The 141,921-nt window shown below is 46.7% G+C and overlaps 4 protein-coding genes across 15 annotated transcripts; 3 read left to right on the top strand and 1 right to left on the bottom strand.

The window, feature by feature from the left end:
- Window positions 1–44,018: 44,018 nt before the first annotated feature.
- CDC23 (cell division cycle 23) lies at window positions 44,019–70,702 on the top strand. 2 transcript variants are annotated; one of them, XM_073355029.1, is made up of 16 exons: window positions 44,019–44,168; window positions 44,420–44,492; window positions 50,482–50,619; window positions 50,884–50,926; window positions 51,817–51,922; window positions 54,241–54,373; window positions 62,128–62,305; window positions 62,395–62,492; window positions 62,770–62,851; window positions 63,421–63,574; window positions 63,789–63,908; window positions 64,212–64,287; window positions 64,744–64,805; window positions 65,255–65,333; window positions 65,431–65,550; window positions 66,453–70,702. In XM_073355029.1, exons 1-16 carry the CDS (start codon window positions 44,032–44,034, stop codon window positions 66,621–66,623), a joined length of 1,770 nt encoding a protein of 589 aa, XP_073211130.1. In that variant the 5' UTR covers window positions 44,019–44,031; the 3' UTR covers window positions 66,624–70,702. The 2 variants fall into 2 exon arrangements, with proteins under 2 accessions (XP_073211130.1, XP_073211131.1); XM_073355030.1 differs by lacking the exon at window positions 44,420–44,492 and having other exon boundaries at window positions 44,102–44,168.
- Window positions 70,703–77,765: 7,063 nt separating this feature from the next.
- On the bottom strand, window positions 77,766–88,366 carry KIF20A (kinesin family member 20A). Its single transcript, XM_073355020.1, has 18 exons — window positions 88,182–88,366; window positions 86,096–86,185; window positions 85,778–85,897; window positions 85,354–85,492; window positions 85,082–85,269; window positions 84,857–85,001; window positions 83,889–84,086; window positions 83,405–83,516; window positions 83,197–83,268; window positions 82,464–82,607; window positions 82,210–82,375; window positions 81,916–82,080; window positions 81,122–81,261; window positions 80,888–80,990; window positions 79,696–79,900; window positions 79,075–79,166; window positions 78,605–78,742; window positions 77,766–78,333 (listed from the first exon to the last, which is right to left on the bottom strand). Exons 1-18 carry the CDS (start codon window positions 88,341–88,343, stop codon window positions 78,013–78,015), a joined length of 2,700 nt encoding a protein of 899 aa, XP_073211121.1. The 5' UTR covers window positions 88,344–88,366; the 3' UTR covers window positions 77,766–78,012.
- A 1,364-nt stretch (window positions 88,367–89,730) lies between these two features.
- On the top strand, window positions 89,731–110,671 carry BRD8 (bromodomain containing 8). Of its 11 annotated transcripts, none has more exons than XM_073355008.2 (22): window positions 89,731–89,808; window positions 89,968–90,064; window positions 91,995–92,142; window positions 92,645–92,694; window positions 94,073–94,195; window positions 94,316–94,396; window positions 94,893–94,957; window positions 95,715–95,851; window positions 96,199–96,414; window positions 98,206–98,350; window positions 99,525–99,734; window positions 100,202–100,482; window positions 101,625–102,065; window positions 102,662–102,755; window positions 102,957–102,994; window positions 103,398–103,612; window positions 104,002–104,094; window positions 104,388–104,456; window positions 105,775–105,952; window positions 106,330–106,434; window positions 107,362–107,406; window positions 110,159–110,671. In XM_073355008.2, exons 1-22 carry the CDS (start codon window positions 89,790–89,792, stop codon window positions 110,216–110,218), a joined length of 2,910 nt encoding a protein of 969 aa, XP_073211109.1. In that variant the 5' UTR covers window positions 89,731–89,789; the 3' UTR covers window positions 110,219–110,671. The 11 variants fall into 11 exon arrangements, with proteins under 11 accessions (XP_073211109.1, XP_073211111.1, XP_073211110.1 ...); XM_073355010.2 differs by having other exon boundaries at window positions 91,995–92,064; XM_073355009.2 differs by lacking the exon at window positions 107,362–107,406.
- Window positions 110,672–123,903: 13,232 nt separating this feature from the next.
- On the top strand, window positions 123,904–135,297 carry LOC140916423 (bromodomain-containing protein 8). Its single transcript, XM_078854158.1, has 7 exons — window positions 123,904–124,098; window positions 124,885–125,367; window positions 127,551–127,708; window positions 130,269–130,355; window positions 131,074–131,142; window positions 131,516–131,591; window positions 135,238–135,297. The coding sequence occupies exons 1-7, from the start codon at window positions 123,934–123,936 to the stop codon at window positions 135,295–135,297; spliced, it is 1,098 nt and encodes a 365-aa protein (XP_078710284.1). The 5' UTR covers window positions 123,904–123,933.
- The last annotated feature ends 6,624 nt before the right edge of the window (window positions 135,298–141,921 follow it).

Consider the following 141,921-nt stretch of genomic DNA (forward strand, 5'->3'; position numbering starts at 1 on the left):
CACAAGTGCTCAACAATGCTTGCTGCACAGCATTATCACAGAAAAAAAATAATTAAACTGCAAAAAAAATTACAGCCTGGTTCAGGAATAAACTGACATTTACTCAGCATATAGAAGCATTTTATTACTGTGTAAACTGGAAGATATTGCTCAATTAACCCCTAGCTGCTCCCATCTTTAAAAATGATGCGCTTGGAAAATGCAAGGCAAAGATCAGCTTCTCCACACACAATTCCTCTTAAATATCAAGTGCAGAGTGGTCCTGCAGTCCAATCACACAGAAGCGGAAGACTTAGGACGGAAGAATCCAATGCACCGCTACAGACTAGGGGCCGAATGGCTAGGCAGCAGTTCTGCGGAAAAGGACCTAGGGGTGACAGTGGATGAGAAGCTGGATATGAGTCAGCAGTGTGCCCTTGTTGCCAAGAAGGCCAATGGCATTTTGGGATGTATAAGTAGGGGCATAGCCAGCAGATCGAGGGACGTGATCGTTCCCCTCTATTCGACATTGGTGAGGCCTCATCTGGAGTACTGTGTCCAGTTTTGGGCCCCACACTACAAGAAGGATGTGGATAAATTGGAGAGAGTCCAGCGAAGGGCAACAAAAATGATTAGGGGTCTAGAACACATGACTTATGAGGAGAGGCTGAGGGAGCTGGGATTGTTTAGTCTGCAGAAGAGAAGAATGAGGGGGGATTTGATAGCTGCTTTCAACTACCTGAAAGGGGGTTCCAAAGAGGATGTCTCTAGACTGTTCTCAATGGTAGCAGATGACAGAACAAGGAGTAATGGTCTCAAGTTGCAGTGGGGGAGGTTTAGATTGGATATTAGGAAAAACTTTTTCACTATGAGGGTGGTGAAACACTGGAATGCGTTACCTAGGGAGGTGGTAGAATCTCCTTCCTTAGAGGTTTTTAAGGTCAGGCTTGACAAAGCCCTGGCTGGGATGATTTAACTGGGAATTGGTCCTGCTTCGAGCAGGGGGTTGGACTAGATGACCTTCTGGGGTCCCTTCCAACCCTAATATTCTATGATTCTAAGCACAAGCCTCTATCCACCCATCCAGCAGCACCTTTGACCACTCTCCATCTGGTGAAAGTATGTGACAAACTACAATTGTGGGTCCCTAGTTACAACTTGATAGGTAGGGATAACCTTATTACATCTGCACTGTGGCATTACCAGCTACAACATCAAGATAGTGCCATGCTTCTCAGTGCCTGTGCTGTCATATACAAGACTGTGGCATGCAGCAAGGGAAGGAACTAGTCTCTACACATGGCTCTGCTGTTGGGAAACACTCAAAACCAAATGCATTCATTAAAATAAATCGATAAATAAAAACAAAAAAACACACATAAACAAATCTACACATTCCATATGGCTCATCCAAAACTTGCTGCTTTTGCCAGTCACACCATACTGGAACATAAACCATATAAATTATCATAAAATTAACTCAAACATCTGTTCTTCCAATGCAACCAGAGTTTAGCTTGCTTTAAACCAACGTTATATGCCCTTTAATGCTGTATACTTGAGAAACATGAAGCCATTGTTTTTCCCTGCAGTAATTCATACAAACTCATATAGTGCTTTCTGAAATAGAAGAGCTACACATTGTATTTTGCATTACCTTCCAGTTTAAATTAAAAAGAAAAGGAGTACTTGTGGCACCTTAGAGACTAACAAATTTATTTGAGCATAAGCTTTCGTGAGCTACAGCTCACTTCAATGCCTCCGATGAAGTGAGCTGTAGCTCACGAAAGCTTATGCTTGAATAAATTGGTTAGTCGCTAAGGTGCCACAAGTACTCCTTTTCTTTTTGCAAATACAGACTAACACGGCTGCTACCCTGAAACCAGTTTAATTAAATGTTCCTTGGATAAATCTTGTATTTACATACTTGTGACATGCTGCTAGTTCTGACTGTTCCATTTATAAACTGACTGGATTCAGTCCAATCATCTCTAGTTAACATACCTGCCACTCACAGAGAGCTCAGACTCTTGGGAGCTTTGCTATTTGGGCCCTTATATTTGCTACACTTATTAATTGGGTATGTCTCTAGAATTGAATTATTTAGATTAAGTAAGTATCCGCACAGCTCTTTTGGCCCTGAGAATAGCCAAGACGTTGATGGGGTATAGAACATCAAAATCACCTAAATTGAAATAGGAAGAATCTCAATTTATTTATGTAAACAGGCAAAAATAAAATCTTTGGATTCAATTTTGGCACATGATTCTCAGACAGAAAGGACTAATTTGGATGCAGAGTCTTGTTACATATCTTGCTAGGAGATATCCAAAGGCAACAGTAACTATTGTATCTAAGAAGTGCATAAAAGCATAAAGAGCGTCATATGTTGTTTTTCAGGGCAATGACAATTTCTAATAAAATATGATGAGGTATTTATCAGTAAGCCATGTTTCCATGATGGTTATTCTGTATATTCTGTTATATTATTACATACCAGCATCCAGATTGTTGTTCCTAGGAGTGTCTACATTCTTGTTGTGCCTTTCCACCCCCGCAGTGCTTATTTACAGGTTTCAGAGTAACAGCCGTGTTAGTCTGCATTCACAAAAAGAAAAGGAGTACTTGTGGCACCTTAGAGACTAACTAATTTATTTGAGCATAAGCTTTTGTGAGCTGCAGCTCACTTCATCGGATGCATACTGTGGAAAGTGTAGAAGATCTTTTTATATACACACAAAGCATGAAAAAATACCTCCTCCCACCCCACTCTCCTGCTGCTAATAGCTTATCTAAAGTGATCACTCTCCTAACAATGTGTATGATAAACACCACCCTATACCGGAAACCTACTGACCGCTATACCTACCTACATGCCTCCAGCTTTCACCCTGACCACACCACACGATCCATCGTCTACAGCCAAGCTCTGTGATACAACTGCATTTGCTCCAACCCCTCAGACAGAGACAAACACCTACAAGAGCTCTATCAAGCATTCTTACAACTACAATACCCACCTGCGGAAGTGAAGAAACAGATTGATAGAGCCAGAATAGTTCCCAGAAGTCTCCTACTACAGGACAGGCCTAACAAAGAAAATAACAGAACGCCACTAGCAGTCATCTTCAGCCCCCAACTAAAACCCCTCCAACGCATTATTAAGGATCTACAACCTATCCTGAAGGATGACCCAACACTCTCACAAATCTTGGGAGACAGGCCAGTCCTTGCCTACAGACAGCCCCCCAACCTGAAGCAAATACTCACCAGCAACCACATACCACACAACAGAACCACTAACCCAGGAACTTATCCTTGCAACAAAGCCCGTTGCCAATTGTGTCCACATATCTATTCAGGGGACCTCATCACAGGACCTAATAACATCAGCCACACTATCAGAGGCTCGTTCATCTGCACATCCACCAATGTGATATATGCCATCATGTGCCAGCAATGCCCCTCTGCCATGTACATTGGTCAAACTGGACAGTCTCTACGTAAAAGAATAAATGGACACAAATCAGATGTCAAGAATTATAACATTCATAAACCAGTCGGAGAACACTTCAATCTCTCTGGTCACGCGATTACAGACATGAAAGTTGTGATATTACAAAAAAAAAACTTCAAATCCAGACTCCAGCGAGAAACTGTTGAATTGGAATTCACTTGCAAATTGGATACAATTAACTTAGGCTTGAATAGAGACTGGGAGTGGCTAAGTCATTATGCAAGGTAACCTATTTCCCCTTGTTTTTTCCTACCTCCCCCCCTCCTCAGACGTTCTTGTTAAACCCTGGATTTGTGCTGGAAATGGCCCACCTTGATTATCATACACATTGTAAGGAGAGTGGTCACTTTAGATAAGCTATTACTAGCAGGAGAGTGGGTTTGTGGGGGGGTGGGGGTGAGAAAACCTGGATTTGTGCTGGAAATGGCCCAACTTGATTATCATAGAATCACAGAATATCAGGGTTGGAAGGGACCTCAGGAGGTCATCTAGTCCAACCCCCTGCTCAAAGCAGGACCAATCCCCAATTAAATCATCCCAGACAGGGCTTTGTCAAGCCTGACCTTAAAAACTTCTAAGGAAGGAGATTCTACCACCTCCCTAGGTAACGCATTCCAGTGTTTCACCACCCTCCTAGTGAAAAAGTTTTTCCTAATATCCAATCTAAACCTCCCCCACTGCAACTTGAGACCATTACTCCTTGTTCTGTCCTCTTCTACCACTGAGAATAGTCTAGAACCATCCTCTCTGGAACCACCTCTCAGGTAGTTGAAAGCAGCTATCAAATCCCCCCTCATTCTTCTCTTCTGCAGACTAAACAATCCCAGTTCCCTCAGCCTCTCTTCATAAGTCATGTGTTGCAGACCACTAATCATTTTTGTTGCCCTTCGCTGGACTCTCTCCAATTTATCCACACCTTCTTGTAGTATGGGGCCCAAAACTGGACACAGTACTCCAGATGAGGCCACACCAATGTCGAATAGAGGGGAATGATCACGTCCCTCGATCTGCTGGCTATGCCCCTACTTATACATCCCAAAATGCCATTGGCCTTCTTGGCAACAAGGACACACTGCTGACTCATATCCAGCTTCTCGTCCACTGTCACCCCTAGGTCCTTTTCTGCAGAACTGCTGCCTAGCCATTTGGTCCCTAGTCTGTAGCGGTGCATTGGGTTCTTCCGTCCTAAGTGCAGGACCCTGCACTTATCCTTATTGAACCTCATCAGATTTCTTTTGACCCAGTCCTCCGATTTGTCTAGGTCCCTCTGTATCCTATCCCTGCCCTCCAGCATATCTACCTCTCCTCCTAATTTAGTATCATCCGCAAATCTGCTGAGAGTGCAATCCACACCATCCTCCAGATCATTTATGAAGATATTGAACAAAACCGGCCCCAGGACCGACCCCTGGGGCACTCCACTTGACACCGGCTGCCAACTAGACATGGAGCCATTGATCACTACCCGTTGAGCCCGACAATCTAGCCAACTTTCTACCCACCTATAAGGTGTATTCATCCAGCCCATACTTCTTTAACTTGCTGGCAAGAATACTGTGGGAGACCGTGTCAAAAGCTTTGCTAAAGTCAAGAAACAATACATCCACTGCTTTCCCTTCATCCACAGAACCAGTAATCTCATCATAGTAGGCAATTAGATTAGTCAGGCATGACCTTCCCTTGGTGAATCCATGCTGACTGTTCCTGATCACTTTCCTCTCATGTAAGTGCTTCAGGATTGATTCTTTGAGGACCTGCTCCATGCTTTTTCCAGGGACTGAGGTGAGGCTGACTGGCCTGTAGTTCCCAGGCACATTGTACATACACATAGTAAGGAGAGTGATCACTTTAGATAAGCTATTACCAGCAGGAGAGTGGGGTGGGGGGGAGGTATTTTTTCATGCTTTGTGTGTATATAAAAAGATCTTCTACACTTTCCACAGTATGCATCCGATGAAGTGAGCTGTAGCTCACGAAAGCTTATGCTCAGGTAAATTGGTTAGTCTCTAAGGTGCCACAAGTACTCCTTTTCTTTTAGTGCTTATTTAGTTATTCTGACACATAGTGATTGTGAGAAAGTAAAATTATTTATTTCTACCCAAAGTAGGATATTTACAATTTTGGGGAGTTTAAAATTTCATCCATAATGTTGCATTAAAATAACTTTTTACATCGTCCTTTCTTGCTTTTTGAAAAAGAGGAGGAAAAACATTGGCATGTTTATTTGCATGTATGGTTCACCGGAGCCTCAAGCCCTTGGGACTTCTAGAAAGATGAAAGGGAATCACTCAAGATCAAACGTTCTAAAAACAAGTGCAATAATAATTTAAATAATTTCAGCTACATATATTTCAGTGGATGTGTATTTGACACACCACAGATCTACACTGGGGCTTTAAGGGATGTAAACCTTATGCTTCAGGACTTAACCCAACCTCTAACTATTGAGGATTAGGAGGAAACTTCCCTGAAGCAGTGTCACAGGGTAGCTGACCCCTGAGGATAGACTAAGCCCAGCTCCCCTGGATCAGAGCAGGTTAGCCCCATCCAGCCAATTAAAGCAAGCGGGGCTACTCTGGGGCCTATAAAGGGCTGCTAGGGGACAACTGGGGGACAGGAACTGAGAGAGATGGTGCCCTGAGGAGGGGAAGCCACACTGAAGTGGAGCTAGCACCTGTGGTGGGTCACTGAAGCAAGGGGCTGGAGCTCAGGGAAGCGGCTGGGGCTGCTGCTCCAAGAAGAGAGCAGAGCTGGCTGAAATTGGGAAAGTACAAGGAGCAGAAGTGCCAGAGATCCCTGGAAAGGGTGGCCCTGAAGCCTGAGGCTAAGGAAGGAGTTAAAAGACTGTTTTTCTGTTTGTTTTCTAACCTCTATAAGACAATAAACCCCCTTGTAAAGACTGAGCGTGGTGGTGCATGCTTTGGAGCCAGCGAGAAGCATGGCCCAGTGACAGGCCGGTTACCCCATAACTGCTACTGTGAGGTTTTTTTGCACTTTCTTCTTCTATATGGTGATGGCCATTGTGACACTATATAAAAAGAAAGATGACCATGTTTGTTTTACACTAAAGTATAATGACTGAAGCACAATTGTGATAAATCATATACAAAGTATGCTTTGCAAGGTATCATTGGAAAAGTTATGATCTGTTGTATTTTATGATTGTATATGAAGTTATGAATCTTTGCTATGTGTTTGTATCCTAAACACATTGTGTTCCTGTGTAACACCCACAAGACAGATTTACATCAAGACCAGCCAGTCAAGTTGATAGGCCATGAAGACAACGAAATCTTCCAGTGGGCCCCCTCTCGAGGACGCCTCAGAGAGTATATGGACAATGGAGGCCCAGTGACTCAGCATGGCGCATAGAACATGTGATCCCTGACTCCATGTTTGAGACAGTAACTTTGTTACAAACTGGCAGATTTAACATCAGTGCAATTATTCTTTCTACAAACCCTGAAATCAACTGTAATGTATATGATTTACTTTAATCATTTAATAAATCTCTTCCTTTTATGATATTAATAAACCTTTAGTTTTTCCTCTACTAAAGGACTGGCTACCAACATGGTTTTGGGGTAAGATCTGAAGTATATTCTGAGCTGGGGTGGCAGTCAGGTTCATTCCAACTGGAAGAACCTAATATATGTGATTTTTTATTTTAATAATAATTTATCACAGAAATCTGGTTTGTCTGGTGGTGCATGAGGGGCAGAGGGCCTGAAGAAAACTATCTGTGGCTTCATAACTAGTATAGTATTTTGGAAGCACACATTTGTTACTGGCTTGGTGAAGTCTCATAATAGAATACACCACCAGTCTGGAGTTTATGCAATTTATTCTGGCAGTCTGATCTAAGATTGGCGCTCTTAACTGTGTCCCATACCAGGCAGCGTGACAGACATCACCAGAGACAGGATTCTGGACTAGATGGTCCTCAGGTCTGATCCAGAGAGCAATGTCGATGGTCACTGTAATGACAGTAGGTAATGTGCATGATATGATTTTGTAACATTTATAACTTCATCTTCCTCAGAATATCCTAATACTTTATCCTACTGTATGCAGTGTTGTTGTAGCCATGTTGGTCCCAGGATATTAGCGAGGATACAGTAGTTGAGGTAATATCTTTTATTGGACCAACTTCTGTGGGTGAGCGAGACAAGTTTTTGAGTTTACAGAGAGTTCCTCTTCGGGTCTGGGACACTAACTCAGAGTGTCACTGCTAAATACAAGGTGGGACTGATAGGCAGCTCTGTCTAACCTTGAAAGCTCGTCTCTCTCACCCACAGAAGCTGGTCCACTAAAAGATATTGCCTCATACATCTTGTCTCTCTAATACTTATTCTACTCTATCACTTAATGAGGGCAGTGAGGGTTTAGGAGCCAGGTGTATGTGACGGTCTAAACTACTGCATTTGCCAGTCTGACACTACACCCCATATTCATCCTAGTAATATTATTATAATTATGGCATAATTGTGATGCATTTTTTACAAGATGGGCCATATAAGGTGTTTCAGAGTAACAGCCGTGTTAGTCTGTATTCGCAAAAAGAAAAGGAGGACTTGTGGCACCTTAGAGACTAACCAATTTATTAGGGAAACTTATTGGCTGAATATGATTATCCTATTTATATGCATGTATCATGTTTGTATCTGAAGTTATGAATATTGACCATGTGCCTGTATTTCACATGTAGTCACACCTGGGTGACACCCACTAGGCAAAATGCTTCCAGTCTAGATAGCCAGCTGTGAAGGGCCTATTCAAGGAAATGGACCATTAGGAAGAACAATAGGCCTTAGGAGAAGCTTATCCCTCACTTGGTGAGCCTTCCTGAGAAAGCTCCAGACAGCCTGTAAGTAATGGCTGCTATGAGTCAGCAAGGTATGCAAGGGCATGTGACCATGCCACATGACATGGAACTTCATCTTGGATACCAGTGTTTTTCCACAAACTGAGTTTGGGACAAAGGGTTCCCGCCATATGCTAAAGCTATATAGGCAGGGAGTGACATCCTCGGTTGTTCTTCGCTCCCCTCACAGGAGGATTCCTGGAAATACCCGAGGAACAAAGGTTGAACTGGGGGAAGTGCTACACCCAGGCTGAAGGGATTTCTAGCCTGTGTAAGGAAACTGGGGATCCCAAGCTGCAAAACAAGTAAAGTTTGTGCCCTGACAATCTGCTTGTATCATCAGACAGGGTGAGAGACTGCTAATTCATACCCAATCTATCTAACATGTTAATCTTAGTTTGCATTTTTGTTTATTTGCTAAGTAATCTGTTTTGATCTGTTTGCTACCACTTAAAATCTATCTTTTTGTAATTAATGAACTTATTTTATGTTTTAATCTAAACCAGTAAGTTTGAAGAGAAGTACTTGGGAATCTTAGCTCAGGTGGCTGTTGCATTTCCTCTCCACATTTAGGGAAGGTGAACTCTATGACCTTACGCTGTACAGTATAATTTTGGGTTTATACTCTAGTGGGGAGGTGCATGCCTGAGGAGCTGGGGGTTATCTTGGCTATAGCCTCTCCATTGTTGGTTCATGCAGTGTCTGGTCAGAGAGCCTGCATATAGCTGCAGTTGACCCTACCTGTGTGAATCCTGGTGGAAGTGTAGGACTGGGAGCAGGTCTGAAAATTGTCACAGCAGCACAGTGTGAGAGGGAGCCCAGGCTGGTGAATCAGAGGGCTCAGGGGTACCCCAGTTCCCTAAATCACAACCACAACCAGTCACAACCACTTTTATGAGTCTATGATAAATTTTGTTCAAAGTGGGCCTTGTGAGGTATCATTTGAAATGTCATAATCTGCTGAACATTATTGTTCTGGTAAAATATGTGTATTAACATTGTATGTGAAGTTATAAATTCTGCTGTTATAACATGCTTCAAGATTAAGAAAAGCAGGCCCAAACCAGTTTTTCAGAGACAAAGACACACGGACACCCAGCCAGGTGTTAAAGAGCTATCACCCGCTTAAGCAGCCATTCTCCAGCAATGGGAACATGCAAATAAGAAACTTACATTTAATCACAGATACAGTTTAACCCTCATGTCCACAAGAGACTATTTGTCGCCTGCACACCAGCGGGCGTACAATCCTCCAGGGCAGGGGGAAACGGTATAAGAATGGAGGACACACACAGCACAAAGGACCTCTCTCCTCCATCTCTGCTCATGATATCAATGACTCTCAAAGAACTGAGCTAAGGGTAAGGGGTCCCAGGCTGAAAGGAGGCCCAGGCTGTGAAATTTACTGCAGCATACAGTGAGACAAAACCTTTTGATTTTAAGTTCACGTGCCTTGTTAAGTTAGGTAGTAGAATGCTGTGACTGGAATTCCCAGGGGAGCCAGCTGAGGTCACTCAATTAAGATGAACTGCAAAGAATGGGGTAGGCAATCCCCAAAGTTTCTGGATGTTCTAATACTTAGATTTATCAAGCCAGCTCTAAACAGCTTCTATTATACCTCACTGCTTACTCAGAAGTCAACAACACAGTTAGAATCACAGAATATCAGGGTTGGAAGGGACCTCAGGAGGTCATCTAGTCCAACCCCCTGCTCAAAGCAGGACCAGTCCCCAACTAAATCATCCCAGCCAGGGCTTTGTCAAGCCTGACCTTAAAAATATCTAAGGAAGGAGATTCCACCACCTCCCTAGGTAACCCATTCCAGTGTTTTACCACCCTCCTAGTGAAAAAGTTTTTCCTAATATCCAACCTAAATCTCCCCCACTGCAACTTGAGACCATTACTCCTTGTTCTGTCATCTGCTACCACTGAGAACAGTCTAGAGCCATCCTCTTTAGAATCCCCTTTCAGGTAGTTGAAAGCAGCTATCAAATCCCCCCTCATTCTTCTCTTCCGCAGACTAAACAATCCCAGTTCCCTCAGCCTCTCCTCATAAGTCATGTGTTCCAGTCCCCCAATCATTTTTGTTGCCCTCTGCTGGACTCTTTCCAATTTTTCCACATCCTTCTTGAAGTGTGGGGCCCAAAACTGGACACAGTACTCCAGATGAGGCCTCACCAATGTCAAATAGAGGGGAACGATCACGTCCCTTGCTCTGCTGGCAATGCCCCTACTTATACATCCCAAAATGCCATTGGCCTTCTTGGCAACAAGGGCACACTGTCGACTCATATCCAGCTTCTCGTCCACTGTAACCCCGAGGTCCTTTTCTGCAGAACTGCTGCCGAGCTATTCGGTCCCTAGTCTGTAGCAGTGCATGGGATTCTTCCGTCCTAAGTGCAGGACTCTGCACTTGTCCTTGTTGAACCTCATCAGATTTCTTTTGGCCCAATCCTCTAATTTGTCTAGGGCTCTCTGTATCCTATCCCTGCCCTCCAGCGTATCTACCTCTCCTCCTAATTTAGTATCATCCGCAAATTTGCTGAGAGTGCAATCCACACCATCCTCCAGATCATTTATGAAGATATTGAACAAAACCGACCCAGGACCGACCCTTGGGGCACTCCACTTGATACTGGCTGCCAACTAGACATGGAGCCATTGATCACTACCCGTTGATCACTACCCGTTGAGCCCGACAATCTAGCCAACTTTCTATCCACCTTATAGTCCATTCATCCAGCCCATACTTCTTTAACTTGCTGACAAGAATATTGTGGGAGACCATGTCAAAAGCTTTGCTAAAGTCAAAGAACAACACGTCCACCGCTTTCCCCTCATCCATAGAGCCAGTTATCTCATCACAGAAGGCAATTAGATTAGTCAGGTATTAATCATTCTTTAAAATACAGCCAGCTCTCCTGGACTCCTTTCCCCCTCATGTTATTCTCCCAGGGGATCCTACCCATCCGTTCCCTGAGGGAGTCAAAGTCTGCTTTTCTGAAGTCCAGAGTCCATATTCTGCTGCTCTCCTTTCTTCCCTGTGTCAGGATCCTGAACTCGACCATCTCATGGTCACTGCCTCCCAGATTCCCATCCACTTTAGCTTCCCCTACTAATTCTTCCCGGTTTGTGAGCAGCAGGTCAAGAAGAGCTCTGCCCCTAGTTCGTTCCTCCAGCACTTGCACCAGGAAATTGTCCCCTACACTTTCCAAAAACTTCCTGGATTGTCTGTGCACCGCTGTATTGCTCTCCCAGCAGATATCAGGGTGATTGAAGTCTCCCATGAGAACCAGGGCCTGCGATCTAGTAACTTCTGTGAGTTGCTGGTAGAAAGCCTCGTCCACCTCATCACCCTGGTCCGGTGGTCTATAGCAGACTCCCACCACGACATCACCCTTGTTGCTCACACTTCTAAACTTAATCCAGAGACACTCAGGTTTTTCTGCAGTTTGGGGGAAGGGATAGCTCAGTGGTTTGAGCATTGGCCTGCTAAACCCAGGGTTGTGAGTTCAATCCTTGAGGGGGCCATTTAGGGATCTGGGGCAAAAACTGGGGATTGGCCCTGCTTTGAGCAGGGGGTTGGACTAGATGACCTCCTGAGGTCCCTTCCAACCCTGATATTCTATGATTCATACTTGAGCTCTGAGCAGCCGTACTGCTCTCTTACATACAATGCAACTCCCCCACCTTTTCTGCCCTGCCTGTCCTTCCTGAACAGTTTATATCCATCCATGACAGTACTCCAGTCATGTGAGTTATCCCACCAAGTCTCTGTTATTCCAATCACATCATAATTCCTTGACTTTGCCAGGACTTCCAGTTCTCCCTGCTTGTTTCCCAGGCTTCTTGCATTTGTGTATAGCACTTGAGATAACTCACTGATCGTCCCTCTTTCTCAGTATGAGGCAGGAGCCCTGCCCTCTCGTGTGCTCCTGCTCCCTCCCGGTATCCCACTTACCTCAGGGCTTTGGTCTCCTTCCCCCGGTGAACCTAGTTTAAAGCCCTCCTCACTAGGTTAGCCAGCCTGCTTGTGAAGATGCTATTCCCTCTCTTCATTAGGTGGAGCCCGTCTCTGCCTAGCACTCCTCCTTCTTGGAACACCATCCCATGGTCACAGAATCCAAAGCCTTCTCTCCGACACCACCTGCGTAGCCATTCGTTGACTTCCACGATTTGACAGTCTCTACCCAGGCCTTTTCCTTCCACGGGGAGGATGGACGAGAAGACCACTTGCGCCTCAAACTCCTTTATCCTTCTTCCCAGAGCCACGTAGTCTGCAGTGATCCGCTCAAGGTCATTCTTGGCAGTATCATTGGTGCCCACGTGGAGAAGCAGGAAGGGGTAGTGATCCGAGGGCTTGATGAGTCTCGGCAGTCTCTCCGTCACATCGTGAATCCTAGCTCCTGGCAAGCAGCAGGCTTCTTGGTTTTCCCTTAAAGTAACCCAGCCTCAGACCTCCATCCAGGTACCCAAGCCAAAAATGATGAAGATTACTGAAAATCTTATTCATCATATAAAAAAGGTTCTACCAATCCCAAAGGATCGGAAACATTACCTCCCAGGTTAATGAATATTCCAGATCTTACCCAAATACACGCTTATAGATTATTCTTATTAAATAAACTAAAATTTATTAAAAAAGAAAAGAGAGAGAGTATGATTAAAAGAACAGTATACACACAGACAGGAGTCAACCTTGAGATTCAGATTCTTAGCAGAGATGGAGAGCTTTGTAGATGCAAAGTGTTCTTTCAGAAACAGTACATAGGTTATAGTCCAATGTTTGTATTCAGGGTGGCCCAGTCAGGACTGGGATCTCAGTCCTTATGGCATAGGCTTCCCCTGCACGAAGCCTCAAGCAGAACTGAGATAAACAGAATCAGGACCCAAGCCATTTTTTACTACAGTTTCAGGCCTTCTTTGACAGCTTGGAGTCCCTCGCTGAACAATAGGCACTCTTTTCCTAAGCATCGCTGGTAATTATCCACACAGATTAACCTAAGGCAATTGCCTGTTTTTCCACCATTCGCAGACGATTTGCTATACATTTCAAAGAGGGATGAGTACAGCGATATCCTATGTTTACAGTTCATTTAAATGTTAAGGTGTTCTTTTGATCTCTGAATTAACAGAATACAGCGCAGACCAGGACATTGTTGACCACGACCAATATATATGTAAATACACAAAAACACAAATATTATCTCCCCATATGTTTTTAAGGGTTGAATTTGAGTCATTGATCCTGCAGGATGCTTAACCCTTTCTGGTCATGCATCACACTTGCGTTTTACCCTTTTATTTTCTTTTGTAACCAATCCTGACTTTTATGCATCATAACTTGTAACCACTTAAGATCTATCTTTCTGTAGTTAATAAACTTATCTTATTGTTTTATCTTAACCAGTAAGTGACAGATCAGAGTACTGATGTATTTATCTGGGAGTGAATTTGCATGCTGTAGGCTGCGTGAGTAGACCAGGAGTGGATGCTCTGACAGAAAAGCAGTGTAAAAGACACCACAGGCTAGAGAATTAAGGGGAAACCGCTGTTCAACGGTCCAGACTGTACCCTGGGGAATATCACAGAGTGACACATGGAGCATTTTAATGACAGGCTCAATACTTATTGTAAGCCATGCTTAGAAAATGCAGCTAGCAGGTAGTCATGTGGACATGGGACTTTACTTTCCTGTAGGGCATGCATGTTCTTTTCTGTTCAGCAACTTCAGCCTCTTTTGTTCCTTTAGGTTCAAAAGAGCTAGTAAAGGCCTGTCTACGCTTAGTGCTGCAGCGGTGCAGCTGCTCTACTGTAGCGCTGAGTGAGGATGTTACCTATGGCAAAGGGGGAGCGCCCCAAGAGGCAGTAGCTATGGCGGTAGGAGAAGCCCTCCCCTTTTCCACACCCGAGTGACAGAGTTATACAGACATAAGTTGGTAGTGTAGACCAAGTTTAAGTGTTGCAGATTTAGAAGGCTCTGTTAAATCTTTTAAGCTGCATCAATTTGCATTAATTCCTGCCTACTATTTAGTAAATTGTGGGAATATTCTAACAGAACCTTTTTAATTCTCAAGTGAGATAGATGTGCTTTATTTCTTTTTCATTCTGAAGCACACTGAAATTACCAGCCTTGTCTGCATTTGTCTCAAAGTAGGGATTAGTTTCTTTCCAAGGAAATCTGCACATTCTTATCCGCCAGCAATGCATACAGAGAGAACGCAGTAGAGTTAGCAGTGGAGATAGTGAAGGGATGCCGTGGAGATGGATTAGGAAAAAAGAAGTTCTGCTATAGCATTCAGCAGAAATTTCCTTCTCATATGAAGAGAACACAGGCTACAGTATTCACCCTCAGGAAATTCTCTTTTACTCCTTTTCTCTTAATCAATTTAACTTTTGGTAGGGTGAACAAAATATTAATCACATGGAGAAGAAAACTCAGATAATCCCGCAAGTGGTATTTGACTCCTATGCCAGCTCTGATTTTTACAATTAGGGATAGAAAGACATAGCTCTTCTGTCACGGTGAAACTGCCAACAGTTCCCTTGCTTCCTCTGGGACCCAGAAGATGTTTGCATGGTATCCTCAGTTAGGCTGGATAAAATATTGTCTCTTCCAGAAACAAGAGAGGAGTCTAGGAATCTTAAATTGGAGTCTCTAAGTGACCCAGTAACAGTGCAATACCGCGCACATAGGATCTAAATCTTTTAAGAACATAAATGACAATACTGGGTCAGACCGATGGTCCATCTAAAGCAGCATCAACACAATCAAGTAAAATTTAGTACTAAATCAGAGTCTTTGCCCTGTTTTGAGTTTAAGGCATCATCTGGTCATCAGTATGTTGTATGTATGAACCGTTGGTGTGTCTAATTTACAGTGTAAGCTCCTTAGGGGACAAACTGTTCTCTAGGTTTGGTACAACACTTAGTAAACTAAAAATAAAATAAAAAAGGCACCTGGCCCTTGCTTCGCTCATCAGATTTAAAGATTTGTGCTCTTATCAGATTCCAGAAGATCAAGAAGTTTATTTTATTCCAAAGTAGTTTTAACAGGAATCATTTTGCCCAGTGAAATGATAGATTTCCAGAGGGTACTGATAGCAAATGTTTAAGGACTGTCAAATACCAATGTTGCCAGTACGTGTCCTCTGAAATAGACAGATTACAAACTAGCTTCCCTTCTCAGACTATAACCAGTTGTAATTTAGATTGTCCTCAAAACAAAATGCACTGTATCAGGCCAGAAAGCCCCAGAGGAGGTGAATGTAATCAAATAAGGTGTGTATGGCTCATTACACTGCTGGTCATGGAGATCAGCAGGCTTCTCAATCAACCTACACAGAGGGAAACCAGAACACTAATGACTTCAGCACCGCAGGAACCATGGAACCCCTTAATAGCCCTGTATCTTTATCTTGTTTCTATTTTCTGATATAAATAGTTCTACCTTGTGTTCCTCTCTCCATCCTCTCCAGGGAAGCACTGCTGTGGAGAGGCCCAACACAACAGGTACTCTTCCTCAAGAGGGGAACTCACAGCAGGTTTCTATTTTCTTTTTTCCTCAAGTTCTAATGATTTATGTGTTTATTTTATTCCTGCTGAACTGCACAGAGAATATACACCAACACAGCTGATTATTAGAAGAATACTAGAGATATACTGCTTTTTATTTTGAACAGGTCAAGTTATCCTCTTTTGCCATTAAAAAGATCCCTTTGGAAGTTCTTGTAACAAAACATCATTCCCATTTTCCTAATAGTGGTACGATTTTCAGAGGTGTTAAGCAACCCAAGCTCCCACTGTAGTTGATATGAGCTGCAGGTACCTTTGAAAATCAAACCACAAAACTAGTGCTCATAATGATACACAAGTCTGCCATGAAACCTGTAATGGTATGCCAGTCACACAAAGTGATATCCTCCAGCTGTCCCAGACGATAATTTAAATCACTGGGGGAGAAGGGTGGAGGGGAGAAATATAATTGCACAGGGTCTGGACACTGCAAATACTAATAGTGCCCTTCAAAGGAATTTAAGAAAATTCTTGCTACTTTAGAAATCTGTGAGGACTTGCCCAGTGGCCATCCTCTGAGGCAGTCGTAGTATTCATAGAATCATAGAATATCAGGGTTGGAAGGGACCTCAGGAGGTCATCTAGTCCAACCCCCTGCTCAAAGCAGGACCAATCCCCAATTAAATCATCCCAGCCAGGGCTTTGTCAAGCCTGACCTTAAAAACTTCTAGGGAAGGAGATTCCACCACCTCCCTAGGTAACGCATTCCAGTGTTTCATCACCCTCATAGTGAAAAAGTTTTTCCCAATATCCAACCTAAATCTCCCCCACTGCAACTTGAGACCATTATTCCTTGTTCTGTTGTTGGATCATATTAAAGAAGTTCTGTATTACAATCACAAATGAGTTTGATTCCCCATAGTTTAAATTCCAGGGTATTACTAATTAAGAGGTCTCTTGGTTTTTGGTACTGTTTCTCTCCCTCTATGTGTGAAACTTGCAAGCTGCTAATTGTGTTAGTACATTCTAAGACAGAGTCTATTCTCAAAGCAATTCACAGAGAGAGAGACTCAAAGCAATACTCTAACAACAGAAACAGCACCCAGAGACTCCCCACCCTTTTGTTGCATTAACAATTGTGATTAAAATAGAGATAGAGGATGTATGTGGATGGATGCTTGGTGTGGATAAATAACTGAATGATCAGGGAGGTGCCAGCCTAAGAATCCAGTGTCCATCGGCTGAAGAAGGCGTCAAGTAGAAATAACCAGAGGACCCCCCCGGAGAGCAGACTGGAATCCACCCAACAGCCTCAAGAATGGGAGAACCAAAGAACAAGATAACATCTTGGAGCCGTCAGGAATGTGCTATCTGCTGATTGATTCAGCAACAGCATGATGAAGCAATTCCCATAGACTGGCATAGGAAGAAATTCCTATAAAAATAGACTCTAAAAAGTGAGAACTTTGGGGTCTGATTCTGCAAACCAACTTCCAGGAGCATCAGATGAGCATCTGACAAGGCCCTGCTCCCTCCTCATGTCCAGGCCACCTGGCCAGTGGCTTGGCATGAGCAACTCTAAGGCTGGTAACTATGATAACAACCTTGCAGAACCTCTGTGTGTGTGTGTGTGTGTGTGTATGAATGAATGTGTGAATAAATATGAGATTGAATGGAATGTTATAACTATAACTAACTGCTTACTATGATTCTTTCTGTATTCACAATAAATGTGGTATTTTGCCTTTTTCCCTTTAATAAGATCCTGCTGGTTTTTATTTTATTGGTACAACACTGTCATCTGCTACCACTGAGAACAGTCTAGAGCCATCCTCTTTGGAACCCCCTTTCAGGTAGTTGAAAGCAGCTATCAAATCCCCCCTCATTCTTCTCTTCTGAAGACTAAACATCCCCAGTTCCCTCAGCCTCTCCTCATAACTCATGTGTTCCAGTCCCCTAATAATTTTTGTTGCCCTCTGCTGGACTCTTTCCAATTTTTCCACATCCTTCTTGTAGCGTGGGGCCCAAAACTGGACACAGTACTCCAGATGAGGCCTCACCAATGTCAAATAGAGGGGAACGATCACGTCCCTTGATCTGCTGGCAATGCCCCTACTTATACATCCCAAAATGCCATTGGCCTTCTTGGCAACAAGGGCACACTGTTGACTCATATCCAACTTCTTGTCCACTGTAACCCCTAGGTCCTTTTCTGCAGAACTGCTGCCTAGCCATTCGGTCCCTAGTCTGTACCGGTGCATAGGATTCTTCCGTCCTAAGTGCAGGACTCTGCACTTGTCCTTGTTGAACCTCATCAGATTTCTTTTGGCCCAATCCTCCAATTTGTCTAGGGCCCTCTGTATCCTATCCCTACCCTCCAGCGTATCTACCACTCCTCCCAGTTTAGCATCATCTGCAAACTTGCTGTGGGTGCAATCCACACCATCCTCCAGATCATTTATGAAGATATTGAACAAAACTGGCCCCAAGACCGACCCTTGGGGCACTCCACTTGATACCGGCTGCCAACTAGACATGGAGCCGTTGATCACTACCCGTTGAGCCCAACAATCTAGCCAGCTTTCTATCCACCTATTAGCAACTTCAAGGGCGCTACTCGATCTCCATGTTCAGTTCCTGTGACATTACAACACATCAGTAACTCCTGCTGCAAGAAAGACACACCAGTATGGAGAGTGCTGTGCCATTACACCAGCTGCCAAACCTCATGGTAGCTACTTACAGAGATCAGCCCTATATGTTGGCTTCAGCCTAATTTTTTCTGCATTGGCGTCCAGAAGTGTAACGGGGTGCTTTAGGCATGATCCAACAGAGCTTTTGCCTCTCTAATGTCTATTACCCAGCCCAGATTTCCCTTCTGACGAAAGTTAGTTTAATTCCCTTGGACAAAGACCAAGATTGTCCAGCTGCACTGACATTCTAGGCAGCCTGGGCATAGAGGGACAAGCAGAGGGCATGACAGTACCACTAAGATCCAGCAATGTGAGACCACTATATTGGACTGTTTTAACGGTGATGTTTAGTCTTCCGAAAAGAAGACTGAGGGTGGACCTAAGAGGGCTGATACAAAGGGGATGGTGAGCAACTGTTCTTGTTGTACCTTCTGTGAACATGGAGAAGTAATAGGCCTAATCTGCAGCAAGGGAGATTTAGGTTAGATATTAGGAAAAACTTTCTAATTGTAAGGGTAGTTAAGCTCTGGAATAACCTTTCAAGGCAGGTTGTGGCATCCCCGTCATCTGAGGTTTTTAAGAACAGGTTGGACAAATACCTGCCAGGGATGGTCTATGTTTACTTGGTCCTGTCTCAGCTCAAGGTACTGGACTAGATGGCCTCCCTTCCAGACCTCCATTTCTATACCAGATTACTGGTTCTGTGGATGAAGGGAAAGCAGTGGATGTATTGTTTCTTGACTTTAGCAAAGCTTTTGACACGGTCTCCCATAGTATTCTTGTCAGCAAGTTAAAGAAGTATGGGCTGGATGAATGCACTATAAGGTGGGTAGAAAGCTGGCTAGATTGTCGGGCTCAACGGGTAGTGATCAATGGCTCCATGTCTAGTTGGCAGCCGGTATCAAGTGGAGTGCCCCAAGGGTCGGTCCTGGGGCCGGTTTTATTCAATATCTTCATAAATGATCTGGAGGATGGTGTGAATTGCACTCTCAGCAAATTTGCGGATGATACTAAACTGGGAGGAGTGGTAGATACGCTGGAGGGGAGGGATAGGATACAGAAGGACCTAGACCAATTGGAAGATTGGGCCAAAAGGAATCTGATGAGGTTCAATAAGGATAAGTGCAGGGTCCTGCACTTAGGACGGAAGAACCCAATGCACAGCTACAGACTAGGGACCAAATGGCTAGGCAGCAGTTCTGCGGAAAAGGACCTAGGGGTGACAGTGGACGAGAAGCTGGATATGAGTCAGCAGTGTGCCCTTGTTGCCAAGAAGGCCAATGGCATTTTGGGATGTATAAGTAGGGGCATAGCGAGCAGATCGAGGGACGTGATCGTTCCCCTCTATTCGACATTGGTGAGGCCTCATCTGGAGTACTGTGTCCAGTTTTGGGCCCCACACTTCAAGAAGGATGTGGATAAATTGGAGAGAGTCCAGCGAAGGGCAACAAAAATGATTAGGGGACTGGAACACATGAGTTATGAGGAGAGGCTGAGGGAGCTGGGATTGTTTAGCCTGCAGAAGAGAAGAATGAGGGGGGATTTGATAGCTGCTTTCAACTACCTGAAAGGGGGTTCCAAAGAGGATGGCTCTAGACTGTTCTCAATGGTAGCAGATGACAGAACGAGGAGTAATGGTCTCAAGTTGCAGTGGGGGAGGTTTAGATTGGATATTAGGAAAAACTTTTTCACTAAGAGGGTGGTGAAACACTGGAATGCGTTACCTAGGGAGGTGGTAGAATCTCCTTCCTTAGAGGTTTTTAAGGTCAGGCTTGACAAAGCCCTGGCTGGGATGATTTAACTGGGAATTGGTCCTGCTTTGAGCAGGGGGTTGGACTAGATGACCTTCTGGGGTCCCTTCCAACCCTGATATTCTATGATTCTATGATTCTATAATTCTGTGGTTTTTGGTGGCAAAGTGCTGAGCAAATAGAGCCCACTGAGACTGTCCTCGGGAAGCTAGTCTGTCCGTTTCTTGGACTGAGCACTCACGATAAATGGTGATGATGGTAACAAAGTCTCTTTGGGTAGTTCACTCACCTCAGATATTTAAATGGAGTAATTTAGATATGGTAAGTACCCTTGTATTGCATGACTCATGGGTCCCCAGAGGCAGCTCCTATGGCACTTCTGTCTCAGTATGTTAACTATATCACTCACCTCACCAGGGAGCCGTTTGGGATCAAACAGAAAAGATTTATAATATTGATGACATGTAAAAAGCCTCCCATGAAGTCATAATGCTGTAATGCTGAAGTCATAGACAGGCCACTGGCTGCCTGTAGTTAAGTGCTGAAAGTGGAATAGTAGAAACTAACAGGATCCAAGATAGAGACAGAGGAAGAGCCACCTAAGCTGCAGTGAATCAGGACAGTGATGAACTCATGAGCCCTTGATGAAGTTGCCATTGTTTCTATTGCAAGTAAAAGAAATGTTTTAATCAGCATCTTCTTAACACAGGATTTAGCCTTCACATGTTCCCCTTTCCTCTTCTGTATACATTCTGTGTATGAACAACCTTTCTAAAACAACTGTTCTGCCTTCTCTCCTATCTCCATATGTACTGGAATGCTTTCTGGTTATCTAAACCCGGAGTCTGTGTTCTAGAACAATGATGAGATGGCAAAATTACTTGCATTGTCTTAGCTGAATACAGAGTCTTGAACACTTCATTAACAGCCAACTTTACAGTTATCAACAGTTGTAACACCTTAAAAAGCCTTAAACACAAACTTATTAAAATTTGGACCTTTATTACATACGCTAGAGAAGGAAAGCACTCTGTGTTTGCTGTCTGATCCTGCACTATTCACAGATCAGTGTATGGACAGTTGTAGTTCTCCTTATTTTCAGCTACAGCGGAGTGGTAGTTATAAGCCTGAAGGACATGTTTGTGCCTTGAGTGCCAGGGCCAGTGCTAATCAAGTTGTCTATCGAGTCCAAAAGTTACTGGTAGGAGGTTTCTGGATATTTTGCTCCATAAATGTTGTGCAAAAATTGTTTTTGTTGCTTACACAGAGTCATTACAGTCTAGTGTGCCTGCTAGTAATAATAATGACTATTTCTGGTATAGTGCTATTCACCTGTAGATCTCAAAATGTTTCACAATCTTTAAGGTAGGGCATTATTTTACAGATGGGGAACTGAGGCACTGAAGCTAAGTGACTTGCCCAAGGTCATACAGGAAGTTCATAGCAGAATCATAGAATATCAGGGTTGGAAGGGACCTCAGGAGGTCATCTAGTCCAACCCCCTGCTCAAAGCAGGACCAATCCCCAATTAAATCACCCCAGCCAGGACTTTGTCAAGCCTGACCTCAAAAACTTCTAAGGAAGGAGATTCTACCACCTCCCTAGGTAACGCATTCCAGTGTTTCACCACCCTCCTAGTGAAAAAGTTTTTCCTAATATCCAACCTAAATCTCCCCCACTGCAACTTGAGACCATTACTCCTTGTCCTGTCCTCTTCTACCACTGAGAATAGTCTAGAACAATCCTCTCTGGAACCACCTCTCAGGTAGTTGAAAGCAGCTATCAAATCCCCCCTCATTCTTCTCTTCTGCAGACTAAACAATCCCAGTTCCCTCAGCCTCTCCTCATAAGTCATGTGTTCCAGACCCCTAATCATTTTTGTTGCCCTTCGCTGGACTCTCTCCAATTTATCCACATCCTTCTTGTAGTGTGGGGCCCAAAACTGGACACAGTACTCCAGATGAGGCCTCACCAATGTCAAATAGAGGGGAACGATCACGTCCCTCGATCTGCTCGCTATGCCCCTACATCCCAAAATGCCATTGACCTTCTTGGCAACAAGGGCACACTGCTGACTCATATCCAGCTTCTCGTCCACTGTCACCCCTAGGTCCTTTTCTGCAGAACTGCTGCCTAGCCATTCGGTCCCTAGTCTGTACCGGTGCATTGGGTTCTTCCGTCCTAAGTGCAGGACCCTGCACTTATCCTTATTGAATCTCATCAGATTTCTTTTGGCCCAATCCTCCAATTTGTCTAGGGCCCTCTGTATCCTATCCCTACCCTCCAGCGTATCAACCACTCCTCCTAATTTAGTATCATCCGCAAATTTGCTGAGGGTGCAATCCACACCATCCTCCAGATCATTTATGAAGATATTGAACAAAACCGGCCCCAGGACCGACCCCTGGGGCACTCCACTTGACACCGGCTGCCAACTAGACATGGAGCCATTGATCACTACCCGTTGAGCCCGACAATCTAGCCAACTTTCTACCCACCTTATAGTGCATTCATCCAGCCCATACTTCTTTAACTTGCTGACAAGAATACTGTGGGAGACCGTGTCAAAAGCTTTGCTAAAGTCAAGAAACAATACATCCACTGCTTTCCCTTCATCCACAGAACCAGTAATCTCATCATAGAAGGCGATTAGATTAGTCAGGCATGACCTTCCCTTGGTGAATCCATGCTGACTGTTCCTGATCACTTTCCTCTCATGTAAGTGCTTCAGGATTGATTCTTTGAGGACCTGCTCCATGATTTTTTCAGGGACTGAGGTGAGGCTGACTGGCCTGTAGTTCCCATGGTCCTCCTTCTTCCCTTTTTTAAAGATGGGCACTACATTAGCCTTTTTCCAGTCATCTGAGACTTCCCCCGTTCGCCACGAGTTTTCAAAGATAATGGCCAATGGCTCTGCAATCACAGCCGCCAATTCCTTTAGCACTCTCGGATGCAACTTGTCCGGCCCCATGAACTTGTGCACGTCCAGCTTTTCTAAATAGTCCCTAACCACCTCTTTCTCCACAGAGGGCTGGCCATCTATTCCCCATGTTTTGATGCCCAGCGCAGCAGTCTGGGAGCTGACCTTGTTAGTGAAGACAGAGGCAAAAAAAGCATTGAGTACATAAGCTTTTTCCACATCCTCTGTCACTAGGTTGCCTCCCCCATTCATTAAGGGGCCCACACTTTCCTTGGCTTTCTTCTTGTTGCCAACATACCTGAAGAAACCCTTCTTGTTACTCTTGACATCTCTCGCGAGCTGCAGCTGCAGGTGCGATTTGGGCCTCCTGATTTCATTCCTACATGCCCGAGCAATATTTTTATACTCTTCCCTGGTCATATGTCCAACCTTCCACTTTTTGTAAGCTTCTTTTTTATGTTTAAGATCCGCTAGGATTTCACCGTTAAGCCAAGCTGGTCGCCTGCCATATTTACTATTCTTTCGACACATCGGGATGGTTTGTCCCTGTAACGTCAACAGGGATTCCTTGAAATACAGCCAGCTCTCCTGGACTCCTTTCCCCCTCATGTTATTCCCCCAGGGGATCCTACCCATCAGTTCCCTGAGGGAGTCGAAGTCTGCTTTCCTGAAGTCCAGGGTCCGTATCCTGCTGCTTACCTTTCTTCCCTGTGTCAGGATCCTGAACTCAACCAACTCACGGTCACTGCCTCCCAGATTCCCATCCACTTTTGCTTCCCCCACTAATTCTTCCCGGTTTATGAGCAGCAGGTCAAGAAAAGCTCCCCCACAGTTGGCTGCTGTAGCACTTGCACCAGGAAATTGTCCCCTACGCTTTCCAAAAACTTCCTGGATTGTCTATGCACTGCTGTATTGCTCTCCCAGCAGATATCAGGAAAATTAAAGTCACCCATGAGAACCAGGGCATGCGATCTAGTAGCTTCTGCGAGCTGCCGGAAGAAAGCCTCATCCACCTCATCCCCCTGGTCCAGTGGTCTATAGCAGACTCCCACCACTACATCACTCTTGTTGCTCACACTTCTAAACTTAATCCAGAGACACTCAGGTATTTCTGCAGTTTCGTACCGGAGCTCTGACAGTCATACTGCTCCCTTACATACAGTGCTACTCCCCCACCTTTTCTGCCCTGCCTGTCCTTCCTGAACAGTTTATAACCATCCATGACAGTACTCCAGTCATGTGAGTTATCCCACCAAGTCTCTGTTATTCCAATCACGTCATAATTCCTTGACATCACCAGGACCTCCAGTTCTCCCTGCTTGTTTCCTAGGCTTTGTGCATTCGTATATAAGCACTTGAGATAACCTGCTGATCGCCCCTCATTCTCAGTATGAGGCAGGAGCCCTCCCCTCACAGACATTTCTGCCTGTGCTTCATCCCGGTATCCCGCTTTCCCACTTACCTCAGAGAATGGAATTGAATCTAGGCCTCCCCACAGCCTAGGACAGCACCCTAATAACTGGACTATCCTTCCTCCTCTGTTGTTCATGCATCAGAGCTGGAAGGACCTGGGGATTACAGTGGATGAAAAAGCTGGATATGAGTCGGCAGTGTACCCTTGTTGCCAAGAAGGCCAACGGCATATTGGGCTGTATTAGTAGGAGCATTGCCAGCAGATTGAGGGAAGTGATTATTACCCTCTATTCTGCACTGGTGAGGCCACACCTGGAGTATTGTGTCCAGTTTTGGTCTCCCCCACTACAGAAGGGATGCAGACAAATTGGAGAGAGTCCAGCAGAGGGCAATGAAAATTATTTGGGGGCGGAGGCACATGACTTACGAGGGAAGGCTGAGGGAACTGGGGTTGTTTAGTCTGCAGAAGAGAAGAGTAAGGGGGGATTTGATAGCAGCCTTCAACTACCTGAAGGGGGGTTCCAAAGAGGATGGAGCTAGGCTGTCCTCAGTGGTGGCAGATGACAGAACAAGAAGCAATGGTCTCAAGTTGCAGTGGGGAAGGTCTAGGTTGGATATTAGGAAACATTATTTCACTAGGAGGGTGGTGAAGCACTGGAATGGATTTCTAGGGAGGTGGTGGAATTTCCATCCTTAGAGGTTTTTAAGGCCCGGCTTGACAAAGCCCTGGCTGGGATGATTTAGTTGGTGTTGGCCCTGCTTTGAGTAGGGGATTGGACTAGATGACCTCCTGAGGCCTCTTCCAACCCTAATATTCTATGATCTTAGTCTCTCTGCCTTTCTTCTGTCTCTCTGCTTTTCTTCAAGCATGCAGTCCTTCCATTCCCTGCTCTCTCAATCAGCAGGGGACTGAGCCCAGGACCTGGCCAGACCAGGTGAGGGTACCAAGTTGGGCCTGCTGGTCTGGTTGAAGACTGAGCCAAAGGAGGCCTGCTGAAACACCACCAGCTGTAGGTACTGTGATGGGCCCCGGATGGGTGGTTGAAGGCAGTGCCTCTGGGAGAAGCCTTAGGCTCTGGTCCCATACCAGGGCGTAGATAAGAACTTGGACTGTGTACCCCAGAATGGGGGATAGTGTATGCGGCTTGGCCGGAGGGCTGAGTCACTGAAGACCTGCAGAGAAAACCATCAGCTGGTGGGGGTGCTTGCGAGAGAGGGGTGACAACCTGATATAAGAACTAAAACCAAAAGCGGGCTCATACCAACCAAAGGGGACTGCCCATGAGAGGTGGGTGCTGCCCCAAAAAGACTGACAGCAGATATATTGGCCAGAGAGAAATGGAGGCCTTATTCATTTTTCTCCACACCATCCACGATTTTATAGATCTATCATATCCCCCCCCTTAGTCATCTCTTTTCTAAGCAGAACAGTCCCAGTCTCTTTAATCTCTCCTCATATGGAAGCTGTTCCATACCCCTAATCCTTTTTGTTGCCCTTCTCTGTACCTTTTGCAATTCAAATACATATTTTTTTAAACAGGGTGACCAGACTGCACACAGTATTCAAAGTGTGAGTGAACCATGGATTTAGATAGTATCATTAGGATATTTTCTATCTTATCTATCCCTTCCTAATGGTTCCTAGCATTGTCAGCTTTTTAGGCTGCTGCTGCATATTGAGCAGACATTTTCAGAGAACTACCCACCAGGACGCCAAGATTTCTTTCTTGAGTGGTAACAGCTAAATTGCACCCCATAATTTTGTACATATAGTTGGGATTATTTTTCCAATGTGCATTACTTTTCACTTATCAATGCTGAATTTCATCTGCCAGTTTGTTGCCCAGTCACCAAGTTTTGTCAGAACACCCTTTGTAACTCTTCAAAGTCAGCTTTGGATTTAACAATCTCATAATTTTGTATCATCTGCAAACTTTGCCACCTCACTGTTAAACTCTTACTCATAAATTATCTGAAAATGTTAAACAGATCTGTACTAAGAACAGATACTTGGGGACCCGCTATTTACCTCTTTCTGTTGTGAAAACTATTGCTTCCTATCTTTTGTTTTCTATCTTTTAACCAGTTACTGATCCATGAGGGCCTTCCCTCTGATCCTATGACTGCTTATTTTGCTTAAGAGTTTATGTTGTGGGATCTTGCCAAAGGCCTTCTGAAAGTCTAAGTACACTATATCCACTGGATCACCCTTGTGCACATGCTTGTTGACACCCTCAAATAATTCTATAGGTTGGTGAGTCATGATTTGGCTTTTGTAAAGGGAAATCATGTTAACTCTTCCCCAACATAGGGTTCATCCATGCATCTGATAATTCTGTTCTTTGCTATACTTTCTACTAATTTGCCTGTGCTCACTGCCCTATAATTGCCTGGTTCGCCTCTGGATCTTAAAAAAACAAAACAAAGTGTTACATTAGCTATCCTCCAGGCATCTGGTACAAAGGCAATAGGTTACATCTCACAATTAGTAGTTCTGCAATTTCACATTTGAGTTTCTTCAGAACTCTTGGATGAATACCATTTAGTCCTGGTGACTTATTACTGTTTAATGTATCAATTTGTTCCAAAATCTTTTCTGACCTCTTAATCCATAAAGAAATGTATAAAAATATGCAGAGAGTCTGTACCTTTGGGACAGCTTGATTCAGAAGCACTCTACAGGTGCTGGCATTGTAAGTAACATGGCAATTCTATTATAAACCTGTGGTCATAAGGGGAGGAGTACCTACTGCATATCCCAGAGTATGAATGTAGGAACAGTGCAGTAAATATTGCTAAAATTGTTACAGGCAGTGCTAGTTATGGGTGATATATTGTTCCTGAGGGTGACAAAGGCCCAGAGAAGGCATCTGCTCTACAAAGCATGAGGCCATCCTGGCCTTTATGCTGACAGGCCATTTGCAATGATCGCGCTAATGGAGACCATTACAGAGAGTCTCCTCTCAGGATGGGAGGGAGACACAAGGCTGCAGTCCTTAAACCTGACCCTTTCCTGAACTTGGTTATCTCCTGTAAAATGTTGAGATTGTTCCAGAGGACACAATGGGCATTTGTCCACAAATCTACACATTCTTCCACCAGGGAAGAAGGATTATCCCCACTGCCTAAAACCACATGGCAAGGAAATTAAATCACCTGAGCCAGGAATAACTCCTACTTCCATCCAATCACCGTATAAGAGTGATTTATTTTGGATTGCGGAAATTGGACTTTAAAATGAAGCACTGTTTTGCATTGTTTACATTACATGTTTAATTTTAAAGTAAACTCTTAAAAATAAGAGCCTAGACAGCCACTAAAGTGATTAATTTTTATAGCCATGTTTCAGAGTAACAGCCGTGTTAGTCTGTATTCGCAAAAAGAAAAGGAGTACTTGTGGCACCTTAGAGACTAACCAATTTATTTGAGCATGAGCTTTCGTGAGCTACAGCTCACTTCATCCACGGCATGCATCCGATGAAGTGAGCTGTAGCTCACGAAAGCTCATGCTCAAATAAATTGGTTAGTCTCTAAGGTGCCACAAGTACTCCTTTTCTTTTTATAGCCATGTATCAGTGTACCTTTCTGTTCGCTTGTAATGAACTGATTTTCTAATTTGCTAGGATTGTATGCTAGCTGAAATTCTATCTGCATGCCAGAACATGTTGGCCACTAAATGACTGTAATATTCTTATTTTATTGCCAGTACATGATTTAAAAATCAACTAGCTGGTTCAAAAGTAAATTCCTTAGTTCTTTGACTGTGCAAATAGGTGCCATTTTGAAGGAGGGGAGAAGAGAGATGGAGGCAGGGGCAGGCAACACGAGGGGGAAAAACACTTTCTAAAGATTCATGAATCAATATGCCTAAGCCCCCTTCCTCACTGGGCTCATTCTCTTGGCTCATCTGGGTCAGATCCAGCTGTTTCAAAGAGGTCCTGGTTCTTTGCTTCGTTTGCTCCCTGCTCCACATCCCATTCCCTCTGTCAGCTTGTCCTTGCTGACAGGGCCGTCCCTAGACATTATGGTGCCCTACGCAGCGTGCCCCCCCCTGGGGAGGGGGGAGCTGGGCCCAGGCCTCTGTTGGGCTGGGGGGGATGTGCGGCACCCAAGGTCTGTGGGAGGCAGGAGCAGGCTTGGACAGTAACGGGGAACCACTCCCGCAGCACAAGCTGGCAGAGTGGAGTGAGTTGGGGTCGGGTCACTCCACTTCCTGCTTCCTGGTGATTGCAGGGCAGGCCTGACCCTGCACTCAAGGCGCGGCGGGAAGTGAAGTGATCCAGCTCGCTCTGCTCCCCTGGCTCCCATCCTTGGGACTTGGGGGGTAGGAGTAACCACCCCGCAGCACTCACTGGTGGCGCGGCTGGGAGCTGATGGAGCGGAGCAGGCTGGGGCTGGGTTGCTCCACTTCCCGCTGCCCCATTAGTGCAGGGTGTACCTGACCCCTGCTGCAGTCCCAGGACGTAGCTTGGGGAAGGGGTGGGAAGAGGTGGGGCAGGGGCAGCTTTCCTGGCTGGCAGCTGCATAGGGCACCAGGAAATTTGGGGCAAGTTGGTGCCCCAAGCTTCCTGGTGCCCTACACAGCTGTGTAGTTTGCATATGGGTAAGGACCACTCTGCTCACTGACCACTGCTGAAATTCTCACCATCACATTGAGGGTGGCAGTCAAGTCCCCACCAAGTAAGACATGGAGCTCATTGTAGAAGCAGCAGCTCTGGGGGCAAAGGGTGGCCCCAGCTTGCTTGTTGTCCACGCTAACATTCATAGAATATTGGGGTTGGAAGGGACCTCAGGAGATCATCTAGTCCAACCCCCTGCTCAAAGCAAGACCAATCCCCAACTAAATCATCCCAGCCAGGGCTTTGTCAAGCTTGACCTTAAACTTCTAAGGAAGGAGATTCCACTACCTCCCTAGATAACGCATTCCAGTGTTTCACCACCACCCTCCTCATGAAAGTTTTTCCTAATATCCAACGTAAACCTCCCCCACTGTAACTTGAGACCACTGCTCCTTGTTCTGTCATCTGCTACCTCTGAGAACAGTCAAGATCCATCCTCTTTGGAACCCCCTTTCAGTAGTTGAAAGCAGCTATCAAATCCCCCCTCATTCTTCTCTTCTGCAGACTAAACAATCCCAGTTCCCTCAGCCTCTCCTCATAAGTCATGTGTTCCAGTTCCCTAATAATTTTTGTTGCCCTCTGCTGGACATTTTCCAATTTTTCCAAAACCTTCTTGTAGTATGGGGCCCAAAACTGGACACAATACTCCAGATGAGGCCTCACCAATGTCGAATAGAGGGGAACGATCACGTCCCTCGATCTGCTGGCAATGCCCCTACTTATACATCCCAAAATGCCATTGGCCTTCTTGGCAACAAGGGCACACTGTTGACTCATATCTAGCTTCTCATCCACTGTAACCCCTAGGTCCTTTTCTGCAGAACTGCTGCCTAGTCTAGTCTGTAGCAGTGCATGGGATTCTTCCATCCTAAGTGCAGGAGTCTGCACTTGTCCTTGTTGAACCTCATCAGATTTCTTTTGGCCCAATCCTCTAATTTGTCTAGGGCCCTCTGTATCCTATCCCTACCCTCCAACATATCTACCTCTCCTCCCAGGTTAGTGTCATCTGCAAACTTGCTGAGGGTGCAATCCACACCATCCTCCAGATCACTAATGAAAATATTGAACAAAATCGACCCGAGGACCGACCCTTGGGGCACTCCACTTGATACTGGCTGCCAACTAGATATGGAGCCATTGATCACTACCCGTTGAGCCCAACAATCTTGCAAGCTTTCTATCCGCCTTATCAGCCATTCATCCAGCCCATACTACTTTAACTTACTGGCAAGAATACTGTGGGAGACCGTGTCAAAAAGCTTTGCTAAAGGAACAACACGTCCACTGCTTTCCCCTCATCCACAGAGCCAGTTATCTCGTCATAGAAGGCAATTAGATTAGTCAGGCATGACTTGCCCTTGGTGAATCCATGCTGACTGTTCCTGATCACTTTCCTCTCCTCTAAGTGCTTCAGAATGGATTCCTTGAGGACCTGATCCATGATTTTTCCAGGGACTGAGGTGAGGCTTACTGGCCTGTAGTTCCCAGGATCCTCCTTCTTCCCTTTTTTTTAAAGATGGGCACTACATTAGCCTTTTTCCATCGTCCGGGACCTCCCCCGATCGCTGTGAGTTTTCAAACATAATGGCGGATGTGATTGCAGAGCCATTGGCCAAATCCTTTAGCACTCTCAGATGCAGTGCATCCAGCCCCATGTATGCCTACTGCAGATCCTTTGCCTTGCATTGCTTTTTGTCCCTTTCATAGCCCTGGACTTGCATCCCCATTGCAATGTTCACACAGACCTCCTTAGTCCTGTGGTTGCCCTGCAGCTGGGCTTGCACAGCCTCTTCTCCTGTCAGGCTGAGAAGATCCAGGACTTCTTTCCTGGTCCAGGCAGTGGCATGAAGTTTAGCTGGAGCTCTTTCTTCATGCTGAGCCATACCTGTGTGCTCACACAAAGGTGGGCTAATAAGAAAAGAGGCATTTCTAAAACATGCTGGGTGTTGTAAGGAGGGCTGGGCTTCTGGTAACTGACCCCTGGGCAGGAAAGGTCAGAACTGTGGTGAGAGCAGGAAGAGGCACGCTGTGGGATATTGCTGGACTATTTTCACTGATACCGGTAATGCAGTGGCCTCCACACTGGCATACCTCAGCCAACAATTCTCCATTGGTGGACTTGTAGTGTTCAGAGAGATAGTGGTTTTTGGTGAGAGGCTGGAATTAAATTTGTATGGAAGTGTGCAAACCTGTGGCAACAAAAGGCAATTTCTGTCAACAAAACTTTGTAATGTATCCTAGGCCTGACTTTTCTGCGCTCACACTAAAACATGGCAGACACAGTGGGGGTGGGAAAGCTTGCTTTTCTGCTACCCGTGCTTCAGTTCAGCAGATGGAGGACTTGGTCTCCAGGGCTGCCAGCCTAGCACCTTTTACCTTGTATAAGAAAAAAAATGACTAGAATAAACTGTTGCAATTAATGATTTGCTCCTGCCATTTCTGTAATAAGGAACAGTCTGTTTTCAATCAGGGCTGTTCTATGCTTTCCCTTAAGTGTATTCTATCATTGATTGTCCCTTAAGGGCTAGAGACTAGATAGCATTGCATCCAATGATTGGAAAAATCAAACTCTGTGCTCTATTACTCATGTTAACAGGCTCTCTAGATACTAGATATTTTAGATGGAGAGCCACTGCTGACTGTGCCCTTCAGTCACATGGGACATCCAGGCAACAGCAATAGCAAGTGAAAGAACCTCTTGTTATGCAGAGCCCATGATTTACAAGGCAAGTGTATATGTGTGTGGTGGGGGTGCAGGCAAAGGGCAGATGGAGAAGGGAGAATGAATCAAAAATTGGAGATGGAAATGCCATACTAAATCAGCTGCTCCATTCAGCCTGAGGTGAATGTGGGATTGTTCCCTACAGTCTCTTCTCCAGTCTAGTTTAAAGTGTCCCATATGGCAGGGTTTCCACTAATCCCATAGAGGCTACACAAACCAATGCACCTCACCAGTAGGACTCGTTTTCTAAGTCTCCTTAATTGTAAACTTTTTTTGTTCAATTTCATGCTACTACTCACCCTAAATTCCTATCCCTGTCTGGTTTACATTCTTCACCGTTATGTCCCCACCCCTTTCAATCACAAAAACTCTCTCAGAGCCTTAATTACATTTGAGCAGAAGGATTCTCATTGTTCACCTCACTTTGGCAGCTCCACATTGTTAGGACCAGACAGTCAGATTCTCAACTTTCACTGCTCAGTGAGGACTGGGCTACAAGCAGTAGGGACGGAAGACAAATTACAGGCGAGAAAAGTGTGCAGATATCATGATGTAAAGGACTTTCTGGAACACAAGAATTTCCATAGTGGTCAGTGATCCATCTAGTCCTGTATCTTGCCTCTGAGAACAGCCAGGACCAGCTGCTATAAGAAAGGTGAAAGATCCTGCAATAGGCAGTTATAGGATGACCTGCCCAGAGCAAACATTTCTTTCTAACCCTAAACTGTCAGAGCTTGGTTTGTGCTCTGAAACATTTACATCCCACCCAAAATTATTTTCTTAATCTTTCTATAACTCTGCATGTCCCTGTTATCCATATAAATGTCCAGTTCTTTTGGAATCCTGCTAAGCTCTTGGCCTCAAGTATGTCTTGAGGAAATGAGCACCACTGGCTAATTATGCCTTGTGGGAAAAGGTATTTCTGTTTGTTGGCTTTAAATTTTCTCTCCTTCAATTTACTTGCTTGTTCTTGTATCATAAGGGTGATTAGCAGTGCCTTATGCCACTCAATTTTGTATACACTTTAATCATTCACCTTCTTGTCTCCTAAGGCAAATAATCCTAATTTAATTTTAATATGTGAAATATCCCCCATTCACCTGTTAATGTCAAAGCCTTGTTGAGATTTATTCATAGACTTGAGCCCAGAAGGGACCATTAGATCTAGTCTAACCTCCTGTATATCAGTCCATTAAATTTCACCCAAGTACCCCATACTGAGACTAATTTGTGTTTGCTTGACTAAGCACTATGTATGTTTTGGCTAAAGCATATATTTCAGAAAGGTATCCAGTCTTTGTGAAGAAATCAGAGACGGAGAATCCATCACTTTCCTTGGTAGCTTGTTCCAGTGATTGATCATCCTCATTGTTAAATTTGTCCTATTTCTAATCTGAATTTGTCTAGTTTCAGCTTCCAGCTCCTAGTTATACATTAACTTTCACAGCTAGTATATTTGCCCTATGAAGGTACTTAGACACTAATCAAGTTGCATCTTAGTTTTTTTGATAAGCTAAACAGCTTGAGCTTTAAGTGACTCACTGAAAGGCATTTTCCAGCCCTCCAATAATAGTGTAAAACTGCAAAATATCCAATGTTTCCATATTTTTTTAAATATGGACACCAGAACCAGATGCAATATTCCAGTATCAGTCTCACCAAAGCCATATACAGAAGTAAAGTTACTTTGTTACTCGTAATCATTATTCCCCTGTTGATACATCCCAGGATCACTAACCTTTTTTCCCCCACAACATTGCACTGGGAGCTCATGTACAGTTGTTAGTAGATTATGACCCCTAAAACCTTTTCAGAAGCATTGCTTTCCAGGGTACAGTCCCCCATTGTGCACTTGTTCCTAGAGGTATAACTTTGCATTTGGATGTAATAAAACATTTTATTTGACTGGGTCTAGCTTACCAAGTGATCCAGATCCTTGTTACATCCCTATCCTCATTATTCACCACTGACTCAATGTGTCATCCAAAATTTTACCATTAGCAATTTTATATTTACTTCCAGATCATTGAAACAGTGGAATATTGTCAGGCTTAATCCCAATCCCTGCAGGACCCCCTTAGAAACACTCCCATTCAGTGATGATTCCTCAATGACAACAAGAGCCCTCATTCTCAACCCTGGGTGGCCGACAGCAGAAAATCACGGAAAAGTAATAATGGACTTTATTACCATCAATAATGTCCATTATTACTTTTCCACAATCTTCCATGGCTTATCTGTAATTCAGCTGCAATTTTTTGACAATCATCCTGCAATTCTTGTAGGGCCTTAGTAATTAAGAATCAACATAGATTTGTCAAGAACAAATCATGTCAAACCAAATATCCTCCTTTGACAGGGTAGCAAGCCTTCGGGGGTGGGGGGGCAGCAGTAGATGTGGTATCTTGACTTTATTTAGGCTTTTGATACTGTATCACATGACCTTAAACTAGAGAAATAGTCTAGAGGGACAAACCTACAAAAAGGTGGGTGCACAACTGGCTGGAAAACCACACTCAAGTTATCCATGGTTCACAATCAAGCTGGAAAGGCATATTGGTGGGGTCCTGCCAGGATCTGTCCTATATCTGGTTCTATTGAATATCTTCATATCTTATTAGGATAAGGGCACAGAGTACACTTATAAAGTTTGCAGATGATACCAAGCTGGGAGGGGTTGCAAGCACTTTGGAGGCTACGACTACAAATCAAAATGATCTTGACAAACTGAAGAAATGGTCTGAATTAAACAGGATGAAATTCAATAAGAGCAAATGCAAAGTGCTATATACTTCAGAAGGAATAATCAATTGCACAGATACAAAATGGGAAATGACTGCCTAAGAAGCAGTATTGAGGAAAAGGATCTGGGGGATTATAGTGTATCACACACTAAATGAGTCAATGTAATAATGCAAAAAACATTAACATTATTCTGGGATGTATTAGCAGAAGTGCTGTAAGCAAGACACGAAGTAGAATGGAAGAATTACTCAGCACTGACAAGGCTTCAATTGGAGTATTGTCCAGTTCTAGGCACCACATTTCAGGAAAGATGTGGACAAACTGAAGAAAGTCCAGAAGAAAGCAACAAAAGTGATTAAAAGTCTAGAAAACATGACTTAAGAGGAAAGATTGAAAAAGCAAAATCTGGGTTTGTTTAGTCTGGAGAAGAGAAGTATAAGGGGGGACATAAGTCTTCAAGTACATAAATGGTTCTTATAAAAAGGTGTGATAACTTGGCCTTAACCACTGAGGACAGAACAAGTAGTAATGTGCTTAAATTACAGAAAGGAAGATTTAGGTTAGACATTAGGAAAAAATTCTTAACTGTAAGGGTAGTTAAATATTGGAACAAATTACTTAGGACAGTTGTGGAATCTTTTTTATTGGAGGTTTTTAAGAACAGGTTAGACAAAGACAGGTCAGGGATAGTGTTGTGGGGTAGGTACACTCCATCATGTGATAAGAGAAACTGTATAGCAGCCAATTAGGTCCTATGTTCATGACCACGACTATAAAATGTGGCAGTGTGGCCAGAGTCCATAAAGGGGCCCTTCTACTCAGGGTAGTGTGGCCTAATGACTGGAGTCAGTAAAGATTGTGTGGCAGATTGGAGAAGTGGGGCATCACTCAGATGTGTGGCGCCCAGGGTAGGGGGACTCAGGCCCTTCCTGCTCCTCCAAATCCCAGCCCAGGGCCTTGGCGGTGGTGCTCACCACCAAGTCAGCAGGGATCATCTCAAAACACACTGATTGGCTCATTCACCAAAGAAAAGTCTAAGTCCTCAGGGTAGCAAGCAGCCCATTCTCCCTTGGCAAGGCTCCACAGTTTTTCCCCGGGTCTCTGGAGTCCTCAAATGGTATGACTTCTGCCGACGCAGTCCCTTCTCTGGGCTCGTTAGGCAGCCTGGAGTCCATCTGGAACTCTGTGTGCTGTGGCTCTATAGTCAGAGCCTGCAGCAGCTTCCTGGAGAGAGTCTGCATCCTCCCGTTTCAGCAGCCTGCCCAGACTGAGTTGGGCTGCTCCCTTTTATACTCTGCCTCCTGGTTGAGCATGCCCAGCAGAGTTGGAGGGGCGGGGCTTACTCAGCCTGCAAAAGCACAGTTAACCCTTTCAGGGCTGGTGCAGGGTAGGTGCATCCTGTCACAGATGGTCTAGATCAGGGGTTCTCAAATGTCCTTGCACTGCAACCCCCTTCTGACAACAAAAATGACTACAAGACCCCAGGATAAGGGACCAAAGCCTGAGCCTGTCTGAGCCCCACCACCCCATTTGGGGGGGTCAAAGTCCGAGCCCCACTGCTCCAGGCAGGAGCAGTGCCCCAAGCCTGAGGCCTGTAACCTGAGACCCACCACCCAGGGCTGAGGCCCTCATGCTTTGGCCTAGAATGGTGGGGCTCAGACTTCAGCACTGGGCCCACCAAGTCTAATGCCAGCCTTGGTGACCCCATTAGAACAGGATGGCAACCCACAGTTTGAGAACCGCTTGTCTAGATGATAATTAGTCCTGCCTCTGTGCTGGAGATTGGACTAGATGACCTAACAAGGTCCCTTCCAGTTCTACATTTCTATGATTCTATGTCAATTTGCTAAAGGCACAGAAGGATTGAGAATGGCTCCTGGTAAAACGGTTTTTTCCCAGGAACTTAGGCCACAGGCCACCATATCCCCTACCTCCAACCAAGTGGCAGGGGGAGAGGACTTGCGGAAAGAACAAGAATGAGTGATCTGAAAACTTGCACAGTCCCTTTCTGTGTCTTTTCAGCAGTGCCAGGACAGACGCACTTGATGTTTCACTATGTAGAGACTGAGCTGTGAAAAAAGGTGACAGAATTTTCAGCCACTGCTGAAAAATGTGGGAGACAGTGTGAAAACAGCTGCATGCCGTGTTGGACCACAGGGTAGAAGAGGAATATCACAGTGAATGGCAGAGCTCCACTGTGCTTAAGCCTGACAAGCTATGACATGCTCTGGCCTTGAACAATGGATAATGTAAAAAACACGATGCCATGAGGGAGACATGGGCGTGAACACAATATTTTATATTTGTTAAAACATTTTGTAGCTGTAAAAAGTAACTTTTAGATTGATGAAATTACAAACCAGGATATTTCACACATCCCAAAGGAAGATTCCAGGATGTCATATGGAGAAAAAAATCTGGACTACCCTGGTAAAACCAGCACATATGGATTCTCACTAATATCTCCTAACCTGGGGAAGGGCTAGTACAAATGTACTATGTATATACAGCTACATGCCCCACACCCTCCTCTTGGAGGTCGGGGGGGAAGCAGAACTACCACATAGGGGCAGATTAGAGTGGTGGCAGTGGGAAAGGAAAGACCTGTCCCCATGGATTCAAAAACCTGAAAAATCTCACCCCTTTAAAAACAAACAACCCTCCATAAAATAGCAATTTTCAAAGTGCTGACACGGATTCCCAAATGACCTGTGTCAGCTCTGTCTCACAAGAGACAGTAGATTGTAGCTACCATCCTTGATCTATGAGGGTTTGCTCCTCAGTCAGGGTGTAAATCAAATACAAACGGTTTCCCTTACATTTTAGGGTCATGTGGTTTCCAAGATCTAATCTGAATCATATCCTGGCAGACATTGTATTATAGGTACAGATAACAGTCACATGACTGTACCAAACAGGGAATGCAAACGCTATCAGACAAAAAATTATGTGTAATTTCACACTGAGAAATCTGGTACAATTGAGCAAAAAATTGCATTCACTATAGTTTTTTCTGTACAGGTTAGAAAACCCTTTACAATGTAAACCACCTAACTAACAAAACAAGCCTAAAGTAGATAGATGTGAATTATTAGCTGCAGTAAAAGGACACATTTTCCAATTCTCTCAGAAGGCTGAGAGAAGGAATCATGTTTATAACTGTATGATGCTCTCCATGTCTGCAAAATGCTCTTTACCACTTATAAAGGTCACTCAGTTACATTTCTTTTAGCTAACGCTGTGGGTTTGAAAACTTTAACCTTAAAAGTTAACCCTTGTAACATGGCAATTACTGTGTTCTTAGCAATATATTTGTCTAATAGTCACGTTAGCCTTCATTTTTCCATTGACCTCTAGTAGATTTTTTTTGTTATCAGATTTTCTAATGGAGACTAGAGATTATTAGTCTAAATCATGCAATTGTGCAATGATGTGATGAACAAAACTTCTGCTTTTCCAACAGTCCCTCAGTTAGTGTCAGCTAAGTTAATCTGCAGCTCTCTGAGATGTTATCATTTTCATGCAGAGTATTTAATTAGCCTCCTGCTTTAAGAGTCAGCCCAGGGTGTCACTTAAAAGATGCATCTATTACACAATGGAGTGACAGAATGAATTACGATTTCTCATTATGAAGCCTGTCTTGAGAAATTGAATTACTGAACTTTTAGCAATCAGTACCCTTTCACCCTCTTACTACAGCTGCAACTAAAAGACCAGAGCACCACCTTCTGCTCAATCACTGGAACCAAACCTAATGATATAGGCAGTGGACTCTGACGGAGGAGAATTGCTGACATAAATGATCTATCTGGTTGTCAACTGAAAAAAAGTTTTCTATTAAACTCATCTATACGTGCCATACCAGTCAAAATTCATGCTCCTTCAATCAGCCATTTGTAGACCATCTAGAACAGGGGAGGGCAAACGTTTTGCCCTGAGGGCCACATCGGGGCAAAGAGGAGGCTGAGTAGGGAAGTCTGTGCCTCCCCATACAGCCTGGTCCCCATCCACCCCCTCCCACTTCCCACCCCTTGACTGCCCCCCTCAGAACTGCTGACCCATTCAACCCCCTGCTCCTTGTCCCCTCCTGGGACCTGCCGCCCTAACCGCCCCCCCCCTCGGACTCCATCCCCTATCCAACCCCTCCCACTCCCTGTCCCCTGACTCCTATCCACATCCCCATCCCCTGACAGGCCCCCTGGGACTCCCACGCCTATCCAACTGCTCCCTGTCCCCTGACTGCCCCCTAGGACCCCCTGCCCCTTATCCAACCCCCCTGCTCCCCGCCCCCTTACCATGCTGCTCAGAGCACCAGGACTTCGCCCAGCCGGAGCCAGCCACACTGCTGCGCAGTCTAGAGTACTGGGGCAGGCCAGTGGCTCTCGCAGTCACATTGCTCCGCAGGACCTCGCAGCCCATAGTGCTGGCGGCATGGCGAGCTGAAGCTGCGGGGGACAGGGGACAGCAGGGGAGGTGCCAGGGGCTAGCCTCCCGGGCCGGGAGCTCAAGGACCGGGCAGGAGGGTCCCGTGGGCTGTAGTTTGCCCACTTCTGATCTAGAACAATGAAATTACCAAACTTGAGAGTTAAACTTCTGAGCATAGGAGCTACCCTAGCACATGGTCCATGACTTTGGAATGCACTGTGAAGAGACAGCAGAAAGCAGAATGACAACATTAAATACCTACAGAGCAAAATATAACACCAACTTCTTAAACCTCACATTCCCAAATAAATATATTATTAAAAAACCTCTGTGGGGGGAGTGAGACAGATCCTTTGGTACTCTCAGTACCAGAGTTATATGTGTCAGTCCACAAGCATTTAAGATTCCATTTACATTTCCAATGTACAGGCTGAAAGAGTCTGGAATGCAATACAAATATTTAAGTTGCAAGTTCTGTTAAATCTTTAGCAATTAGACATGGGAACTAATCTGAAATAGAAACAAAAATGTCGTAGTATTAAACCAGACCCCCATCATCCGCCATACTGATGTGTTTGGTCTATTTGAAAGAGCAAGAGAGACTAAAAATACCTCACAATTTTCCATTTTAAAGACAAATTAACTATCCATTTCTGTCAATCTGCAAACGACAAGACAACCCTCATTTCAGCAGACAGCTCCAGAAGACATGGCCTGAATCACTGTACAATTACAACTGCGCTATCTCTGTACAGTTCTCATCAACAGACAATTGAATAACCGGTGGTGGCAGGCATAGAAGTTAATTTGGATTCACAGCAACAAGAAACAGATGACATTCAGCAATAGCAGCTTTACAAAGGATCACAGAAAAATTCCCCCATTATGATAATTATGAATAAAGTATGGTGACATCATGCTAATCAATTATTCTCCTTTTATCACCAATTCATGTTCTGTGACCTCTGACTGAAGTCACTTTTGTTATGTTAGAAAGGACACGTGAGCAGAGTCGAGGAACCGATGCTTCCCCTGATACAGATAACATGGAGCCTTCATGGTCATGAAAAGAGATGGCAGCAACCACATTAGGACACGACACTGCAGCCAAATAGGAAAAAGTATTTCCACAATACTCTTTTATCACCTCTCTTTAGAGAATAAGCAAAGCTGCTGTTCTATGCAGCTAGGCCAGCCTGTGCACATTAACATACTGACTACCTTTCTTAGAGAAAGTGCTAACAAGATGTTGGTGCAGTGGAAGACTTGTGTAGAATGGCATGGAAACCTCTGCTTTACACAGCTCATTTTTCGGTAATGGTATAACCAACGTAAAAAACATGCTAGGCCAAATTATTCTCTAGTGTAACACCAATGAGTCTATGGAGTGTGTCTAGGCTAAGACCAAACATGGAAACTTCAGCCCAAAATAAATTTGTCTGAGAATGCTATGAATGGCCAAGGGGAGTATAATGGAGGCTGCATTTCACCCTAAACAATAGCATTGCTGTTAATGCAGCACCCTGGTGCTCCGTTCTCTAGACTGGCTCCATAATGAATATAGAGTCAGGTTCAAGATGCCTGCCTCCTGGTATTCAAAGCCCCCTGTGGAATTGGCCCTAGCAACCTGAAATCTCTCTTCTCCTTCCATGAGCATGATCTCCCCTGCCAGCTATGTTCCACTGGAACAATTAAACTGTTGATTATAGAGGGAGGCTTGTGAGTTTTGGAGACAGAACTTTTTTGAAAACTGGATCTAAACTATGGAATTCATTCCTGTAAGGAGTAAGAATGACCATAGAGCTCACTATGTTCAGAAATAAATACAAAACTAATTTTGAACCCTAAATTCATACACATAGACATGAGAGAGGTTGTCTCTTTTTTAAGGTACTTGTAGGCACTTCAATACTATGGTGATTGGGAAAGGCTGGTGCATATAAATACAGAAAAGCAGATCAAACAGACTTTCCTGTTAAAATCAGTTTGTATAAAAGGAGGACCGAATTCTTTTTGTACGTTCTTGATTATGATGTAATACCCAGCACTTATGTAGTACCTGACAAACATTAATAAATTAATTCTTGCCCTCCTGTGAGATAGGTAAATATCTTCCTTTTAGATGAGGAAACCAAGGCAGAGAGGTTAAAACTTAACTGAGGGCACAGAACAAATCACTGGGAGAGTTAGGATTAGAACTCAGGAGCTCTTGTCGCCCTCTTGTGAATACAAACCATGAAAACATGCTGACTCTCAACTCTGTTGTAGGAGGACCAGTAGCAACTGCTACCATTTAGGGTGAAATGCAGCCTTCATTATACTCCCCTTGGCCATTGATAGCATTCTCAGACAAACTTATTTTGGGCTGAAGTTTCCACGTTTGGTCTTAGCCTAGACACACTCTATAGGCTCTCAGAAACTACTGTAGTTTGTATCATTTGGAGCTTTTTCAGACTGTGGCTGTACTATTGTTATAACAAACTGCAATAATTAAACCTAAAGGTGGTTTGTTGTTGACAGGTTTGTGTCTAACAGATTTAGGTACAATAGGAAAGCCAGTCACAATGGAAGTGGATGCTTTTTTATCATGGTTATTTAGGCATCCAGAAGTACTGAGGAATCCAAATGTTTCCCTACGCTGTGAACCTACTTACTCTGAGAGTAAATGCCTTTGATAGTGGGAAATGTTATAGAGGCATGTTCTTCAAAGCAGTTGCTCTCTCCTTAGCAACATCACCTCTGTTGTGCCCAGATTCATCTTTAGCCAATTGCTAATATTAACTAGGCACTGAGAACACTGGGATATAATGCTATTTGTGTTTTGTGTATAGGAAATGTAGAGTTGGGCATTGTTTGCATACTCATAATGCTGGCACTGCAGCCCATGTCTCACCAGCTCTCCCAATGGCTTTATACATATGTTGAATAATATGGGGAGAGTAAGATTATACACAAGATGTCTAAACAAGAAAATTGCATCAGTTAAATTTAAGGAGCAATTTCAAATTATTATAGTTAAACTGGTGCAAATCACCATGTGGACACTTATCTCAGTTTAAATGTGCCTTATTTTGGTTTCACTTAATTTGATTTGGAATAGATTTAAGATAAATTGAAATAAGTCACCCTTAAACCAAAAGAAAAGTGTTCATGCAGGTGGTTTCTACAGTTTAACTAAACTGCTTTAAAAACTGATATAAGTTGAATGGGTGCAATTTTCTTGAGTAGACAAAGCCAGGGTTGCAGGTGTTGGTCCTGACTGCTATTAGTGCTTCCATAACTACTACTAGTTTCCAAGGATACCCACAGGCTGAGCAAATGAGGAAAGCAGGAATTACCATACCAAAACAAAACAATGGTCCATTCAGTCTAGTATCCTGTCTCCTGGGGAAATCAGTGACTGAGGGGAGCAGAATGGCGAAGGGGTGCATAGAGTGACCAAGCAGACCTGGCAGAAGGAGAGAGAAGTGATTTGGCAGGTAGGGTGAGAGAAAGGGGGAGAAATAGAGGTGATGGGGGAAGGGGAGATAGAGAAGACAAAAGTCCAAGAAACTCTGCAGCAGATAATTTTGGAATACCCTACCCAGAGGGAAAGTGTCTTCCTGACTGTGGCCAGTTAATGATTGTTTATGCCCTGAAAAAATGAGGATTTACATCTCTTACATTCACTAGTCTAATGTAACTGTGGATGTTCTCATTATATATAAAATGTCATTTTGAGGACTACTAAGATCCTTGTCCCAGTGATAGTCCCAGCACTTATGTGTTGTGTAAAATATATATATATATATCAGTTTTAGGTATTTTTGTGTTCTTTTGCACATCTGTTCCCTACCATTACAACATAGAGACAAGTTAAATACGAAAAATGAGCACTAAAGCTTACCCTGAAAAGATCATCTCGGTGCTAAGCCTCGTGGTGAGATGATGATTGTAGCGTGAGATGACACAAGCAAACGTCAACAGGGGAACTCAGTGACTGAGGGGCACAGGATGGCAAAGGGGTGCATGGAATGACTGAATGGGCCAGGAAGATGGAGGGGTAAATGATTTGGCAGGTAGCATGAGAGGACAGGGGAGAAATGGAGGTAATCAGGGAAGGGAGGTTGGCAAAGAGAGACAGATATGAACACACAGGACAGATGGAGCAGTCAGAGACAGCAGGAGAAAAATGCTTGGAGAAGGGCCCTGTGTTGGGTTCCTCAAGCCCCCAAACAGCTCCTTGGGTGGGCTGTTCCATAGGAGTTATGTGGATGCAGAAATCACCTTGTGAGGGAGGCACCTGGGGGTTCACAATCACCCTGTCAGGGAAAGAACTGATGGGTGCAGGGTCACCCTGTGAAAGGGACACTGAGGGATGCAGAGGGTTCCAGGATCACCCTGTGGGGGAGCAATGAGAGGTGCAGGGTTACCCTGCAGGAAGGGCATGGGGTCACACTGTGGGCAGACAGGGGTGCAAGGTCACCCTGTGGGGGGTGTACAAGGTCACGCTGTGGGGAGTCCCTGAGGGGTGGAGGGTCAACCTGTGGGGGAGCAATGAGAGGTACAGGGTCACCCAGTGGGAGGGGGCTCCAAGAGGTGCAGGGTCACGCTGTGGGAAGGAGGGGGGGCAATGACTCGCCAGACAAGCCCTAGCCCAGCCTAACCCCGACTCCCCACCGAGGGAGGGAGGCGCCCAAGGGGGGCGCAATTTACACCCTTCAGATCTCTCGCCCAAACCATTCCATTTCTCAGCCAATCAGCAGTCAGGAATCTGCGTCTCCCACTTTGACTGGATGAGAGGCGCGGGCTGCTGCCCAATAGAAATAATAGTTGTTAGTGCCGCTAAGCGCGTTGAGGATGTCGGGCTGTGATTGGTCGGAGAAAGTATGGGCAAGATGGCGGCTACTGCCGTTGTTCCCGGTTTGGGAAGCTGCGATTTCTCTGATTTGCGGGAGATCAAGAAGCAGCTTCTGAGCGTGGCGGAGCGGAGCCGCGAGCGTGGCCTGCAGCACAGCGGGAAATGGTGACGGGGGCGCGCGGCACAGCGGGAACCGGGGAGCCATGGGGAGGGTGTTGGTGTGCGTCTGCCCCGCTGCCAGTACCTCCTCCCCGGTGCTCGGGCATGCCAGGTGCCTGGGGTCCCTGCTGAGCCCTGCCCAGCTGCTTCTGGGGTGGGGGGCCGTGGGGCCTGGCGCCGTGCCTGCGTGAGGGCTGGGGATGTGTGCGCGCTGCGCTCTGCGGGGGGCTAATGTGTTTGAGGTCTCTTGGTTTCAGGGCCTCTGAGCTGGCGTTTGCCCTGGATCCTCTGCCTCTGAGCGAGCTGCCTGCGGCTCCTGCGCTCACAGAGGTAGGGATGCAAAGACGATGATAACAGCCAGCAATGAGCAGAAGGGGCTGTTTCTCTTTGATTTGGAATAGATTTAAGATCAATTGAGTAGAAGGGGCAGAAGGGGCTGTCTCTCTGTTCCCTTACACCCAAAATGTTTTGCCTTTAATATGGGGGGAGGGATAGCTCAGTGGTTTGAGCATTGGCCTGCTAAACCCAGGGTTGTGAGTTCAATCCTTGAGGGGGCCATTTAGGGATCTGGGGCAAAAATTGGGGATCAGTCCTGCTTTGAGCAGGGGGTTGGACTTGATGACCTCCTGAGGTCCCTTCTAACTACGATTCTACGTGAATGGTCCTGTGCGAGGAGATCTCAAGGGCTAGTAGCGCTTCTTGCTATGCTCCATTTGACAGTGGCAACTCCATTTTTATTACCGGTGCATTAGGACTGCTGTGTTGTTGCCCTTGCTGTATTACGACCAAGGGGGGAGACCATCTTATCACACTCTTGTTCCTTGACTTAGTCACAATGCTATCCAAGTTTGTAACATAGATAGTACGTTAGCTATGTTTCTGAACTACCATAAAACTCCGGACACAAGTTTAAAATTGTTGGTCTCGGGAATACGATTGAGGTCTTACCTGTGCTGCGGAATAGAATCATGTTATAACTAATTGAGGGCCGCTCCCTGTAGTGTAGAGGGCTTTGCATTGAGAGCCCTTTCTCAGATGGGTGTTAAACTTTCCAAAACAATTACTCTTTGAGCTCATATTTGGGAAAGCTTGTTCTCTGCCCAAAGGTGAATTTCTATTGGAAAATTAGCTTTCTCTTCAGCTCTTCTTTACGTATCTGTAAATATATATGAGAGATGATGGTGTCTTTCACTTCAAGAACATTTCAGGTGTTTTTATTTGTATTCGGCTAGCCAAAAACTCTTCAACATCACGTTCAACCCGAGCCTTTTCCTAGTCTTTACTGAGGAATATATTTTGCCAAGGCTGTAAAATAAAATATGAATGGTTGGAACTAGGACAGTTAGTTGATATCCTTGATGATCTAAAGTCACACTAAGGACAGTATCCAGATACATGTGGGAGATTTATTCTAATATGCAATCATTTGTACTTTATTCTTAGTTATTTTTAAACAAGAAAACTGTAAAAATGTGTATTAAAACAACCTTATAGAAGTGCATTCCACAAAATCAGAAATTTCAAATTTGAGTCCCATAACAACCATAACTCGCTCTCCATTTATGTGTACTTAATTTCAATGTATACTGTTACCTTAAGAGAATGCTTTAGTACAGCGGTTCTCAAACTGTGGGTTGGGAACCCACAGTTTTAATGGGGTTGCCAGGGCTGGTGTTAGACTTGCTGGGGCCCGGGGCCGAAGCTGAAGCCCAAGATCAGTTCTGGATGGCTGGGTTCTGGTTACAGGCCCCCTTGGGCTTCAGCTTTGGCCGGCTTGCCCACCCGGGGCAGTGGGGCTCCGGCTTTGGCCCCCCACTTGGGAGGGCTCAGGCTTCGGTACCCCCTCCTGGGGTCATGTAGTAATGTTTGTTGTCAGAAGGGGGTCACAGTGCAATAAAGTTTGAGGACTGCTGCTTTAGTGTGTGTGTGTGTGTGTGTGTGTACACACACAGAGTGGCTGAAAGTTGTTCTGGGAACCATAGCGTAAATTCCCAGAATTTTATGTCTTTCTTTTGTAACAATATATTAAGCCATACATCTAACAGTAGATTCATAGATTTCAAGGCCAGAAGGGACCATCATGATCATCTAGTCTGACCTCCTGCATGTTGCAGGCCATAGAGCCTTGCCCACTCACTTTTGTAATAGACCAATAACCTCTGGTTGAGTTAAACACTTCAAGTTACAGAGAATCCACCATTTACTAGAGCTCAGACCTCTGATTGACCCATGCCCCATGCTGCAGAGGAAGGTGAAAAAAACCCTAGGGTCTCTGCCAATCTGGCCTGAGCGAAAATTCCTTCCCATCCCCAAATATGACAGTCGATTGGACCCTGGGCATTCTGGCAAGACCCAACAGCTGGGAAAGAATTCTCTGTAGTAACAGCGAGTCCTCCCCATCTAGTGTCCCAGGCAAGACCCAACAGCTGGGAAAGAATTCTCTGTAGTAACAGAGAGTCCTCCCCATCTAGTGTCCCATTACTGTCCGTTGAAAATATTTGCAGCTATTAGTTGCAGAGCGGCTACGTGCCGTTGTAGGCAGTTCAGTATAGCATCCCCTCCACAAACTTATCAAGCTCAGTCTTGAAGCCAGTTAGGTTTTTTGCCCCACTGCTCTCATTGGAAGACTGTTTCAGAACTTCACTCCTCTGATGGTAAACTTCATCTAATTTCAAGCCTAAACTTCTTGATAGCCAGTTTATTTCCATTTGTTCTTGTGTCAACATTGATCCTTAATGTAACTTGTCTCCCTCCCTAGTATTTATCCCTCTGAGGTATTTATAGAGAGCAATCCTATCTCCCCATAGCCTTCTTTTGGTTAGGCTAATCAAGCCAAGCTCTACATAGATATTAAGATCAGAAAGGACCATTATGATCATCTAGTCTGATCTCCTGCACAATGCAGACCACAGAATCTCACCCACCCACTCCTGTGATAAATCTCTCACCTATGTCTGAGCTTATTGAAGTCCTCAAATCATGGTTTAAAGACTTCAAGGAGCAGAGAATCCTCCAGCAAGTGACCCATGCCCCATGCTACAGAGGAAGGTGAAAAACCTCCAGGGCCTCTTCCAATCTGCCCTGGAGGAAAATACCTTCCTGACCCCAAATACGGCGATCAGCTGAACCCTGAGCGTATGGGCAAGATTCACCAGCCGGATACCCAGGAAAGAATTCCCTGTAGTAACTCAGATCCCACCCCATCTAACATCCCATCACAGGCCATTGGGCCTATTTACCGTGAATATTTAAAGATCAATTAATTGCCAAAATCATGTTATCCCATCATACCATCTCCTCTATAAACTTATTGAGTTTAATCTTAAAGCCAGATAGGTCATTTGCCCCCATTGCTTCCCTTGGAAGGCTATTCCAAAATTTCACTCCTCTGATGGTTAGAAACCTTTGTCTAATTTCAAGTGTAAACTTCCCAATGGCTAGTTTATATCCATTTGTGCTTGTGTCCACATTGGTACTAAGCTTAAATAATTCCTCTCCCTCTCTGGTATTTATCCCTCTGATATATTTATAGAGAGCAATCATATCTCTCCTCAACCTTCTTTAGCTTAGGCTAAACAAGCCAAGCTCCTTGAGTCTCCTTTCATAAGACAGGTTTTCCATTCCTCGGATCATCCTAGTAGCCCTTCTCTGTACCTGTTCGAGTTTGAATTCATCCTTCTTAAACATGGGAGACCAGAACTGTACACAGTATTCCAGGTGAGGTCTCACCAGTGCCTTGTATAATGGTATTAAAACCTCCTTATCTCTACTGGAAATACCTCGCCTGATGCATCCCAAGACAGCATTAGCTTTTTTCATAGCCATATCACATTGGCAGCTCATAGCTTTCCTGTGATCAACCAATACTCCAAGGTCCTTCTCCTCCTCCGTTGCTTCTAACTGATGTGCCCCCAGCTTATAACTAAAATTCTTGTTATTAATCCCTAAATGCATGACCTTACACTTCTCACTATTAAATTTCATCCTTTTACTATTACTCCAGTTTACAAAGTCATCCAGATCTTCCTGTATGATATCCCGGTCTCTATCTAAATTGGCAGTACCTCCCAGCTTTGTATCATCTGCAAACTTTATTAGCACACTCCCACTTTTTGTGCCGAGGTCAGTAATAAAAAGATTAAATAAGATTGGTCCCAAAACTGATCCCTGAGGAACTCCACTAGTAACCTCCTTTCAGTATGACCTGCTGTAGTCTCCCTGTTAACCAGTTTCTTATCCACCTTTCAATTTTCATATTGATCCCCATCTTTTCCAATTTAACTAATAATTCCCCATGTGGCAACGTATCAAACGCCTTACTGAAATCGAGGTAAATTAGATCCACTGCGTTTCCTTTGTCTAAAAAATCTGTTACTTTCTCGAAGAAGGAGATCAGGTTGGTTTGGCACGATCTACCTTTCGTAAAACCATGTTGTATTTTGTCCCATTTACCTCAATGTCCTTAACTACTTTCTCCTTCAAAATTTTTTCCAAGACTTTGCATACTACAGATGTCAAACTAACAGGCCTGTAGTTACCCGGATCACTTTTTTTTTTTTTTTTTCCTTTCTTAAAAATAGGAACTATATTAGCAATTCTCCAGTCATACGGTACAACCCCTGAGTTTACAGATGCATTAAAAATTCTTGTTAATGGGCTTGCAATTTCATTTGTCAAATCCTTTAATATTCTTGGATGAAGATTATCTGGGCCCCCCGATTTAGTCCCATTAAGCTGTTTGAGTTTCGCTTCTACCTCTCTGAGTCTCCTCGCATAAAGTAGATTTTCTATTCCTCCGCTCATCCTAGTAGCCCTTCGTTGTACCAGTTCCAGTTTGAATTCCTCTCTCTTAAATGTGGGAGACCAGAATTGCACGTGGTATTACAGATGAGATCTCACCAATGCCCTGTATAATGGCACGAACAGTTCCCTGTCTCTCCTGGAAATACCTCACTGGATGCATTCTAAGATTGCATTAGCCTTTTTCATGGCTGCATCATGTTGACTCATAGTAATCCTGTGATCCACCAATACACCCAAGTCTCTCTACTCCTCTGTTGCTTCCAACTGGTAAGTCCCCAGTTTACAGCAAAAATTCTTGTTTTTAGTCTCTAAGTGCATGACTTTGCACTATTAAATTTCATCTTATATCTATTACTCCATTTTTCAAGGTCGTCCAAATGCGAACAAAACCTGTTAACACAGCATTAAGGCAGCAAAGTTAAAATCATAAAAACAAGAATGTAGTTATTGCTGTAACCTATCAGTGATGCATCTAGTACATTGTCCTGTTTTCTACAGGGATCAAAGGAAGCTATAATCTCTGTAAAGCTGTGGAATACCTGATTACAGGGGAAATTTCTTCCTAATCCTACCTATCCCTGTCATATCTCTTCTCTGAACGGTTCTAATCTTAATTTCTGACATGGAAGTCTTCTGGTCTCTGTTAACTTTCCTAGCCTGTCTCTAGACCGCTTCTGTTTCTTTTGTATCTTTTTTTTTAGTATGGAGTGATCAGAACTGAACAGTTTTCCAAGTGAGGGCATACCACTGATTTATAAAATGACATAGTAAATCACATTATGCAGACTGAACGTGGAAATCATGGTTATTAATATTATTCACAACTTTTCCCACTCTTTTAAAAACCAAAATCAGTATAAGCCAAGAAGAAAAAATTCCTAATGTGAAACTTGTAGACTATTGTTAACCAGCATTTTCAGTGGCTCAAGACCATTCTGCAAGAAACAAATTGTGTACAGGCCTCCACCATTTTGTAGGGAGAGTGGGGCAATAATTGGGCAATGATTAAAGATGTGCTTCTGCAAAAGATAATCTGGTTTCTGACTACACCAATTTAGTTTATAATTGATGCGTTATAAGGCTCTATGGAGGCAGTATAATGAAGGAGATTTTTAGAGTTCTCTGGCTTTAAATTTAAATTTGCAGTCTGAAATCCTCAGTTAAATTACTTGCTTTCCCCTGTCTCTCCCTTCCCCCCCACCTAAAGTTATACTCTGTATTCATTCGTGCTCGGCATTCAGCTAACTCATCTATTCTTGTGGTTGATCACTTAATATTTTATTTTCTGGATTTCACTGTTTGATACATTGTTTCAAACTAAGATTTAAATGATTACATTAAAGAACTGGGTGGTTGGGATGAAATGAGGGGTTGGGGAGAATGTCTGAAAGTATTCAATTTTTATTTGGTGTGGCAGAGAGAATTAAATCTGAGCTTCCAGAGCAGTGTATTCCTTTTTTCCTTCCTAACCATTCGTCACCATGAGACGACTTCCAATGAACTCTCTCCTCTTTAGGAGGATGCTCGTGATTTGGATGCTTACACATTAGCTAAGTCTTATTTCGATCTGAAGGAGTATGACAGGGCCGCATACTTTCTGCGGGGATGCAAGAGCCAGAAGGCCTACTTCTTGTACATGTACTCCAGATACCTGGTAAGATAATGAGGAAAGCTATCCTTTAATATTGAATTTGCCCCTTCTGTCTTCCCACAGAGCCTTGCGGGTTATAGTCTTCCACTTATTCTCTTTCCAGCAACAATCTAGAAAGCCAGGTTAATCCCTTGTTTCTTTGCTAAACCTAATGTAATTTTTTGTTGGTGCTGTTGGGAGCTAGACTCGGATGCTGTTCGCAGAATTATACTGCAATCTGTGGAATAATGTATTGTAAAACTAGGTTTTTTTCTTCTCTTTTTACAGTCAGGAGAAAAGAAGAAAGATGATGAAACAGTGGATAGTCTGGGTAAGGATCTGCTTTTTCACCTGGAACAGAGAACCCAAGCTAATGAAAACAGAACTGCCAACATCTCTTATGTAAACCATATTTGCTTTCTGTCCTGAGAGACACTGGTTGGGCAGTGTAGCTCTGTCTGCTGGGCCTATACATGGTCTCGTATTCCTAAAGGCGTTTGCCACAGATTCTCAATGGCTGACCCATTCCTAAAGAAAGTAGGTCACCCTTAAAGAAGGGGGGGGGGGTTGGATGTCTTTCTAAGAGATATGGTCTAGGAATTATTTTGGGGAAGTTCTACAGCCTGTGTGGCAGAGGAGATCTGGCCTTAGAAGCGACCAGGCCTACACACCTGTGACTGAAAAGGGTTAGAGGTCACAATGGACAAGCAACTGCGATACTGTAGCAAAAAGAGCTAATGTGTTCCTTGGATGTATATACGGGAGGGGATGTATAAACAGGGGGAGGTGACTTTTACCTCCTGTGTACAGTACTGGTCAGATCAGTACTGCAATACTATGTTCAATCCTGGTGTCAACATTTTAAAATCAGTTTAGTTTACCAAAAACATTGAGGTGACTTGATTAGTATATAAGTACCATTATTTTTAACAGTGAAGGTGATTATAGGAACAAACTACCAAAGGATGTGGTGGATTCTCTATTACTTGGATGTCTTTAAATCAAGACTGCATGTCTTTCTAAAAGATGCTTTGATTCCACCAGAAGTTATGGACTTGATACAGCAATTACTAGGTGAAATTCTGTGGCCTGTTGTGCATGAGATTAGATTAGGTGATTGCAATGGTACTTTTCTGGTCTTCAAAAGTCTGATTCTCTAAACTAGTGAAGCCACAAGCCAGTGAAGGATCCTGAAAGTCAGTTGTGTACTTCTTTTTGCAGGCCCCTTGGAGAAAGGACAGGTGAAGAATGAAGCACTAAGAGAGCTAAGGGTGGAGCTTAGCAAAAAACACAAAGCACAGGAGCTGGATGGTTTTGGCCTTTATCTGTAAGTGTCTGTCTGGGAGTTTTCATATGAACCCTTCCCTGAGGAGGTGGGATGGGGATGCAGTAACCTCTGGAGCACTCTGTTCTTCCTCTTCCCTTTTCCTCAGGGAGAAGTAGTATCTTTTTGGAGAATTAGCAAACATCTTGTTTAGTGGCTGGTAAGATTGCAGCAGGACATGCCTTATCCACATTAAAAGGAAAGACTAATGTATTCCTATCCATCATTGCCTAAGATTTTGTATTAGAGTGCAAGTTTGAAGTTGTGATTCATAATGCTTTTTGATATCTGGAGATGGAAGTGAGTGTCTTACTCTGTGTGTGGATGTGTTCTTGACAGCATTGTATACTCCTTTCCATCTTCATACTGAGAAGTCTTTTCCCTTAACTTATTTCCACTCTCTTAAGGTTTGGGGCCAATAGTATGTCCTGATGCAAAAGTAAATGCCACTAAATTTAGGGGGCTTTTTGTCTGTTAATTTCTTAGCTGTGTGTATGTGGTGTTTTGTGTGTGTTTGTTTGTTTGTTTGTTTGTTTGTTTTTAAATATATATATATATATCTCACACATACACACAGCTTTGCTGTACCTCAGTTCATGGCTCTCTAGATTCAGAGAGAAGGGAAACTGCCCCTGCTGGGGAATATGGGGGAAACTGCACTACTTTGTACATTTTATCCCTGTTTAAAAATTGCTGTAACAGGGTGGACTGATTTAAATTACAATTGAAATCACAATTGAAATCACCAAATGGAAAGCCTTGATTTAAATTGATGATATAAATTAATGCTTCCATTTGTACATCTTATTTTCTAAATAAGATGTGTTCTCATTGGTTGATATAACCATTAAAACATGTAGGTTTACAACTAAATAGAGACTTTACACTAACTTTGGTATATCTCTTTGCTACCAGGGAAGGTATACTAAAACTATATACACTTAAGCAATTATATAGCTTAATATTTTCAGGTTCTTATTAATTAACTTTGTTTTTAATATGATAAAAAATGGTGAATGACACATTGCTTATTTACTAGATAATTAACTTTTTGCTCATGATTTGTGCCAAGCTGCATGAGGATAGTAACTGGACTTTAATTAAACACACAAAATATAATGTAAAATATATTTTTATTAAACAAAGCAAGACCATAATACTGTGCATGACCTATTGTACCATATTTATAAAGCTTGACCTCAAAAGTTAGATGGTTTTCCCCAAATTCTTCCTTTATTTAGAAAAACAGCCTTTAACTCAAAGATTTTTGGGGTTCATGGATTCAGCATATTTATTTTATTTAAATCTTTTAAGAGATTATAATAAATTAAGGCCTTAACATATTTTGTATTAAATTCAGATTTCATTTTTAAAACCTTGATTTTAAAAAGAATTTACTATAAATAAAATGAAAAAATATGATTTGAATAAAATTCCATTTTAATTTTTTTAAACAAGTCGATTTTTAACCATACAGTACTGTAAGTACAGCAAGAGTAACCCTCTGTGTTAGTAATGAAGACATAACTTGTTGGCCGAAGGGAGCCTCTGAAGGAGTGTGTGGAAACACTCTGTACCCTCTCATGAACTCCTGGAAGCAGGTGGGCCAGGAGCAGTTGTTAGTCTTGTTAGAGACCCCGGTTGTGGGCCTGCAATGACCTTGCATAAGCTCTCTGCTAAGTTATTTTTAAAAATGTGGTGTGTTCAGAAACTCTTCCCTGGGTTTTAGGTTGGGGTTTATGGCCTTATTCAATGATAAGGTTAGCTAATTGCATGAGAATTCAACCAGTTAGGAGGCATGGGATTTGAACTCCTGGCCTCCTATTTCACAGCTCTCTGCTAAAATTTTATGAAAGTTTCTATAGACAAACATTACCTATGTATAACTGGTATTAAAGGAATCAACATGGGAGAAGTAACCATGTGGCCAAAAGACAGGTTCCGGCATAAAATAGGTATTTTGCAAAATGGGGGACAAAGAAAAGTGAGATTGATCAAAAATTGCCAGAAGGGTGACTTTTTAATGCTTGTCTCTGTACCATTTTGAAACCACTATGAAAAATTCAAATAGGGCTCAAAGTTTATATTCTGTGGCTTGGTTTTTTGCTATTTCAATTTGATTTTTACAGAATAAAGAAGTAAGAGGCTCCTGTTAAACTGAACTCTAGTGCTTTTGCTCACCATAAGGGGGAATTTGTCACTGGGGAATTTGATTTTTCCTTTCTTGTAGCCCTGTCACTTGTTTGAGGTTATGACTAGATGGGTACAGCTAGTAGAGGTGGGTGATGCAAAGAGTTATACTGGTATCTTTCTCTGCTCAGGTATGGCGTTGTGCTGCGGAAGCTGGACCTGGTGAAAGAGGCCATTGATGTGTTTGTTGAAGCTGCCCATGTTTTGCCTTTGCACTGGGGAGCCTGGTTGGAGCTCTGTAATCTGATCACAGACAAAGAGATGGTAAAATTTAGCTTTATTCCATCAACCATTGTCTTATACCACAAAACTAATATCCTGGAATTGGCATTGCACTTGGTTTTGTTCTTAGTTCAGAAGCTCATCAGATAGGCAAGGGACCCTTTACATTGTTTATCTTCTTGAAACTGCTGCTATGCTGCACCTATTTACTGCCATGTAGTCTGGAATGCTTTACTGCAGGCAGGATCTGGTACAGATTTTTCTTATCTTTGACTTTTCCATCTGAGTCCAACCCCCTATGTAAGTGAAGGCAACACTTAGAAACAAAAGATAACAAGAAATGGAAAAGTAGACAGCAGTCAATATAAATTAGAAGTTATTCATAGAATCATAGAATCATAGAATATCAGGGTTGGAAGGGACCCCAGAAGGTCATCTAGTCCAACCCCCTGCTCAAAGCAGGACCAATTCCCAGTTAAATCATCCCAGCCAGGGCTTTGTCAAGCCTGACCTTAAAAACCTCTAAGGAAGGAGATTCTACCACCTCCCTAGGTAACTCATTCCAGTGTTTCACCACCCTCTTAGTGAAAAAGTTTTTCCTAATATCCAATCTAAACCTCCCCCACTGCAACTTGAGACCATTACTCCTCGTTCTGTCATCTGCTACCATTGAGAACAGTCTAGAGCCATCCTCTTTGGAACCCCCTTTCAGGTAGTTGAAAGCAGCTATCAAATCCCCCCTCATTCTTCTCTTCTGCAGGCTAAACAATCCCAGCTCCCTCAGCCTCTCCTCATAACTCATGTGTTCCAGTCCCCTAATCATTTTCGTTGCCCTTCGCTGGACTCTCTCCAATTTATCCACATCCTTCTTGAAGTGTGGGGCCCAAAACTGGACACAGTACTCCAGATGAGGCCTCACCAATGTCGAATAGAGGGGAATGATCACGTCCCTCGATCTGCTCGCTATGCCCCTACTTATACATCCCAAAATGCCATTGGCCTTCTTGGCAACAAGGGCACACTGCTGACTCATATCCAGCTTCTCGTCCACTGTCACCCCTAGGTCCTTTTCCGCAGAACTGCTGCCTAGCCATTCGGTCCCTAGTCTGTAGCTGTGCATTGGGTTCTTCCGCATGCATTGGGTTCTACACTTATTGAAGTGTAGAAAGTTGATAAGGGAAGCTAATAACTTCAGGGCAAAATCTCTGGCTATCATGGCCAAGGACATCAAGAAGTTTTTTAAGTACATCAGGAATGAAAGAAATCCTAACTCTGTCTAGGCCCATTACTAGATGCCAATGGTAAAATTGTTAGTGAAAAGGCAGAAGTGCTCAATACGTTTTCTGTTCTGTTGCTGGAAAAAAGCAGAATTATTTCATATTGCATGAGGATGAACTACTTTCCAGTCCATTAATGACTAAGGATGATGCTAAACAGCATCTGCCAGGGGTGAATATTTTTAAATCAGCAGGCCTGGATAACTTGGACTCAGGAGTCCTACAAAAATGTCTGAGGTGTTCTCTGGCCTGTTAATGTTAATTTTTGATAAATCTTGGCATAGGGGGAAGTTTCTGAAGACTGGAAGAATGCTAATGTTGTGCCAATATTCAAAAAGTACCTGTCTGTCTGACTTGGATAGTAATAGGCCAGTTGATCTGACAAAATAATGGAAAATCTGATTCAGTATGTTGATTGGGTTTTATTATTATGGAAAATCTCTTGTCAAACAAACCTGATTTCATTTTCTGAAGTGATGATAAATTTGGCTGATGAAGGTAACTGCATAGATGTAACTTATTGTTAGCTCTCTGTATTGCTGCAGTGCCTTGGAGCCAGTGCTTAATTTGTAATGAAACAGGTTCCTGGGCTCAAGCAGTGATTTACTTCATAACTGATGTGGCAAGCCCAGAGATACCAGGGCTATGAACTGTCAAGCTGAGGGGTGCTGGGGCTCAGCCCTGGCACAAATGAAGCACTGCTCAGAGCCCTAGTCATGGACCAGAGCCCCATTGTGCTACATGCTCTACAAACGGAACAAAGAGGTGGTATCATACTTACAGTTCTATAAGGTGTCTGACATTAGATCACATTCTGATATTAAAAAAAGAGCACCGTACAATTTCAGTAAAGCCCATCTCAACTGGATTAAGAACTGGCGAACTGGGGAGTCTTCATCAAAGGGGAGTCTTCATCAAATAGAGATGTTTCTGATGTGGTTTCACAGGGAATCGTATGAGGCCTGATACTATTCAACATTTTCATCAGTAATTTGGAAATCTGCGGATGACACACAGATTGATGGAATGGTAAATAAGGAAAGGGCAGTCTTGTTTGTAGAGCAATCTGGATCTCTTGGTAAAATGGACCCATTCAAACAAAATGCATTTTAATAAAGTCAAATATAAGGTCCTATATCTAGCAACAATGAATGCAGGTTATTCCTGTAGAATGGGGGACTGTATCCTGGACACCTCTGACTCTGAAAAGATTTTAAGCGTCATAGTGGACTGTGATGGGGGCCATGTTGTTGGGCCGGGGATGAGTGGAGTAACAACAGGATGTGATTGCTGGGTTCGAAGGCCCAGAGACAGGTTCCCTAGTTGTATCTTTGCTGCTGGGTCTGTTGCTCTTTCATTAAATTCCCATGAACAAATCCTCCGAGCCTCCTAAGGCGCTCCCGCAGTTGCAATAAATATGGAACTGACCCCATAAGCCAAGGCTCTTGTTCCTCCCAGGTCTCTTTGAGGAGGTCCAAGATCCCCCTGGGTTGCCTCCCATACAACAGTTCAAACAGGAAGAGCCCTGTGGATGCTTGGGGTACCTCCAGCACTGTGAACAGCAAGGCGGGTAACAGTTCATCCCAATGTCTTGGGTCATCCTCAGCGAATTTGCAGAGCATTGAACCTGTTGAACCTCTCAACAAGGCCATCCATTTGGGAGTGGTAGACAGAAGTATTCAGGGCCTGGATGTTTAGTAGCTTGCACAGTTCCTCCATTTGTCGGGACAAAAAGTTGGCTCCCAGGTCAGTCGATATCTCTTTTGGTATCCCGACCTGGCCGAACATTTCCAAGAGTTCTTTTGCTCAGAAGAGGTCCCCATCAGCCATTCATGCTCTGCCTCCTCCAGCTTCTCTCCTCCCATGGGACGCTGTCAGGACCTTGTAAAGGATCAGGGAGTTCCTCCTCTCGTCCTTCCTCTTCCCTTTGGTTCTGGAGCTCCCTCGCTCGTGATCTTGGGTTCGTTTCCACTGGCAGCCACTGCCCCTACTTTTGTATAACCTCCCTGAACCACCACCATTCATGACCTAGGACCACGAGATAAGCTAGCTTTTTGGCCAGGCCAACCTGGCAGGTCTCCTCGTGACAGCCCACCTCGGCTTTACCTTAGTGGTGGGGGTACGGCTGTACATACCTGTGGATGCTCTGGAGGTATATAGGGGCCTCTGTCTGATCCATTGACTTCATTAGATCGGCCCACACGAGTGTCTGGCTGCACCCTGAGTTGACAAGACCTGTTACGTGGGTGCCATTGACCCGCACAGGGACTATCAATTTGGGTGAGTCTTTCTTCCAGGCCCGAGTGCCTGCTATCCAGACCTGGCTATAGTTGCAGCCATAAAAGGGCAGTCATGTCTGAAGGATTCACCAAGGAAAGGTCATGCCTGACTAATCTAATCACCTTCTATGATGAGATTACTGGTTCTGTGGATGAAGGGAAAGCAGTGGATGTATTGTTTCTTGACTTTAGCAAAGCTTTTGACATGGTCTCCCACAGTATTCTTGTCAGCAAGTTAAAGTAGTATGGGCTGGATGAATGCACTATAAGGTGGGTAGAAAGTTGGCTAGATTGTCGGGCTCAACGGGTAGTGATCAATGGCTCCATGTCTAGTTGGCAGCCGGTGTCAAGTGGAGTGCCCCAGGGGTCGGTCCTGGGGCCGGTTTTGTTCAATATCTTCATAAATGATCTGGAGGATGGTGTGGTTTGCACTCTCAGCAAATTTGCGGATGATACTAAACTGGGAGGAGTGGTAGATACGCTGGAGGGCAGGGATAGGATACAGAGGGCCCTAGACAAATTGGAGGATTGGGCCAAAAGAAATCTGATGAGATTCAATAAGGATAAGTGCAGGGTCCTGCACTTAGGACGGAAGAACCCAATGCACCGGTACAGACTAGGGACCGAATGGCTAGGCAGCAGTTCTGCAGAAAAGGACCTAGGGGTGACAGTGGACGAGAAGCTGGATATGAGTCAGCAGTGTGCCCTTGTTGCCAAGAAGGCCAATGGCATTTTGGGATGTATAAGTAGGGGCATAGCGAGCAGATTGAGGGATGTGATCGTCCCCCTCTATTCGACATTGGTGAGGCCTCATCTGGAGTACTGTGTCCAGTTTTGGGCCCCACACTACAAGAAAGATGTGGATAAATTGGAGAGAGTCCAGCAAAGGGCAACAAAAATGATTAGGGGACTGGAACACATGACTTATGAGGAGAGGCTGAGGGAACTGGGATTGTTTAGTCTGCAGAAGAGAAGAATGAGGGGGGATTTGATAACTGCTTTCAACTACCTGAGAGGTGGTTCCAGAGAGGATGGTTCTAGACTATCCTCAGTGGTAGAAGAGGACAGGACAAGGAGTAATGGTCTCAAGTTGCAGTGGGGGAGGTTTAGATTGGATATTAGGAAAAACTTTTTCACTAGGAGGGTGGTGAAACACTGGAATGCGTTACCTAGGGAGGTGGTAGAATCTCCTTCCTTAGAAGTTTTTAAGGTCAGGCTTGACAAAGCCCTGGCTGGGGTGATTTAATTGGGGATTGGTCCTTCTTTGAGCAGGGAGTTGGACTAGATGACCTCCTGAGGTCCCTTCCAACCCTGATATTCCATGATTCTGTGATTCTAAGTGCCCCTCCTGGCCACATTCATAACATCGATCCTTCAGTATCTCCATCGTGGAGTTCTGTGGTGCTCATCTGGGCCCACCAGATGGGGCCTCTTCCCCTTGGGGTCTCATGCTGGGTTTTGCTTAATTCCCAGGTAGGAGGTTACCCTTCATGGCCCAGGCCTACTCCGGGGTCCCATTTCTTTGAATTTGAGCTGTCTCTCATCTGTGTCCTCCTGTGGCCTCCAGGGCTCCCTGGTTTAGGAGATGGAAGTAGGGGGCCTTCTGCTGCTAAGTAATCCTCCATCAAGGACACTGCCTCTGCGAGAGTCGTCAGCTGATGTCGGTGTACTCACTCCTTCTCCCCAGGGGGGAAGATCTGAGTAAACTGCTCAAGGACTATGGCCTCTGCTGCTTGAGGCCCAGTCAACTTCTCAGGTTCTGAAGACCTCCAGCAATAATCCCAGAGCCTCTGAGCCATTGCCTGGGGTCGTGCTCCAAAGGGATATCTCTCCTGTTGAAACCCCTGACGGAACATTTCGGGGTTCACCCCTGTGTGGTCTAAGATGGCGGCCTTTACTTTGGCATAATTGAGAGCTTCTGTAGGGTCTAGACTCCAATAGGCAGTCTGTGCAGGTCCAGTTAACGGTGGGGCACTGGGGTAGCCCAGTGCTCTGAGGCCAATGGGCCACAGTGGCAACCTGCTCAGATGTGACCAAGAAGGCCTCCGGGTCGTATCCGAGCCCCATCTTGGCCAGCCTCACTGGTAACCCAGTCAGAGTGCTCCCCGAACCCTGGCTCACCCCGGCAGGTCTGGGTGGTCCCCCTCGGTTACAGGAGTGCCTCCATTTGCTGAACTACACGCTCTTGCTGAGATTGGTGCTGTGCTGCTGGCTCCTTAGTCAACTGTTGCTGTTGCTCTTAGTGCTGGGCCATTTGTTCTTGTTGTTGGGCGGCCATTTGCTGTCGCAGCTGGGCTGCTTGTTGTTGTTGGGTAGCCTGCTGCTGCTGGCTTTCCAGTATCCATTTTAATATCTTGTCAGTATCCATAGTGGCTGTGGGGTTTTCTCACTCAGCTCTCCTCATATTAGTCTTCTTAGCAGGACCCAACCGCTGCCCGCATTCTCCAGCATGTGTGATGGGGGGGCCCTGTTGTTGAGCTGGGCCACCCCTGTTGGCCCAGAGCGGGGTTTGTACATCCTGCCACCTAGTTGTCAGGATTCCCTGTTAGATCAGGTAACTGCAGTACAGTGGGCTCCGAACGCCTGGTGGGGCTGAGCAAACAGTCAGTAGCCCCCGAGTCTTTGGGCTGGAGTCGACAAGAACAGTTGGAGTTCTGGCCATCTGGGTAGGATGGAACAATGGTCAGCCTGCAGCCCCCAGGCAGGGCTGGGCAAACAATTAATCTGTAGCCCTTAAGCTTCCTGTCTGGGGCAGACAGTAGCAATTAGGGAATCAGCCTCTGGGGCAGGGCAGAACAGCAATCCGTCTATAGCCCCTGGTGGGTCAGAACAGACATTCTATGGTCCCTGAGTCCCGGGCTGGGACTGAGAGCAAACAGCAGCCACACCTAGTGATCTGTGTGGTGTGGTAGGGGAACCCGGCCTCTCCCTCTCCACCAGGTTCCGACCCAGGGCCCTATAAAGCCAGGGACTTCCCCTGCTGAGGGTTTAGGTATCTGCTTCCTTTGCATCCCCTGGATCACTTCCTACCACAATTTGCATCCCAGGCATCTCCTCAGCTGGTGGCAGCTTGGCATCCTTGTCAGTCTCTGCAGTCGGCGAGTTGCCCATAGCGTAGTCCGGGTCCACAGGCTCTGCTGCTTGGAGAGTCACGGGCCCTTTGGAGAAGCCTGCAGTACACATCTTTCCTCCTCTGCAGCCAGCCCCGACTGAGCAGGGCTGCCTCCTTTTATCTGGCTCTTCCACCTGGAGCATGTGCAGCAGGGCGCGGCCTCCTGGGCCCACAGTGATTGGTCCATCCCTGTTGGCCCAGTGCGGGGTTGGTACACCCCCTCACATGGACCAGCAACTGAACATCAGCTCCCAGGACAATGGTATGGCAAAAAGGACTTTAATGTGATACTTGGCTGTGTAAACAAGGGAGTAGTGAGATGATTTTACCTCTGGATATGGCATTGCTGAGACTGATATGGGAATACTGTGTATGATTGTTTGTTTATTTATTTATTTTATTTTTTAGTGGCCATATTTTAAAGAGTATTGAAAAAATTGAGCGGTCCAGAGAGGAGCCACAAAAATCTGGTAGATCAAGAGATGACTTGATTATCGTGTACAAATATCTTACTGGGGAGAGAATGCCAGGTGCTAAAAGGCCTTTTAATCTAGTGGAGATGGTCATAACAAGAAACAATCCTTGGAAGTTAGTCAGACAAATTCAAATTAGAAATAAGGCATACATTTTTAGCAGTGAGGATGATTTAAAAATAGGAACAAATTGCCAAGGAAGCTGTGGATTCTCCATCTCTTGAAATCTTCAGATCAATGGTGGATGTCTTTCTGGAAGATATGTTTTAGCCAAGTAAGTTATTGGGCTCAGCGCAGGAATAACTGGATGACATTTTATGGCTTGTGTTTTATATAGGACGTTGGGCTAGGGTCCCTTCTGGCTTTAAAAAAAAAAAGTCTATTAATCTGTGGTCAGGATTGAATTCCTTTTATAAAATGTCTGATATTAAGTTGATAGAATCCTTTAGTTCACGCTTTTGTTTCTTGGTCTTTGCACCGCTGGGTGGAGTTACTGTCTAAGGAGAAGGCTTTGTTGCAGGAGGAGGGAAGTGTTGCCCTTTGTCCTCTAAAGATCCAGCCACTGGGTGAAGAGAGAGCTGATGGTTTTCCCTTTTCTGCAGGAGGCATTGAGGTGATGTGGATTGTCCTCTGAATGTGTATTTTTGTTTGCCAGCTGAAGTGCCTGTCCTTGCCAGACACCTGGATGAAGGAGTTCTTCCTGGCGCACATTTACACAGAGCTGCAGCTGATAGAAGAGGCTCTGCAGAAGTACCAGAGTCTCATTGATGCAGGATTCTCCAAGAGCACCTACATCATTTCCCAGATCGCAGTTGCCTACCACAATATCAGAGGTCAGTGAACTCAGCTAAGGGGAGTGCTTCCTGCTACAAACTTCATTAATCAGCAGCACTCACTGATGTTTGCCTTCCTCTGTCTGCAGATATAGACAAAGCTCTCTCTATCTTCAATGAACTAAGAAAACAAGACCCATACAGGATAGAAAACATGGACACCTTCTCCAACCTGCTGTATGTCCGGGTGAGCACCCCTTCCTTTCACCCACAATCCTCTGCAGTAAATTACACCAGCTCACACAGCAAGCATTTTATGGCTTTTTAGCAGAATACCTGAGTTAAGTCTGTCCAATCATATGAATGCTAACAAGTCTCTCTGGACATAAACTTGCATCTGTCTTCTTTCCCCTTCTTCCCCATGGACTGGTATGCTAGGTATGCATTTCTAATCTCCCTACCACCTCTTCCCTCTGAAGTAGTGTCACACTTGTCCCCACAGCAATCTCCTTCTTTTCTACCAGAGCATGAAGCCTGAGCTGAGCTACCTGGCTCACAATCTGTGTGAGATTGACAAGTATCGTGTGGAGACCTGCTGTGTGATAGGTGAGAGGCAGCTCTTCTACTAGTTTGCCACCCAGGCTTCAGGGAGTGGGTAGGCGGCTTATTGATCCCTCTCCACAGGAATTGTTAGCAGGTCTGTTGAGGCTAGGCTGGCTGAAGCAGATCTCAGTCATGGTAAAACAGCAGATGAAATGATATAGCAGCAAAAGAAGTCAATGCAGCGTTGGCAGTGCACAGAGTTGATGATGCCGGCCTTTGGTAAGGGCGTGGTGGGTTCTCTATGCAGCTCTGAGATACTGGAATACTGTTGTTTGGTTCTGGGGACTTAGTACCCAAATAGATAAGTGGAATTTATTAGTTTGTAGGATAGTTTTCCAGGGTCAGGGGTGGGAGCTTCATTGGTTTGCACAAATGAAATGGATTGGACAAGAGCATTGGAGACCAAACTGAGGTCAGACTGGGGCTTGGAGTTATGCAATGAACTGGATCTGACGTAATAGGTTTGTCCCTTCTCTAATTTATATGAAAAAATAATAGATGCCGCAGCTTGTATGTTTCCTAATCCCCTGCTGCTTTTTCCTGTTTACCTTATTCCTCTGACCTTCCTCTAGGAAATTACTATAGTCTACGCTCTCAGCATGAAAAAGCAGCACTCTATTTCCAGAGAGCCTTGAAACTGAATCCTCGGTATCTTGGAGCCTGGACCCTCATGGGACATGAGTACATGGAAATGAAGAACACATCTGCAGCTATCCAGGCTTATAGGTGTGTGTGTGTGCGCAGGAACTATGCAAGGCAGAGAATGGCCTTTGGGTGTGCACGAAGTAGTGACAGATTTGGGTGGAAGGGGAGGAGTGTCTTTTGTGGCCTTTTAGGAGCTCTCTTTTGTTCGTCCATATTCCTAACCCTGTGAACTCTGACTTGCTTTGGATCCCGCCTGTTTCGGAACACTTACACCACTTTCTCTTTTCTTTGGCAGACATGCAATAGAGGTGAACAAGAGGGACTACAGAGCCTGGTATGGACTGGGGCAAACCTATGAGATCCTCAAGATGCCATTTTACTGTCTGTATTACTACCGACGGGCCCACCAGCTGAGGTAAAGCTGGGAACGCAGCCATAACTGTTGGCAGTTCAGAATGAACGCTATAAGCTGAGGTGCAGGAGATATCAATTACTTAGTGTATACAGTCTCATTGAAGTGATTACATTCTGTAGAGATTCTATTCAGTCTCTTTAGAGGCATCAATAAAGGTTTAGTACTCCATGTATCATCAGGGTATAGAAGAGTGTGGTTAGATAGTGTGTTTAGGGCTGGATTTCAGTGGTAGGGTCCATCATTCAGTTAGCTTGAGACAATACCATGTTCTGAGGTAGCTTGACTGTCTGTTATTTCTCACAGGCCCAATGATTCCCGTATGCTGGTTGCTCTGGGAGAGTGTTATGAGAAACTCAATCAGCTGGTGGAAGCCAAAAAGGTAACTGAGGGCTCAGATGTGCTGTGGGGCAGGCTGGGCATCCAGGTGGCTGCCAGGGAAGCAGACAGAGTCACAAGTCTTGTTAGTTCTTCAGATCGTCCTGAGCTGTCTTCCTCTGAACACCTAAGAAGTAATGGATGTGGGATAGTGCTCAGAATGGCTATTCAGTCCTGACCTTGATCCCAGGGTGGGAGTGGGGAGCTGTGTGCAGTCTGGGCCTAATCTTAGCAGGTTCCTGTTATAATTGTGACTTCAGGGGAAGTTCTTCACTAACCAGCTGCCGTGAGCAGTTGGTGAATTTGTCTGCTGCGGCCTTCCAGAAAACCAGCCCTCTTCATGCATCTCTGCTTGAGGGCATTGCAGTGACTGGGTCTGTATGTGATCAGCTTGAACCCACTGCAGGCTAGAGAAGACATTTTGCTGAGGTGCTTATGTGACCTTTTCCCTCCTTGGCAGTGTTATTGGAGAGCTTATGCTGTGGGAGATGTGGAGAAAATGGCATTGGTGAAACTAGCCAAGTGAGTATGGCTCAGCATTTATTCTCAGTGTTCTTTGAAAAGCGCTTTGAGATCTGTAAGGTTAGGTATTTAGATGTGCTATTAGTGGTATCCCTAGGTCTATGGAAAGTGCAATTCCTATCCTAATGTCCTGCCCTAGCTCTGAAAAAGAGCCTCTGTTTGCATGTGTTGTCAGCTGGAGAACCTAGAAATCCATAGTAACATTGGCAGGCAATATTAGCAACTAGTTGCTATCCTGGTGGGTGGTCTGTTACCCTGTCCCTCAGGCATAGGGTGTTGTCTGTCTGCTTCTAGGGGACTGGGCCTGGCTGCAGCTAGTAAAGCACGGTCCAGAACTTGCTCTTATTTGGGAGAGGCCCTTTCTAAAGGCCTGTCCAGGACAGACAGAAATTCTTGCTGTTGGGTCTCTTCCATGCTATGTTTTTGACCCCTTTTCTCTCCTTTCCCAGGCTGCATGAACAGCTGAATGAATCAGAACAGGCTGCTCAGTGCTACATCAAATACATCCAGGATATCTATTCCTGTGGGGTGAGTCAATGGTAGGGGGACAGGAAGGAGAAGTGAGGGAGAATGATGTAGAACTACCTTCCAAACCAGCTCTTGCTGTTTCTTTACTGTGCTGTAGGAGATAGTGGAGCACCTGGAGGTGAGCACTGCCTTCCGCTACCTAGCCCAATATTACTTCAAGTGTAAACTCTGGGATGAAGCCTCTGCCTGTGCTCAGAAATGCTGTGCATTCAATGATGTGAGTAGCCACTGTCCCTTTCTTACGGGGATTCTTACCTTGATCTCTTCTGGGAGTCAGAGCAGTCCTTCTGTTGAAGGAGCATGGGCTGCATCCACTTGGAGTGGACGATCTTCAGCTATGTGAGAAGACCCCCCCCAGTGCTGCTGCTTACCTATTTCCTGCTGTTGCTTCTTAGTAACTAGTTGAAGATCTGGGGCTAAGGGTTGCACTGGCTTGGCATTCAGTAGTACAAAAATAACTTGTAGTGGTCTGCAGATCTCTAGCAGGAAACCCTGCTATCTTTCTGCAGGAACTAATGGACTTACTGTACAGTGTGCTCCTGGAATCCCCTGTGTTTCTTCCACATTGACAGTGCAAAGAATACAGAAGTACTTGGTATCCTGGCATGTGTGGAATCTGAGATTCTCTCAGGCCCTAGTTGGGTGCTCTGCATTTCCATGTCAACACAGGAGGGGATGTTGTGGCCATCACCAGCATAAAACTTGCCCCTTCTCCCAAGCAAAGCTGTCTAGAACTTGAGAAGACCAGAGCCCGAGTCCCTTAAAGTCTTTGCTATTGCCAGTCTATTTTGTGGAAGGTGCCTAGATGTTATGGTGAGGTGGCAGTATAGACACGCAAGATAATCAGGTGTGCAAAGCAAGTAACCTACATATCAAAGGATTGGGAAGAGGATATTCGGGGGGGGGAGGGGTGGTTTTATCTTAAACCTTGCTGTTAATAGCTGTAAAACCAACATCTTTACTATGTGATATTGTATCTTGCAATCCCAGTGAGAGCCAAACTAGTAGTGTTGCATGATTGTTCACTTTTTTGCTGAATTTGACTTAGAAGCTTCTTTGCCCCAACCTACATTCAAGTGTGGAATTGACCTACTAATGCAGTATTCTGACTCCCTTCAGACAAGAGAAGAAGGGAAGGCCCTGCTGAGACAGATTTTACAACTACGCAACCAAGGGGAAACCTCCTCTACAGAGCTCTCTGCTCCCTTCTTCCTCCCTGCATCGCTGTCATCCAACAACACTCCCACACGGAGAGTATCCCCACTCAACCTGTCTTCAGTTACACCATGAATTGTGCTGATACCCCTCTGGGCCACCGTAGGGCAAGTGGGGACTTGAACCCATCCTCCAGAAACAACCACCTCACTCCTGTGAAGCTTCGGTCTGGTACTGCCTTCTGTTGGAGGCAGAAATCCTGAGAACCCATAGCTGAAGCTAGCTGTTGTGTCAGTGCAGGCAAAGATCATTGTGGAACCAATGTGAAGTGCCTATGCTGAGATGTCAGAAACCACTATGCTTCTCACTGTCACGCTCCAAGTGTGTGAGAAGCAGCTGCTCCCTAGATGAGGGGGTTTTGTCTGCCTGAGGTGAAACATGTTTAAACTTGTTGTCTCTGCTCTGTTACCCCTGAACTTCACTGAACTTCTTTCAAGGGCCTCACAGTGGGACTGCTACTGCCTACTGCAAGAATTGTCCCCTGCTGGCTTCTCTGTGGACTTTTTTCTGCAGCTGCACCCAAGCAAGCACAGTAAGAGGGACATTTCAGCTTCACTGCTGCCGTGAAAGGGAAACAGCATTTGGGGATTGAGAGGTGTCCATCTTAAGTGGCCTCCCCAGAAACTGGTTGCTGTTAGGTCTGTGGCTCAGATAAATGTCTTGGCTTTGCTGGTGAGTGACAAAGCAGCTAGTGGGAATAACCTCATTAAATGTCAGTGGGCATGTTACTGTCCCTGGGCATTGTCATGGCACGAATTTCCTTCCCATTATAACAAACGCAATTGAACTAAATGCAGAAAAGATCCAATGTTCCATAAGTTCATTAAGGGGAAGGGAGGGGGAAAGGTGGCTAGTAGCTACCTCGCTCCGATTTGAGTAGCCCTGTTCAGTGTCCTGTGTGGCAGTCAGAGTCCTTCAAACTAATGCAGCATCTTGGTTGGACTTGAACTGCCTGGGACAGAAGTGGTGGTTAGACGGGCCTGGAACAGAGTCAGTTTGACCACTGACCTGCAGTCTGACTTCAGCCAAGTCACTCAGTTGCTGTTCAGTTTCATTCTCTAAACTGAGTATATGGAGCTATTTCTACAGGTGCTTGGTTTGCTGAATGGTTGGAGTTTCTATGCACATCCCAGAAGATAGAGGTTCGAGAAAGGCAGAGTATCTTCACTTGCATCCTATCTTGGCATTCTGTTGGACAGAGCCTGGGGAAGATTGTTAGAAGAGAAACAAACCTGTTTTTATGTGAGCCTCTTGCTCATGGTCTGGAGCTGTAAAGAACAGTTGCCCTACAGTAACTTTGGTTCTTCTGCACATTGTCCATGCAGATCCCACTCTTGGTGCACATGTGCCCCATGCTCATGAGAACAGTTCTTTTGGCTAGCGGTATCCGTTGGGGTTGTTCTCTGCATGAGCTTGTGCCCCCCCAATCTAAGGGCATTAAGGGCGGAACTGCTCCAACTGCCTCAGTTCCTTGATCATTATGGAATCTCAGAGGAGTAGGACTTTGAAATTGTGGGGAAGGAGGGCAGGCTCTAGAAGCCAAGTGGACAACACATCATGAACCACAGTTACTGTAGGGTAAGGAATTGTTCTTCTTTGGGTGATTGTCCACACAGATTCTACACTTGGTGACCACTTAGGGGTGAGTCTGAGGACTCAGAGTCCTACTTGAATAGAGATTGCAGGATAGCCCTTCCAAAATGAGCATCCAATCTGTAGGAAGGAACAGTCAATGGTAAATATATAGCTCATCTCCACATTGCTGCTCTGTATATGTCAGTTATGGAAGTATTCACCAAGCAGGCAGCAAAGGCTGCCTGAGCCCTAAAGCAGGGGTGGGCAAACTATGGCCCGTAGGCCAGATGCAGCCCGCGAGCTGTTTTAAGCTGGCCTGTGAGTTGCACCACGTGGCTTGGCCCTGCTCCAGCTGGGGCGCTGGGTCGGGGGCCGCAGCAGCTCAGCCCCACTCTGGCCAGGGCGCAGGGTTGGGGGCTGCAAAATGCAGCTCCCGGAAGCCATGGCATGGCCCCCTCCGGCTCCTACAGGCTCCAATGGGAGCTGCAAGGGCGCTGCCTGTGGATGGGGCAGCGTGCAGAGGTGCCTGGCTGCGCCTCCACGTAGGAGCCGGAGAAGGGATATGCCATTGCTTCCGGGAGCCACTTGAGGTAAGTGCTGCTCAGAGCCTCTCCCCATGCCCCAACTCCCTGCCCTAGCCCTGATCCCTCTCCTGCCCTGCAAACCCCTCAGTCCTAGCACAGAGCACCCTCCTACACCCCAAACTCATCTCCAGCCCCACCCCAGACCCTGCACTCCCTCTCGCACCCCAACCCCAATTCTATGAACATTCATGGCCTGCCATGCAATTTCTATTCCCCGATGTGGCCCTCCGGCCAAAAGGTTTGCCCACTCCTGCCCTAGAGGAATGTGTTCTAAAATGGCCTAGGGCACCTTTCATAGCTAAATCATAACGTGTTCTTATGCAACCAGACACTCTTTTGGATACCTGTGACAACATAGAATGATATAGGTTGCCCTGGGCATGTTATGAATGATCTTCTGTCTAGACAGAATGCTTTCACTGTATTGAATGTGTGAAACTACTTTTCACCTGGGATAGAGTGAGGTTTAGGAAAGCAAACAGGAGGTGAATGGGCTGGTTTATCTGGAACTCTGAAATAACCTTCAACAGGAACTTTGGGTGAGGTCTAAGAGTAACTCTGTCCTTTTGAAACGCCATATCAGGGGGATCTGGCATAAGGGCCTGAATCTCCCCTACCCTCCTAACTGATGTACTTGTAGTACACCACTGTGGAACCTAAAACTGGGGCTTAGGCACCTAACTTCTTTTGTGCATCCAGGCCTAAGAGTTTGCACTGACACATAGTAAAGGGAGTAAGCTCAGAAGCGGGGACCCATCAACTCTCTTGGTACTGAGTTCCCAGAAAGGATCATGGGGCCTCAAACTGGGGGGAAAACATGCGAGAGTCAGTCAGGAATTTTCCCACTGTAGGGAGGGGAAAATGTAGTGTGGCCCTGGGTAGGAGGGTGACTTGCCTAATACTGCTGCTAGGTGGATTCTTATTAAAGCTAATGGAAATTCCCCATTGCTTCAGGATTACCAACTAGTGGAGTAGTGATGCATGTGTTGCTGTCAGGGGAGAAAGCTGGTGCTGAAATGCCAGATAGCAAACATTTCATGTAGTTCTGCCAGTCCTTCTGGCTGAAGGTTTCCTGCTCTGGAGCAGAATGTTCTGAACGTTAGCCCAATAATATCATTTGGTGAACACCATCTCACTGCCACATATAAAGATTCTTCAAATGCTTCCTCATGTCGATTCCATTCTAGGTATATACACACCCACGTGCACAGTTGTAGGAGACTTTGGCCTTAGCGGTATCCGCAGGGTTGGCTATGGTGCCACGCTCATGCGTTGATATATTAGGCACTGTCAATCCTACACCCTTTCTTACTCCCCGTGACAGTTAGTTGGTTGGAATGCCTTGTCTTGCAGATCACAAGAACATAAGCAGTTCTTTACAGCCTTTATCTTCTTTGTATATAGTTTGTAGGTACTCAACCATTAAGTGTTAGGTTAGTTAGTACAGTAAAAGCTTTGTTATCTGGCATGTTGGGGAGATGCCGGTTAGTCAAAAATTCCAGCTAACTAAGAGTTATAATTACCAATGGATTTCCAATTTTCAAAGAATTAGAATAAAATAAAGTGAATAAACATTCCTGTTCTCACAGTTTTCAAGATGTGTATAAACATCTATTTTCTGTTTTAATGACATAACTCTTATGCTTTTTGCTGGTATTTTTGATGCCATAAGGGTAGGATGGCATTGATATTTTATGATAAACATAGGATAATACACCGCATAATAAACCAACTGATCACAAGGGCAGATACAAACAGAAAGAACAGCATTCAGCTCTTCTCTACTAACTCGAGTGTTGTCTGACTGCTCTCAGAAATACTTGGGTCCTGAATAGTTTCAGCGTCGATTCCGGTTAGCTTTGGCATCAGTCCCTGTAATTAGTTTGAAGTTTTATATTGGGAGATATCAGAAATGCCGGTTTCTACAGCTTTCCGGTTGGTAAAGTGCCAGATAACACAGCTTTTACTGGTTTCAGAGTAGCAGCCATGTTAGTCTGTATTTGCAAAAAGAAAAGGAGTACTTGTGGCGCCTTAGAAACTAACATTTATTTGAGCATAAGCTTTCGTGTAGCTCACGAAAGCTTATGCTCAAATAAATTTGTTAGTCTCTAAGGTGCCACAAGTACTCCTTTTCTTCTTACAGCTTTTACTGTAGTTACTCCTGACTGGGCCTTTGTCCCAAAATAGGGCATGCCCCGCTCTCCTAGCTTCAAACCATGGTAGACAAGCAGCAAGCCTATCAGTGACACCTTGCTTGAAGTGTTTGGGGGAATCCCATAGAAAAGACAGTTGTCACATCTGTAAAACCTTTTGACCTAGAACCCAAAAGGAGCAGGATATTAACTTGAGGGCCCTCCTCATGGAGGCTGCGCTTTGTCCTGTGTCGGAGCCCTCCCATTCAGACCCCACACAGAGCAATTTGGATTCCATGTGGAGCGCACCGCCAGCACCGAGCTCTGCCTACCATCATTCCCCCTCACCGGTGCCTAAAAAGTGGCAGAAGAGAAGGAGCCCCCCCAGCATGGAAGGAAATGGGGCTTTGGGCAAAGGTCAAACGTCAGGACATGTGCCTACCTGGGGGCTTCACGGGTACCACGGCGGTCGGACACCCCAGCCCAACCAGGGATCTGACTGTGGGGAGCAGCAGTGGATCCCAGTATCTCCCAGGGCACTCATTGCTTGAGGCAGCCCTGGCGGCTAAAGAACAAGTAGGCCGACTGGCACCGCCAGGCGCCACACCAGGCTGCAGGCTCAGCTAAGACCCCAACATCTAAGGGCAAGCTAATCATGGGACCACCCTCAGTCACTGGACTGCAGGCACAGATCTCCACGACCTTCAACCCGGGCACTGTATCCTAGGTCTCTGACTAGAAAGCCCAGGTCTTTGTTGTGCTCTCCACCTACAAGACGTGGAACAGCAGAGCTGAGGCGCCAGTCCCCATACTACCAGTACTGGTGAGCTTCCTGTCAGAGATCGCCATGGCCAGGTCACGTTCACCCAGACAGTCTCCCAGATGTTGGTCCCTGCCCAGGCGGGGCCGCTCTTGTCATGGCACCAATCCCTTTCCACTGGTGCCGTTTGTCAGGCAGGCACCATTCCTCGCCCTCACCTTGCCAGTCGCTGACCAGAGTCAGCAGACTCAGGCCTTGACAGCTTCACCCTGGTTGCTGGAAGGGCAGTGGTCTGAGTCAGACCAGGAGTTCAGACCGTCGCCAAGACGAGGTGATTCGCAGCCGACTCATGAGACCAGCGCAGCACCTTCAGTGGCATCGTGGCAGCAGGGACAGTGGCTTGCTCAGAGGTCACATTAGAACCTGTGGTCAGTAAGGGCGGTCCCATGTTCCCCTAAGCCCTCCCTAGCTGCCTTGGACAAACTGGTCCCAGCACTGGAGTCGGAATGCGAGGGCAGCACTCCGAACCGCAGCACCTAAGGAGCCATCCCCAGAGGGAGAGGGGGAATCTGCTTCTCCACAGGTGGTACAGTCATCATCCTCGGACAAAGCAGTAGCAGGTCCCTTGGAAACAGGCTCTCCCCCCGATGACTTCAAGGAGCACCAGGCCCTCCTTAAAAGGGTGGCTGCTAACTTGAACCTACAAACTGAGGATATCGCAGAGGAGTCAGCCTCTTTAATGTTATATCCTTTGCCACCCTGGCCCGGGTTGTGCTGCCTGTCCACCCAGAGGTCCTCCAAATTGCCAAATCGCCGTGACAAACCCCCTCTTCCATTCCGCCAACTTCTAAGAGGGCAGAAAAGAATTATTACGTCCCTACAAAAGGGTTCACATACCTCTACATGCACCCTCCGGTGCCATCACTGGTCATCTTCACTGTGAATGAAAGGGATAGGCAGGGCCACATTAGTGGCACACTAAAGAACAAAGATGCCAAGAGACTTGATTTATTTGGCAGAAAGATTTATTCGGCGGCCAGCCTACAATTCAGGGTGTCTAACCACCAGGCACTGATAGGCATATACAGGTTTAACCTGTGGGATTCCTTTAATGAGTTCAGAGAGGCCCTCCACAGGATCGAGCCCAGGAGTTCACTGCTTTGGAGGACGAGGGCACAGCGGTGGCAAAGGGATGCTATAGCCTGGGATGCTACGGACTCAGTGGCTGTGGTGGTCACCTCTGCGGTGTCCATAAAGTGCAGCTCCTGGTTACAGCCCTCCGGCTTGTCCCAAGAGAGGAAGGCCACTATACAGGACCTTCCGTTTGAGGGGGCGGGGCTCTTCTCCAAGCTCATGGACTCAAGGCTCCGCAGCCTTAGACTCCCAGGCCACTCTCTGCTCCTTGGGCCTTCAAACTCCTTAGGAGGCCAGGAAGCTGTTCCATGCTCTGCCGCCTCCACCCCTGTAGTCTAGATCCCGGGGAACTCCCCGATTTGGTTCCTACAGGAGAAAGGACCGAGATAAGGGGTCTAAGCAGCAACACTCGTCATCTTCCCACCCATCTGCTCAGCCTGACCCTCCCAGAAACCAGGGAGGCCGGAAGCAGGCATTTTGAGGGCGCACTCGAGGATGACACCCCAGTCACTTCACTGGATCCACTCTCCCTCTTTTTTTCTCAGCCACCTCCACCCTTTCCGATCAGCCTGGTCTCTGCTAACCTCAGACCGTTGGATGCGTGACACAATTTCTTCAGGCTACACCCTGCAGTTTGTCACAATCGCTTCCTACATATCAACGTCAGGGAGCTCAGAGTGGTTTGCCTGGCCTACCGAGCCTTCCTACCTCACATAGAAAGCAAGCTGGTTCAGGTCTTAACAGACAACACAGGAACTATGTTCTATATCGACAAGCAAGGTGGAGCCAGATTGTCTGTCCTTTGCCAGGAAGCCCTCAGGCTGTGGGACTTCTGTCTGCAGCACGACATCCATCTTGTAGCTGCTCAACTCCCCGGGGCCAAGAACGCTTTGGTAGATCACTTCAGTAGGACCTTCTTGTCTCACGAAGAGTGGTCCCTCCATCCAGAAGTGGTCAGCTTCATCTTCCACAAGTGGGGAACTCCCCAGGTGGACTTATTTGCCTCCAGACAGAACAGGAAATGCCACGTTTTCTGTTGATTTAGGGGATTGACGGAGGCTTCTTGTCAGATGCTTCTCTGCTCCCATGATCGGGAGCTCTGTTTTAAGCCTTTCCCCTAGTACTGTTAATTCACAGAGTCCTCAAGAAGATCAAGCAGGACAGGGCAAAGGTGATCCTCATAGCGTTGGCTTGGCCGTGCCAACATTGGTTCATTCATTGGGACATTAAGCCCAAGCGAGCGTTGCTGCAGTTAATCCTGGACTACATTCTGCATCTCAAGCTGCAAGGCCCATCCCTTTCATCTATCCAAGTCAACTTGGCAGCTATCACAGCCTTCCATCTGCCACTTGAGGTTAGGTCATTTTTTTTGCCCAAGACATGATGGTCAGGTTCTTCAAGGGCCTTGAGCACCTTTACCTGCACATCAAGGACCACGTTCCTCCATGGGACATGAATCTGGCCCTGTCGTGGCTCATGGAACCCACCTTTGCGCCTCTGGCTTCCTGCTTCCTCCTCCTGTCCTAGAAGGTTGTGGTCCTAGTTGCGATAACATCTGCCCGCTGAGTCTCTGAGATTAGGGTGCTCACCTTGGAACCAACCGTCCTATACAGTATTTTACAAAGACAAGGTCCAGCTGCGGCCGCACTCTGCTTTCCTGCCCAACATGATCGCTCTGTTTCATACGAGCTAGGACATTTTCTTACCTGTCTTTTTTTCCAAAGCCGCATAAGGTGGAGGAGTATTGGCTGCATTCCCTGGACGTCAGGAGTGCTCTGGCCTTCTGCATTGAAAGGACCAAGCCATTCCGCAAGTCAACGCAATTGTTCGCTGCAGTGCTGAACTCTAGGGTACAGATGTGGGGACCCGCATGAGAGACCCCCTAAGCTTATTTCTACTAGCTTAGGTTAAAACTTCCCCAAGGCACAAATTCTTCCTTGTCCTTGGAACAGTATTGCCGCCGCTACCAAGTGAGTTAAACAAAGATTTAGGAAAAGGACCACTTGGAGTTCCTGTTTCCCCAAAATATCCCCCCAAGTCCCTTCACCCCCTTTCCTGGGGAGGCTTGAGAGTAAACAAGGTAAGCACAGACCAGACCCTGGGGTTTTTAGGACACTAAAAACCCCAATCAGATTCTTAAAAACAGATCTTTTATTATAAAGGGGAAAAAAGTAAAAGAACCACCTCTGTAAAATCAGGATGGAAGATCTTATTACCCCATAAAATTATTTAAAACAGAGGATTCCCCTCTAGGCAAAATGTTAAAGTTACGCAAAAAACAGGAATAAACCTTCCTCTTAGCATAGGGAAAATTCACAAGCTAAAACAAAAGATACAAATGCATTTCCTTGCTATTACTTACTATTTCTGTAATTTTAGATGTATCAGTAGGAGCTGGATTACTTGCTTGGTATCTCTTTGTCTCCGGAGTGAACAACAAAAGCACAAAACAAAAACCTTCCACCACAGATTTGAAAGTATCTTCTCTTTTATTGGTCCTTTTGGTCAGGTGCCAACCAGGTTATCTGAGCTTCTTAACCCTTTACAGATAAAGGAGGGATTTTATGCTATTCTTAGCTATATGTTTGACAGGCTGATAGGACAAAAGTTCGCCCAGTGTCCGCTCAAAGAATTTTTCTTAGATCGCTGCCTGAATTTGCTGCTGCTATGATCAGGCAAAGATGCCACCCCCAGCAATTTGTAACCACCCACTCAACCAGGGCACAGGCCTCTTCTGCAGCTTTTCTGGCCCAAGTGCCTATCCAGGACATTTGAAGGGAGGCTACCTGGTTGTCCGTCCATATATTCACGTACCACTATGCACCTATCCAGTAGGCCCGAGACGATGCTGGCTTCAGTAGGGCAATGCTACAAGCCGCTAAACTATTAACTCCGAGCCCACCTCCGAGGATTCGGCTTGTGAGTCACTTAGAATTGAATTGACATGAGTGAGCACTCGAAGAAAAAACGGTTACCTACCCTTTAACTGTTGTTCTTGCAGCTGTGTTGCTCACGCCCATTCCATTACCCGCCCTCCTACCTGTGTTGCCAGCTGGAAGGAACGGAGAAGGCGTAGGGTCGACAGCACCCAGTACACCGACATGTAAGCGCAGCACTCAAGGTGGCACAGATACGGCTAAGGCAAAAGTCTCCGACAACTGCGCACCTGTGCGTGCACACGCCTAGAGTGGAATGGGCATGAGCAACACATCTCAGAGAATAGTTACAAAAGGTAGGTAACTTTTTTCTGAGCCCAAATGTAGTTTCTGAGAACTGACTTGGGAGACTGTTGCATAGAATGGATAACCCGATCTGTGGCTGTTTAGATCTGGTAAATCTATCAAGTCAAACTTCCTGGCCCATGCTGGAGCTGTCAAGACAACGTAACCTGCTTTTTGCCTCAGGTTTCTCAGGACCCTCACTTTCACAGGGATTGGTGGATATGGGTATATAAACCCTAACGCCCAAGGAATGAGGAAGCCCTCTTTCAGGGAGCCTGGGTTTTTGCCTGAAGCTGTGTACAACTGGGTCTGAGACTACTTGTGGCTTCACAAAAGTCCCTGCTGAACTAGTCTGCCAGGATGTTCTGAAATCCAGGAAGGTGCCAAGCTACTGGTGTGATCTGTGCAGAATGCTGCACCGCTCCCACAGCTGGGGCTTCTTGACAGCCTGGAGAAGTCAGAAAAATCTTGCATGCCAGGCAGCTGGCCCTAAAGTGTTTATGTGCAAACAATCTTCCTGAGGGGACCATAGTCCCTGAATTTGAAGCCAGATGAGGCCTCTCTGATAGTCTTTGTAATTAATGGTATGGAAAAAGAAACACCAGTGAACACCTGCAAGGGTTCTGTCCTCCACTGTGGGACTGACTATATCCATGTGGGGCCTGGTGGGTAGACATACCACTCTCAACACCACCTTTGATCCATGCATGGAAGTCTGGCATGCTGTGTGACAAAAGTGCATGAGATCATGTGTCCTAGAAGTCAGAGCGTGATCTCACTGGTATTCTTGGATGGGTTTGAAGTCTGTTGATGATGATCTCTGTCTGAAATCCCTGCTGTGGAAGGTAGAGTCTGACAGTGCAGCTATGAACTCTATGGTGTGAGCTGACGGATGTGAATTTGACTTTGAAACATAACAAGGGAAAATTTTAGGATGCTGTGCTTTGTTGGTCAGCTGTTGCGTTAATCTTTGAATTAGCAGGTCGTCAAGGTATCTCATTTCTATCTTTTTCTCCTTAGAAGAGCTGCTTATTGCTGATAGACACTGGGTGAAAACTGTTGGAGATAAAGAGAAGGCAAAACTCTACTGGGAGTGGGAAACTAGTATTTCCTGTGACTGCTTTCTGTTAAGAGTTGAGACAGAATTGCCCTAGAATCCTGGGAGGAGTTGGGAGCACAGAACTGTCCTGGAAGCAGTCAGCACCACATCCCTGCAGCTTATGGGCAGGGGGGAAGAAATGGGCTCTATGCACAGCCCTTGCCTACAGGCACTGCCCCCCAGCAGCTCCCATGGGCTGGGAACAGCAAACCATGGCCAATGGGAGCTTGGGCAAGGGCAGCACATGGCAGAGTGGCTTGCCCTGCCCCACCCCACCCCCAGGAGCCACTGCTGGGCATGCTGGCCACTTTCAGGAGTGGCATGGGGCTATGGCAGGCAGGAAGCCTGCCTTAGCCCTGCTGCACACCACTGCCACTCCACACCTGCTCAAGGTAAGCAGGACCAGAGCCCAAACGCCTCCTGCCCCCCAACCCCCTGCCCTGAGCCCCTTCCTGTACACTGCACTCCCTCCCACACCAGCCCTATATTCATGGCCCTGCATACAATTTCCCCACCCAGATGTGGCCCTTGAGCAAAAACAAAAAATCATCAAATCTACTTTAGGCACATTATGCTGACATGGCTGTAGAAAGGCTAAAACAGGTGATGTTTCTGGAGGATCGCAGGGTTGGTACTATCATCTAGGACACTTGTTGCAGGCACATTTTTGCACAGGTAAAACACTAAGTAAGTTTGTATATTTATTGTCATGCATAGACCATGTAACAGAATATACAAGTTGAGAGGCAAGGTAATGTTACACTTTGGAACTAAGGCCCTGTTCCATAGAGACTGGAGTAGCAGCTGGCCTGAAACAGAGTAGGTTACCTGAAGCCATCTTTGGGAGTCACATGCAGTGTTTGCACAAGCCCGTGAAGAATTACTAACTATGGTAGTTTATACACACAGACAGGGAAAGTAACTCCTTGCTGGTGGGTCAACTCACCCACAGGCCCCACTTAATATTTTTTACTAGAGGGCAGGGCCTTGAGTACTGGTGATCGCCGGGCACGCAGGATACGGCTATAGGGGCTGCTCTCTGCCATACGAGGATGTGCGGGTGAGCGGGACAGAAAGCCGTGCAGGAAGGGTTTCTTGCCAGGAGGCTGACTTGGCTGCAGGTTTTCCCTATTAGCACAGAAGCGTTTCTTTAAAGTAGATGTTGAAGGGGCCTGGAGCTTCTGCACAGTATGGTACTGTTCAGCAATACAGGTTGCCTTCTTCCGCAGATCTAGCTTCACCAACATCATGTTGTTTTGCAACTCCGCCAGTGTTTGGTCCTGAGAGGGGGAAGCCAGCACTATGGTTACTCTTACACATATGGTCCCATGGAATAATAAGGGACAGTACTAACTGGTGGCTTTCTTTATCCTGATCTGCCCTCCAGCAACTGAGAAAGGAAGGGGAAACGGACATGGGATTCCTTTCTATTCTCCATCTTGCCCCCAATAAACGTATATTTCCATACATTTAAGCAGCCAAGTTTTTGGTGGCATTCAAGTGCCTAGGCTGAATCCCATGCAACCCCACAAAGAGCAATTGTCACATAACCTGTCTAGCCAGGATGTCATCACAGGTGCAGAGGGCTTCTCGAAGTTTTCCTGCACTTGTAGTGTGACAACATGCTCTCTCAGCAGCCTGGAGGGACGCCCCAAGTCTTTGCAGCTCTGACCGCAGCAGCTTCACATTCTGAAGGAGGGTGGGAAATTCAGTGCAAGCAAGAGACTCAGCAAGGCAGGACACAAACACCCAGTCCTCAAGGCAAAGCCATACCACAGCAGCCCTGACCTACATCTCACTCCTCAAAGATCCCACTGGAGCAGGGATCAGTACAGCAGCTCCCTGAACAACTGGGGAGGCAATACATCCCACACTCCAGAGGAGAATGTTACCAGCAGAACACCGGCTTCCATAAGGGTGTGGCTGAAGCTAAGCAGGTGATAATGAAATACACAGTGCTGATTGTGAACTGGTAAGAGCCCTCCAAAGGGGTTCCCATATCCTCATAGGGGTGCAGTTACCTTTTGTCCATCCTCCAGCTTCCTGTCCACATCCAGAGTGAGGGGTTTGGCAGAAGGAGGTGGCTCCAGCTGCTTCTGGTACCTGTGCAACTCTGAAAACAACCAGGAGCAGAGTGGGGAAAAAGAACATCTTATGCACATACCTCAGCACAGAGATCTAGGTTCTGTATAATCCAGGGCCCTGTGAAACACCTGGAAGCAGCAACAGGTGCACTGAACCAAAACTTTAGAATTGCACAGGTCAGGCAGTTCAGATCTAGAACTGCTCCATTTGAAACTCCTCATACTCAGGGCTTCTCTTTTTATTTGGGTGAGGGAAATTTCTTCTCTTAACTCTGCCCCCCAACTCTTATTTACAGTGCCTAGAGGCCCCAGTAGGCTAGGCACTATTCGTACATATAGGGAGAGCCTCTGCCCCAAAAACCAGCTTTATCTGAATCAACAAAGGGTGGGTGGAGAAGTAGCAGCACAGAGAAGTGAAGTGGCTGGTCACATGGTAGAGCTGGGACTAGAACTCTGGTCTCAAGATTCCCAGTCCCACTGCCTTGAGCACCTTTCTAATCAGAGCTCTTTGAGGAGAGCCCAGGCCCCATTCAGGCCACCAAGGCATGAATGCCACACCTGCAGTAGTGGTGTTCAGCTCTGATTGACACTGCTCCAGCTTGGCTTTAACTTCCAGCAACTCCTGCTGCAGAGTGGATGCAGCTGCTACTGCTCGTTTTGATCTGCGCAGGGGCTGCTCCTGCTCTTTCCTCTCCAGGGCCTCTGACTGTAGCTTTGCCTCCTGCAGAGCAGCCTCCAGCTCTTCAATCTTTTCATCACGCTCCTGGGGAGGAAGGGCAGATTTGCTCAGAGCCAAGCCCTGTTACTGGGAAGAGGTGCCAAACTTTCCCATGAGGAAACACCTAAGTGGCATGTGGGCTGCAGTTCACTAAATTGTAATAAACACACAGCTTCCAGCTACTCCTAGCTGGGCATTTTAAAGGTCTGAACCTTCAAGAGGGGTCTGCAGCATATCCCCAGGCACCCGCCTGCTCAATTGAATGAAACCAAACAGTTCTGTAGCTACCCACCATCACCAATAAGAATAGGTGGGAAGAGAAATCTACCAATCCTTAACATTAATCTGTCAATTTTACTATTTTCTCCAGAATGTACACTAAGACTGGAGGGTGTGTTTGCAACATGTTCAGAACACAGGAAGCAAAGATGCTGTTTTTCAGCAGACTGGCTGCCTGTTAGCCCTTGCCAAACAGTGGCCGTGTTAGAGCCCTGCAACCAAATGGGACCTGATGACAAGTGTTGAGGCTGGTTCAGGTGGGTAAAACCTGGACCCTCTCAAGTGTGGGTCAGTAACAGCTGTGTGCTCTGCTCCTGCCCACTGCCACCACCTGGCTGCGCTGCACGTGCTATGGAGTGAGTGTGCCAAGGAGTCCCAGCATGCTGGCCCCAGGGCAGGAGATGGTGACTGCAGCTCTGGCTCAGGGTCAGGTGGAGTGGTAACTCAACCTGCTTACGTTTTGGTCCAGTTTGGGCCCAAAAATTAGGCCCAAGCAGACCGTGATGCTGTGCTACATAAAACAGCAGCCAAGAAGTTGTAACTGGGACTAGCCAGAGCCCAAGGCCTGTAGGGAGAAGCAGAAGATACAATTGGAGCGGTCACATAAAAGGGAAGGCTGGAAAGCCTTGCTATTGTGAGAGTCACAGAAGATTCCTGGGCTCAGACAAGCTCTTCTCACATCTCTGGCTCTGCTCCCAAGCCTGGTTTCCTCATGCCCCCTCCCTACAGTGGGTCCATTTCCCCCACAGATACCTGAATCCTCTCCTGGTAATAATCAGTCAGTGACTCCTTCAGATTGCTCAGTTTATCCTCATACAGTTCCACCAGTAACTCCTTCTGCGTGTCCAAGTGCTGGCTACAGGGGGAGGGAGGGTACAGTGTGACATTGATGCTGTGTGTGCCGGACAAGAGATGTATAGGGGAGGCTCAGAGTTGAGGGGTGATTAGCAGAGATGAGTTCCCATTTCCCTTGCAGTATGACAGTACCTGCACCACTGCTCCTTCTGTTGCAGCTGCTCTAGCATCTCATTGCAGAGCTCCTCACGGAGGCGCATTTCCAGCTGCATCCTGTCCTGCCGCTCCTGCACCAGAAGATCCCACAGGACCTCCACCGCTCGCGGAAGGTCCTGCAAGGAGGGCACAAGATGATGTGAGCCTTCCACCTATGTTTATGCATCAAAGAATCCAAGCATAGAAAAGGTTTCCCTGGCCCAGTAGAGATTTCACTGGGCTGGCCCTTGATCTTGGTTCTGCCACTGAATTACTGTTCACTCCCCGCTCTTTGTGAAGGGTTGAGTATCATTCTTACTGTGCATTATTTGTCCTCACTAGGATTTGCAATTCCTCCCAACTTCACGTCACTGAGTCAGTGGATCTGCTGCTTAGTACCCTTTTCCCAATGGGCAGATTGTTAAATGAGGCTAACTCCACACTTTCCAGTAGCCCTTTGCTGTCAGCTGTTGCCCTTTCCTGGTCAGCAGATGCTCCACTCATGGGACAGTGTCATGTCCAAGCTGATTTGAGACATGGATGCAAGTGTCCGTTGTGCATTGAGGGAACCTGTGAGGCTTAGTACTAATGGTTCTCTGACCCTCCCAGCGTTCACTGATTCAATAGTTGTGCTGGCAGCCATCTGGAGCTGTTCCCATTCCCAATAATTTACAGTGCCTGAGCTCCAGTCCCACCTTCCTGCTCCCAAAGGCTGGGGCTGAGACCAACTCACCCCTCCATCCCTGCAGGTCAGGGTGGCTTCACAGGGTACAAGATAAACGATCACCCACCTCCTTATCATACATGGACACTTCCACATCATCGTCACTCTCTTCATCGGTCTCCACTTCTTGCTTTGAGCCTGCCCCTGAACTCCTACTGTCTCGCCTGGTGTGTTCCTTGATTAATGATTGGATAGACGGTAGTGCCAGCTTTGTGGGAGGTGCTTGAACAAGCTGGAGAGACAAAAGAAGTCCACGGTTATGACCCCACAAGGTCTGTGGACCAGACTACAGGCTCTTGGAAGATCCAGAGCAACTTCTGCATTACTGGGCACCCTGGCCCCTAGGCACTGGCCCACTGACCTGGCTGGCTATGGCTGAGAACTTGGCCACATGCAGGGTCTCATCATACGTAGATGCGCACTGGTTAATGTTGACAATCATGCAGGAACGCCCACGTCCCGTGAAGAAGCCTTGAAACACACGGGTCAGCTTGCTGTCCCGGAAGGGAACAACACTCTGCTTCAGCCTGAAGGGAGAAAGAAGAACCTGCTCAGCCCAACAGCTAAGCACCTGGGGAATCCTCTTCCTCCCCCTCATCTCCTGTACACACTCACTTGGACTGCTGATTCTGGCGCAGGGCAGCGATGCAGCGGCCGAGCGTGTGCAGGGAGGTGTTGATGTTATTTGCCTCCTTCATGCGGTCCCCGCTTTTCTGGTTCTTGCAGCGCTCCGAGCCAGCGAGGTCACAGAGGGACAACCTGAGGAAATCCCAGGGAGATATCTGTGATCTGGTCCCACTGGCTCTGCCCCACCCCCACACTCCAAATATCCCATGATCCCAGCTCTAAGCTCACCCTCCCTTTAAAAGCCCATCTTCCAGTTTCTTTGAGAAGGTGCACAAGCTGCTTGGGCCCCAGGACAGCTGATGGGGTAGCGGTCATTACAAACCTAGAGGCCAGTCAACACTGCCACCAAAATCAGGGTTGGGGACCAAGACAGCCAGAAATCCCTGATTCCCTGGTGGCAGCTGCTTTCCAAGCACAGAGCCAACTCGCATTTGTAGTTTATTACGTTGCTGGTAGGCAAATCCATTAACAGCAGCTCAGCCACAGGGAACCCCACAACCCCGAGATGGGAGCAAGACACCCTATTCACAACAATTCAGTGGGGACCTGGTGACTCAGATGGTGCTTTCCAACACCTTTCATAGCAGTTCCCCTTTCTCCCCCCACCCAATTGCCAACCCCAACAGCAAACCCCCCATCCTTAATGGCAGCAAAAATGGGAGAACTGAGCACACAGGAGCTGCCAACTTCCCTGCCCCATACAAAGAAGTGCAGGACTCACTCGCTGATTTTGGGGAGCATCTCACTGCTGCTTCCCTTCAAGTGCAGAATCCGAATTGAGAAGACGCTGTGACTGCAGGGAGCAAAGACAAAAGAAGCTTGAAAGGAACATGCATCAAATGCTCCTGGAAAACACCCCAGTTCCACAGCTCCCAGCCTCAGAATAAGACCACCACCACACCACACCAATCCTCTTCCCTGTCTCAGACCTGCGGCTGGAGTTCTCATTCAAGTGGGTGCAGGCAAAGCTCTGGTTTTTCCGCCCCAGTTTCAGGAGCTTCCAGGCCTCATCAGCATCTTGGACATTGATCCAGTTCAGATCTGAAAGAGCAGACACAGATCAGGCCAGGCAAGTGGGAGAGTGACAGAGACCAGGGTTGCCTTCCCAGGCACCGGCTACCTACCTTAGCCCAGGCTCCATTACCAGGAGCCAGTCTGAGCTCCCCCAACATTATCCATTGCTGGGACCAAACATTAACACAACAGCACAACTGAGAGCAGCTGCTGACTGGGTAGAAGATACCACAGAGCACGCTCCCTTCCCCATTAGTGCCCCTCTTCACACACATCACATCCTCCACCCACAAGTTACTGCTCTGTCACCCGCTCCGTCTATAGCTCCCTTCAGTCTAAACCTGAGCTGGCAAGGCCCTTCCCCAGATGTCCCCAGAGCGTAAGACTGGGTAGCTTTACCTTTCACATAGGGGCTGCCAGTCTGGTCTTCGCACAGCCGCAGCATCTGCCTTTTGCGGTATTGGCCAGGCAACGGCGTGTCCAGCAAGTCATAGATCTGCTCATTGTAAATCTCAAAGAAGGAGACCCAGATGGAGACCTGCACATCCCCCGTGAGGAGCGAGATGCGGTCTGGATCAGCCCAGCGAGGACCCAGCTCTGGGAGGGAGAGGTAAAAAGGATGGTAGTGATTGCAGCAGTGCCCAGCATGTCCCAGCTGAATAGAGGGCGACACCCCCTCGCCCAACAGAAACTCTCTACCCCAGCCCAAAATGCACTCCATATGCCCTGCCTGGGAGTCCCCACCCCCAACACAGACTTCAAGCCAGGATATGCTAGGTATCCCCTTAGCTCTCACATCTTTCCCTTGTCAAGAACTTCCTACATGCCCTGTCTCTGATCTGGAGAACTGGGGGAGCACACAACCTTCTATACTGGATCCCTCTATGGCTTTGGTCCTGGCTACCCAAGACTCCCTACTCTCCTTGGGTTCAAGTCTATCGGATGAGATCAGCTGACTGTCCCTAGGTTTCCCAGTCTAGGGGACAAATGCTTTCAGTGAGGCCCCTCAGCTCCAGAGCCTGCTTCCTTAGTAGTCTGACAGAGCCCAAGCCATCGGCCAGCTGGGTGAGGTGGAACACTCAGCTACTCAGGTAGGTCCCCCTTGTGGGAGGGGCATGTCTATTTCTCTCATGTTGATTGTTGCCCCAGGATGACACAGTGGGTAACGTACAGAACAGAGAAGAGAGGTATTCACAGCCCAAAATTTCCCAAAAACAGAGCTTCCCCCAAAAGAAACAGGGAGCCCCAGAGAATGCAGAATCCTTACTGCCCCTCCCACATCACAACTATCCAATAACAAGGGTGAAAAATCCACTCCTCCCCAATCGAGGAATGGGTGGCAAAGGACAGCAGGGCGCTGGATGTACCTTCTAGCTGGCTGATGCTTGACTGGTTGGCAAACTGACTGGTAGAAGAGAGGCCACCAACCCCACTGTCAAAACTGGCACTAGTGGCAGCCTGGAGCTGGGACTCTGCACTGTGGCTCTTCTTCAGTGGAGTCAGCACTTCCTCCTGGAAAACCATGGACAGTGAGAGTCCGACACAACCAACATGCTCTCCTACCTGCCCTGAAACCCAGAAGGGACACTCACCTCCCGCAGCCCCCCGCACAGCAGGACCAGCTTCTTGGTCTCCTCCTGATGCACCTGTTTGCTGTCCAGCCAGGCAACCTCACTGGAAAGCGAGGGCTTCAGATCCATAGCCTTGTAGAGCCGATCCTCCACACTATTAAAGATGACAGCTAGGGAGCGAGGCAAGATCCCACCATCTTTGCTGCTCCCTGGAGGAGAGAGCAGCAGCAAGCTGAGCACTCATACAGGGAGAAATCATCAACCTCTCACTGGATAGCAAGGGCTCCTCTTACCCTGGATGGTGTGTGTCTTCCCAGAGTTGGTGATGCCATAGGTGTAAACCAGCCAGTTCTGCCCATGGAGTACATCCTTTAGCACTTCGCCCATCGTTTCATCAAAGAATGCCTTCTGCCCCACCTCTGCCCCAAAGATCTGCAACCACAAACACACTGGGGAGCAAGGATGACACCACATGGTGGCTTCCCTCCCTTGGCTGAAGCACCCACTGCTATTCCAGTGCTGCCCTTCCCCCCGCTCCCCCTTTGCCAATACCCCTCAAGCCTGACACACAGCCCTATCAGCTATTCCAGTCCCAGCCTTTCCTGAGCACACGCTGCCAGTTATGCTTGATCCAGTACATTTATGGTTACATGTTTCTTTAGAGAGAGAAACAAATCCCGCTAAGGTGGGTTGCATGATCTGGGCCTGAGCACCTACCTGGGTGAAGGTGAATTTATGCACAGCCTGGCCTACCCCCCGTGCAGTGCTCCGCATGGTGAAAGAGTCCTGGGGCGCTCTCAGAAGGAGGGTCTCTGAATTCTCAATGCAGACACAGCCCTGAGGGGTACAAACAAAACTCCATCATCGCAGTGGCTCAGAAGAGAAATCTCCCCCCCACCCGCGACTCCACCACCCAGACACAGCATGAGGTTATGGAATCTCCACTTGCAGCACAACCACCCTGTTCCCGGTGGGTTGGGGAAATGGATTCTTGTATTTTCCACATGCAGCTCCTGCTTGGCCCCAGGCTCTCACCTGATCCTCCTGTTTCTCCAGCTCAGATGGCTTCAGGGGCCGGACTCTCAGATACACCTTCACTTTCCCATTATTGTCCTCAGATGCAGCCTGCAAAACCCCACACAGGTTAGATACATCAGCCACAGGGGAAGTACCAGAAAGTTCTGTAAAATTCAGTGCACCAATGGGAACCATAGCATGCGGCACAGGTAGCTCATAGGACTCATGCCTCAGAAGCTTCTGGGCACTTTACTGGTACCTGCTCCAGCTTCAGCCTCAAGTGCTCCAGAAGTTCAAAAAATAAGCTTGCTCAGGCACATCCACTGCGTTCCCAGGCAGCCACTAGGCAGCTCATCCAGCAGTACTGGAAGTGAGGATCTAGCACAATTCTCACCCCATCAGAGGCACCACCCACACAGATCCCGACTGGGGACAATGATGGCGCCCCGAGCCAGACCATACCATTTAAGCCAGAAGGAGGCACAGGAAGTTGACTGAGCAACTGAATGACTTCCTGACTCATGGGCGTACCAGACCTGACTCTTGTCTGATCCCTGGACTTATTCTGGCTCTGGCCTGTAGAATGGTTTAGATGAAGAAATAAGCAAAAGTTAGGTTTTGGGCCTAAGCATAGAGGAGTATGAGAAAATGAAGTTACTACACTGAGAAAGCTAGAGGTAAGTTGGAGACAAAATGTTATGGGAAAATAAAAGTTAGCAAGTGCATGACCCAGGGTTATGTTTTGGTTATAAGGTTTCTGAGAATTATGAATTTATTAAAATGCTATCTATATTGATAGTATGGGAAGGACATTGGTGCAGATGTTAATTTAAATAATGTCTAATAAAAAAAGCCAATAAGAAGGTGATAGAAATAGAATTATGGTAAAGAGCAGTTTAATGTTAATTAGTATTAGAGTATAAAATGAGTAGCCTTGCCAAATTGCAGGGAGCCCCAGTTGTCAAAATGGTACTGTTTGGTTCCAGGATTATAAGGCTGTACTTTCCTGTTAGTGGACTGATACTCATTGATTCACCATTCTATCTTTAAGTGAGAGTATAACAGTATCATTAGTGAAAGTGGTAATTGCATGTGTGTTTGTTAAAAAGAAAATAATTAAGCAAACTTTGGCTGCATAATTCAAAGTGTCACTTAGTGGTCCTCTATTAAATAAGTTTTTGGTAACCAGCTGAGAGGCTTGAACCTGAAAACGGAGTTTGGTTTGATTACACCCTTATCTTAGTCACTTAATATTAATTGGGAACATTTTCATCATAAAGGTTACAAACCCCTGGCTTGGTTCCTGGACTACAACTCCAGCTCTGACCCCTGGTTTGGTTCCCGCTCTGTTGGGCTGATATCTTAACCCGTTGGTGCAGCAAACAAGCCAAAGTTCAATGTGCAGCCCCCTCCGCAAATGAGTCACCCCTAGGTCAGATCTCTGACCCATGAACTAGAGAAAGAGAGCCTAGAGCACTAGACCTGGTGCTGAGGCATGAACCAAAGGCTGTAAACCAAAGTCAGACCATTCAAGCAGTATTAAAGCAAATGATTACAGGTTTACTGCCCAATACATAAACTTGGCAAAGCTGCTGCTAGTGTTGCTAAAACATACATTTGTAAGTACTAGGCACTAAATATTTATGTAAATACATTTCAAAAAGCTAGTACATGTTCATCCCAATCTAGTACTAAAAAGATAGTTTTAAAAAAACCTTTATTTTGTCAAACTATCAGCAACAAAGGGAGATGATAATCATCATGAAGCATGCAAGGTGATACATAAGTGGCTTTTCTCAGTCTATAAATGTCGGGGTACCTCGCCTTAATTCTTTGTGTGGCCAAGGCAGAAGCAAAAATTCCCACTGCTGATTAAGCCACGCTGTGCCATGGGGCACTCATGTTAAAGTACTTGTGCAAGTCATTAGAACTGTACCATAAGGGCAATAAACCTGGCAAAGTGCCTTTATCACGGAACTGCGCCTGTGGTCTTTCTCTACAAGAACCAGGGAGATCTGCTAAATTAGCAGGCTATGCTAGCTGCTAGCAGTGAGAACATCAGAGCTCCAAAAACAAAAGCATTAAGCAGCCTTAACACACTCACCTGCTGGGATTCCCCCAGGCTTGGGGAAATAGCAGAGAAATCTGAGAGCAAATCTTTGCGCAGGCCGGACCCAAACTCCGCAGCTGTGGATTCGAGCAGGGGCGAGGCTGTGACCTCCTCGTCAGAGAGCAGCCCCTGCGGGGAGAGGAGTCCCTGGGCCATGGTCCTCACAGGTAGCTCCGACCAGGAAGGGGAACAGACAAGGTGAGCTCGACTGCATTCCCTGCCCCCCCACGCTCCCGCCAGCCCCTGCCCACCCCCCCCTCCGCCCCAGCCCCCCCACGCTCCCGCCAGCCCCTACCCACGCCCCCTCCGCCCCAGCCCCCGCCACGCTCCCGCCAGCCCCTACCCACCCCCCTCCGCCCCAGCCCCCGCCACGCTCCCGCCAGCCCCTGTCTACCCCTCCTCCCCAGCCCCCGCCACGCTCCCGCCAGCCCCTGCCCACCCCCCCTCCTCCCCAGCCCCCCCACGCTCCCGCCAGCCCCAGCCCCCCCTCCGCCCCAGCCCCCGCCACGCTCCCGCCAGCCCCTGCCCACCCCCCCTCCTCTCCAGCCCCCCCCACGCTCCCGCCAGGCCCTGCCCCCCCTCCTCCCCAGCCCCCCCACGCTCCCGCCAGCCCCCGCCCACCCCTCCTCCCCAGCCCCCCCACGCTCCCGCCAGCCCCCGCCCACCCCTCCTCCCAGCCCCCCCACGCTCCCGCCAGCCCCCGCCCACCCCCCCTCCGCCTCAGCCCCCCCACGCTCCCGCCAGCCCCCGCCCACCCCCCCTCCGCCCCAGCCCCCCCCCACGCTCCCGCCAGCCCCCGCCCACCCCCCCTCCGCCCCAGCCCCCCCCCACGCTCCCGCCAGCCCCCGCCCACCCCCCCTCCGCCCCAGCCCCCCCCCACGCTCCCGCCAGCCCCCGCCCACCCCCCCCCCGCCCCAGCCCCCCCCACGCTCCCGCCAGCCCCCGCCCACCCCCCCTCCGCCCCAGCCTCCCCCACGCTCCCGCCAGCCCCCGCCCACCCCCCCTCCGCCCCAGCCTCCCCCACGCTCCCGCCAGCCCCTGCCCACCCCCCCTCCGCCCCAGCCCCCGCCACGCTCCCGCCAGCCCCTGCCCACCCCTCCGCCCCCGCCACGCTCCCGCCAGCCCCTGCCCACCCCCCCTCCGCCCCAGCCTCCCCCACGCTCCCGCCAGCCCCTGCCCACCCCTCCGCCCCCGCCACGCTCCCGCCAGCCCCTGCCCACCCCCCCCGCCGCCGCCGCCTCAGCCCCCCCACGCTCCCGCCAGCCCCAGCCCAACACGTCCCCTCGAGGCCCCCCCAAGACCCCCCGGCCCCCCCCCGCTCACGGCCCCCCCCCGCTCACTTTAGATTTGGGGGCGACTCCGTCCTGCTGCTTGTTCAAACCTCGCGGTCTGCCCGCTTAACCAATCAGAACGCGAGCAGCCCTACCGCCAATCACAGGCTGGGACGGGGCTGAGGGAGTCAGAGCGAGGCTGGGGGCGGGGCAAGGTGACGGCGTTTATTTCCCAGCCGCCCATGGGCGCCCGCCGGCCGGTGAGTGAGTGTTTCCCGGCGAGCTTTGCGCTTGGCTCCACCCCCTGCCCGTGGCGGGGCTGTCGGGGAAGATGGCGGCCGGGACGGGGAGTGAGTGAGGGGCGCGCGGCGGGGAGGTGCCGCCTGCGGGGCTGGGGCCAGGACCGGGGGCGGGGGCTCGGGCGGGGGGGAGACTCGGGGGGCGGGGGCTCTGGAGGGAGGGGGGGGCACCCCACCGCAGCACCCTGAGCTTTCCCTTCTGCCTGGCAGAGCACAAGCTGCTGGGCGCCGGCCCCACGGAGCCATGGTCCGTCCGGGAGAAGCTCTGCCTCGCCTCCTCGGTCATGCGGAGTGGGGACCAGAACTGGTAAGCGGCGAGAGCCTCTCCACGGCTAAAATCCGCCTCCCGGGCGCCGGCCCCACGCGCCGCCGCCTCGCTCGCTCGCTCGCTCCGGAACCCGACCCGCGGTGGGGCTGGGAGCGCTCACGCTGACCAGAGCCCCGCTTCACAACCCTCCCGCTCCAGCCGCAGCGCCTGCAGGGAGAGCGTCTCCTGGAGCCCTTCGCTCCAGGGAGAAGGCGCCGTCGTGACTGAGCCGCGGGCCCATGTCCGGGAAGGACTGAAAGCAGCGTAGAGAGGGGTTGAGAATCGAACCACTGTCTGTCACGGCAATTGCCTGGATCCATTAACTGTGTCTTTAAAGACTTGTAACTAGGGCTGTCGAGCGGTTAAGAAAATTAATTGCATGATTAATCGCACTGTTAAGCAATAATAGAATACCGTTTATTTAAATACTTCTGGATGTTTTTTCATTTTCAAATATATTTATTTCAATTACAACAAAATAGGAAGTGTACAGTGCTCACTTTATATTTATTTTTGATGTCAAGAATTTGTACTGTAAAAAAACAAAAGCAATCGTATTTTTCAAAAAAAGAAAAGGAGGACTTGTGGCACCTTAGAGACTAACCAATTCATTTGAGCATGAGCTTTCGTGAGCTACAGCTCACTTCATCAGATGTTTACCGTGGAAACTGCAGCAGACTTTATATACACACAGAAATCATTTTTCAGTTCACCTAATATAAGTCCTGTAGGGCAACCTCTTTATCATGGAAGTTGAACGTACAAATGTAGAATTATGTACCAAAAAAAGCTGCATTCAAACATAAAACAAGGCAAAATTGTAAAGCCTGCAAGTCCACTCAGTCCTACTTGTTCAGCCAATAGCTCAGACAAACACGTTTATTTACATTTTTTAGACATAATGCGTCTGCTTCTTGTTTACAATGCCACCTTAAAGTGAGAACAGGCGTTCTCATGGCACTGTTGCAACTGGCATTGCAAGATATTTACATGCTAAATGCACTAAATATTCATGTGTCCCTTCATGCTTGAACCACCATTCCAGGGGACATGTGTAGATAAGAAGAGGACAGCATTATCTCCTGTAAATGTAAACAAACTTGTTTGTGTTCGTGATTGGCTGAACAAGAAGTAGGACTGAGTGGACTTGCAGGATTTAAAAATTTTGCATTGTTTTATTTTTAAAAGCAGCTTTTTTTATACATAATTCTACATTTGTAAGTTCAACTTCCAGAACAGAGATTGCACTACAGTACTTGTATGAGGTGAATTGAAAAACACTACGAATATTTGCACTGTCAAAATGATAAAAGAAATAATCAAAAATAATATATACTTTGATTTCAGTTACAACACAACACAATATATATGAAAATGTAGCGAAACATCCAAAATATTTAACACATTTCAATTGGTATTCTATTATTTAATAGTGTGGTTAAAAATGAGATTAATCATTAATTTTTTTGAGTTAACTGCAATTAATTGATAGCCCTACTTATTACCATAGTTTTTTCCTCGATTGTGCATGTTTTTGCAGAGTGAGTGTAATGTTGTCCTTAGGGTATTATCAGGAGTCTGAAACTCACTTTCTTCCAAAGGAAGCTTTAGTTTGTTTGGAAATGGACAGATCCCTTCAACAGTCCTAGGGCTAAAACTGGACAATTCCCAAGAATGCACTAGCTAACTTATTATTTGTATTACAAAAGTCTCTAGGACCCAAGTCAGGGACCAGCACCCTATTGTGCTAGGTCTTGTACAAAGACAGTACCTTTCCCAAAGAGCTTATACTCTTAAGTACCTAGGAAAGTTCTGTACATTACACATGCTATGGCTAAGTGAGCAGTGAGACAGGCTAGCACCCTTCTGCCATGTGTTTGGTGAGGACAGGAAGGCAAGTTTCCAGTCCTTTACCTGCTCTTTCTTGCAGGGTATCAGTCAGCAGAGCTATCAAACCCTTTGCAGAGCCAGGCCGCCCACCTGACTGGTTCTCTCAGAAGGTAAGATGCTGGCTTTTGAATTTTGGAAAGGGGCTACAACTTGCCAAGACTGGCTTCTGGGGGTATGGCTGCTTGAAGGTCAGTAACTTGAGATAGCAGGGAAGGAGGTGTTTATCTGGAGGAGATGGGGAATCACTTTTTTAATATTGTCATTTTTCTAGTCCCAATTATGTCTTATGAAGAACTGGTCTTGGTCCAGTTCTAGCCAACCAAATGTCTTTGAGATATTCTTGGCCTGTACCAACTCTGAGAACATCCTGCAGCTGCTCCTCATAACTGTAGTATTTCCCTTCTTAGACGCATACATTATTAGGCTGGGGAATCTGCTTTTCTTTCCTCTGGCAGATCGGTATGGACAGGAGCAGGGAGTGGGAGGAAATCCTGGTACATTGAACCCACTTGCAGTCATAAATGTGACTCCAATGTGTGCAGCTGTGTCCCTATCCATACCTCTGAGAACACACTCAGTGGGTGATAGATCTTTGAAGAGGGGAGCCCAGTGCCCACATGAGCTTTGCTGATGGAATTGTCTGTGATGACTGTTCTCTGTGTGCTCTAACTCCCTTTGTTTTTTCCCTAGCACTGTGCATCTCAGTATTCAGAGCTTTTGGAGACCACAGAGACCCCCAAGTGAGTGCAAAGGATGAGGCATGTGGTTTCTGCAACAGCTCTTGTAGGGCTCAACAGTTTATCTGGCAGTGCATTTGCCCGAACTGTTAAAGGAAGAGCAGGCAGGGACAGGGAAATCTAGATGTGATATCTGGGCAGGGAGGGTGACTGCTGCCAAGGGAGGAACAGCTGGGAAGGAAGCATAGAAATATTCACCTAGAATGCTCTTTCTGTTCATCCAGTTTCCTACTTTAGAGGACTAGACCCTTTCAGATCTAAAAGTTTCTGTAACTGGTTACTGTAACATTTATTCCTGAAATGGTACTGTTCATTCATATATATCACTTTCTGCAACCTTTATAATATAGCGCATTGTGGAGCTCCTGAATTATCTTGGCCAGAATTCTCAGCAAAGCTCCCCAAAGTAGCATTTTATGGTAGTTGCAGTCCACAGTTAGAAAGATAATGTAACATAATGCATCCCAGTAAGGCAGTAATATTAAACAAGGGTGTATTTCATAAAATATATGGCACTGGTGTTGCACCCAAATAGTTTTGTTTTTTATACAAAAAAGTCTTGATCACATGCATTGCCATATAAACCAAAAGCTGTATGCATAAAACTACAGTTCAGAATAAGAGAGGAATCTGGGATTATAAAAGACCAAGCTTTTTCCACTTCTCACTATATGCTGCTCTTTATATACCCATAGCATTTTGGGATTGTGCAGGGAGGAGCAACTGAACCTCCTGTTCTTTCCATCTATACTAACACTACAACAGTTTAGACTGAAATGTTTCAGTCTGTGCTTGGCATAGGCTAAGTTCTGAGCTAGGGTGCTTATGCTGGCCCTTAACACCCAATGAAATTAGAGGGAAAACATTTCCTAGTAGTAGCTTTTTTTTTATGCTACACATAATTAGCATATGGAACTCACTGCACAGGTTACTGAAACAAAGAGTAGAATTCAAGAGCGAGATTGAGTATTTATGGATAGTAAGAATCTTATCTGAAGTTATACTAGCTAGGGTAAAAATTTGACAGGAAGGCAAACCCTTCTGCTTCATGGTATGAATCATCCACTTTTCCTTTGAAGATAGGAAGAAACTAGCCCCGTGATGGGGTTTTCTGCACCTTCTGAAGCATTTGGTGCTGGCCACTGTCAGACAGGCGACCTGGCTTGGTCAGCAGGAGGGTGTTTGAGCAGTGTGAGTTCCAGTATTTTCTCTGGGAAAAGAAGGGGAAGAGGTAAACTGGGGACCAGGTTAGTTGGTAAGGAAGAAGCTAATAGGGCATGGCTGGAGTGGTGGGGTTGTGTGGGCAGCAGATGGTGTTTATAGGAGGACTGGGGGTTCCTGTGGTTGGTGCTTGTATCATTTTCCTGTCCTTGTTCTGTAGGAGAAAACGTGGTGAGAAAGGGGAGGTTGTGGAAACCGTGGAAGATGTCATCGTGCGGAAACTGACAGCAGAACGAGTTGAGGAGTTGAAAAAAGTTATCAAGGAGACACAGGAGAAGTATAGGTACATATTAGAGGGGTCAGGCTCTGGTCTGACTGAAGGGAGTGAGTATAGCAGAGGGAACTGAAGAGTGTACATTGCAGGCTTGGTGTGGAGCTGAGGTGACGCTGTGTCTGTTTGCAGGCAGCTGAAGAAGGATGCAGAGCTGATCCAGGCTGGACACATGGATAGCAGACTGGAGGAGCTGTGCAATGACATTGTGGTGTGGGTTATCTTATTATTTCCCTGTTCCAATTCCCCCTGAGATTGTATTTCTCAGAGCCCTTGGGCTTGGGGATATTCCCCCTTCTCTCTGTCTCTCTTTCAGTCATTGCACTCCCAGGCTTGGGAGGAATAGCTAAGCTGGACAGATGCTCTGGCTTTTAAGGGTTATATTTGGAATGGGAGCGCAAGCCAATATGGAGTGTCTCTTGGAGCTCTCCAGCACTGGCATAAGGAGCCTGGTGCAGGCTTGCAGTGTCCTGTTGGCATCATCTTGGGTGTAGAGCTGAGTGAGACTCCCTGGAATGTCTCTCATTCCCTGACTGAAGCCTGACTACTCCTTTGCTCAGGGCAATCGGGCCTTAGCTAGGAGGGACGTCTCATTGACATATGAAGACTATGGAACAGGTGTCTGACCTGCTGGCCCTGGGGGAGGCACCAGGTGGCTTTTGGGTCCCGGGGGCATTGTGCCACCAAGTACTTTGTTTGCTTTGTTCAGGAAGAAAAAAATGGAAGAAGAGGAGGCAGAGGTGAAAAGGAAGGCTACAGATGCTGCTTATCAGGGTGAGATGGGACTATGTTTGCTTCCCCCCACCCCTACACTCACACACAGGAGCGCTTGTTTATTTTAAAAAAAAAAAAATCTGGGGTGAATTTAAGGCTGGTTAGGATCCAGCCCTGAGAAAGGGAGGAACCTGCAGAGGCCCAGGTAAGAAGAACCTGGATACTCTGCTCTCCTTGGCTCAGGGTTAGGAGGAAGAGGGATGCACGCAATTTTCAACACCATATTGTAAAAGTGCAAAATGAGGAGAGTTGAAAGAGGAACCCATAAAGTAAAAATGCCCCATTAGGCAAGGGGGAGAGCTGGATGCAGTCCTTTGCAGAAAAGGCACCTGAAGGGAAGCAGGAGAATGGCCTGATAAGGAATATTAGAAATGGACCGGGAGTAAGACTCTCACTAGTCATGGAAGATAAAACTTACATTCATGCCTGAAGGTGCAGCAGCAGAAAGATGGGTTAAATATTCAGAACAACTTAGTAGCTTTCGGGACAGTTCAGCCATGGAACCAGTGGTAGGGGAGCTTGTGCAGACCCTGCCACTGGGCAGGTTCAAAGCAGGGATCCATCAGCCATTCATTAGGGATGGCATATGATGGTCAGCCTTGCTGTGGTGCAGGAGTTGAATTAGGTGACTTTGTGGCAATCACTGTAACTGAAGTGGTTGATTTGGTGGTGTCTGCTAGGCCAGAAGCAGAACTGATTCCAAGGAAGTTTCCCAGCTGGAGCCTTGGGGTCTCACTTCCTTTCCATTCTCTTCCAGCTCGTCAGGCAGTTAAGAACCCCCCACGAAGGTTGACCGGTGTGATGGTCCGCTCTCCTGCAGGTTCATCCTCCCCTGGAAGAGACTATGCTCTGGGGGACTTGTCTCAGCAAGCTGTAGAGGAGACCAGCCCAGGGGTAAGGATGCTTCCCCTGGTAAGAGAGAAAGCAGCAGGGACTGGGGAGCTCTGTGCAGCTTGGGAGTGCCCCTTGCCTTGCCCTATCTTAGTGCTGTAGTATGGCCAGTGTGCAGTATCATCCAGGATACAAATTCCCTTCAGTGTCTGTGATGAGGTAGTGGAGCAGGTATCTGGGGCAAAGGCAGGGAGTGAAAAGGTGAAAGCACATGCCTGGAGCGGTGCAGTGAATGAATGGAGCAGGCCCCTGGGGTGTGCTGGGTCAGTGGCCTTGGGGGAAGAGATAAGTGGGTCTAGTCAGTATGGTGAAGGTGTGGCTTTGAACAGTGTGGTTTTTCTCTTTCTCAGGTAACTCCAGGGACATTGCCCAGCACCCCAGTTGCCTCCTTCATTGGGATCCCTGACACCCCTCCAGGCTCAGCTCCCCTGGATGCCCCCATAACCCCAGTCACTGATGATTCACCCCAGAAAAAGATACTAGGACAGAAAGCAACTCCGCCTCCTTCCCCTCTGCTCTCGGAGCTACTGAAGAAGGGCAGCCTCCTCCCCACAAGCCCCAGGCTGGTATGGAGCACTCTGCTCACATATACAAACATACTGATGAATTTATGCTTCAGACTCTCGCACTGAATAGGAGAGCTGTAAAGGGCTTGCAAGATCTGGATAGTTTTTGAAGATTCCAGCACAGGGAAAATCCTAAAGCTGTCATTAAACCCTGTGAGCCACAAAGGTGGAACTTTTTCCTTGTGGTACTATGAATTCAGGACTGAAGAGGTTGGGTAACTCAGGGCTTGTCTTTGCTATCAGCTGCTGCAATTGATGCAATGGTTGTCGATTTAGCAGGTCTAGTGAAGACCCACTAAATCGATGGCAGAGCGCTCTCTGGTCAACCCTGATATTCCACCTTTCGGTAAGCTGACTGGAGAGCTTCTCCTGTTGATGCAGCGTAGTGTGGACACCGCAATAAGTCAACCTAAGCTACGTCAACTTCAGCTACATTATTCACATAGCTGGAGTAGCATAACTTAGACCAACTTACCCTGGTAGTGAAGACAAGCCCTCTGAAAGCAAACTGTCCCCTTTGGGACCTGAAGAGTTGGAATAGCAGACTGCCATTGAGTGACACTGCACTCAGAAGGGAGATCAGAGCAGAACCCCTAGTTAGTCTACTTGGAGGCCTTGTATCTGTATCTGCTTGTCCGCATCTCAGCCCAAAGTTGAATTTTAATTTTCAACAAAAATCAGGTTAACTTATAAGTAGGGAGGTCAAACAAATGCCCTTTATGCAAATAAAAACTGAGACCAGGATTGACAGGTTTGTCCTGTCCTGGACTAGTCCCTCAATGGCTCATGTCCATAGCCTAGACAGTTGTTAAAATAACCACTGTTGCTAACACCAGTTCAACCCTACTGGTGTTAATGATGTTGGGATCCCTAGTATTAGAGGGACAACCAGTTGCTGACACTCTTCAGTAACTTGTTTCTTAGATCTGTTCTGAAAATGGAGTCAGCAGCCATCAGCCTGTCTCCGCTTTGGTTCCTAATGTCAACCTTGGTGGAGCTAAATAGGTGTTAATATGGAAAACTTCTAAAAAACTGTCCCTCATGTAGATGGGTGGCTAGTGAGGCTGAGGACTTCTCACAGGTGCGGAGAAGTTTGGCTCACAAAGAAGTGAGAGGCTTAGAGAAAGGGATAGGACCACCTCAATCAGAGAGGCAGGTGTTGCTGCTGCCTCACTTCCAGTCCCCTCCACTTGCAGAAATGCAGTTGGCTGGGGTAACTCTTCCGTGCTGTTCTCTGGAGTTCTCATCCAGCAGAATGCCAACTTAAGGTATGGGGAAAACCGGGTAAGGCGTGTGGTAGTTTAAGTATTACAGGGGGTTTCTTGCATTAACAATGCCATTTGGCATCCATTTTCAACTCTGTCATTTGCTCGAGGTTACACAGTGAGCCAGTTACTGCCCCTCTCACTTCCTCAGTTTTCCCATCTGCAAAGTGAGGCTATTTCCCTGCCACTTAAGGGGTTGTGAGATTAAATACTGATATTTGTAAAGCAGTTTGGGATCCTTGGGTAGAGGGTCTAGAGCACAGCAAATAATGCACTCACTCTGACTTCCAAGGCAACAGCCACATGGCATCTGTTTCAAATGATTGTAATCAAATATTTCAACCAGCCATGTTTGTGTGTCAAAGCAAAATGCACCTCAGTCAGAGGCTGGACTGGGTTGAAATGTGCAGAAGAGGCTCTGATTCACAGATTGGTGGATATATTAACGGGGTGCATATCTAGGGGAGAATCAGTGATGTGAACATGTCTCCAGCCCAGGAGCTTCATCTGTGTCCTCCTTTGGCAGGTTGGTGAAAACGAGATGGCAGTGACTTCTGGTCACATGAATAGCTCAGGAGTCCTCCTGGAGGTAGGAGGGGTCCTTCCAGTGCTGCATGGTGGGGAAATGCAGTTGGCATCTGGTGCTGTCCCTGCATCCCCTGCTGCTTCAGGTAACCCACACAGACTCTCTTCATAGTTCTCTCTTCTGGGGCACCTGAGGCTTTGGTCTGCGAAATATAGTTTCATAGACGGTTCTATAATAAACCCTTTTCAGGATGGGTCCAAAGACAGCCAGGTTGTCTGCTCGTCACAGTCCATTAAGAAATCCATTGACACTTCTTTGGTTTCTTTAAAATGACTCTAATCCTGGCAGAGAACGAAGCTGCAAAAACACTGGATGATAGGAATTGCCAGGCTGGATCAGATCATGGTCTTATAGTCTGGTCTCTTGTCTCTAACAATGGCCAACACCAGAAGCTTCAGGATAGGGAGGATGGTCTAGTAGATAGGAAACCTGGTTCAACTACGGATTTCTTGTAAACTTTGGCAAGTCATTTAATCTGCCCTTTGCCTCAGTTCCGAGGTATTGTGATGGGAAAAAACCCACTAATGATTGTGAGGCATTTGGATATCATGGTGCTGAGGGCCAGGTGAACAGGTAGACACACAGGTGCAAGAATATCTGCAGTGAACAGTTACAGAACAGCCTGTCCATGGGAAGCTTTCTTCCTGCCCTTGGCCAGTTACTGGTTTTCTCCTGCTTTCTGAAGCAGGAGAGGTTATGCCTTTTATACATGTTTTATCCTATCCAATGTGAATGTTCTTTCTGCTTTCTGAATGTCTGATCTTTTGAATCCTGCTATCGGAGCTGAAGTGGTTCAGTAAATTCGTGCTGGAAGTAGGATTTAAGATGCATAGCAGCCCTTGAACCAGGAGGCAGCTGTCAGGACTAATTTGCAAAGAGAATCTCTCTTTTATTCTTCCCTCACTCTGATCACTAGGAACTGCATTCTTCCTAGTTCACACCATGTGGCTCTATTTGCGGCAAGTTTTTTAAAGAGGGCCCTTAACATCTTTTGCATGTGTGGTGTAGCCTCTGCAGTCTCTTTACACTAAACTCATGGTGTTCCCATAGTCTCTGCATGGTTCTGGCTCAGACTGCATACCTTAGAGTCATGCATTTCTGACACAGTCTACCAGCATGGCTCTCTCTGCCCATAGGTCATTTACAGTACCTTGGGCTCAGGAGGGAGCAGTCAGTCCATGAAGTCTGGTGATTGCATCGGAGAGCTCAATGGCTGTTGCTTCTTGCTCATGTGCTTTTTCCCTGTTGTACTCTGTCAGGTGCTCCTACTCTTTCTCGGCTTCTAGAAGCTGGTCCTGCACAGTTCACCACACCTCTTGCTTCCTTCTCTGCTGTTGCCAGCGAACCTCCAGCTAAACTCCTGCCACCCCCTGTAGAGTCTGTGTCCCAGGCAACCATTGCCATGATGCCCACGCTGTCAGCACCATCCATTGTGCCACCAGCTGCAACTCCAGAAAGCGTAGCGACAGGTGCGTTCCTGAACTACGCACTCATGGGTGGCTTAGTACTTGAAAGCAGCGCTTCCCAAAGGCTCAAACAGAGATGTGAGCTGGGGCTTCTACCTCACCTCAGATGCTGGTCCCCAGAAGGGGACGAGGGAGCATGGGCATGTAAAGCTGATTCCTAGATGGGTGGCCGAGCTGGGGTTCCTGAGGAGAGGTGCTGGATGGGGTTTACAAGGGAATATGCTGGGTGGGCTGGCTGCTGGCATGGTGTGCTGGATCATGATACAAGAACTAGGTTCCTGATTTGCATCCATTATTGGGTAGCAAGCAAATTGCCCTGTGTGTGTCTTTATCCTTTTTGGCCATACTGCTGTGGGTGGGCTTGGGCTATGTGAGAGAGGCTGCTGCTCTTTTCCACCTTAATGGTCACTGATGCTGACAGGCTTTCACCTGACTGGTCTCTGAGTTGTCACTCTCTTATCCTTATCCAGTGAGCCAGTCAGACACTTGTGTTTCCATGGAGGCAGTGTCTGATCCCCACACAGTGACGGTGTCTATGGACAGCAGTGAAATCTCCATGATCATTGATTCCATCAAGAAGGAGTGTCTGGGTACTGATGCTGGCAGTGCTGCTGGGCCTTCCAAAGATCACGGCATGGATGGGAAAGAAGACCTGGATCTCGCTGAGAAGATGGACATTGCAGTCTCCTATACTGGGGAAGAGCTGGACTTTGAAACTGTTGGAGATATTATAGCCATCATTGAGGACAAGGTAAATGTCAAAGCAGGCTGGGAAGCCAACTGCATTTCTTTCCAGGGTCTGGATGTATTTATCTCAGTTGTTACACAGAAGCAGGATTAGGAAGTATTTCTTGCTCATTCAACGATCTTCACCTGCCTATTTCCTCCCTGTCTGTCCAAGTTATTAAGTTCCAGTCCCCTGGCAACCCCCTAGTATGCTGGCAACAGCTGTGTAGTGTGGTGTTGCACTCAGAGGAAACCCTTGGGTTTCAGCTGGCACCAACATTGAATGGGGAACAGATCCCAGACAGACAAACAGATAAGTGCTACTAGCACTATGTAGTCCCAGAAGCCCCATGTTTCTGAGCGTGAAGGCCCCAAGCTCTGCCAAGGAGTCTCCTGGGCCACAAGTACAGACAGGTGAATCTTATTTCTCCATATCATTCAGTACTTGACAAGACCAAGGAACCTGGTACTGAGTGGCTAGTAGGGAACCTTAAATCATTGCTAGCAATCTGTGATGTACTTGGCCCAAAGTGGGAGTTACCCATCTGAAGACACAATATATGTGGCCTGTCCATGGGTGTCAGGACCTGTTAATGTCTTCTCAGTAATGGCTCTTCCCAGCTCCTTAATACCCCTGTTTTAACAGCCAGCTCATAAGGTTTTGAGAAGCCATGTTAGCATGGGCTGCTGGTGACCCAGCCATTGGGGGGCGGGGGGGGCTAGACCCTCCCCTTCTGCCTTCCCCTTCAGGAGCCAGAGCACTCCCACATAGCCCCCAGCGCTGGGCAGCCAGGGGCAAGGCCCCAGAGCACCAGGCCAGGCACAGCCCCAGCCACCCTGAATCCCTGCAGAAGGCAGGCCAGCCAGAGCAGAGTGTTGGGAACCGCAGGAAGAAGGTGCCTGGACCATGGGTGGGGCCATGTTAGGCTGTTTGGGGAGGCACAGTCTACCCCTACCTATGATACCCGCTGCCCATGCATGCTGGTTTATTGTTTAGGAATTAAACTGATGCAGCCATTGCAGCTTCCTCAGCGCTGGGTCACTGTGGCCCTGGCCTGTTAGATAGAGATGTATTTGGGGTGGGAAGGGCTCTCTGGCTGAACCAGTGCAGGGGTTCTGCTCTCCTTGTTGACCTTTGCTTGTGCTGCTGTCTTTGTTTTGGTAAAGGTAGATGACCATCCTGAAGTCCTGGATGTAGCAGCAGTTGAAGCTGCTTTGTCTTTTTGTGAAGAGACTGATGACCCTCAGGCCTTGACTGGCCCATGGGAGCATCCGATTCAGCAGGACCACGAGAAACGGGCACAGATCCCCCATGTGGCAGTGACTGTGAAGCAGGAGAGGCGAGACTGTGACGAACCAGAGGCAAAGGAAATCCAAGACCTAATAAGCATTGCGGAGCTGGGGTCAGAAATAAAGATGGAATCTGCAGAGCTGGAGCAGAACGAATTGAACTCTGCAGGAGCCATGCAAATAGCAGAAACACCTGAGCTCAGGAGTCGAGAGACAGAGGAGCAGCAGAAAGCAGCTGCTGTTGTGGGAGAGAACTCTGAAACGGAGACAGAATCAGCCAAGGGAGAAGCAGCAACACACAGTACGGTGAAGATAGAGGTACATAGGTGGGGAGGATGTGTTGGACTGGTGTGGTTGAAAGCAGGTAACCGTTGGCAGTCAAGGAAAAGCAGCTCAAACATAGGGGTCCATTCCTTCTCTGGAGATGTCTCTTCAGTGAGTACGCTTGGAGCAGAGTAGTGACTTTCTTTGTGGGTTATGACTATTGCTGTGCGAGAGAGACTGAGGACAAGTATTAATATTTGGTGGCATGGGCCCCTTGGTGAGGGCCTTACATGCTAATTTTTTGGGGGGGAGGGATAGCTCAGTGGTTTGAGCATTGGCCTGCTAAACCCAGGGTTGTGAGTTCAATCCTTGAGGGGGCTGTTTAGGGATCTGGGGCAAAAATTGGGGATTGGTCCTGCTTTGAGCAGGGGGTTGGACTAGATGACCTCCTGAGGTCCCTTCCAACCCTGATATTCTATTCTATGATCTTTGAAGCCCTGAATGTATAATAAGTAGATCTTTGCGCTGTCTGCTGCCAGTCCATGTGCAGAATTGCTGTTGTCCTGGCATTCTGTGAAAACCCACTGTCTGTCTGGGACTGGGTTTGGGGTAGTGAGATACTTAAATTTGTGCATTTCTGTTCCCTCCAGATACCACCTGATGATGATTCATCCCCTCCACATGTCCTAAATGCAAGTGACGACTCCTCACAGGCTGATGTTCAGCACAAATTTGAGCTGTCAGGTAATTTAACTGGGCTAGGATATCTTTTACCTGCAACTTTAAAGTCCATTCAGCTAGTGTGGTCTGGTTCAGCATGGGGTGAAGATAATCTATGCAGAAATAGGGAATAATTAATTTGGAAGGGGAGGGTACTGGTGCAGGAGGGGACGTTCTAAAAACTGCTCCTGGAAATCAAAATTTTGCTCTGTCTTTTCCTCCCAGAGTCGATGAAGGAAGAGACCCGAGCTGTTTTTGGGAAGGTAAATGGCCTTGAACTACTTGAGTCCAGTGGTTTAAAATGAGTTTGATACCGTTATGTTGCTGCTGCCTCTCAGCTCCCACACAGTGGATAGGAAAACCAGTGGGAGCCGCGTTCTCCGCCCGCGCGCGTGCCCCCCTCCCCCCCCGAGTAGGAGAGGGCGCCAGTATGTATCTGCATCTGATATCTGTAGCTTAGAGGGACTCACTCCAGGCCCTTGTAATACTTTGTGGCAAGGATTTCAGTGTTTGTGCAAATGCCCCTAGAACTGGCTAGCAGCTGTGATACAGGGCTCCACTCTGCTTACTGAACCAGTCATCTTTTGGAGGTGGTGACCCAGGCATTGTTACTGATAGCTGCATTTTGATTAGGTTAAATTGATGGAATTTGATCTTATATCTCAGGATGCTCAGGGTGAAGATGAGGATGAGGATGGTGCCAGTGAGGCTGCCAGTCTGGAGGAACCCAAGGAGGAAGACCAGGGTGAGGGGTACCTATCAGAAATGGATAATGAGCCCCCTGTGAGTGAGAGTGATGATGGCTTCAGTATCCATAATGCACCTTTGCAGTCACACACGCTAGCTGATTCCATCCCCAGCAGCCCTGCCTCCTCGCAGTTGTGAGTATCAGTGAAACCTTCAGCCACCCACAATGCAAATCTCAGTCCATGCTGGGGAAAGCGTATGGGATTATCTTATTTCTGTGTGTTGCTGGCTGATTGGGCCTGTGGTGGAGATTGGCTGCTGATCTGTCTGGCTCCTGTGGTCTCCTTACTCCCAGGAGCACTGTGCAGACAACTCCATCGAGCCAGCTCACAGGAGACAGGTGTGGCTTCCTTTCCTTTGGCTTGCATGGAGCAATGTGGGTAGATCCAGGGTGACTGAAATTAGGCTGCTGCCGCAGTGCAACATTGGAGCTTGTTGAAGGAAGTCTTGCACCTGGCAATGACCCTGTGCATTTGGCTAGGGGCTCCAGTGCATCCCACTCTGACAGTCCTTTTCTCCTTAGCTCTGTTTGCAGTGAGGACCAGGAAGCGATTCAAGCCCAGAAGATCTGGAAAAAAGCTATTATGCTAGTTTGGAGAGCAGCAGCCAATCACAGGTAAGTGAACTTGATCCTGTGTGGACTGGTAGGAAGTCGGGACCTGTGCCTAGCAAGCTGAAGAGGGGAATTATTTGCTCTCCTGTTCCCCAGATTGGTCTCCACTAGTGCTTGGGTGGGGGACTCTCCACTCACCACATCTGTCCGGTGGTGGTTGACCAGAAGGGCATCCGTGTATGAAACAAGTGCTTAGTGGTTCTGTCTGGCAGAGCATGCTCCACCCTCAGACCAGGTGTTCTCTCTGTTACCAGCGAGGGGACTGACTGCTCACAGTTGCCTTCTTCTCCCTGCAGATATGCCAATGTCTTCCTACAGCCTGTGACCGATGATATAGCACCAGGCTACCACAGTATTGTGCAGAGGTAAGTGGCCCAGCTGTCGTTGCCGTCAGATTCTGTCTGACATGTCTGTATTGGAGTCTCTGGCAGGGGATTACTAAGCCTCAGCACACAGTCAGATTGCAAGGTGGGAAAAGAAGCTCATTACCATTGTCAGTCAGTGGGGAAAAAAGGCTTCCCCAGGACAGGTACATGTTCATTTACAGAAGAGTCTGTGTTCTCCGATTGGATGGGGTGCACAGAAGTTGTGTTCAGAACAGTGTGTCGGTGGTACAGTAAATGGCTGTTGCCCTCCTGTCCCAACTTAGTCCCTGCTGGCCTTAGTCTGTATGTTTATTTTCATCGTCTAGTCTCGCCTGCACATCGGAGGTCACAGAACCTCATTTACCCACTTCTGTAATGGGCCCATAAATTCTGGCTAAGCTATTTGAGTCCTCAAGTCTTGATTTAAAGACTCCAAGTTACAGAGAATTCACCATTTACTCTAATTCAAACCTGCAAGTGACCCATGCCTCACCCTGCAGAGGGGGGTGAAACCACTCAGGGTCTCTGCCAATCTGGGGAAAAATTCCTTCCTACCCCAAATAGGGCAATCACTTAGACCCTGAGCATGTGGCAAGACCTACCAGCCAGACATCTGTTAAAGAATGCTTTGTAGTAATTCAGAGCCCTTCCTCCCCCCTCCCACCCCGCCAGTATGCTGTCTCCAGCCACTGGCGATACTTGCAGTTAGCAATTGCGGATGAGCCATATGCCATTATAGGCAGCCTCCTCATACCATCCCCATGATGGGTTAGCGACACTCCCCCCTACCCCCCCCCCCACACGCACCCCTCAGCTCCTTTAAAGAGCTGATCTACTGTCATCTACATCCTGCCAGGCAACTCTCTTCAAATATATTACTAGAACCACCTGCCAGCTCAAGCAGTGCCTCATGCACCATCTGTGGGCTCTGCACTAGCTCCCCTCCCATTAATGCCAGGAGCAAACACCTCTGTTGGGCACCCCACAGTACAGCCCCAGAGTTGCTAAGGATTAACGCTCTCTTTGAACCCATTCAGAAGATGGCATCTCATCTCACTTCCTGTCCTGAGTCTAGAACCATTGATGTCAGGGAAGGCCTGTTTGACCATGATGGTGCTAGACAGACTAGCTGGAGTTATTGGACTCCTGACATAGAATCATAGAACCGGGAGGAAGCTCGAGAGGTCACAGAGTCCAGTCCCCTGCACTTGTGGCAGGACTAATTATCTAGACCAAGCTTTTTGGGAAGAGAAGAGTTGTGGAGGATAGACCATGTTAGTTTTTCTTACTGCTGCTTCTAACTGCATTTCATTCACAGGCCAATGGATTTATCTACCATTAAGAAAAATATTGAGAATGGGCTGATCCGAACCACAGCTGAGTTCCAGCGTGACATTATGCTGATGTTCCAGAATGCAGTCATGTACAACAGCTCTGACCATGATGTATACCACATGGCTGTGGAGATGCAGCGAGATGTCTTGGAGCAGATCCAGGTAAAGGCTTGAGCTGAGGGCAGTGTTGGACAGAACTTATGCACTGGTTGATATGGGAGGTACTGAGCAGGTCTGTAGGAAGAGGCTACTCGGCTCTGAGTGCCTGCTGCTTTTTTGTGCCCTCTAGAATTTCCCACTGGGTTGGCAAGTCCCAGCTGATAGTTAAAGTTAACTTGATGAGTTTGTGTGGCTTTTTTACTCTTCCCTCAGAATGACTTGTAGCTCTTTAGGGCTGGGGGGAGCTTACGATGAGAAGCAAACTAGAAATTGAAGTTCCCTCCAAAGTGGTCATGCTCGACCTTATGGTTTGTGGGAGTAATGCCACTAACTGAGCTTGTTTCACTTGATACCATAACTGAATATGTGGTTTCATGCAGCAATTTCTGGCCACGCAGCTGATCATGCAGACATCAGAGTCCGGGATCAGTGCAAAGAGCCTGCGTGGGCGAGATTCCACTCGGAAACAAGATGCTTCAGAGAAGGTGAGGGGGAAAAGGAGGCTGGTGATTTATGCTTTTGTGTGAGAGAGGGATTCCTTCAGGAGGATCCTACTGAGCTGCAGAAGAGGGTCACCTAATCAGACCCTGGGGTGCATGAATGCAGTTGGGGTTAAACTAGCTCAGAGATCCTTATGTGAACAAACCTCTCTGGAAATGTGACCTTCAGTTAGAGTTTAGAGGTGGCAGCTGTAGGTTACCACACAGACAACTTTTGTGAATCACCCCAGCAATTGTGATAGTTCTGTCCTTTTGTCTGTATTAAAGTAGTAATCGGAACCTTAAAGAAGCAGGGGGTGGTTTGGAGGAGTCCCTGCCTGGCAGGGAGATTGGGGTGGAGAATCAAGAACTGGAGAAATGCTCCAGTGTCCCTCCCTTGGATGGTCTGGTTTGCCGATTTTTAGATCCAGAAGAGACTGTTGTGATCATCTAGTCTGATCTCGTGTAACGCAGGCCAGAGAACCTCACCCAATAATTCTTGCATCAAGCTTAACTTGTTGCTGAAGTAATGTGTATCTTAGCTAGGCATCCAGTCTTGATTAAATCATTTTATATGGTAGCAACTGATGTATCCTGTCATCTGGGAGCTACATAGCTGCTGTGGGAAATAGAGGCTGAGTGCACAGAGCTCCAAAATGGTGTTGGGACACAGCAGACCTTGATTGGAAACGACGTGGTGGAGTGAAGGGAAATTCCTGTCCTAGTGTTCTTGCTGTCACAGAATCCTCACTTGGTGGTCCTTCCTTTTCCCCTAATTATTTATTTGTTTCTGTGTGATATCTTGCGGGAGGGAAACTTTCGGGTGCCTGCTTCTCTGCCTTTATGAGCATGCAGGTTGTGTGGCTTCTGTAGGGTGTTTGCATGTTCATATCTGTGCAATCTGATCAGTAAATCTCTTTGGCCTTTTGACAGGACAGCGTCCCCATGGGCTCTCCTGCCTTCCTTCTCTCTCTCTTTGTAAGTATTGAGTGACTGCGGCAGGTAACTGTGAGCTGGAAGGTACTGCTGGCTCCTTGTCTGGGGGATTGTGGCACACTCACAGAATCTGTGGCGTTGTAGCGATGCATTAAACTAGTGGATGTACATCTAGGGTCATCAAATAAGAAACTTCTCAATTCCATTGCCCTCAGGGTAGGGAACGGCTTTTGCCTTTCCTTCTGGTTTGCGGGGTTGCGGCACAGTCATCTACTTCCCTTTTCTCCCGTGATTTTTGTCTTAGTTTCTCCCCACGTAAATGGGAAGACAGATCTGTTGTGCTGTTTTTTGTGGAATATGTGGGCCCAGAGAGTCAAAGGTGTTAAAGCAGGGATCAGCAGCCTTTCAGAGGTGGTGTGCCAAGTCTTCATTTATTCACTCTAATTTAAGGTTTTGTGTGCCAGTAATACATTTTAACATTTTTAGAAGGTCTCTTTCTATAAGTCTATAATATGTAACTAAACTATTGTATGTAAAGTAAACAAGGTTTTTAAAATATTTAAGAAGCTTCATTTAAAATTAAATTTAAAATGCAGAGCCCCCTGGATCGGTGGCCAGGACTCAGGTAGTGAGTGCCACTGACAATCAGCTTGCGTGCCGCAGGTTGCCTACCCCTGTGTTAAAGGGACCCTGTCATAGTACAACATTAAACAGTTACACAAGGCTTGGGGTGTAACAGAGACCTTGGCCACCTTAGTTCATTAAAAATCTTTTTAACATTTTACTAAAGATGCAATAAAGAAGGAAAAACATGTGAAATATTAGGTAGGGCTGTCAGTTTAACAGTATCCCCTATTCCCTTTCCCTTTAGCACTAGAGCGTTTAAGGAAAACTGCCAGTCTTTTATATGGTATTAAAGAATGGTGGTAATTGTCTTTTAAAGTCCGATCCTGTTTGCTTTGGAACAAGACACATGCGGGGAGAGAGAGAAAAGAACAGCAAAGTCAAAAGAGGGTCAAATACTCAGATGCTGCGGTGCATGGAGACACTGGTTAGAATAGCTCTGCGATAATTATGTGAACCAGCCTCTCTGGAAATGCAGCTTCTGGTGCTGACTCTGACTTGCTGCTTCTCTGCTAGAGAAACACAGGGCCTGCACGTGGCCTTATCACCCATTCCAAAACCTGGCAAACTTGTACCTCTGTTGGACTGTTTAGGACATTGCTCTTGGCTCCCTTTGATTGCAGTGTTACAAAACATGCAGTCTTCGCTGGTGAAGCCAGTCTGTTAAACAAAAGGAGATGGATAGGAAAGAGAAAAAATAAGGTGGGGAAGGATAAGGATACCTGAGGAGAGGAGTGACAAAAGGAACCAAGACCTCCCGTAGCAGGTGGGATTTAGGATTTAGCTGGAGCTGGTGGAGGTCTGTGTAATCTGGATCCCTCTCTCTAGCCAGGTCTGATCAGGACACCCCTCAGGATCAAGATGACACAGGCGTAACAGTGGGTTCTAGGAAACGGTGGTGGTGGCAGCAGCCATGATGGTGAAGCGCCAACCAGTCCACTGGTACTTCAGCCAGCTTGATTCTCCCCATTGTCTGTCCTTTTTGAAGGACCCAAGAGGGAGTGATGAGCAGAATAGCTGGTACCCTGGTGGTCTTGTACACCACTTAGGCCTAATTTCCCACACATCGATTTTGATCTATTGATTTCCAGTCCCAAACTCTTGTTTACCAAACATGATGATAATACAGTAGGCCTTTTTGTTTAGACTAATTCAGTCTTTGTCTCAGTTTCATACCTTTTCCTATACTTTTTTTTTTATGGGAGACTGGAACATTTAATAAACTTTATGCACTCTTCCCCAGTTGAGCTCCCCATTGGGATTGGCCTGCTAGACCCCAAATTATTACAATGGGTCAAATGCAGCACTGCAGATTCTTATACACTTCACACCTGTTCATGCATATATAGGAGCCGCCCTCCTCTCATCCAGGACAGTGTGCACTGAGAGCAGGCTACAGGACTGGGGGGATCTGCTCTGATCTTTGTTGCATGGATCCGGAAGCAACCACAGTCCTCTGTGGGCACCTCTGCTGTGCCTCTCGGCTCATTTGGGAGAGCCTGGAAAAGCACTTCCTTTCCTGGGAGCTCAGGCCCTTGAGCTGGGAACAGAAGTTTTGAGGGTTTGTTTTCTCACACATCTGTTAGATAGAGATGCTGCCTCTGCTAAAATGTTTGTCAGCCAGAGGGAGAGGGATCCGATGAGAAGAAGCCCTCCAGTTGCCCTGCACTCATGGAGAGTAGCTGTGCGGAGAAGCTAGGGAGCTAGAGCCAGGGTCACCAAGCTGGAGGAACACTTCCTATAGGGATGAGCAGCTGGTCAGGTATGTTAGCCCACAGTCCCCTCTTCCCACTTGAACAGCTCATCTGGAATGTTTCACATAATAAAAAGCAGCACTGTATTAGCCCCAAAAAGCCTGTCTCTCCAGGTGAGAAGCAGCTGAACTTCTGTCTCTTCTTGCTTTCAGTAGACCATAGAGGCATTGGGATTCTGAGTCCCCAGTGGGACTTCATATATTTAGACCCACATTGACTCTTGTAGGAAGGTCTTCAAGGAAGTCTCCCCTGCCTATCTTACAGCAGACTGCAGTGTACTTCCCTCCCCTAGCTTCCAGTAAGCAGAGAGCTTTGTCTTCCATCTGTGCAGTTTCCCAGTCCCTTGAGTAGGGAAGGAAGCTTTTTCCATCCTTGCTAATACTAGACCTTTTTCCTTTTGTTTGCATCTTGATTAGGATGGGGGAACCCGAGGCCGTCGCTGTGCCATTGAGGCTGACATGAAGATGAAGAAATAAGGCTGTAGGCAGGAGGCAAGGCACTACTTGGCATCTTGAGCCAAGGCGTGAGCACCATGCCTGCCCATCTCACAGAATAGGGGAAGAGCTGAATGCAGGCAGGATTCTTGCTGAGGCCTGTTCCACTGTCCTGGCTCATCTACATGGAAAACAGTGTCCTCTCTGATAAGTGTAAGCTGAAGAAACTTCTCTGGAAAGGAAGAGCAGCCCCCACTGCCTGTTCTAGGGCAGCAGTCTCAGGCCACGTCTGTGTCCCAGTGTTAGCTAGCTAGCTGGTGGCTAGGACATACTGTAATGTGAAGTGTACAGATTTTTATTAGTGAAGTGTAAATGTGTATAATAAAGTATGGGTGAGAATCCAGGGTTTGTGTGTGTGTATAATGTGTTTGTATTGACTCATGTCTGTGTGCATCACTGACCTCTGTTGAAGGAAATTAAACTGATTTAGAATCATGTACATAGCACTTCTCATATTCATGGATCCTGAAGTACTTTCCAGTTGTTTGCATATACCACCAGCGGCTGAAATGTGGCCACCTCTGGATTGGAGAACAGCATCTAATGCCCAGAATGTTGCACCATAGTGGGGTAGGAAGGAGAGGGAATTCGGACAAGTGCATCAGGATATGACCTTGCTCTTATGAAGAGGACCAGAGGCTCTTTAATCTGCAAGAAGTGTCAGAACCTCAGCATTTTAAAGTCTAATTTGAGACTTACGCACTGTAAATGTACATTCCTCATGTGATCCCATAGGCCGTAAATTCTGCAGGTTTTGTTTTGGACTGTATTTGCTGCTTCCTGAGTTTGCAGTAGGCAGGGGATGGGCTGCTTTACGCACTTACCCACCCTGTACCTTGCACTGTATTTAGTCCTCTCACCCAGGGATGCAGGAGCCAGAGGGCCTGTCTACGCTACCGGCTGGATCGATGGGCAGCGATCGATCCAGTGGGGGTCAATTTATCATGTCTAGTACAAAACGATAAATCAACCGCCAATCGTTCTAGCATCAACTCCAGTACTCCACCTCAACGAGAAGCGCAAGGGGACTTGACAGGAGAGCGTCTCCCATCAACACATCTCAGTGAAGACACTGTGGTAAGTAGCTGAAGTCGACGTACATAGATCAATTCCTCCCTTCACCACCACCACCCCTCCCCGCCCGAGAGTCAAGAATTTAAAGCCAGAAGACACCACTAGATCATCTAGTCTGGCCACCTGTATTTCACTGGTTACCCCTATATTGAATCAAATTTGTTTCACTAAAGTATAACTTCCAGAAAGGCATCCAATCTTAATTTGAAGACCTGAAGAGAGGGCAAATCTACAACTGTTGTTGGTAGTTCTAATCGTTAATCAACCTCACTGTTAAAATTTGTCTAATCTGAATTTGGCTGCAGTTTCCAGCTACTGGTCCTTTTTATGCCCATCTCTGTCAAATTAGAGAGTCTTTTAGAATCATGTATTTTCTCCCTTCGAAGGTACTTTTTAGACTAGAATTGTCACCTCTCAATCTTTTTGGTAAACTAAACAAATTTACAGTGAGAGGCAAAGAGCTCAGGCATTTTTCCAGCCCTGAAATGATGTTCGTAGCTCTCTTGTGCATCCTCTACATTTTTTTTCAACATCCTTTTTGCAGAGATGGGCACCAGAATTGGCACAGTATTCCAGTATGGGTACCAAAGCCATACATGGAGGCAAGATCTCACAACTACTACTCCCCTGTTGATATATCAGGTATCACATTAGCCCTTCTTGCCACAGCAGTGCAGTGGAAGCTCATGTTTAGTTGCTTGTTACTATGACTGAGTCCTTTGCAGAGTGACTACCCTCCAGCATGGTCCCCCGTTTTATAGGTATGGCCTGTATTCTTTGTTCACAGATGTATGACCTTGTACTTGACTGTATTAAAAATGCATTTTCTTTGAATAGGTCCAGCTTACTGAGGTATCTGGATGGGTCTGTTTCACTACCCTGTCATCATTGTTTACTGCTCTGCCAATCTTTGTGTCATCTATAAAATTGTGATTTTTATATTTGCTTCCAGATCACTGATGAAATGTTGAATAGCATCAGACTTAGTACCAATCCCTGTGGAACCCCAATAGAAACTCCACCAGTCAACGATTTCCTATTGACAACTACTTGTTGAGATCTATTAGAACATAAGAACGGCCATACTGGGTCAGACCAAAGGTCCCTCTAGCCCAGTATCCTGTCTTCTGACAGAGGCAATGCGAGGTGCCCCAGAGGGAATGAACAGAACAGGTAATCAAGTGATCCATCCCCTGTTGCCCATTCCCAGCTTCTGGCAAACCGAGCTGAGCAACACCATCCCTGCCTGTCCTGGCTAATAGCCATTGATGGACCTATCCTTCATGAACTTATCTAGTTCTTTTTCGAACCCTGTTATAGTCTTGGCTTTCACAATCCCCTGGCAAGGAGTTCCACAGGTTGACTGTGCATTGTGTGAAGAATAGTTCTTTTGTTTGAAACCTGCTGCCTGTTTGTTTCATTTGGTGACCTCTCCTCCTTGTGTTATGAGAAGGAGTAAATAACACTTCCTTATTTACTTTCTCCACACCAGTCATGGTTTTATAGACCTGTATCATATCCCCCATTAGTCATCTTTTTCAAGATGAAAAGTCTGTCTTCTTAATCGCTCCTCATATGGCAGCCATTCCATACCCCTAATCATTTTTGTTGTCCTTGTCTAAAGCTTTCCAATTCCAATAACGTTTTTGAGATGGGGCGACCACATCTGCACAGAGTATTCAAGATGTGGGTGTACCATGCATTTATATAGAGGCAATATGGTATTTTCTGTCTTATCTATCCCTTTTTTAATGATTCCCAACATTCGGTTTGCTTTTTTGACTGCCGCTGCACATTGAGTGGATGTTTTCGGAGAACTATCCACAATGACTCCAAGCTCTGTCTTGCGTAGTAGCAGCCTATTTAGACTCCATTTTACAGGTATAGTTGAGATTGTTTTCCAATGTGCATTACTTTGCTTTTATCAACATTGAATTTCATCTGCCATTTTGTTGCCCAATCCCCCAGTTTTGAGATCCTTTTGTAGCTCTTCGCAGTCTGCCTGGGATGTAACTATCTTGAGTAGTTTTGTATCATCTGCAAATTTTGCCACCTCATGGTTTACCCCCTTTTCCAATTCATTTATGAATACGTTGAATAGGACTGGTCCCAGTACAGACCCATGGGGGACACCACTATTTACCCCTTTCCAGTCTGAAAACTGGACATTTATTCCTACCCTCTGTTAACTAGTTAAAAGATAGGAAACAATCCATGAGAGGACCTTCCCTCTTATCCCATGACCGCTTTCTTTGCTTAAGAGCCTTTGCTGAGAGACCTTGTCAAAGGCTTTCTGAAAATCTAAGTACACTATATCCACTGGATCACCCTTGTCCACATGCTTGTTGACCCCCTCAAAGAATTCTAGTAGATTGCCGAGGCATGATTTCCCTTTACAAAAACCATGTTGACTCTTCCTTCATCTGTCTGACAATTTTGATCACTATAGTTTCAACCAGTTTGCCCGATTCTGAAGTCAGGCTTACTGTCCTGTAATTGCTGGGATCGACTCTGGAGCCCTTTTTAAAAATTGGCGTCACATTAGCTATCCTCCAGTCATTTGGTACAGAAGCTGATTTAAATGGTAGGTTACAAACTACAATTAGTTTGCAATTTCACATTTGAGTTCCTTCAGAACTCTGGGGTGAATACCAGCTGGTCCTGGTGACTTATTACTGTTTAGTTTATCAATTTAGTCCAAACCCCCCTCTAATGACACCTCAATCTGGGACAGTTCCTCAGATTTGTCACCTAAAAAGAATGGCTCAGTTTTGGGAATCTCCCTCACATCCTCAGCTGGGAAGACCGATGCAAATAATTCATTTAATTTCTCCACAATGGCCTTATTGTCCTTGAGTGCTCCTTTAGCATCTCGATCGTCCAGTAGCCCCACTGTTTGTTTAGCCGGCTTCCTGCTTTTGAGGTATTTCAAAAAGTAATAGCAATTTTTTTTTTAGTCTTTGGTTAGCTGTTCTTCAAATTCTTTTTTGGCCTTCCTAATTATATTTTTACACTGCATTTGCCAGAGTTTATGCTCCTTTCTATTTTCCTCACTAGACTTTAACTTCCACTTTTTAAAGGATGCCTTTTTTTCCTCTGACTGCTTCTTTAACTTTTGTTTAGCCACGGTGGCTCTTCTTTGGTCCTCTTACTATGTTTTTTAATTTGGGGTATACATTTAAGTTGAGCTTCTATTATGGTGTCTTTAAAAAGTTTCCATGCAGCTTGCAGGGATTTCACTTTTAGCACTGTACCTTTTAATTTGTTTAACTAACTTCCTCATTTTTGTGTAGTTCCCCTTTCTGAAATTAAATTCTACTGTGTTGGGCTGCTGTGGTGTTTTCCCCACCACAGGGATATTAAATTTAATTATATTATGGTCACTGTTACCAAGCAGTCCAGCTTTAGTCACCTCTTGGACCAGATCCTGTTTGCCACTTAGGACTAAATCAAGAATTGCCTCTCCTCTTGTGGCTTCCAGGGCTAGCTGCTCCAAGAAGCAATCATTTAAGGTGTCAAACTTTATCTCTGCATCCTGTCCTGAGGTGACATGTACCTACTCAATATGGGGACAATTGAAATCCCCCGTTATTGAGGGTTTTTTAATTTTTATTAGCCAGTTCTTACTCCATTTACCATGGGTTTTATTGATATTCAATAGAGCTAATTTTTAATCATTTTTGTACAGTACTAAGGTTGTGCCTACATGGGAAAATTGACTGGCATGAGTGTAGTGAAATAATTATACTGTTATAACTCCTTCTGTGGATGCTGTATTGCAGAATAAGAGTGATTCCAGAAAAGAGTAATTACTCTGCCTAAGTCAAAGACCTAATTTAAAAGCCTTACAAAAGTTTAAGGTTATTACATTAACACAGTTACAAGTTTCACTGATAAAGGAAGTAATCTCATCAAAGAATGGAATTTGGTATTACAGGACCTTTTTTCTAGAGAACTAATGGTATTCAGATCTTTCTTCCTCCCCCCCCCCCCCCCCAACCCCCTCCAAAAAAAAATATTTTAGCTGGGATTGATGGGCAAACTGTCCTATAGGTACCCGCATCACCCTACTTGCTCTTTTTGAATAGTGGCACAACAGTAGCTGTCTTCTGGAATTTTCCCTCTATGCCAATATTTATTGGAAAATTAACAATAGTGGGCCAAAAATCTCAGCCAACTCCTTGAGGGTGCAAGTTACCCAGATGTGTTTTAACAATGTTTTTCTTGTAGATAATTGTTTAACATCCTCCTTAATTACTCGTGGACTGGAACTTATTTCAATATCCTTGTCTAATATTAGTATAATCCTCCTGCTTCTTTCCAAATAAAGAACAGACATATTTATTGACACTTCTGCTTTTTCTACATGTAGCCTGCTCTGTGTATGAAATTGGAAAGGTATGCTATTTTACTACCCCACAATTTTCCCAAGCAGTTCTACGTAAGATGTAGGTAAATGCTTTACGTAACATCCAAATAAGTCCACTTGTTAATATAACCAAACAACATCAAGCTACAACTAAAAAGAGAGCTTGTAGGGTTATGAACATACTCCTAAGATTCACAGAAAACAACAATAGACAAAATCATTCAGTAGAGCACATCAGTGAGCAAGTCCTGATCCAGTTGATGCTGGTTGGCAGATAGAATGCACCCAAGGCTTTAAGCAAATATCTCAATCTCCTGTACCTCTAAATTATTAAGCCCATACAGATCTATGGCCAGATTTGACCATAATAAATGTGGGCCCTGCCTTTGTTCACATGTGGTGTTCCATGTGACTACACTTAACTTATGTCCGTAGTCAGAAAGCTGTTTGAGTCAGCTAAGTCCTTAATAAATCATTTGCATCAATACAATTATTTCCATAGTTATTAGTTGCAAAAACACCTAAACATCTATTTTAAATTTATTTAAGCAATTCTGTTGTGTGCTGTATTTCTGCAGTTAACTTGTTTGTGACCATAGTATGAGACTATACACTTATTTGACCTCTCGGTCAAACCCTCAGGCTTACTTCAGCTAACTGAAAATTAAGCCTGCTGCACTAGCCCTCACACTACATAAATGTTACCTTTATACTACAGCAAAGCCTTACACTTTTACTGTCTTTGGTCTCCCACTCCCTTTGTGGCATATGTCCACTCTAACAAGCATTATAAACCAATCCACATCTACCCCTTAGTTGCATTATAATATTTGTCAGCCAATATACTGTAACATAACTTAGATATGACTAGATCATAGGTCAACATGCATCATTATTAACAATGTCACCGTCTAATAAAGGGTCTGTACCATTGCTGAGGTTCCTTTACTTCCTTATAGACTTTTTTAAAAACCTCCTGTGATTGGCAGAACTAAGCACAACAATTTTTTTTCCTGATGTCTTGAGCTTTCCTTAACAATTTTCTGCAGCTCCTAACTTCTAGTTGATGTTGCTTGCTCTGTATGTCCCCTTTTACCATTTATATATTGTTTTTGTATTGTAATTTCTGCCTTCATTTTACCACTGAACCAGCGTGGGCTTTTAGCCAACAATTCTTCTCTCTGGATCGTGCAAATGTGGCTTTTTTTGCCATTTAATAAAAACTTCCAATTTTCATTCACATTTTTCTGTCTGAGTTTTTTCTGCCCATCAATTTTGATTGTTTTTCTCAGCTTTGGGAAATGAGCTTTTGTAGCACCAAATATAGATAGATAGTTGGGACTGTCCTCTATTTGCTGACACTGGATGTAATCAGTTTATGATCACTGGTCTCGAGACAAGCACCAACTTCCTGTCCGGTAGTTAATTATCTTTATCAATTATAATGTCCAAAAGTTACTTTGCTGGGTGCAATACCTTTTGTGCTAGAAAATTGTCATGTACCATTTTTAGAAACTCTAATGATGTTTTATTACTGGCAGCATGAGACTTCTGGCATACATTTTCCAAATTGAAGGCCCCCATAATACCATATTTCTTTCCATACCCCACAAGCTTCTGTGCCTGAGTAATCAATAATGCTAAACGTGTAATGTTGTCTTTAATGTAGCATATCTCACACACACACACCACACCACACCCCCCCCCCCCCCCATCTTTTACCCTCTTTGTCCTTCCTAAGCAAGTTATAACCAGGGCTTTTAACATTCCTGACATGAATTGTCCCATCAGGTTCCAGTAATGCCAATTATATCAAATTTCTTCTTATCTATGAGAGTTTTCAGTTCCTCTTGCTTGTTACTCAGACATAAGCAACTGAAAGATTTCTCCATTCTTTGTCACATTTCAATTTGTTTGTGACACACTGAGTTTATATCACCTGTGATGACTTAGCACCTTCCCCTTATGTTGTTTTAATGGTACCTAGCTGCTCTAGCTAGTCTTCTGCCAGCCAAGTTTATGGAAAAATAGATCCTGTCATACTAACTGGATTTTTTTTGGATGAAATTACCAGTTCGGTTGATTAAAAGTAATAATGTTGACGTAATATGCTTAGACTTCCGAATAGCATTTGACTTGGTACCACACAATATTTTGATTAAAAAAACTAGAACAATGTAAAATTAATATTTCACACACTGCATGGATTAAAAACTTGGCTAACTGCTAGCTCTCAAAATGTAATTGTAAATGGAGAATTGTCATCAAGCAGCTGTGTTTCCAGTGGGGTCCTGTAGGGATTGGTTCTAGGCCGTATGCTATTTAACATTTTTTATCAATGACCTGGTGTCATGGATCCACAGGATCGGTGCTTTGAAACTGTCTTTAGGAGGACCCCCTTCAGTGTGCCAGACCCCCTAGCCATCTCACTCTTCTTCCAGGGTAAGCCACATGGCTTCACTGCCTCCTTAGACTGGACCTTTGAGCCTTCAGCCCCCCTGCTTTACAATGTGAGCTCCATTCAGCAAGTCCAGCTGAGACAGACCGTACTGGAGACTTGTACGCTCCTCAGGGATTAATGTGCCTCACCAAGCATTTGCAGCGACACTCACACAGCATTGTCAAAACAGTAGGGTTTATTCATTAACTGGAACACAGCACAGGAAGTCCTTAGGGTAGCACAGAGGAATTAAGGTTAAAGAATAGTCCATTCTGGTCAGCCCAGCCAAACTGTATTGAACCCCTTGGTTTAAGCTCTGTCTTTGAATCTAACCTCCTTCGTCAGCCTCCAGGGAGAGCCCTATCTCCTTCCAGCCCCCAACTCTGATCCCCCACCTCACACCTTCCCAGTCTTTTGTTCTTCAGATGGGGAGTGTTGCTCAGCCTCCCTGCTGAGAAGTGGGGAGATCCAAATCCCTTTGGGTCCTTGCTTGCTGGGTGTCAGTGTTTGGTCAATTAGCTTTGCCATTGTCTTTTCAATGCTCCATTGATATGGGGATCTATCCCCAGACAGGTGACACCTGCACCCAGGTCTCTTATCCTGCTCTGAGCACAAACAGTCCTTTTCCACCTACTGTATAACAGCATATGGGGAAACTGAGGCACAAGCTGGCCTCATAAAAATATTATGAAATATTCCCACATTATTAGTCATGATTTTATGTTTTTTCCAGGTGTGACAAAGTTTGCAGATGATACAAAAATTGAGGGAATGATAAATGAAGAGGACAGGTCATTGATTCAGAGCAATCTGGATCACTTGGTAAAGTGGGTGCAAGCAAACAATGTGTGTTTTGGTATAACTAAATGTATACAACGAGGAACAAAGAACGCAGGCCACACTTACAGGATGAGAGAGTCTATCCCGGGAACAGCAACTCTGACAAAGATTTGGGGGTCCTGATGGATAGTAAGCTGAACATGAGCTCCCGGTGTGACACCGTGGCCAAAACAGCTAATGCAATCCTGGGGTGCATAGAAAGGGGAATCTTGAGTATAAGCAGAGAGGTTATTTTACCTCTGGATTTGGCACTGGTATGACCACTGCTGGAATCCTGTGTCCCGTTCTGGTGCCCATAATTCAAGAAGGATGTTGACAAACTGGAGAGGGGTTCAGAGAATAGTGATGAATAATTTAAAGATTAGAAAACCTGCCTTATAGTGACAGACTCAAAGAGAGCTCAATCTCTTTAGCTTAACAAAGAGAAGGTTAAGGGGTGACTTGATTACAGTCTAAGATTATATGGGGAACAAATCTTTAATAATGGGCTCTTCAGTCTAGCAGAGAGAACTCTAACACAATCCAGTGGCTAGAAGTTGAAGCTAGACAAATTCAGATTGGAAATAATTGACAGTGAGGGTATATAACCCTAGGAACAATTTTCCAAGTGGCATGATGGACTCTCCATCACTGACAATTTTTAAAGCGAGACTGGATGTTTTTCGAAAAGATCTGCTATAGGACTTATTTTGGGGTAGTTCTCTGGCCTGTGCTATGCAGAAGGTCAGACTAGGTGATCACAATGGTACCTTCTGGCCTGGGAATCTATTAATCTAAATTAGCCATCCTAACTGTTCATACAGCCTCTTCTCCCACTGTAATGTGGCCCAGTGTTCCACAAAACCAAAACCTTCAGCTTCATGCCAGCCAGGCAGCTAATGGTTCATCTCCAGTATTTTCCACCTTCATTTGTTGGACCAAAAGGATTCTGGAGAATATAACTTGACTTTCCACTTAAGATCCCTGAAGTCTTAGAAAATCTGTAGTTCCCCATAATGGTTCTACTGTGTCATCAGTGAAGACTTGCCAGACAACCTAATAGCCCTGTCCATCTGGCAGTTGCATCTCATATTTTCGCTCCAGGGGGACAGCGCATCAGCTTATTATCTGTGTGCCTCTTCCTGAGATCTCTCTGCACTCTTTTTAATAAGGAGTGGCTGATTACTATTGCTTGCTTTCTAAGGAGGTTTGAAGAACCTCTCTAAGTAGCTGCTTGCTTCATATCACAAGGATGCCCATGAGGTTTGTCCCCTATAGTTTTCTCTTCTTTTCCTCAAGACAGGTTCCTCAGTTGTTGACTCGCTGGGTTATCTGAGAACTCTTTGATACCTATAGCCAGGTTGAATGCTTCCTGGTTCTCTTTCCCATCCTGGTCACAAATTGACAGTCCACTTCTTCAGTTTCTACTCTCTCCATTATTACCAATCACCTTTCATCCTGTCCATACTCCGTTCCTCTTCCTTCCCTCTAAGTTTGCCAAAGGAAGCTGAAAGTGGAAGTGGGAGATTTTGGCTCTGACCTGTCTTGGAGCTATTACCCCAACATTGGAGAATGGGATGAAGAAACTGTCGTGAAATGAAATGCTGCTCCCTGCATCTAATGATGAAAGAGTCAACTAGCAGAATGATTTAAATATGTCTCAAATGATAGAATATCAGGGTTGGAAGGGACCTCAGGAGGTCATCTAGTCCAACCCCCTGCTCAAAGCAGGACCAATCCCCAACTAAATCATCCCAGCCAGGGCTTTGTCAAGCCTGACCTTAAAAATATCTAAGGAAGGAGATTTCACCACCTCCCTAGGTAACGCATTCCAGTGTTTCACCACCCTCCTAGTGAAAAAGTTTTTCCTAATATCCAACCTAAACCTCCCCCACTGTGACTTGAGACCATTACTCCTTGTTCTGTCATCAGTTACCACTGAGAACAGTCTAGATCCATCCTCTTTGGAACCCCCTTTCAGGTAGTTGAAAGCAGCTATCAAATCCCCCCTCACTCTTCTCTTCCTCAGACTAAACAATCCCAGTTCCCTCAGCCTCTCCTCATAAGTCATGTGTTCCAGTCCCCTATCATTTTTGTTGTCCTCCGCTGGATTCTTTCCAATTTTTCCACATCCCTCTTTTAGTGTGGAGCCCAAAACTGGGCACAGTACTCCAGATGAGGCCTCACCAATGTTGAATAGAGGGTAACGATCACGTCCCTCGATCTGCTGGCAATGCGCCTACCTATACATCCCAAAATGCCATTGGCCTTCTTGGCAACAAGGGCACACTGTTGACTCATATCCAGCTTCTCGTCCACTGTAACCCCCAGGTTGATGCAGATACATTAAGTGTTGCTGCAGATACATTAAGGCACAGGGAACAGTGCACTGCAGTTTGTCTAGTTTAACCAAACCGAGGAAAAATAGAACTTATCTGCCACCAGCTGTGCCTCCTTCTGATGGGAGTTGTACATTGTGTGACCTGGATGTTAAGCAGATTGCGAGACAAGAACAGTATGAGAATGTTAGGTCCCCCAAAGAAGCAACAGCACCAGTCACTAAATGAAGATACTAAAAGTGACCAAAAATCTTTCAAAACTGGCTGAAAATATATCCAAGCAGTAAGTCTCTCACCCTCCAGGGGGCGTTTGCCTGCAAGTCTGAGGTGGCATCTCTGCTCCGAACACACATCACACTATCTTCTTGGAAAACTTACTTTTGGGGCTTACATTTCTCAGCTTTTTCTAGAGAGCTTAAATAAAACCCTTTCGGCTGTTGGAATGGGCAAGGAGACTCCACTGTAAATAAAGAATTCAGGGCTATTTGTGCTCAACCCCAAAACAGCTGATTTTTTTTAAATGATATAATTTGGCAAATATTTGTTTCCCTGTATTTGGAGGGGAAGGGAGAGACAAAAGTGAAATTGTAAATGGAAGTAAATGGGACATGTACTATGCACTGTATGTAACTGATAGATTCAGCCCTCGAATCCTACCATCCAAACTGCTGAATTTCTCCACAATACACAGTTCTTAATGAAGGAAGCAGAAGGGACATATTATGTCTAACAGGTCTTTTTCCTGGGCATGTATATGTACATAAACTTTAATATTAAATTAGTTCAGAAGCAGATTTGTGCAGTCCTATATTATTTTTAAATCCACAAGTCACACAATGCTAAAGTGAAGGTTCTTGCAGTAGCAGTAACCTAGCCACATTTCAGAAATGTAGACCTAGCTCAGCCTTCCGGTACATTTCAGAGTCCAGACTGCTCACAGGAGATAAATAAGGTTTTTGTGTTGTGCCTTTCCACTCACTTAGCACCAGTTTGAGTCATCATGTTGTCTCATTGTCATTTCAAGAATCAAATTCCATCTGTTTCCTCCAACAGTAAAATTGAAGGAGGGTCTCAATAGCAAACTCCTCCTGCTGCCATCTCCAGAAAGTAAACAAACAGCTTTCCTGGTGCCAAGGCCACATGGAATGTTGGGTGCCATGGATCTGATCTGCAGAATGCTGAGCACCGCCAGTGCCAAGTGCAGTCAGTGGGATCTGTGGCTGCTCAGCACCTCTGCAACTCAGGCCCCACCTGACTAATATGAAACTCCAACACCACTGCTCAGAGCTGCCTCGCAAGAGCTTTGCACTGGTCTATGGTCCATCCAGAAGAGCTTAGAAGCGAGTTTTTCTGATGGACTGTCAGGTCAGAATTGCATTGTAAGGATTCAGGATTTTGAGGATAGGCCAGTCCTGTTTGTTACTCTAATGTGAATCTGGAGCAACTCCATGGACTTCTTTGGCATGATACAGGATTTACACCATTTCAGTGAGCAGGGTCTGTGCTGTTGAGGAGAATCTGAAGAAATGGTTTTTCACTTTTTCAAAATAGTTTCATCTTCTTAAAGTGCCCATAGGATTCTCCCCCAGTGGAGTACAAATCATAGAATCATAGAATCATAGAATATCAGGGTTGGAAGGGACCCCAGAAGGTCATCTAGTCCAACCCCCTGCTCAAAGCAGGACCAATTCCCAGTTAAATCATCCCAGCCAGGGCTTTGTCAAGCCTGACCTTAAAAACCTCTAAGGAAGGAGATTCTACCACCTCCCTAGGTAACGCATTCCAGTGTTTCACCACCCTCTTAGTGAAAAAGTTTTTCCTAATATCCAATCTAAACCTCCCCCACTGCAACTTGAACCTCCCCCACTGCAACTTGAACCTCCCCCACTGCAACTTGAAATGGGTGGTTATGTTTCTTCTGTTCTAACTCCCTTAGGGCTGGCACACACAACCGACCCCACCTTCTCCATCTAATCACAGCTTTCACTTAAAACAAGTGTTTCTAGAGCTCTTGTTCTGAGGAGACTCCAAAGTGCTCCCTTGGGAGCTGAGGTTGTCATGGTGAGCATTCCTTGAAATCAGGGATTATTCACAGTACCTAAATAGCATTCCAGTTCCCTAGGCACCACTCCTCCGGGGAACTCTTGCTTCTGTCAGCTGCATTCTCACATTCCTGCACCCTTTCTGTACAAGACAGACAAAGGTGCAAGCTTCATTCCTGCCCAGTCCCCTCTGAGTGCAGTAGGATGAGTGCCCTCAGGGGTTGGGTGCTGAGATGCCAGAGAGGAGTGTAGTATAAAAACTTAGGTCCAATCACTCAGAAATTACAGTTTCTGTGGTGCAGCGGGAGCCTTTGATTGCAGCAGAAAATGGGCTGTGACCTCGGGTCAGGAGTAGGTTCTGCTCCGAATGTGGGTTTTCCAATGTTTGGCTTTCTGAGCATGCAAGGGAATGAGCTGGAGTCTGTGCAGTTTGGGATTAATTTGTAAACAAATGGCTTTACCTGTCCCCTTGTGTCTTTTTGCAGATGGGTCGTGCGTGGCTGTGGTTGGAGTCCAACAGAGAATCTCCCAGTGACTCTGTGAAGAGTAGTGGCTGCCTGTCTCTCAGCAGCTCCTGGGACTCCAGCCTGGAGCTGGAGGTGGGGAGCTGGAGGATGACTGAAGAGGCCGCTGTGGAGGAACAAGAGGAAAGCAGTCAAGAAGAAGAGGATCGCAGGCTGGAGTCCAGGGAACCTTTGGTATGGGAGGATGGCAGAGAAGAGTTCCAGGAAGAGGCAGGGCAGTGTGAACAAGACAGTCTTCTGCAGTTCCTCTTGGAGGTAGGGCTGCTGCAGTGGGTAGCTGGATAAGAGTCTGCATGACCCATCTTCTAGAATAGTGCTACTCAAAGTGGTGGTCCGCAGACTGGTGCCAGTCCGCAAGCCATCAGCTGCCGGTCTGCATGCACATTGGAAAAAAAATTGCCGGTCCCCCACATCAGATCGCTTGAGAAGCACTGCTCTAGAACAATGCCTTGGAAACACTGATGCTCTGAGCATCTCTGCCATGTATCACTGTTAGTGTGGAAAGAAAAGGAGTACTTGTGGCACCTTAGAGACTAACCAATTTATTTGAGCATGAGCTTTCGTGATGCATCCGATGAAGTGAGCTGTAGCTCACGAAAGCTCATGCTCAAATGAATTGGTTAGTCTCTAAGGTGCCACAAGTACTCCTTTTCTTTTTGCGAATACAGACTAACACGGCTGCTACTCTGAAACCTGTTAGTGTGGAGCAACAGAGACCCCTAGAGCCCATTTAGATGAATGACTGTATTCTCAAAGGAAAGTCCAAGTCTGCCATATTTAAAGAGGGCACAGTGGCTGGCTGGTTGTCTTGCCTGTGGGTCTCCTGATCCTGATGCAGAGCCAACCATTTAAAAGGTGATGGGCTGATGCTCTTTTAATAATGCTCTTGATTTGGACACTGTGCTTTATTAAAGTCCCTGGAGGTGAAAAGGCAGCTGTAATGGAGGAGCCCTATGTGGTTCATGCTGCTGATCCCTCCCTCCTCCTAATCACTCATGCTCTCGTAGTTTGAAGTTGGTAATAAATTGCTCTGTGTTACAGGTGACCCACCTCATGGAACCCCTCTGCATTAGTGGCACAGACTCAGAACAGAATCACTGGACTTTCTGTGGCTCTGGGCAGCAAGAGGAAAGGGAAGTCCTGAGCTTCAAGGAAGAAATGGCAGGACCACTAGTCCCAAGAGAGGAGGAAAGGCAGCTGCAGCTCCTGATAGAAGAGGCTGGGGAACCGCACATCCCAGGAAGAGAGGTGCGGGAGGAGTGGGTACCACAGGTATCAGGAGAGCTGCAGGTCCTGGGCTGGGAGGCTGGAGAAGCTGAGGAAGAACAGATTCTAGGAGAGGAGACAGGAGAGCCCCAAGTTCCAGGAGGGGAGGAAGGGGATTCAGGAGAGCAGAGAGAGCTGCAGTTTCCAGTGGAGAATGGAAGAGAAATGGAGGAGGAAGAGAAGAACAGGAAGCTGCTTCTGGATGAGACTTCCTCGGACATGAGTGCGTTGGAGGAGGTGCTCCCAGGCAGCGTGGAGGTAAATGCATGAAAACACCTAGTCTTGTTATCAAGGCAGTGGACTCGGAGTCTAGAGACCTGGGTTCCTTTCAGACTGCCTGTGTGATCTCGAGAAGTCCTTGTGGCACCTTAGAGACGAACAAATTTATTTGGGCATAAGCGTTGGTGGGCTAGAACCCACTTCATCAGATGCATGGAGTGAAAATACAGGAGCAGGTATAAATACATGAAAGGATGAGGGTTGCTTTACCAAGTGTGAGGTCAGTCTAACAGAATAAATCAATTAATAAATCTCAGGCAAGTCACAATCTCTCTGGGTCTCAGTTCACCATCTGTAAAATGGGGATAATGATCCTTACTTTGTCTTCTGTATTAGACTCTTTGTCTCCTGTGTGTCCATGCAGGGCTCAGACTAGGCCATCTCAGTTTCACACCTCTAGGTGTTACTGTAATAAAAGCAATGATAATGCTGGGTAGGACAGTACCCTTGCTATCTGTGGCCAAGCCCTTTGCGTTGCCATGTCACAGAGTCCGATACAAGAGATGAAAAGTGCCTTTGAGGGTCCACCTGCTTCTCCTGTACAGCCAGGCCAAGGGTGTCCTGGAGATGTATCTATAGGGCTCGCTCCAATTTCCAAAGTCCCATATGATGGAGTAGTCCTCCATCTCGCTGGGGAGCCTGTTCCACAGCCTCAAATCTCACCCTCTGGCACTTTCCAAGGTGCCCTGTTCTGAGTCAATCCACTACTCCTAGTTACGCCCCCTCTAGCACCCTAAGTAACTCTTCTCTCTGATCTAGATGGTCAGTGGACTAGATGGATCTTGGGTTTGATCCAATATGGCAATTCCTGTGTTCCTAGGTGAGCTTGTAGTTGGCCTTTGGTTAGCTTCTCTGTGAGCTTGCTCAGGAACCGAAGGTTTCGTATGGATACGGATCCTGGTAGTTGGCTCGAACTGATGTAGCCAGGATGAGATTCTTCTGTGTTGGTTGGACTATTGCATGTTTGAAAGAGGAAGGGAAGATTCCTTCCCTGAATTTGGGATTGGCTCTTTTGGTCAGGAGTGGCCCATGACTCTCTTACAACAGCCAGGAAAGTTTTGGCTCATATTCACACATTTCGAGTCGAGATTCTTTTATGGTGTCCAGAACTTCCTAAGGTGTGACCGTGCTGACTCTGGGAGTGCAAGCAGTTCTGTAGAGGAGAGGGCCCATCCGTTTTGAGAAGCCTTCCTGACTGTGCACGATCAGTTCAGCAAAGTTCAGGGTTCCATTGTGGGCTGCAGGCCAGTGACCTCACTGTTCTCTGACCAGTCAGGATCACATCTCAGTTTCCTGGTGGGCTCTTTTAGTAGCTTCTTGATCACTAGTTATGCTACAACCTCCTTGGCCTGCTGTCCCTCCTTGCCAAGGTACCAGTACCTGTTTCCTGATTGATCACGTGCCTTAGTTATCACATCCTCCCGTCTACCTTTTCCTCAGCTAGTCCATCATCATCTCCCCCTGCCATGTGTCTGCTGCCTCCCTTTCAGTACCCGTGTGGCCTCTCTTGGTGTCTGAACCTGCTATCTAAGCCCCCAATCTTTCCCTCCAGAGCTGGAACCAGCTCAAACCTGTGTCAATAGACCACACAAACTCCCTATGGCACAGTTTTCCCTTCACAGCCATTTCCTTTTTGCTACTGGTCAGGCCCCTTCCCTTGCTAAACTCTGTTAGCCACTGGTCATTCTGCTTCTTTTCTGTCCCTGGACCTCCCTGTATGCCACGCCTAGTTTCTGGACTGACCGGCGGAAGGTAACATCCATCTGGGCTGTTCTTTGGGGACTGCCTTATTGATGGACAGAGTGTGGCCACTCTGGTAGCACGAGAAAGGTGTGGTGAGGGGATATTGGCCACCAGTCTCCACTGGACTGAAAGGCTGAAAATGAATGTCAGATGCTCAGAGGGACACTCACAGCTCCTACAGGCTGAAGGTGAGTGTCAGATGCACAGAGGGGACTCACAGCTCCTTTCTGCCCACCTAAGAGAACAGCTTCCAGGAGACCATAAAGACCTTGTCTTGAAGCTTGGCTGTAATACGGGCACATGCAGCAAGTCTGTCCCCTGGCTGGGGGATTCCAGTTGATCTGCTGCTTTGCCAGGCATCCCTGTCACTGAGGTACCCAGCCCTGCAGGCATTATTCCTCCTTTCTGTTTGTTTCCAGGGTGATGTTCTGGAGCAGCCTGCAGAACGTGCTCAGGGCGAGAGCCACTTGTTGGAGGAGGACAACGATCTCTCCGCACATGATAACAGTGATAGCTACAGTCCTTCTAGAGCATCCCTGGTGGACTCCAGTCTCATGAGCGCAGCCTCCTCACAGCTGTGAGTAGCACAGCCCTGGGTCTGGTAGGTGCTGCTGATGCTGTGGCCCCTTCGCTCCACCTGCATGCCGTAGCGTGGACCTGTCTCCATGGGCCCAAGACAGAGAGCATGTACATGGAGGGGGTCATCTCACGGAAGGTGAGCGAACACCAGGGAACAGGGGGAAGGAGAGGGCCCTGGATGCCTGGGTGATAATAGAGCATCCAACCTTTGGATGCTAGTCCTAATGCAGGTAAAGTGAAATGTGGGGTGGGAACCAAATGTACAGGAAACCCCAGTGTTTCTTTCGGGGTTACCTGGCATGCTCTGCCAGGCACAAGAGTCCAGGCCTGCTCCCAGGTGGAGATGTGCTGAGGTAGCCGAGCCAACCCTGCCCTGGGGAGGGTGTGTGACAGACAGGCTCTGTTACACACTGGAGAAGCTGGTTTGGCTTTCCAAAGAAAAGGATGCAGCAGAACATAAAATAAAATCTATTCTTCCAGGACAGGAACGAGAACAAAAGTCACCAGAATAAAGGCCTTTGCCCCAGTGTGGTTTGCGGCTTCTTGCCCAGTTCTGGACCCAGCTTCCTGGCCTCTCCTCAGAGCTGCCCTGATTCAGCTCATCTCACCTTCTATGATTGCTACCTATAACCCTGCGTCTTCTTGTGCCTCAAGTCCTGGCTGATTACCAGTTTGCTACACTGTGATTTAGTAGTGGTCTAACTGTAGTAACACTGCACACCAGACACCCACCAGTCAGAGCTATCACTGCCTCCTCCTATGGAGATATTCACACCAATTATAGCGTCTTGTTCTGTGGAGAGAAAGACAAAAGACTGGACTCCTTGTCCGGCTTCATTCATTTCACAGCCATTCCCACACTTGTAGCACAAGGAGCCAGACATCCTTAAAGTGACAGGCCACCATCGCATAGACTCCCACGTGAGTTCTGTGCACTTGTGTGGCAGGAGGCTAGGTATGATGTAGAGCCATGGGATGGAACATGGGAACTGGAGGGCTGCAGCAGGGACAAGGCCCTGATCCACAAAGGGACTTAGACATTGCAACAACTAATGTCAGGTGTCTAGAATATCCTTGGCATCCACAAAGCCTGGGTTAGGTGCCAAGGGTCCCTGTACAATGAGGATCCACAGAACATGAGCACACTATGCAGGCACCACCTAAACTGGCCAATGGGATAGGCTGAGGAGAGGGAAGTATCCTAAGCCCCACCCCCTCACAGCATTCAGTTCCTAAATCCAGGGTGCCTGGAGGTACTTGTCTCTGCTTGCGATCCACAGCCAGGAGCCCTCTCCTGGAGTCAGGTGGCTGAGGCCTTCCTTACAGGGTCATAGATTCCAAGGCCAGAAGGCCCCACTGTGATCATCTAGTCTGACCTGCTACTTAGCGCCGTGACACATTAACAAGATAACTTCCCAAAATATTTCCTAGAGCAGAGCTAATCTCAGAGTACTCCCTGGGATGTGAGAAACCCCTGTTCAGTCCCCTCTCTGAAGCATGAAGAGGGATTCCCTAATCAGATAGGAGCCCTAACCCCTGGACTATAGAGTTATACTCACTTGTGCTCTGACCTCATTCATATTTAATTCATTAATACAAAGTGGAATGGCCTCAACAAGAGAGACTGAAAGACCCCTACCTTGGACTCTCCAACAGGCCAATGATGAGGGGCCTTACCTGAAAGCAAAGCCCTTTGCTTCACCAAGTAGAAAGGGGCACTGAACCTGGGTCTTCCACCTCCGAGGTGCATACCTTAGCCACTAAGCTAAAGGCCATAAGAGAGGTTATTGCCCTCTCCCCCCTGGCCATGCTGTGCAGGGCAGCCATGCTCAGCAAGTCTGGGCCAGTGTGGGCCCTACAGGCAAGCTAAACAGAGGAGTGCCTGTTTCCATCCATTTGGGGATCTCATTAAGGCTTATACCTGAGGTGGGCCTCCAGACACCTGCCTGAGGCAGCAGAGCTCATCCCCAGAGGCAGAAACTTCGGTGCTGAGGGAACTTTTACAGCCTGGTGAGTTTAGGCACCTACAGGGTTAGGTGGCAGCTGAGCAGGAGTTGTGTGGATCACAGCAGCACTGAAAGTCCCTTTGTGGATCTGAGCAAAAGAGACTCTCCACCACCAGACTGAGAGAGCTCAGTGATCCCGCGGGAGCTCAGTGACTTCTCCCCAGGTTTTGCTGCCTTTAGTAAACTCTGCACATGGTATCACATGGTGCCTTGGTGGCTCAACCATTGCTAAAGACCTGTTCTAGCCTGTGAGTTGTGGGTCCAATGGCAACTGTTGCGACGGAGCTGAACCCTAAAGAGAGTCTCTGGAGGGACCCAAACAAAGGAAGTGCCTTGGGAAATACTTCCCCATAGATCCCTGATGGGGGAGCCACTCCATACATCCCTGATGGGGAGACTTGCCCTGTAGCTACCTGGAAGGTGTTTTGTTTAGACTACAAGCTAAAGAGCAGTGACCTTCCCTCCTCCCGAGTGTCCTGGAGGCCAGCAGTGGCAGTACATCCCCCTGCTCCTTATCTAACATGATGAGTTGATAACCTCTCCTCTGTGCAGGGTGCCGCTCAGCTGCGCTAACTCACTGCGACATTTGCTTTTCAAAAAGACGCTGCTGTCCATCTGGAAGATGATAGCCAGCCACAGGTGTGTATCTCTGGGGGACAGCTCGTACCGGAAATTATCTGGGGGAAGTTCTCTGGCCTGTGTTATACAGGGGGTCAGACTAGAAGGTCACAATGGTCCCTTCTGGCCTTGGACTTTTTGAATCAGTGAACTGAGGGGAATCATCAGAGCTGAGGTGTGGGCAGCAGGACTGAAGTGTCAGGGGACTGTGGGCTGAGGGCAGTGGCAGAGCTGGGGGGAGTGGGAGACAAGTCCAGGGCTAGAATAGCAGAGGGGCTGCAGATTGGGACTGAGGAGCAGCAGCAGAGCTGGGAATGAAACTTCCTGGCCCCTGTCCACACTGTCCCTAACTCTAACCCATGAGGGCAAGAGTAAAATGGATAATTTCTCGCTGGGTTCACCCACATCCGTCTCTGTAGCAGGAATGCCTCCTGCTGCAGGGATGGGACTAACGCGAGGCACTGGCCCTGTATATTCCATCTGATTAACTTGGAAGCCACTGGTTCGAGCAGGAAACGGAGTTCAGATTCCTGCCTTAGCGACCACCAACAGTGAACTCCGAGGTTTCTTGCCATCCTTCCTGTGTTTCCCCTAGGGATTGCTAGTCACTGGCCCCACATCAACCTTCATGGGCACCAGGGAAGAGGAACAGTGGACCTGCTGCCCCCTCTTCGAGAGTCACGTGAACAGTGGGGGACAAACCTGATTCTCTCCTGCCTCTTTGGGCTTGTCCCTCTAGGTACTGTGGCCCATTCCTGAAGCCGGTGTCAGACAAGCAGGCTCCTGGGTACAAGGATGTGGTGAGAAGGTAGGAAGACTGCTCTAGAGCATTTTCATCTGCTTCCTCTACCTTCCCAGAGCCCCAGCATGTAGAGAGGAAAAAGCTATGGGGCAACTTTGTGTCATCTGCCCATGTTTGTCACCATGGTATCTGCTCCCATCAGGGAACAGGGTGGGAAGGTTCCCTACAGTGTCTTCTCCAAGGCTTAGTCCAAAGCAGTAGGGCTCCCATCCTGCCCCAGCTCTCCTGAGGAGACTCTCCTGTCCCTGAATAGACCTCACTCTTTAGAAACTTTTTCTTATATACAGCCTCCATTTTGCTTTTCAGCATCCATGTTCCTTTTTGAAATGTCACACCTTTGGCGCACCTAAAATACTCCCACTTCCTCCCGTGGGTTTAGACCCTTCAAATACTTTGAAGTTGTTCTTAGCCCCATCCCCTGCTGCGACGCCTCCAGAAACCAGCCAGGCACGGTGGTAGGTGGGGAGAGCTGATTTAATTTATTTTCATAGAAACCCCTTCCAGGTGATTTGGGACCATTGATTTGTGAAGTGACCCTGCAACAGCACCATGTATTATGCCCACCCTCCCCCTTGTTTGTCATTAATGCCAGTTTGTTTGTGAGCTGCTATGGGCAGGACGATGTGTTTGTACAGCACACAGTGCACCAGGACCCTGTCCTGATGGGGCCTTTACATGCTACAACCAGAATGAGCCAAGCTATGCAAAATTAACGTAGTCCTGCCTCACAAAGCGGGCTCTTCCAGCCCCTGAGCATGGCTGTATTATCACCCAGAGGGGGCTTTCCAAACAAACGGGGCAGGGGCATTCTCAGCTTAGAGTCTGAGCAGTGAACAGCTAGGGTGGGGCAAGACACAGAAAAGGAGCTGTGTGAGAACAGCTTCAGCTACAGCTTTATGGGCTCTTGGATGGCGCAAAGCCTGACTCCCAGGCCCCTAGTGGCATTCGCAGCCCTGAGTTAGATGCCCATGTTAGCCATGCATTGGCTGGGGAGAGCTAGGCACCTCAGAAAGGGAGTCATGGAGCCAGCAAGCTGAGAAGGGTACTGCTGGGGTGAAATTCAGAGGACGGGGATGAGGCTTAGGGCATAGTCTTTACTCAGGCTGCTGAGTTGTGAGCCCTCTCCTGGAGCTAGGTGTTTGAGCCAGATCAGATCTTTCTCATGGTGGGGGAAGATAAAGGGAAACGCACACACCCCTTGTAGCCAAGGGGATAGGAATGATAGCTCTCACCTGCGCTATAGGGTCCAGGATTCAAGTCACAGCTCCAAATCAGGCAAGCATGGGGATTCAAGCCTGGATCTCCCACATCCCAGGGGAGCACCCTAACTGCTAGGCTACTCACTGTTTGGGGCTGTGTCTCCCACTCTCTCCCGCTGGCAATGTTCTAATTTGTAAGGCTAATTTCTTGGCACATGGACTTGAACCTACCTTTCCCACATTCCAGGTGAGGGCCCTAACCTCTGAGCTATTGGGATACCTGTATCAGCCAATCTGCCCAAAAAACTCTTACCCCAGCAGTCTTTTATGTAGGGTAGGCATATTCAAAGTACACCTACCACATTGAGGTAGGCAGGGGAGTGCCTTGCTGGAGCATGCTTTTGGGGCTTAGGTGTGAGCTAGAGGGCCAACGAGCTTGGTAGTGTCAGGACATACATCCCCATCAGCAGAAACTCAGGTGCCTACCGGGTTAGCAGCAGCAGAGCAGTGGTTCTTTGAGTAGTGTCCTAATGGGTGTTCCACTTCAGGTGCGCATGCGCCTCTCGAGCCCTTGACTGGAGATTTCCATTTGGCCTGCACATGTGCCTCATGCTGCACACCAAGGGTGTATAGGGCTGTGCAGGTGAGCTGCTGTCTCTGTCACCTCGGCCTGGCACAGAGCTCTGGCATGTCCACCTTCTGCCTGCCTCAGCGTGTTCTGCAGTTGTTCTGTGAGCAGTAGTTGTTAATGCATCATTCATTAGCTAGTTGTGAGAGGACTGATGTTTTTCTTCTCCCTTTTTTCCCTGCTTTTTTTTTTTCCCCGGGGAGCCTATTTGGCTTGACTGTGCATGCCAGGCTCACCAGGTTTCAGATGCCGCCTCGCCTGTCAGGAGGCTGTTCTGGTCAGCAACGACCACCCTAGATGTATTTATTGCTTGGGAGAGGCAGGACTCTCTCAAAAGTGTAACTTTTGCCTGGCTCTCATAGCTAGAGCACATAAGAATGGGGAGACCAAATTGAGGCTTCTGATGATGATGCATGCCCTGCAGCCCACTTCTGAGTCAGGAGACAACCACACACACACCACACACCCCTCTGACCTTGGCCCAGATGTCCCCTAAGAGGGAGAAGACTTCAGAAGACTCAGCGAAAGCACCAAAGAAGCAGAGCTTGGTCTTCCACTACAAGGAGCTGGCTCCCAAAAGACCCCAATCTCCCATTAAGTCTACAGTGTCGGAGGCCTTGACCTCTTGGTTCAGTATTGTGGAGGCAAAAGACTCTTTCTCCTGTACCGGTGGGTCCAGGAGACGCGGCGCACTTTGGAGAAGCATGGGTCCAGCAGGCCCCTGGTACTGTCTCTGAAGGATGGGAGGCCCACGACATATACTTCTCTAGAATGGCACCATCTACATCAGACATAACATCAGTGCCCTCTCACTCGGCACCTTTGGTATCAGGAAAATTGAAATGCCAGACACCTTCAGTCCCGGTGCCGATGCATTCCAGATCAATGGTACCATCCACCTAAATGCCGTGGCACTGACCCACTCAATATTGCAGGAATTCCACTACTCTAGGGACTGGTCCATTTTCAACAAACCAGTGCCCCCACTGCTTAGCGGTACCAGACAGCTCTTGGTACCGAGACCCAGTCTCTGAATTACCATTGTTTCCTGATACTACAAGTGTCTCTGCCTTTTTCTGCTGCCTTCCCCGACCCACACCATTGGAAGACATGGAGGAGGATGAAGGAGACAGTCAGTCAGTTTTGTCTTTAGCAGTGCAGGGTTCCCCTCCTCATCCATACAGGAATCCATACTTCAGTAAGGATCCGCATCCACAACAGGGATGGTGGGATCAGCCCTGGGTGCCACCCCCTCTCCCTTATGCCCCCTCAGTGGCCTGGGATCCTTGGGTGGCATATCGTCAGCAATTTTCTAGACCTCAGGCTCGAATGCACCGAGAGACTAGGGTTACACAGTCTCTTCTACCAAACTCCCAACACGAGGAGACCTTTGAAGAGCAGGAGACTAGAGTGGATAAGGAGGCTGCCCTCAAACCCCTATGTCATCCTCATCTGTGGATGAGATACTCATGCCTCCACCACCATCAATGGCTGACCATTTTTGCTTTTCCAGGACCTTGTGAAGAGGGTCGCTGACGCCCTTCAGATACCTCTTGAGTCGATTAAACAAGCTCCTGGACATTCTGCAGTCAGCAACATCCACCTGGGTTGCACTACCCATTAATGAACCGCTCCTAGATCCAGTGAAGACTGGGCGGCAAACTACTGCTGTCATCCTGCCAATTTGCAAATAGGCAGTTAAGAAACATTGTGTTTCTCCCAGGGACTCAGAATTTTTGTTCTCACACTCTCTGCCTAATTCCCTGATAACAGATGCTGTAAATGAGAGTGGTAAACAGCATTGCTCTAGGTCAGGGGTCGGCAACCTTTGAGAAGTGGTGTGCCAAGTCTTCATTTGTTCACTGTAATTTAAGGTTTCACATGCCAGGGCCGATGGCTGGAACCCCAGACTAGCAGCGGGCTGAGCGGGGCCGGCAGCCGGGACCCTGGCTGGCAGGGGCCAGCGGATGGAACCCCAGACCGGCAGTGGACTCAGCCGCTCAGCCTGCTGCCAGTCTGGGGTTCCAGCCGTCGGCCCCACTCAGCCCGCTGCCGGCCTGGGATTCCGTTCAGCCAGTCAAGCAGGGGGCTGAATGGGGCCGGCAGCCAGGACCCCGGCTGGCAGCAGAGTGCCACTAAAAATCAGCTCGTGTGCCGCCTTTGGCACGCATGCCGCAGGTTGCCGACCCCTGCTCTAGGTCTACCCTTTATGATAAAGACCAGAAGAGGTTAGATCTTTCTGGCCTAAAGACTTACTCATCCATGACCCTCCAGATTCGTATCGCAAACTATCAGATGATCATGGCCAAGTACGACATCATGAATTACAACTAATTTGCAGCCTTTATTGAACATCTTCCACAGGAACATAGAGAACTCGTTCAGGCCATCATCAGGAAATGTCAGTGATTAGCCAGAACCTCTCCAAGTGTCCTTAGATGCTTGGGACACGACCGCCAGATCCATCTCCACAGCAGTTGTTATGCACAGGGTTTCATGGCTGCATCTATCAGGGTTTTCGAGAGCGGTTCAGAATACTGGTGAGGACTTTCCATTTGATGGTCAGAAGCTCTTCTCGAAAACTACAGGGCCACACTGGGGTCTCTGGACATATATACCCCTATGAACAAGAGATTTAGCAGGTCTCAGAATGCCCAGAGATTGTGCCCTGCCCAGTTCTCTGGATTTCACAGAACTGCTGAACCCACTAGAAAGATTCCAGAGGAGGAGAGTTCCTCACTCTCCTTCATCGAGTACCCAGTCATCATCAAAACAATCATTTTGACAGGTCAATAGAGGGTTCAATTCTGCCCTCACCTCTAGTTTGCAAGCTACAACCTTTTGGCCTCCGCCCCACTTTTGGAGACCATCTTTCCCATTTGTAACAGACTTGGCAGCATATTACAAGAGACAAGGGGTCATGGAAGTTATAACATCAGATTACACCATCCACTTTACATCCCTTCTTCCCTCCCATCCCCCTTCCTTATCCCTCTTCAGGGACCCCTCTTACGAGACCACATTGAGTCAAGAAGTGCACTGTCTCCTTTGTTTAGGAGTGATAGAGCAGCTCCCATCTCCTCGCAGGGGGCAAGTTTTTCACTCAAAGTATTTTCTCATACAGAGGGTGGAGACTGATCTTAGATCTAAGTTGACTGAACAAATGTGTGACATCTCAGAAGTTCAGGATGGTGACTTTGGCAACTATAAGTCCTTCTCTGGAGATAGGTGTTTTGCAGGTCAAGGGCCAAAAAGCAATCTCCTATTTCCATACAGTGATTCACGCTGCTCACAGGAAATACCTACATTTTACCATGGGTGAGGAGTATTTTCAATACCATGTACTTCCCTTCGGCCCCAAGGGTGTTCTCAAAGGTTCTAGTAATAGTAACTGCTTACCTTCAGTGACAGGCAATTTTAGACTTCCTGTGTCTCGATAACGGGCTACTCAAGGGCCGATCTTACACAGCAGTGTGGACCTCCACCCAGACAGCTCTTGCTCTTTTCCAGGACTTGGGTCTCCAGCTAAATGTAAAAAAAAATTTATGTTAGTTCCAGTACAGAAAATACAATTCATAAGGGCATACTTGGATTCATTAGCAGCCAGAACCTTCCTTCCTGTGAATGGATTCATAACCTAGGCAAATCTGTGATAATTCAAGGAAGACTCCAAACTACTATAAGGAACTATTTACAACTTCGAAATCATATGGCAGCTTGCATCTTTTAACTAAACATGGAAGATTACACCACCACTGCTTTCAGGGCTGGTTCAGAAGGTTCTATTCCTCAACCAGAGATAGCTTTGGACAAACAGGTCACAGTTCCCCTCCAGGTAAAGGACTCCCTACACTGGTGGAAAAAATCAACTCAGTGCCTGAGTGGCCATCCCTTTCATCCTCTCCACTCCATTGATAACTGTGACGATGGACACGTCACTGTGAGGGTGGGAAGCAGACATCAGTACCCTTACAACTCAGGGCAGATGGTGATCTAAGTAAACAGGTCTTCATATCAACCTGTTGGAACTCAGGGCAGTCAGGAATGCCTGCTTTCAGTTCTGATGCTTCATTGGGGCAAATCAATCAGGATCATGACAGAAAGTGTGGGTTGCATATTCTGTATCAACAAATGGGGAGGTGCAAGATCCCTTTCCCTGTGTGTCAAAGCTATAAAGTTGTGGAACTGGTGTATAGCCCATCAGATTCTTCTTCAAGAAGTGTCCCTGTGGGTGCTGCACTGTAGATGTGTCTGCATCCCTGCTCTGCTGTCTGGGAGAGAACCACATAAGTGTGGCTTATGTCAACAACTGAAGCTGAGGTGCAGAAAGGCTAGAGAACTGAGACTTAAGCTTCTCCTAATGGAGGTGCCCCTTCAACCACAAAGACTGGTTCCTTCATGATTCCAGCACATAGAATCACACTGCTCTGAAGAGGTACAGGAAGTGTTATTACACAGCAGGAAAATGACTACCCAGCAACCTTACCTACAAAAGTGGACCAGATTTCGAATTTGGTGCCAGCCCATAGGAGTCACTCTGGATACGGCCACTCTACCTGTAATCTTAGATTACTTGCTGAATCTCAAGATATTGGGACTCATTAGCTCGCTATAAGTACACTTAACAGCAGTAGCAACCTTCCACCAGCAAATAGAAGGGACTCAATTTTCTCCCGCCTGACAACAAAGAGGTTTCTCAAAGGCCTAGCGAACCTCTTTCCCCAACCCAGGCTTCCTACCCCACAATGGGATCTCAGTCTACTTTTAAAAGGACTATACCGCCCTTTGAACCCAAGGACACTTGTTCTCTGACTCACCTTTTCATGAAGACGGTGTTCCTGATCGCCATCACCTCAGCAAGAAGGATTGGGGAGATAGTGGCTCTGATGGCGCATCCACCCTTCACAGTGTTCTTCCATGGCAAAGTCACCCTCAGACCACATCTGAAGTTCACCCCCAAAACGACTTGAGCATTTCACATAGACCAGCTCATTCACCTTCTGACCTTTTATCCCAAATCTCATCAGGATAATAGGGAAGCCATCCTCCATACACTTAACATAAAGAGACCCTTGGACTTCTATTTGGACAGGACAAAAACTTTATAAAATCTCCGAGACTCTTCCTCTCTATCATGGACAGGTCTAAAGGCACAGCAATTTCAGCTCAAAGACTCTCCAAATGGGTCTCAAACTGGATCAAACTCTTATCAGATTCGTAATTTAGCACCTCCATCCACAGTCCACACACACGCTACAACATCGGTTTCCTCGTCTGTCGCCTTCTCCAAGGGTATCCCTATATCCAAAATATGCAGAGCAGCTACCTGGGCATCTGCACATTCCTTTGCAGAACACTATGCCATCCTGAGGGACTCTGCTGCAGTCAGATGCCAGATTTGGTGCCATGATGCTATTAGCTATAGTAGACTCAACTCTGAAGCCCCAGCCTCCAGTGCGGGATACTGCTCAGGAATCACCTCAGTGGAGCATCCACAGGGACACTACTTGACGAAGAAGAGGAAGTTACTCACATAGGGACACACATTTCAAAGAACCATCGCTGCTGCACAAGGTGAGTAACTTCTTCATATCTCAGTCATTTACCTTCCTGGAATCCAGAATGTCACAGACAATATGATCAGCAGGCATTTCTCCCAGGACTACAAATGGGAGCTGGACTCTCAAATTCTTCACAGGATATTCAAATCTGGGTCCCTTTATGGTTGCACCCTAAATTCTTACCTAAAGTATTGGTGGATTTTCATCTTAACCAAGGTATTCGTCTACCAGTGTTTTCCCCAAACGATATAAATCTCAGCATGAAACATCTATTCATACTTTAGATGTTAGATGGGCACTGGCCTTTTATCTAGATAGGACCAAGCTATTTTGGAAATCACCTAGACTGACTCCAGCACAGAAAGACCAAGTGGTTCACAATCTTTACGCAGAGATTTTGAGATGGCGCTTTGGGTGTGTGGTCGCTTGCTACAATGCAGATGGTGGTCTGCCTCCTACCCCAAAGGATAAAAGCACCCTCTGGCCAATCACAGGCAACTTCCACCACTTGGCTCAAAAACACTCTGAGATATGCCCAGCTGCTACTGGGCTTCAGTGTATACTTGGTCTAAACACTTGGTCCACAGCATCAGAGCTGATGTGGCACTTGGTCCTCCTGTACTGCTTCAGCCTTGGACTCCGTTCTGAAGCGCCATCTTCCCTGTGGGGTGCTGCTCAGGAAGCACCTGAAGTGGGGCACCCGTGGGGACACTACTCAGAGAAGGGGAGTATGCCTGTGCAGTAATGGTAGTTCTGTGAGATGTGTCCCCCTGTGGGTGCCCCACTACCCACCCTCCTTCCCCTCTTTCTTGGGCAGTCAGATAGAGAAGGAACTGGGGCAGTTTGCCCGTGCAGCCGTATAGTCCCTCAGTGTACAGCACAAGGTTGTACAGAGTGCATGTGTGGGCCGACCATACACTGCTAATGGAAAAGCTCTGGTCAAGGGTTTGCAAGACTCCTGCATAGCTGAAGAGGCACACACATAGGGGGACATATCTCAAAGAACAACAATCACTGCACAGAGTGAGTGACCTTTTTTGCTGTGACATTCAGTGGTGCCTAGGTGTTGGACTTAGGCACCCAAAGTCCCTTTGTGAATCTAGCCTTTTGTCCAAGACTTGTTTTACTCTCTCTCACCCCCTCACTGCGTCAGCATATGGTTGCGCTTCTCTGTGCTCCCTCCAGTTTGTCTGGAGTTCTAGTAATGTGTGCCGAGCTCTTGACAGCACTACTCCAAGGGCAGGCTCCAGGGCTGCATGGGGAGGGCCAGGTACAGGCTGCCCTGGAATTGCACTGATGTTGTTGTATCATCATATTGTGTTGTAAACTTGTCTCATTTGCAGTTCTCCTCTCCTTAGTCTCCCAATCACTCCCGTTTTGCAAGGTTCCCCTTGCAAAGTGAAAAAGGAAAAGGAGGACTTGTGGCATCTTAGAGACTAACCAATTTATCTGAGCATAAGCTTTCATGAGCTGTAGCTCACGAAAGCTTATGCTCAAATAAATTGGTTAGTCTCTGAGGTGCCACAAGTACTCCTTTTCTTTTTGCGAATACAGACTAACACAGCTGTTACTCTGAAACCTTGCAAAGTGAGGAGCTGAGTTTCAGATCCTTTTTCCCCCAGATGGATTAAGTACATTTTTTAAAGACGATGCTCATTCTATTTCTGGCCCGTGTTTCTAATCATGGTCATCCTCTTCCACCTCCTGCTTCACCCATCAATTCTGTAATGATTTCAAAAGAAAGTAAATAAGATTTAGTCCTTATAACACACCCCCTCACCACCACTGCTTTTTCCCTTGGGACCATTAGATTCTCGTTCTTTATAGATATTTTTCTTAACATGTGCCATTTTCAATCACAAGAGAATTGGGGTTGATTTGACAGGTGCTAATTACCAGGATCACGCCTCTTTCCTTTTCTGCTCAGTGTCACATTTGGCTTTTCAGAAATAATTGCTAGTGGCTTGGCAAGTTAATTAGCTGTGTGATATAGATCACCCAAATCCGCAGTTTCTTTCCAGCTTTCTTAAGCTCTTGCCATTTTCCTCTTGAGAACTGGGCCTAAGCATTCCAGTGTTTGGGGCTGCAGGGAAACAAAAATGAGACCTCCATCTCAGGGAGAGGGTGCCCACCCCCATCCAGGCAAGGTTAGGGGAGTCCTTAGGTATGTACAGTTGAGTTTCATGCCTCCTTCCAGACCCATGGATTTAACCAACATAAAGAGGCGCCTGTCCAAGGGCCAGATCTGGACCACAGCCCAATTCCAGCGGGACCTCATGCTGATGTTCCAGAATGCAGTGATGTATAACAGCTCTGACCATCACGTGCACCGCATGGCTGTGGAGATGCAGCGAGATGTCCTGGAGCAGCTTCAGCTGCTGGGTGAGGCCCTCCTGTGCTCAGAGGAGAGGCTGGGCTTTGGGAGGATGTAGGAAGACGGTCAGATGAGGGGCCAGTTTTGGGGGGTAGTACCCTCCCACAGCACTCTTCCAGACCCTGTTCCCCTGCCCTGCACTAGCAACCATTTCTCACAGCCCAGGAAGATGGATTAAAAAAACTAAATGCAATTTCTAGATTCCTGGGGCCTCCTCTGCCCTGGAAAGGACATCCCCTTCCTTGGCTTGGGGTGGGGCCGAGCACACACTCCCTGAGCTGGATGCCTCCTTCCCTGGCTGGGGTGGTGGTGATGTTCCCAAGGGTTGGGGACCTTTCCCAGGCCAGTAAAGAAAGATGGTGTCCCCAAAGAAATGAGCTGTATAGCCCTTGGTCCCTTTAAGAGTTCCTGTGATGGGCATCTGTACCTCTGTCCCTGATTCATTGTTTAGCACAGTGGAGAATGAGGAAGGGTGTATTGGAAGACTCTGTCAGTCTGCATAGTTGAAAGGACAATACCAAAATTGGCAGAGGCAGAGCTATGCAGACTGTTCGTGAAATGCAGGCTCTGAGTAAGGTCATTTAAGCCTTTGAAAGGTGGCTGTTATGGCTCTTTGTTTCTACAATGTAATCCCTGTAATGAGGACATGAGGGGAAAAAACTACAAGGCCTTTAAAAATCTCTTTAACCTGAGGTCACACACACTGAAGTGCCTTAATCATAATCACATGGCTACTGCATGATGTCACCACAGGGCAGAGTTAAGGTTGTTTAATGGTGCTTTTCCATCCCTTAACACATTTGGATTTAAGTGTAATCTAAACTTGAATTTCCTGGGTTTGTAATGTTTGGTTTGGGGATCATTACAACAGCTCTGTAAATGTTTTTACCCTTCCAGCACCGATATGTGTGCTTGCTTTTAACTGCATTTTTGGCTTGGAATCTAAGTCCGCTTGTAAACAGGGTAAAGCCTCTGCTTTTATTTCCATTTTCTCTGCTTTTAATAAATCTTGTGTGTGTGAAG

This window comes from Lepidochelys kempii, chromosome 8 (assembly GCF_965140285.1).
Source record: "Lepidochelys kempii isolate rLepKem1 chromosome 8, rLepKem1.hap1, whole genome shotgun sequence".
Classification (NCBI taxonomy): domain Eukaryota; kingdom Metazoa; phylum Chordata; order Testudines; family Cheloniidae; genus Lepidochelys; species Lepidochelys kempii.

Coding starts and splice junctions, on each gene's coding strand:
- CDC23 (XM_073355029.1), top strand. CDS start 44,032: ATGGGCAAGATGGCGGCTACTGCCGTTGTTCCCGGTTTGGGAAGCTGC. Junction 44,493..50,481: donor CGGCTCCTGCGCTCACAGAG/GTAGGGATGCAA, acceptor TCTCCTCTTTAG/GAGGATGCTCGTGATTTGGA. Junction 62,493..62,769: donor CCAACCTGCTGTATGTCCGG/GTGAGCACCCCT, acceptor CTTTTCTACCAG/AGCATGAAGCCTGAGCTGAG.
- KIF20A (XM_073355020.1), bottom strand. CDS start 88,343: ATGGCCCAGGGACTCCTCTCCCCGCAGGGGCTGCTCTCTGACGAGGAG. Junction 84,087..84,856: donor AAGCATCAGCCAGCTAGAAG/GTACATCCAGCG, acceptor TCTCCCTCCCAG/AGCTGGGTCCTCGCTGGGCT. Junction 80,991..81,121: donor CAGAAGGAGCAGTGGTGCAG/GTACTGTCATAC, acceptor CTCCCCCTGTAG/CCAGCACTTGGACACGCAGA.
- BRD8 (XM_073355008.2), top strand. Junction 94,397..94,892: donor CTGTGCAATGACATTGTGGT/GTGGGTTATCTT, acceptor TGCTTTGTTCAG/GAAGAAAAAAATGGAAGAAG. Junction 102,066..102,661: donor ACAGTACGGTGAAGATAGAG/GTACATAGGTGG, acceptor TGTTCCCTCCAG/ATACCACCTGATGATGATTC.
- LOC140916423 (XM_078854158.1), top strand. CDS start 123,934: ATGACTGAAGAGGCCGCTGTGGAGGAACAAGAGGAAAGCAGTCAAGAA. Junction 124,099..124,884: donor TTCTGCAGTTCCTCTTGGAG/GTAGGGCTGCTG, acceptor TCTGTGTTACAG/GTGACCCACCTCATGGAACC. Junction 125,368..127,550: donor TGCTCCCAGGCAGCGTGGAG/GTAAATGCATGA, acceptor GTTTGTTTCCAG/GGTGATGTTCTGGAGCAGCC.